Below are 144,179 nucleotides of genomic sequence, written 5' to 3'. Positions count from 1 at the left end.
AAGCTGGCCAATGTAGGAGAAAGGAAAGGGTTAGGAAAAAGACAGAAGACCAAAGGAAAAAATAAAGACTCAAAAACAAAAGAAAACAAAAACCCTACCACACACCACAATTTTCCATACCCCAAATGCTCGACTTGGGAGGACACTAGTCCCTCTAAGCTAGAAACAATTCCTAAAACTGTTCCATACAATCACATGCATATGCTAGAAAGGAACAACCCAGCAAAGAGGCATACCCTTGGCAATAAAGGTCAGGACCACTGTAGCCAGCCCCTCTGCAGCCCAGGGACCTGTGGGCAGAGTAGGCCAATGGGCATGGAGGAAGCCTGGGGTCTCAGCCAATAACTTTGGGGTGGCAGAGGACTGCTGGAACCTCCACCCAGTCATTCTGAACAACGCTGCTACAGGAGGAAGAGGGTGTTTGCATGAACTTTCTAGGGTCTGTAGAGCAGGTGAGAGGTATACACACACACACACACACACACACACACACACACACACACACACCACATCTTCTTTATCCACCCGCGAGTCGATGGACATTTGGGCTCTTTCCATAGTTTTGCTATTGTTGATAGCACTGCTATAAGCATTGGTGTGCATGTGCCCCTTCGAATCAGTATTTTTGTATCCTTTGGATAAATATCTAGTAGTGCAACTGCTGGGTTGAGGGTAGTTCTATTTTTAACTTTTTGAGGAACTTCCATACTGTTCTCCAGAGTGGCTGCACCAGTTTGCATTCCCACCAACAGTGCAAAAATGTTCCCCTTTCTCCACATCCTCGACAACATCTGTCGTTGCCTGAGTTGCTAATTTTAGCCATTCTGACAGTGTGAGGTGGTATCTCATTGTGGTTTTGATTTGTATTTCCCTGATGATGAGTGATGTTGAGCATTTTTTCATGTGTCCATTAGCCATTTGTATGTCTTCTTTGGAGAAATGTCTGTTCATGTCTTTTGCCCATTTCTTAACTGGATTATTTATTTTTTGTGAGTTGAGTTTAATAGGTTCTTCATAGATTTTGGGTACTAGCCCTTCATCCGATATGTCATTTGCAAACATCTTCTCTCATTCCATTGGTTGCCTTTGAGTTTTGTTGATTGTTTTCTTTGCTGTGCAGTTTTTAAATTTTTTTTTAAGTTTATTTATTTTAGAGAGAGAGCAAAAGTGAGTGGGGCAGGGGCAGAGAGAAAGGAAGAGAGAGAGAATTCCAAGCATGCTCCCCACTGCCAGCATGAAGCCCAATATACTGTTGGATTCGATTTGCTAGTTATCTTGTTGAGAATTTTTGTATACATGTTCATCAGAAAAGCATGTGTTTCTAAGTCCTGTGTTTGAATTCCAATTTAACCATTTGCCAGTTGAGTGACCTTGGATAGGTCATTTTCTCACTTAGAAAATAAGGATCATGATAATAGGACCTAGATCATAGGGCTTGAGGATTAAATTAGCTAATAGATGTAAAATATTTAGGACACTGTTTGAAACACTGCAAAAGCTCATTAAACCTACTGGTTTATGGAGCTATTGGAAATGACATCAGTAAGATGGTAGAAAAGGAAGCCCTTCCCCCTTCTTCCCCCTATGGAGACACAGATTTAACAGTAATGCCTGAACCAATTGTCTGAAAAATCTAGAATTCAGTCAAGAGGTTCCTGCATTCCAGGTGAGTTCAAAGTCAATAATATTAAAGCCTGGTAGGAAAATATGTGGCAATTTCTCTTGCCAGAGCCCCTCCTTCTAATAGTGCTAATAGTGTAGCACTATCGGGAGGAAAGACTTAATTCCCATCTCCTTCATGTGCAAGAAAGAAGCAGAATGTGTGTCCAACATTCTTTTATGTAGACTGCCCAAGGGCCTAGTTTACATTTTGCCTGACAACCAGGAGCCAGGTTGGGAGCTTCAACTCTGAGAACAAGGGATCAACATGCACCAGAGTCTGCAGTACCACAGATAGACACTAGGTGGAGCTCCAGTGTCATGTGGCATACTACAGCACCAGGATGGCCACCAGCAGACATCAGGTGGAAGTACTGCGTAAACATAGGCAAACCTCTTTAATTAAGTTACACACAAGCCCAAAAAGGACACATCCCCAGAAAAGGCTTGAGAAGTCCAGAATCTCTAGCAAGGTTGAATTGAGAATGTCATTCCTGTACAAAACCAGACTAAGAAGTCTGAGAGGGATGGGTGATTTTTAAAATGCCAAAATTTCAACAGTAGATAACAAGACATACAAACATACAAGGAAATATGACCAATTTAGAGGAAAAAATTAAATTTCCTGAAACTGACCCCAAATAAATGGAGACATATGAGTTACTAACAAATATGAAATAAGCATCAAATAAATGCTCACTGAATTAAAAGAGAGCACAGACAACTAAACAAAATCAGGAAAACAATGCATGAACAAAATGAGGATATCAATGATGAGATAGAAACTATGAAGAAGAGTCAAACAGAAATTCTGAAAATGAAAACAACAATAATTGCACTGAAAAATTCACTATTCAGCATCAGATTTAACCAGGAAGAAGAAAGAATCAATGAACTCAAAGATAGGAATTTCAAAATTACTTAGGCAGAGAAGTAAAAAAGAAAAAAGACTGAAGAAAAATGAAGAGAGCCTAAGTGACTTATAGGATACTATAAAGCAGAACGACACACACATTATGGAAGCCTCAGAAAAGGAAGAAAGGAAGGAAGGAAGGAAGGAAGGAAGGAAGGAAGGAAGGAAGGAAGGAAAAGAAAGAAAGCAAGCAAGCAGAAAGCCTACTTAAGGAATTAATGGCCTTAAATATCCTAAATCTAAAAATAGAAATGGACATACAAATTCATGAAATTAAAAAAACTCCAACTAAGATAAATCTAAAGAAAACTATACCAAGGCATATCATAATCAAACTGTCAGAAGCCACAAAGAGAATCTTGAAAGTGGAAAGAGAAAAGTGCCTTGTCATGTACAAGGGACCATCTATTAGATTACCAGAAGATTTCTCAGCAGAAACCTTGCAGGCTAGAAGGCAGTAGGATGATATATTAAAAATACAGTAGAGGCACCAGGTGGCTCAGTCAGTTAAGTGTCTGACTTCGACTCAGGTCATAATCTCACTGTTAGTGAGTCTGAGCCCTGCATCGAACTCTGTGCTGACAGCTTGGAGGCTGGAACCTGCTTCAGATTCTGTGTGTCTCTCTCTCTCTCTCTGCCACTTCCCCACTCACACACACTCTCTCTCAAAAATAAAATAAACATTTAAAAAACATTTTTTAAATACAGTAAAACCTTGGTTTGTGAGCATAATTCATTCCAGAAACATGCTTGCAATCCAAAGCACTTGTATATCAAATCGAATTTCAAGAACCATTGGCTCAGTTGTGATCATGTGACATTTGGCATCATGTGCTACTCGTATTACAAGACACTGCTCATTTATCAAGTTAAAACTTATTAGAAATGTTTGTTCATATTGCACAACACTCACAGAACAAGTTACTCACAATCCAAGGCTTTAATGTATTGAAAGAGGGGTGCATGGGTGGTTCAGTCAGTTGAGTGTCTGGTTCTTGATTTCGGCTCAGGTCATGCTATCAGGATTGTGAGATCAAGCTCTGAGTCAGGCTCCACACTGAGTCAGGCTCCACACTGAGTCAGGCCTGCTTAAGATTTTCTCTCTCCTTCTCCCTCTGCCTTTCTTCCTCTCATGAATACTCTCTCTCTCAAAAAAAAAAATTACTGATAGAAACAATTGCCAGCCAAGAATAACATATCCAGCAAAACTACCCTTCAACAAATGAAGGAGAAATTTAGATTTTTCCAGATAAATGAAAGCTGAGAGAGTTTCTCATCACTAGAGCTGCCCTATAAGAAATGCTGATGCACTCTTTCCCTTGGAGGTGGCAGAGATGGCTTGTGCAGCCATGGCCAAGATTAAGCCCCAAGACCTTCAAGGTAAGAAGGAGGAACTGCTGAAATAGCTGGACAACTAGAAGATGAAGCTATCCCAGCTGTGTGTCACCAAAGTGACAGATTGGCATCCAAGCTAAGATCAAAGTTGTTCATAAATCCATCACCTGGGTTCTTGCCACATTGACCAGACTCAGAAAGAGAATCTCAGAGAATTCTACAAGGGCAAGTAGTACAAGCCTCTGGAACTGCAGCCCAAGGAAATGTGTGCCAGATGTTGCTGGCTCAACAAGCATGAGGACTGAAGAAACTGAGGACTAAGAAGCAGCCGTGGAAGACACTGCTGTGCCCACTGTGGATGTATGTGGTCAGAACCTGAGCACTGCAGTGTCAATAAACTGGCTGGGAATAAAAAGAAATGCTGAAGGGAGTCCTTTAAGTTGAAGTCAAAGGATGATAAACTGCAACCAAAACCATACAAAAATATAAAACTCTTGTGGTGAAAGTAAATACATAAATGTAGAACTATGTAGTGTTGAAATGCAGGTGCATCTATCACTTTCTGGTATAGAATTTTAAAAACAAAAACATGAAAAGCAATTATATATAGATATATGCTAATGGATATGTGATATAAAAAGAGGTAATTTGTGTCTCAATAACAAAGGGGGGGTGCAAAGATGTAAAGGGGCAAGTTTTTATGTGATTGAAGTGAAGCTATTAACAGTTTAAAATATATTGTTACAACTTTAAAATGCTTTTACAATGATAACCACAAAGAAACTATTTATAGAATATACTCAAAGGGAAAATGAGAAGGGAATCAAAATATGTCACTAAAAAAATTTTATAAAATTTTTTTTTAACCTTTATTTATTTTTGAGACAGAGAGAGACAGAGCATGAACGGGGGAGGGTCAGAGAGAGGGAGACACAGAATCTGAAACAGGCTCCAGGCTCTGAGCTGTCAGCCCAGAGCCTGACGCGGGGCTCAAACTCACGGACTGCGAGATCACGACCTGAGCCGAAGTCGGACGCTTAACCGACTGAGCCACCCAGGCACCCCCCAAAAAATTTAAAAATTAATGAAACATTAAATAAGGTAGCAGGAAGAAAAGAAGGATAAAACAGCCATAAGATAGGCAGAACACAATGAACAAAATGGCAATAGTAACTCCTTCCCTGTCAGCAATTACTTTATAGGTAAAGGGATTTTAGATGTACCAACTGAAAGATACAGATTGGTTGAATGGGTAAGAAACAAGATCCAATTAATATACTGTCTACAAGAGATACATTTTATTTTATTTTATTTTATTTTATTTTATTTTATTTATTTTTTTTTGGGGGACAGAGAGAGACAGTGCATGAACGGGGGAGGGGCAGAGAGAGAGGGAGACACAGAATCAGAAACAGGCTCCAGGCTCTGAGCCATCAGCCCAGAGCCTGACGCGGGGCTCGAACTCACGGACCGCGAGATCGTGACCTGGCTGAAGTCGGACGCTTAACCGACTGTGCCACCCAGGCGCCCCAAGAGATACATTTTATATCTAAAGGCACCATAGGCTAAAAGTGAAAGGTTGGAAAAAGATATTTTATGCAAACAGGAAGCTGAAAATAGCAGGGGAGGCCATATTTAGACAAAATAGCCTTTAAGACAAAAACTATCACACAATACAAAAAAAGGACATTATATAATGCTAACAGGGTCAATTCACCAGGAAGATAAAACAAGTATAATATATATTCCCCTAACATTAGGGGTCCCAAATATATGAAGCAAACATTGACAGAACTGAAGGAAGAAATAGACAGCAAGACAATATTAGGAGATTTCATACTCCACTTTCATTTATGGATACAACAACCAGACAGAAGATCAGTAAGAAAACAGAGGACTTGAACAACACTATCAACCAACTGGACCTAAGAGATATACATAGGACAGTTAACAGAAGAAGAATACATATTCTTTTGAAGTGCACATGGACATTCTGTAAGGTATACCACATTAGGCCACAAAACAAGTTTTTTTTAAATATATATATACTTATGTTTATTTATTTTTGGGAGAGAGAGAGAGAGAGAGAGAGAGAGAGAGAGAGAGAGAGAGAGGCAGGCAGAGTCCAAGCCGGGAAGGGACAGAGAGAGAGGGAGACACAGACTCCAAAGCAGGCTCCAGACTCCTAGCTGTCAGCAGAGCCCAATGTGGGGCTCAAACACACAAACCGCAAGATCATGACTTGAGCCAAAGTCAGATGCTTTAACTGTCTGAGCCACCCAGGTGTCTGAGGCCACATAACAAGTTTTAGCAAATATAAGAAGATTGAAATTATACAAAGTATATTCTCTGACCACAATGGAATAAAACTAGAAATCAATAGAAGGAAAATCCACGTATATGTGGAAATTAAACAATGTTCTTAATGAATGGGTTAAAGAAAAAAATCACAAGGGAACTTAGAAAATATGTAGAGACAAATGAAAACAAACACAACATACTCAAGCTTATGGGATGCACAAAAACAGTACTAGGAGGGAATTTTATAATGGTAAGTGCTTACATTAAAAAAGATCTTGGGGCACCTGGATGGCTCAGTCGGTTGAGCGTCTGACTTCGGCTCAGGTCATGATCTCGCAGTTCATGAGTTCAAGCCCCACGTCAGGCTCTGTGCTGACAGCTCAGAGCCTGGAGCCTGCTTTGGATTCTGTGTCTCCCTCTCTCTCCACCCTAACCCCACACGTGCTCTCTCTGCCTCTCAAAAATAAAGAAAACTAATAATAATTAAAAAAAAAAGATCTCAAATCAATAGCCTAACTTTACACCTTGAGGAGACAAAGAACAAACTGAATCTAAATTTAGAAGAAAGAAAGAAAGAAATAATAAAGATTAGAGCAGAGGCAAATGAAATAGAGAACAGAAAAATAAAAGAAAAAATCAATGAAACCAAAAGTTGGTGTGTTATGGACTGAATGTTTCTGTTTCTTCTCAAATTCATATATTGAAGCCCTAATCCCCAATGCAATAGTATATGGAGGTCGGGCCTTTTGGAGGTAATTAGATTAAGATGAGGTCATGAGGATGGGAACCTCATGTTGGGATTTATGGGCTTGTAAGAAGAGGGAGAGAGAGAGAAATCTCTGTCTTCATGCACACACACCAAGAAAAGGCTGTGTGAGCACACAACAAGAAGGCAACTATCTGCAAGCCAGGAAGTGGGTTCTCACCAGCACCTGATCATGCTGGTACCTTGGGCTTTCAGCTTCCAGAACTGTGAGAAATGCCTGTTTTTTAAAGCCACCTAGTCTATGATATTTTATGGTAGCTTGAGCAGACTAAGATATTGTCTTTTGAAAAGATTGACAAAATTAACAAAGCCCTAGCTAGACTAAGAAAAAGAGATAGAAGACTAAAATAACTAAAACTAGAATTGAAACTGTGGGTATAACTGATACCACAGAAATTAAAAGGATTATAAGAGACTACTATGAATAATTCTAAAACAACAAATTGGATAACCTAGAAGAATTGGATAAACTCCCAGAAACAACCAGCCTACCAAGACCGAATCATAAAGAAATAAAAAATCTAAACAGACCTATAACTGGTATGGAGATTCCAGCAGTAATCAAACACCTCCTAACCAGGACCAGATGACTCACTGAAGGATTCTACCAAACATTTAAACAGTTAACACCAATCCTCCTCACAACCTTCCAAAGAATTGAAGAAGAGGAAACACTTCCAAACTCATTCTATGAAGCCAGCATTATTCTGATATCAAACCTAGGTAAAGACACAAGCAAATAAAACTGTAGAAAAATATTCCTGATGAGTAACAATGTAAAAATACTCAATAAAATACGAGTAAACCGAACTAAACAGCACACTAAAAGGATTATACACTATAATCAAATGGGATTTACGTGTGGAATGCAAGAATGGCTCAATAATAAAAAAAATCAATGTAACACACTACATTAACAAATGTAGGACAAAATCCACATGACTATCTCAACTGATGCAGAAAAAGCATTTGACAAAATATAACACTCTTTCATGATAAAAACACTCAAAACTAGGAGTAAAAGGAAACTACCTCAACAGTGAATACATATCATACTCAACCATGAAAGACTAAAAGTTTTTCCTCTAAGATCAGAAACAAGGCCGGGGTGCCTGGGTGGCTCAGTTGGTTGAGTGGCCAGCTTCGGCTCAGGTCATGATCTCGCAGTTCGTGAGTTCGAGCCCTGTGTCGGGCTCTGTGCTCGCAGCTCAGAGCCTGGCACCTGCTTCAGTTTCTGTGTCTCCCTTTTTCTTTGCCCCATCCCCACTCATGCTCTGTCTCTCTCCGTCTTAAAAATAAAACATTAAAAAAAAAAAAAAAGAAACAAGGCAAAGATGCCTCCTTTCAGGGCGTCTGGGTGGCTCAGTAGGTTAAACATCTGACTTCAGCTCAGGTCATGATCTCATGGCTCACGAGTATGAGCCCTGCGTCAGGCTCAGAGCCTGAAGCCTGCTTCAGATTCTGTGTCTCCCTCTACCTTTCTCTCTCTGCCATTCCCCTGCTAGCACTCTGTCTCTCTCTCTCTCAAAAATAAACTTAAAAAATATTTTTAAAAAAGGTGCCTCCTTTCAACACTACTATTCAACATAGTATTAGAATTGCTAGCCAAAGCAATTAGACAAAAAAAATAAAAGGTACCTAAATTGGAAAGGAAAAAAGTAAAATTATCTCTGCTCACAGATTATTTGATCTTATATGTACAAAACCTTAAACACTCAACACACACACACACACACACACACACACACACACACACACAAACTGTTACAATTAATAATTTCAGCAAAGGGGCACCTGGATGACTCGTCGGTTGAGCTCTTGATTTTGGCTCAGGCATGATCTCATGGTTTGTGAGGTCAAGCCCTGAGTCAGGCTCTGTGCTGACAGTGTGGAGACTGCTTGGGATTCTCTCTCTCTCTCTCTCTCTCTCTGCCCCTCCCCCCACTTATGTTCATTCTCTCTCAAAATAAATAAACTTAAAAAAATTTTCAGCAAAGTAGCAGGATACAAAGTCAACACAAAAATCAGTTACATTTATATACACTAGCAATAATTAATACAAAGAGGAAATGAAGAAAATAATCCCATTTACTATGGCATCAATATTTAGGAATAAACATATCCAAGGAGGTAAAAGACTTGTACACTCAAAACTATAAAGCATTACTAAAGAAAAGAAAGAAAATACAAATGAATAGAGACATCCCATGTTTATGGAACAGGAAACTTAATACACTTAAAATATATATACTATCCAAAGTGATGTAAATATTCAATGCCATCTATATTAAATCCCAATGGCATATATATATGTATATTTTTATATACATGTATACATACATACATGTATGTATATGTGTGTGTGTGTGTGTGTGTGTGTGTATATATACTTTTTTTTTTTTTTTTTTTGAGAAGTAGGAAAAAATCCTAAAATTTATATGGAATCTTAAAGTATCCCAAATATACAAAACAATCTTGAAAAAAAACAAAACTGGCAGCCTCACAGTTCCTGATTTTAAAGCATAACACAATGCAACACTAATGAGACAGTATGGTACTGGTATAAAGGCAGATGTATTGACCAACGAAACAGAATGGAGCCCAGAAGCAAACTCTTGCATATATATACCCAAATAATTTTTGACACAGGTGCCAAGACTACAAAATGGGGAAAAGACAGTCTTTTCAACAAATGGTATTGGGAAACCTGGATATCCACATGCAAAAAAAATGAAATTGGACTCTTACCTTACACCATATATATAAATTTAAACGGATTAAATACCTAAATGTAAGACCTAGAACTATATAATTCCTAGATGAAAACATAGGAAAAATCTTCATGACACTGGAGTTGGCAATGGTCTCTTGAATATGATACCAAAAGCACAGACAACAGAAGCAAAAATAGACAAATGGGACTACATCAAATGAAAAAACTTCCATCTGTGCAAGGAAACAATCAAGAAAGTGAAAAGGCAATCTATGAAATAAGAGAAAATATCTGTAAATCATATATCTGATAAAGGGTTAATATACAGACTATATAGAGAATTTCTACAACTCAAGAAGAAAACATAACTGGACTAAAAAATTGGCAAAGGACTTAAATAGACGCTTCTCCAAAGAAAATATACAGATGGCCAAGAAACAACTGAAAAGATGCTCAATATCACAAATCACAAGAGAAATGCAAATCAGAACAACAATAAGATATCACCTCACACCCATTAGGATGGCTACTATCAAAACAAGAAAGTAAGTGTTGGAGAGGATGTGGAGAAATTGGAACTCTGCTGGGAATGTACAATGGTGCAGCTGCTGTGAAAAGTGGTGTAGAGGTTCCTCAACACACTAAACATAAGAGTTGCATTGACTTATCAATTCCCCATCTAGAAATATATCCAGAATTTAAAGCAGGATCTCAATGAGATATTTGCACACCCGTGTTCATTGCAGCATTATTACAGTAGCTTCCATTGGGTGGAAGCAACCCAAATCCCATCAACAGATGAATGGTTAAAGAAAATGCGGTTCATACAAACAGTGGGATAGTTTCAAGTGTGGCAAGATGAAAGAGATCTAGAGATCTGTTGCACAACAATGTGAATGTTGTACACACCACCTAACACTACTATACACTTAAAAATAGTTAAGATGATAAATTTAATATTGTGAATTTTTTTTTACAGTAATAAATCTGAGCTATTATGAACTTTCAGGCTTTCCTCTCCCTATGAATATACAATTTCCCCCTAAAATGGACCACACTATACATACTATTTTATAATAGGCTTTTGTCCATTGACTACAGAAGAAAGTCTTTTCCAAGTTATTCTCTATCTTTTAGGTCATTTAAGTTTATTTGAGAGAGACAGAGACAGAGGGGGAGGGGAGAGAGAAAGGGAGAGAGAGAATCCCGAGCAGGTTCTGCACTGTCAGCGCAGAGCCCCATGCAGGGCATGAACTTATGAAACTGTGAGATCATGACCTGAGCTGAAACCGAGAGTCGGATGCTTAGCCAACTGAGCCACCCAAGCACCCCTCTTTTAGGCCATTTAGAAAGGCTGTCTAGTATTGTTGGACACTAGACTGAATTATTTTATTCTTATGAATAATACTGTGTAGCTAAATCATGTTATGCCTTTTTAACAGTGATAATCTCAGCTTTTTTTCTCTCCTTTTCTAATCAGCTCTCAGCTCTTAGACTTCTAATCTGTGATCAGACAACCAAGCTGGTTAAATAAGTTTACTTGTAATAAAACCTTATTTGCAATTCTGTAATTTGCTCCCATCCTGGGTAAACAGGGACAGCCATTGCAGCAGCTGTGAAGGGAGGTGGATTTTGCTTATTTGGGGGTGTACCTTCCAGTTAGACCAGCTCACCCAGAATTGGTTCCTGCCTTACTGAATAAATCTAGATGGTAGCACATGCTCTTGGGGTTGCTTTTTCCCTTCCACTCGCTCTCAGGGTCTTGAAATTCAATCTACCTGGCCACTACCTCATTGGTACCTGTTTCTATTTTCTGAAGCACTGCTGCCTCTTAGCCAGGTCTAAGCTGGCCTTCTTGGACTCCTGATACTGGCATGCACGCACACTGCTGGTTTCTACTGTGTAAACATCTTTGCTTTAGTTCCTCACACTGTTAAGTAACCCATAGCACTTCTTTGTGCTTTTTGACAGCAGCACTATTTGACAACCTTGAATCTCATTAAGTTCACCACACCGTGTGTGGGGGGTGGGGGAGGTGAGCACGTGTGCGTGAAAGCACATAAAATACACTTCAGCAATTACAACAGAACTCCCAAATCACGTATTACGGAGTAGTGTATATGCAACTAGATAGGCCCCTGTTTCCTAAATTTGCTTGTAGAATCTCATGAAACACTTGGTAAAAAACACATCCCCAGGTCTAGCCCTATGGATATGTATTATTCTGGATATATAATTTAACAAATACCTCAGGTAATCCTTCTCATCAGGCAAATTTAGAAACACTAGACCCTTAACCTGCATCCTCAGAGCCTCCAGGACACTGGGAAGTTCAGCTGAGACCCATGGGAGACTGGTAAGTCTGGTAGCACAGGGTTCATTCCATTAGGGTAGGAAATTCCTGGCGTCATCTGTAAGTTGGAATAAACATTGAAAAGTCTTTAGAGCTTGAGACCAAAGCAGAAACTTAGGATCTATTTACCATTTCTACACCAAGAATGGTTCCAAACATATACCCCTTGGCTATAGATTCAATCCCAAATTTTGGGTTTCCAGAAGTGTTAGCTGGGAGTCATATAGTTCTTTGAAAGAAGTAACGACTGGATCCTCTGAGGACTGAATGCTTTGCATATGTGCTAAAATCATTTGGGGTGCCTTTTATTAGGGAAGATTCTGTTTTCACTTATATCAGCTCAACACCAGATCTATGTCAGGTAACTGCTCTTGTAGTGCTAGCTATGTCCTTCTGGAGGCTTGAGGGAGGAGCACAGAACTCTGATACATATGCCTCAACTCATGACAAGTCTTTGGCTTCTTGTGTCAACTGTACATAAGAGATAGAAGCATTCCTCTCTCAATCTAAGGACACAGGGAGACCCAACATGTATGAGAATTCTAAGAGAAGTTCACTAGAGCTGGTGAATCTTGACCCCACCACAGACACTATTTATTCACATGAGACCACAATTTCCATTTCTCTTACAATCCTGGGCCCATTTAAGAATTTGCCTAAAACTGATGATGAATACTCAAATAGTGGTCCATGAGAAAGTTAAAACTGAGGGGGAAACAAAATTATGAGGGGAAAATGTCTCCACAGACCTGAAAAATACATTTTTGCCGTTTAAAAACTTATTTCTCTTTAAGAGAATTTTAACATAAAGGAAAGTGATGCTACTGATGTTTATTTGGTAAATAAGCTACATATTTAAGCATTTTTTCCCCTAATGGCTTTAGGAAAGATCTCCTTCCTAAAAAAAAAAAAAATGTTTACAGGTAAACCTTTAAAGGGTATGACAGTAAAGTGATGTAGAATGAGAAAAGCACTTTATTCAGTGCACACGGACAGTTTTTCCAGTTCCATTCATAATTAAAGTAAAAAAAAAAAAAACCTCTTGAGTATTTTTTATGAAAAAAATATTGAATTTCAAAACCCCTGAAGTTACTATTGAAAGCTTATATTCCTTAAACGTGTATATGTACATATATACGTATATATTTGAACCACTCAGAGAAATTATATATGAACCACTCAAAACAACTTTAAGAGCTGTTCTTTCTGTATTTAAAATTGTCCTTTCAGATATTTAGAAGTTCCACAGGTGGTGGCTTTAATGGAATTTTTCCCAGAGTAAATTTCTTGGATTGAAACTGCTCCAGTTCTTCTGCTGTTAGTTGATCCTTGGGTGTGAATAACACATTATCTGTTGTGATGCTGCCATTTGAGACTGGTAAAGAGGTGGATATGCTGCTATTTCCAAAGGTGTCACTGGATGACTTGGAAAAAGCACTGTGAGAATGTGAGCCTAGATTACCAAAACCAGCCACAGAATTGCCACTTCCAAAGGCTGGGGCTCCAACAGAGCCTGCTGCCATGGGAGCTGGAAATCCTGAAAATCCAGGTGATCCAAAACCGGAAGCTGCAGGACTTTTAAAAGAAAATGAAGCAGCAGATGTGATTGCAGGTTTCCCAAATCCAAATGTTGGAGTGGAAGTAGTGATGGCAGAACTGGCAGGGGGTGCGGCTCCAAACGCTGGAGTATTCCCAAACACAGAAGGACTTCCAGAAGCGGCAGAGGCAAATCCAGAGCTTGGTTTAAAACTAAAATTCTGAGCATTAGCACTGCTGCTGTTATGCACTGGAAAACCTACAAAAACCAGAAAAAGGAAAAAATAACCTATGATAAGTCAGAAAATGTAACCATATTAACCACCCCTCCTTTTTTTCTTATTTCTGCCATGTTTGAATGTTGAGAAGCTTTATTGGAAAAAGTGAAAAGAAGCAGCTAGAACAAACCCATTAAAACCCTGTCGTCCTGTCTTTCTGCTGTACTGATCTCATTTGTACCATGATTATCCACACTCATGGAAACAGCTTTGAGAAACCTCTGGGATTAGGAGGTGGACTTTCGCTTTCTGTGCTCGTGTGCCCCAAGTAAATCAGCTATATCCATTATCAAAGACTCTTTCCTCAGCTATATTCTTTTATTTAAAAATTTTTTAATTTAAAAAGATATTTATTTTGGGGAGGGGGGAGAGAGAAAGAGACAGAGAGAGATGAGGAGAGAGAATCCCAAGCAGGCCCCATGCTGTCAGTGCAGAGACAAACGCAGGATGTGATCTCACCAACCGCAAGATCACGACCTGAGCCAAATCCAAGAGTCAGATGCTTAACCGATTGAGTCACCCAGGCGCGCCAGCTATATTCTTTTAAGCAAATACAGAGTGGTCACTTCATCTCAGTTTCCTCCTGTATAGATGGAGTGATTCTCAAGCCCCTTCCAGCTCTCAACTAAGATGAATATGATGAAATCATACTCTAATAATCGACATCTCTAGGTTTTGCCTAAATTTTTCCTGAGTTGCCATTTTTTGCATACTTTTTATGACAGTTGAAACCCTCAGTCCTACTTTGCATTTTTATTTGTCTCTAAGAACCATTGTTCACCTGTGTCCTAACTTAAAAAATTTGTCCTTTAAACTAAAAAAAACCCCAAAACAAAAAGTGACACAGTATTGCCACGTGAGACAATACTATGCTGTTATACACAGTGAAAAGAAGGTCCTCAATTGTGGTGCTGCTACAACAGTTACTATGTATTCCTATAAAACTTTTGAAAAAACTCCTAAAATACACTTTGAAAGCTTGAGCCATAGGGTCTTTCAAAAAACATGCTCCATCTGACCTCCATTTCACAAATGACTGATGAGCCAAATTCTTTGAAACTCCATTATGGAAGACAGTAGAATCTGCAATGGTAATTTAATGTCCCTAAACACACCTTCAGACTTTATGATCTGAAACCTCTAAAATCCTGTTTCCAAAATGGATAAAGTCTTGCATCACTTTATCATTTACCTGGTGGCCCAAATGTTATTCCTTGCATACTGCCAAATCCAAATGTAGCTGCTGCTTGATTTACTCCACCCTTTACATCTGAGAGCTGTAAAAAAAAAAAAAAAGCAGGCAAATAATAAATTAGTTGATGAATAATTCTCAATTCACAGCCAAATTAAATTTTAAAAATGTGCACTTACCAGGCGCATAGGTGGCTCAGTTGATTGAGCATCCGACTTCAGCTCAGGTCACGATCTCATGTTCTGTGAGTTTGAGCACCGCATTGGGTTCTGTGTGAACAGCTAGCTCAGAGCCTGGAGCCTGCTTGGGCCTGTGTCTCCCTCTCTCTCTGCGCACCCCGCCCCCCCAACTCTCTCTCAAAAATGAATAAACGTTAAAAAAATTTTTTTAAATGTGCACTTAAAAATGTTTACCATAGAAAAATGCCCACAATATGAATACGCATAGGAAAAAATGGACTAATTTCAATGAGTTAAGAGCAACTCATGAATTATGAGTGATGAATTATGGGTGATTTTAATTTTACTTATGCTTCTAAAATATTTTCTAAATTTCTTCAATGAATTTATATTAAAATCAGACAAAAAAATTTAATAATACATTTTAATGACTAGGTTGATTATCAAAAAATCTAGATTTCAGGCAAAGGGCCTTTGGAGGCTACCTAGTCTACTTATTCTGATGCCTGAATTGATTCACAATTACATAATTAAAAACTTACTATTAAAATCTATTGAACATTTCCTATTCCTTGAAAATACTTTATGTTCTTACTATTTTCTACTCTAGAAATATCTTTCATCTCTGCATAGTGAAATCTCAATCTCCCTTTATTTTATTTTTAAGTTTTATTTATTTAAGTGATCTCTACACCCAATGTAGGTTCAAACTCATGACCCTGAGATCAAAAGTCGGATGCTCTACTGACTGAGCCAGCCAGGCACTCCTTTAAAATCCCTTTCAAGGAACTTTTCCCTTACTCCTTACCTCCAAGAAGTTTTTCCTAACTAACTCAAACAGATATGATTTCTCTTATTTGGAAGCCTCAATAGCATTTTCTAAAAATCAATTTCATTGAGGTATAGTTTATACGCAATAAGATGCATCCATCGTATATATGTATTTCAGTGAGTTTTGACAAACTTCTAGTCACCACCACAATCAAGATTTAGAACATTTCCATCACCTCTAAAAGTTCCCTTGTGTTTTTTTCAGTCAACTCTCTCCCAAACGCTAGGTACAGGGAAGAACTCATCTCCTATCACTATAGATGAGGTTTGTTTTCTTTAGTGTTTCATATAAACGGAATCACATAGTATGTAGTTGTTTTTTTTTTTGGTCCAGCTTCTCTCCTTCAGTGTAATATTCATTAACAGGTAAACAGATAAACATATATTCATACACTGGATTAAAAGAATAAAGAATGAACTACTCATATATGCTAAGCCCACTGTGGGTGGGGCTGTCCAAGATCTTAACCTATGGAGGGGCACCCAGAAAAGTGGCAAAGAGCAAGGAACTTCTAACCCTGAGGGTAGTTGTGTAGTTCTTTGGACTCAGTTATCCCCTTTACATCAGTAATGGTGATGGTGGGCTACCTCTCATGTACGGACAGAATCCTTCAAGAAGTCCTACTAAACTTAAATGGCATTATAACAACTAAATGGTGGAGAAATTAGCTTACCCAAGAGTCTATTTAGGAAGTACATATTTAAGAAAGGGGTGGAGCACTGCAACTGTCACACAGTCATTTACTAAGTTAGGCAGTGACAACCATCATATCCTTTTTAGAAGGTAGAGATATAAATCGTCTGGGAAACTCTAAATATCTTGTTTCAAAATAAGGTCCTTAAGAAGTTTTAATGGGAATAAAAACATCATAACTTTATTGACCAAGATAATGAATATGCTATAGTCAGGATCATGTATCTTTGGAGACAAGTGGGTATACATCTACTAAAGGCATTTCTATATAGGTCAGGGAATAGATGGTGAGTGTTTTCCAGTCACAAAAGCAAACAGTAGTCTAAATGTGTATTCAGATCATTTTTTAAGGCAATTTCTTTGTAAATGCTAATAACCTGGTATATTTGAATTTATGTAACATTTTCAAAACTAGACTACTTAAGTCAAAAACTTTACCCTAAGGAAAGCAAAGTTACCTGTGCTTTTCTGACTGAGGAACAGAGAGAAAGCAATTCCAGGACTGTGATTTTAAATGATACAATCCTGAGAATGTGTATCATAATTCTTGACAGAGAACTTTAGCTTTGCTTTCTAAATCCAAAGTGAAATTCTCTGCAAAAAAAGTAATAGATAAGACACTTCCCTGTAGAAAACTCTCCCAATACTCACCGAAGCTATGTTAGCCGATGTATTTAGATTTTTCAGTTCATTTACTCTGTTTCTCCACTGATTTATTAACTGTTGGAGGGAATTTAGCTAAAGAGAGAAGACAGAAAAATAATCAGTCAATTCTGAGTGTTTAAGTTAGTCTCTCTAACTTCATGTCTTTATTTGCTAAAATCACAAGTTTAGAAAACATTTTTATGGCCCATTACTCGTACAATTTGCCCAAGATGCTCCAGCTATAGTTCCCTCCCTGTTCTCCAAAATCTTGTGTCACCTGGTTTAGAATTTCAAGTAATGTGGCAGCACAGAGGTAGTTATATCTGGATGGGAACAAACATGTATACTAGTTGAAATGCATGATCATGACCGTAAACAACACAAAAATACACTTCATGTCATTTCTTTTAAGCACTAACTTATTGAACTCCAGCTTTTTTATTTTTTGACATCTCATATGTGAGAATGTTAATCTGTACCACAGACTGTGTCTTATTTCACTGCTTTTCTAGAATTCATCATGGTGTCTGTACCTAACAGATGCTCCATAAGTGTCAAATGATGAAAGGGTCTGACTTCTATGACCGATCACTGGATAATTTGCAAGAAAAATAGTGACATTCCTAGTTATATAGTCAAAATATATTATTACCATTTTAGATAACCAACCAATTTCAAAGAAAGTAATTTAGAAAATAAAAATAGCCTTGTCTTGAGAAAAATTATTAGACCTCATCCACTTTGCCAATGTACAAGCAAGCCACTACAAACAGAGAAGACTATAATTAACAGCTAATCTGGTATTAAGGTAGATGAATAGGAAACAAACTTACATAACTCTGTAAGTTATTGCTGGTTAAGTAGTTATGGTATTCAAGCCTCAATTCCTCTGGTGAAATGTCTGTAAAACCTGAAGTGAGGAATCAATTGGAATCTTTAAAATAAATACCAGTACTTTTGATAGTATAGTAAAGCTAGAAGTCCTAGACAAGAATATATGCTAACGTTGATCATAAGAAAATTTTCATAATCATAAGGAAAAATTTCAAAGCCTATATGTTTAATAAAGTGTAAGATTAAAATAAAATATAGTTGTATATTTGATATTTAAAGGGGGAAATTTTCTAAAGATAAATGGAGTGTAAGGAATAATACAAGAGTTAACTACATATACGTTCAAATTTCTGTCTAAAATAATATTCTGTATGCCAGAAACTATAATAAGCAAAATTAAAAGGCAAATGGAAAACAGTAACTTTAACATATATGACAGGAAAAGAGCTAATGTCAATGTGTAAACAACACTTACAAATCCATAGGACAAACAAATAGGAGCAAACATAATAAACAGGCAATTCACAAAAAAATTCAAATAGCCAGTAAATAAGTGAAATAAAAAAGTTCAGTTTAGGGGCGCCTGGGGGGCTCAGTCAGTTGAGCATCCGACTCTTGGTTTCTGCTCAGGTCATGATCTCAATTGGTAAGTTTGGGCCCCACATAGGGCTCTGTGCTAACAGTGTGGAGCCTGCTTGGGATTCTCTCTCTCCCTCTCTCTGCCCCTCCCTGACTTGATCTCTCTGTCCCTCTCTCAAAATAAATGACTAACTTAAAAAAAATTCTTTAAAAAAAAAGTTCAATTTAAAAATACAACTTAAAATACAGATAAGATACTTTACTTGATGGCAAAAATTAAAAATGGATGGTATTTATTGTTAGTAAGGGTGTGGTAAAATTGACATTCTCCTAAATTGCCTTTAAGGGAACCAGAAAGGCACTTTTCTAGGAGGACAATTGTCAGTACGTGTCAAATGCCTTAAATATGTTTGTACCTTCTGTCCTTAATAGAATTTCTAGGATTTAACCTCAGAAAATAATCAGACCTATAATCAAAGAGTTTTATGTATGAAGGTGTTCATTCTAGTATTTTTAGTAATAGAGACAAACTGAAAACAACAAAGTAGAATACAAAACTAGATTATGGTCCTAATTATATATATACAAACAGGAAATATGGTTGTGTGTGCGTATTTTGAAAGGAATAATCTGAAATATTATAGTTATCTTTGTGACACCAGGTGATCTTTATTTTATTTATGTATTTCTGTGTTTTTCAAGTTTTCTATGCCAACAGCTGTAAATTTATAATTAGGAAACTTTTTAAGAAAAGAAAAACAACATTCAGGATATTTCCTACAGATAATTACTTGTAACCCAGATATCATTAACTCCATGGACTTCTACACCCCAGAATAAAGAAAAGACTAAATGTTCAAATTAGAACCTTGGATTCCCTCTAACAACTTGTCGTTATACCATCTTTAATAACTGTTCAGGCCAAAAAACCTAGGAATCTCCTTGTATTTATCTCTTTCCCCACATCTAATTAATCAGCATCCTGCCAAGTTCTAATTCCAAAATGCACTACGAATTTGACCAATTCTGTCTCCACTGCTAGTGATTCTAACCCAGTCAGTCACCAGCATTTGTCTCCTAACTCATCTCCTTGCCACTATTTTAGTTTTCACCCCACAGCACTCCCTACAGACCACTTCTTTCATACAACAGTCCAACTGAGTTTTTTCTAATCAGATCATGTCCTTCTGCTTAAAGCTCCACATGGCTGTCCTGTACAGTTAGTCCAACATGATCTGGCTCTTGGCTGACTCTATGGCCTTATGTCCTATTACTCTTTCTCTCATTCACTCTCCTCCAGGGGTTCTGGCCTCACTTGTCTTCAAACTTGCCAATCTTGTTCCTACAAGGGTCTGTGCACTAGCTATTCCTACTGCCAGGAATGCTTTCCCCAAATCTTCCCATAAGAGACACCTTCTTCTCACTTAGGACTCCGCTCCAATCCTGCTTTGTAAGAATGGATAACTTACTCTAAAGAAAAACTGTCCCTCCAGTTACTTTATCCTCCTTCCAGCTGTTCCTCATCTGAACCACAGAACACAGAAAATTATCTGAGTGACTATTTTCACAGTTATCCCAAGGGGGTAAAAAAGCAGTATCATTTTAGATGCATAGAGAGTTAATTCATTACAACTGATGTCTAAGAACAGTTCTCCAACTTTTTGGTCTCAAAACCCATTTATATTCTTAAAAATCATTAACAATGCCAAAGAGCTTTTGCTTATATAGGTTATAATATACATATTTACCATATTTAAAATGAAAAATAAGAAATAATAGAACATACTTATTAATTCACATAAAAATAAGAATGCCAGAATTCAACATATGTTGAATTACATATCAACATAAATGAAAAAAACTATTTTTCAAGCAAAAAATAAAAATTTAGTGAGATGATGGCACTGTTTTATGTTTGTAAATGTTTTTTTGCATACTTTAATGTAAAAATATTTTATTGCTAAAAAATGCTAACCCTCTTTTGAGCTTTCAGTGAGTCATCATCTCTTTGCTGATGGAGGGTCTGTTTGTAAATTTTTTTAATGTTTGGTTTAAGAGAAGACTGCTGGATTATTATATCTACTTCTACATTCAGTCTGTTGCAATATACTACCTGGCTGAAGTGTATGAAGAAAATCTGTTCTAACACAGATAGGGAGTTGGGAAGGAGGACTTTAATAATCTTTTCAGGTAACTGTGGTGTTAGGTTCTTACAAGTTTAGCTATAATGTAAATTTAAGCCTTAATATTAATTAACTTTTTGTATTATTATATTAAATCCAGTGGTTTATCTTGTGCTTAGAATGAATTTTTCAGCCATGCATGTTTTTATAACATCGTACATTGTCATTTAGAAACTACTGGTTCATTGAGTCATCTAGAACTTTCAAATATTGCCACATGCCATTTTACAATATCAAAAAACTCTTATTTGTTAATGTCACTGTCCATCTCATCAGAAGAGACTTAAAGAGATATTTAAGTCATCAAGCTGATAGTGGCAGAAAACAGTTTTCCATAATTCTAATTCTCACATGAAAGTTGAATTTTGTCACTGGCAATAAACAGTTGTTTTCTTTGAAGCAACAAACTCACTCCATTTGTTTTTTTAGAAAATGCTGCCAAATTCCTAAGTCTAGATAACCATAGCTGTCAGTCATTCTTTCAAGTAAAAACGGTCTATGGAAAAAGTGGCTGGTTCAGCTCACAACTCAAAGGATCACTCGTGTCTTCCCTCAAGGAAGATAACCATCATATCTGAGTACGTGGCAGAAGCATTTCATGTGTGCTTCTCATTTTGTCACACAGATTAAAAAAAGTGTGCATACAGGACACCTGGGTGGCTCAGTCAGTTGAACATCTGACTTTTGATTTCAGCTCGGGTCATGATCCCAGGGTCATGGGATGGAGCCCCGCATGCTGCTCAGTGCTGAGTGTGGAGCCTGCTTGATTTGTTCTCTCTCTGTCTCTGTCTCTCTCTCTCTAAAAAATAGTGTGGGGCGCCTGGGTGGCTCAGTTGGTTAAGTGACTGACTTCGGCTCAGGTCATGATCTTGCAGTTCGTGAGCTTAAGCCCCACGTTGGGTTCTGTGCTCACAGCTCGGAGCCTGGAGCCTGCTTCAGATTCTGTGTCTCCCCCTCTGTCTCTGCCCCTGCCCCGCTCACATTCTGTCTCTCTCTCTCTCTCTCTTTCTCAAAAATAAATAAACATTAAAAAAAAATTTTTTTTAAGGTGTACACTCAACGGTCGTGATTAATAAAATCAGTATTTTTACCTCTTCATCAAAAACTTTAAGTGAAAATGGCATTAAAAAGTTTTTTTTATTGGGGTGCCTGGCTGGCTTGGTCAGAAGAGCATGTGACTTTTGACCTCAGGGTCCGGAGTTCAAGTCCCATGTTAGGTGTAGAGATTACTCATAAAAATTAAAAAAAAAAATTTTTTTTATTGACTACTGTAGTCTGCTAGTACAGTTATGTTGCCTCTGCCTTGATTTATGCTAAGATACAAGGAGTTTGACCCATCAATGCTTTTGCACCAACAGTGCAAATGTCAACAGAGTGAAATGGCAATTAATGTCTTGGTATTATTATGAAAATATTTTTGAATTTGTAGAGCCTTTTGAAAATTTTTTAAAATTTATTTTTTTTAAAAGTTTATTTTTGAGAGAGAGAGAGAGAGAGAGAGAGAGTGCAGGGAAGGGGCAGAGAGAGAGAGTGCGAGGGAGGATCTGAAGTGGGCTCCATGCTGACACAGAGAGCCTAATGCGGGGCTTGAACTCACATACCTTGAGATCACGACCTGAGCCAAAGTCGGACGCTTAACCGACTGAGCCACCCAGGCGCTCCTGTAGAGGCTTTTTAAAAAAAGTTTGACAGGGGCGCCTGGGTGGCGCAGTCGGTTAAGCGTCCGACTTCAGCCAGGTCACGATCTCGCGGTCCGTGAGTTCGAGCCCCGCGTCAGGCTCTGGCCTGATGGCTCAGAGCCTGGAGCCTGTTTCCGATTCTGTGTCTCCCTCTCTCTCTGCCCCTCCCCCGTTCATGCTCTGTCTCTCTCTGTCCCATAAATAAATAAACGTTGAAAAAAAAAATTAAAAAAAGTTTGACAGAAAGCATGTGTGTGTGCACTCAAGTACAAGTGAGAAGGGGAGGGCAGGGGGAGAAGGAGAGAGAGAATCTCAAGCAGGCTCTATGCTGTCAGCACAGAGCCCACCGTGGGGCTGGATCTCACAAACTGTGAGATCATAACCTGAGCCCAAATCAACAGTTGGACGCTCAACTGACTGAGCCACCTAGGCACCCCAAATTTGTACAACCTTTAAAAGGGTCTCAGGAATAGGGCTGCCAGATTTAGCAAATAATACAGGATGCCCAGGGGTGTCTGGGTGGCTCAGTTGATTGTTTGACTTCGGCTCAGGTCATGATCTCACAGTTCGAGAGTTCAAAGCCTGCACTGGGCTCCCTGCTGTCAACGCAGAATCCACTTCAGATCCTCTGTCCTCACCACCCCCACCTCTCCCCCGTGTACAAGCACTCTCTCTCTCTCTCTCTCTCAAAATAAACATTAAAAAAAATGCAGGATTCCCAGTTAAATCTCAATGTCAGATATATAACAAATACTTTTTTAGTATAAGTATGTCCTAAATATTACATGGGATTTCATATACTAAAAATATTTTGTTTACCTAAATAAAAAAGAATTTAAATTTAACCGAGTGTCCCATATTTTATCTGGCAATCCTTCGTAGGAATCTATATTCCACAGTTTGAGAACCATTGCTTTAGGGCATTAGACATTAGGTTTAATTCCAAACTGATTAAAAAAGGTTCAGTACTTCTTTATTTTCTTTATAGAAAACACTATCTAAAACTATCTGATTTATTTGTATTATTTACTGTCTCCCTCCCTCAAGAACATAAGCTTTGTAAGCATGGGAACTTGTCTATCCTGCTCATCACTATATTCTTAGAACTTAGAATAGGGCCTGGCACAAAGGAAATTCAGTAAATATTTTGTTGAACAGCTGAGTGAATAAATAACTAAGGACTGGTGTGACAAATGCTCAGAGGGAATAAGCAGGCAGAGCTGAGACAGAGTAGGGATCCCAGAGTTCTGAGGGATTGCAGGGGCTCTCATCTGCGAGGTACTTGCTATTTACTCAACAGCACAGAGGTCCCAGGACCACCCAAAATAGGATTAGAAAAGTGTGGTGCTCTAGGTTTGAGTTCAGAAAGGGCTTAGGGACTACGCACAAAAGAAAACAGGGAGGAAAAAGGGTATTCTAAAGAAATGCTATCCCTGTAGCCAAGCTAAAGCTCTTTACCTTCACATGCTATCTCCAGAATAGGTCTCAACATGCTTTACAAAAAATAACTATCTTTGGAAGGAAATACAGGGAAGGGAGAAGAGAATCAGGCAGCCAAGGCCTTAATGACAAAAACGATGTGAATCTTCTATTCACTGTTAGCAGCTAAGAGTTTTGAAAGTTGTACCTATAGGGAACCAAGAAGGCAGAGACTCTTTGGGGCTTACAGAATTGGAATTGGGGTGGGTCCTGATTTCACTATTTTCCCATGAGAACTACATACTTTAAAAAAACTGTATCTTCTTTTAATTTTTTTAATGTTTATTTATTTTTGACAGAAAGATACAGAGCATGAGCGGGGGAGGGGCAGAGAGAGAGGGAGACAAAGAATCCGAAGCAGGTTCCAGGCTCTGAGCTGTCAGCACAGACCCCGACGCGGGGCTCGAACTCACAGACCGCGAGATCATCACCGGTCATGATCATGATCGGATGCTCAACCGACTGAGCCACCCAGGCGCCCCCTCAAAAAACTGTATCTTCTAATCTCTATCTCTGAATTATGAAGTTCCGCCAGAAAAATGGAATACTTTAAACAATGTCTAAACTCTCCTAACTGTAGCTAAGTTTGAGATTAGTTTATTAAGCATGACCTTCGTTTTAGAAACTAAGAGTTATACCGGGGCGCCTGGGTGGCTCAGTCGGTTAAGCGTCCGACTTCAGCTCAGGTCACGATCTCACGGTCCGTGAGTTCGAGCCCCGCGTCGGGCTCTGGGCTGATGATGGCCCAGAGCCTGGAGCCTGCTTCAGATTCTGTGTCTCCCTCTCTCTCTGACCCTCCCCCGTTCATGCTCTGCCTCTCTCTGTCTCAAAAATAAATAAACGTTAAAAAAAAAAAAAAAAAAAAAAAAAAGAAACTAAGAGTTATAAAACACAATTTCTCAATTACCTGAAATATTAGGCTTCTTTTTCACTGGCGAATAAACAGAAAACATCCACTGCCCTGATGATTCCCAAACTTCCATATCTTTTATAATTCCTTCTCTGGAAAAAAAAGAGCAAAGGAACTTTTTAATCTGCTTGTTAAAATTTATTGTTTATAATTTTCAATGACTCAAATTGTAAATTATAGTAAACATATAATTTCAGATTTTTTCAATTGTATTTTCTGAAGAGTATTCTTTTTTTTTTTTTTTTTAATTTTTTTTTTTCAACGTTTATTTATTTTTGGGACAGAGAGAGACAGAGCATGAACGGGGGAGGGGCAGAGAGAGAGAGGGAGACACAGAATCGGAAACAGGCTCCAGGCTCTGAGCAGTCAGCACAGAGCCCGACGCGGGGCTCGAACTCACGGACCGCGAGATCGTGACCTGGCTGAAGTCGGACGCTTAACCGACCGCGCCACCCAGGCGCCCCTGAAGAGTATTCTTTAAAGCAGAATTTATAGAATAAGAACTATATTTCATGATTTTAAATATTGTAATATTGGGGTACCTGGGTGGCTCAGTTGGTTGAACATCTGACTCTTGGTTTGGGTCAGGTCATTATCCCATTGCTGTGTTGGACTCCACACTGAGTGGGGAGCCTGCTTGGGATCCTCTATCTCTGTCTCTTTCCCTCCCTGTACCCCTCTCCTTTGCTCGAGAGCTCTTTAAAATAAAAAAAATTAGGGGCGCCTGGGTGGATCAGTCAGTGAAAGGTCTGACTGCAGCTCAGGCTATGATCTTGTGGTTCTTGGGTCCAAGCCCTGCGTCGGGCTCTGTGCTGACAGCTCAGAGCCTGGAGCCTGCTTTAGATTTTGTGACTCCCCCTCTCTCTGCCCCTCCCCACTCATACTCTGTCTCTCTCTCTCTCTCTCTCTCTCTCAAAAATGAATAAACATTAAAAATGAAAATAGGGGGCACCTGCATGGCTCAGTCAGTTAAGCAGCCAACTTCAGCTCAGGTCATGATCTCATGGCTTGTGAGCTTAAGCCCTGCGTTGGCCTCTGTGCTGGCAACTCAGAGCTGGGAGCCTGCTCAGATTGTGTCTGCCTCTCTCCCTGCCCCTCTCCTGCTCGAACTCTGTGTCTCTCTCTCAACAATAAATAAATATTAAAAAATAATTTTAAAAAATTAAAACAAAAAAATATAATACCAAAAAAGTTTATAGTTTTGGTTTTCTAGTAAGCTGAACCATTAACCAATACATTTATTAAATGAGAACTATCCAACTATACATATTTAAAGAACTAAAATACAATAAGATATACAATACTAACTTTAATCTTTGTTATCATAAACATCAATGGCCATTTAACTGGAAAAAGACACAAAGCACCATATGAGTAATACAGAACCATGACATTTTAATTTTATGTATGTATGTATGTATGTATGTATGTATGTATTTGAAGTTTATTTATTTATTTTGAAAGAGAGAGAGAATGAGCAGAGGACGGGCAGAAACTCTGAGAGGGAAAGATAGAATCCCAAATAGGCTCTGTGCCATCAGTGAGGAGCCGATGTAGGGCTCAAACTCACGAACTGTTAGATTATGACCTGAGCTCAAACCTAGAGTCAGACACTTAACTGACCAAGGCATTCAGATGTCCCCTTATTTAATTTGTTAAAAAAAAATTTTTTTTTAAGTAAGCTTCAAGCCCAGCGGGGAGCCCAATGCAGGGCTTGAACTCACTACCCTGAGATCAAGACCTGAACTGGGATCAAATCAGACACTTCAGCCACGTAAAGCCAGCCAGGCACCCAGAACCTTAAACTTTTTAAAGTGGGCAGGATTTGGGGCGCCTGGGTGGCTCAGTCGGTTAAGCGGCCAACTTCGGCTCAGGTCATGATCTCGTGGTCCGTGAGTTCGAGCCCCGCGTCAGGCTCTGCTGACAGCTCGGAGCCTGGAGCCTGTTTCGGATTCTGTGTCTCCCTCTCTCTGACCCTCCCCCGTTCATGCTCTCTCTCTGTCTCAAAAATAAATAAATGTTTAAAAAAATTAAAAAAAAATAATAAAGTGGGCAGGATTTTAGAGACCATTTTGTTTAATTCTCATATTTTGCAGAACGGAAAACAGACCCATGTCCATATAGTTATTTTATTGGCAAAGGTGTGGACAGATTTGACTCTAAATTAAATGTTTCCCTCCACTATCCAAAAAGCTACAATTAATAAAATTTTAGCTATCACAGAATTTTAAATAATTTTTAAATTATTTTACAACATCAAATATAGGAAGGAAGGCTTTGTTTGCTCTTTTACCTTTAAAAAATCAATTGTATGTAGTACATGGCTCAAAATGTTTACCACTTGTTCTAATTTATTACGGGAAATAAAAGACTAACAAGTATATTTAAGTTCTGTCCTCAAGTGGGGAGCTGAGGCAACAGTTACAGAGAGTCAGGGAATATTTTGGCACCAGTCATACATTCTACCATGATCAAGAAATCATAAGGAATATACTCCACAGTAATGAAGGAAATCAAATGAAATCAGTTTCAATGGGGTAGGTGAAATAAAAATTTTAGAAAGAAAAATGCCAGATGTTGTAAGTACCACCAAGATTACAAATAGCTTAAATTACCTCATACTTTGCAAAGACCTCATAATTTGCAACAAATTTAAACAGAACTACTTTAGAAAGATATTCACAATATAGTGTTAGCCATAGAAAAGTGGGAAAAAAAATTAGCCCTGAGAGTCACTGTACTGGTATGGTAAGGTGACCAATATTTTTTTTAATTTTTACTTTAGAGAGAGAGAGTGTGTAAGTCAGGGAAAGGGAGAGAGGGAGAGAGAGAGAGAGACAGAGAGAGAGAGAGAGAGAATCTCAAGCAGGCTCCACAGCGTGGAGCCTGATGTGGGGCTCAGGCCCATGACCCTGGGATCATGACCTGAGCTGAAATCCAGTTGGATGATCAACTGACTGAGCCACCCAGGTGCCCCAAGGTAGTACATTTTTAAGTGAAATAAAGTCTACTGTGACATATGCAAAATAGTTATCTCTGAGTAATAGGATCATGGGTGCTTTTTCTTCTTTTTGCTTATTCTGATTTTTTAATAATGTATTACTTCTTTTTTAAAGAAAATATTATAGGTACTTTTGAAAAAAATAAGCAAATGGGTAGTTAGTTTTTCTGAAGGCTTCCACTTACAGAAGTTTCTTTTCATCTTTCTGCTCATCAGAGCTGGGTGAAGCAAATGGATTCTGGGATAGTCCAAACCCCCTGTTCCTGCTATTTGAAGCTCCAGAATCCGAAGAACTGAAAGATGGCTTTTCTTGATCTCTGCTGCCCCCCCATGGTGTGGATTTGGAGAAGCTGGATGGCTGGATAACACTGGAGTATCTCTGGCTGGAGGGATTCCATCCACGTCTGTTACTACCTGAAAACAAACAAACAAAACAATTTTATTGGCAACTCCTTTTTTAAAACTCTAAAAATTTCATTACATTTTGCCTTATTATGTGCAGACATTATGCAAAGATTTAAGAAGCACATTTCCACTCATTTTAAATCACAAAATCCTTCATTTTTGATTTATATATTTACTTGTAACCAACACATCATGTAATGGTCTAGTGGCATTTTTTGTTTGTTTGCTTAAAAAGGTTGAGAGGCCTGTAAATCCATAGAAAAATAATGATATATTACTAAGTTAAGATGATATAAGCTTATTAAATAAACAATTGCTTGATAATGGATTTGGGATCTATCTTAGATCATAAGCTCCTTCAGGATAAAAAGTTCTGTCTTTACCATTTTTTGCTCTCCTACTGGGCCCTTACACAGCAGTAAAGTCTGAAAAATGAACAATGTATTAAAGAGTTTGTTGAATATAAAAAATTAGATCCTACCCTCTGTCCTTGAATAGATGCTTAAATCTATTTGACTCCATCTTCCCTCTGGGAAAACACCATTACCCACCTCTCTTTCATAGGGAGATTATAATTTACATGTGAATAAAATGCATTGAGTTCTATTATGAGCAGATTCTAATATTTCATAATTATTGAAATGAGCCAAGAGGACTCTCTCCTCGCTGTATTTAAAAAAATCTTCTCACTTAAAGTACCTCATTTACTCATCACTTCCTAGTGGGGGCCAAGATAATTCACCTTGTTTTTGACTGAATTAGGAGATATGCCATGAAATATATTAAAAACTGGAGTGATGGGAGATATATTCCTTCTTGAAAATTCATCTCCCATTTCTAAAACTACTTAATAAAACCAATGAGAAAAAGGAGCAGATTGCTGGGCCAGATTCCTCATGTAAGGGTTAATGGTATTTTATTTTTCTGAAGTTTCAAATCCTTTGGGGGATGACACCCTGAAGAAATTCATTCTTTCTTTTGTATATAGCTTTTGGCCTTCACTTATTAATTCTAGAAGCATTCCTTTCTGGGAACTAAATACACTGTTTACTTAATGAGTTTCATTTACACTTTCTTCAACCATTAATCCATTCAACATTTATTTTTTAATTACTACATTTAGAGTGAGTCTTCAAAGAATGTCAAATATTAAGTGGTTTTTCTAGGATATACACTCACATTTATCAAACCCCGAGTCATAATTTTTGATTTGGAATATTCACTAGACTAATGGTGGGTGATGCAAAAGGACTGTCTCCAAGACGAGGAGGGATCAGACGTGAAACCACAATGCAACATGAAGAGTTGGATGAACAGTCCCACAAGAGGGAAGGGAAGGAAGAGTAGGAGAGGTGGTCAGCATCTTGTGACACTGTCAAAGGCTACCGTCAATCCTTAGAAAATAAAACCTAACTATTCATCTGAACTTTAAAACTTTGCATTGTAATATGGTTTCATTTTTGTTCCCTCCTCATCTTGAACACCATCCTTTCACATCATCCACGATTGGCTTAAATATTCCAAAAACTTTGACAATCACTAAGGCCCAGATAGTAGGTCAACGCGGTCCTCCACCCCCCCTTCCCTCATAACTCACAGTTCTTAACTGGGCATCCCACCCTTCTAATTTTACCCCCAATGTTATGAACACGTACATTCACCTGGGGTATACCTTTTAGCTATTATTAGATTTTGAAAGGAGTTTGCAACTTCTCCAAAGTTAAGAATCCAGGCTCTGACCCCAGTTGCTAGCCTCTCTCTGGAAAAAAGTTTGGTAAAAATTATATTTAAGGTGACAAGGGAAAAAAATAAAGTACTCAGAAGGGTAGTAAAGCAAGGAGGCATCTGGGTCGACCTACACCAATTCTCCGGACCATTACCACCCACAGACAAGGTAGCTTTCCACGTACTCCCGACCTAAAAACTCATTGTTTCGCATTAGTAACAAAGGCCAAGTCCCTGTCTTCATCCCCTCAACAAAAAACAACCCAGGGACTAACAAGCTAATAAAAGCGTCGGAGAGAACCTGAACCCAGCCCGGTGGGCGGGGCTGAAGAGGGGACGACGCGAGCAACTCAGCGTCACCGGACTGGTGCACAGCGCCGCAAAGCCTAGTGGCGGGCCTCACGCCTGACGCCCGTTCCCAACCGGACGAGCCCCGGGCCAGGCCTTCCCCTAGTCGGCTACCGGCGTAGGACCGGGGAGAACGTCACCTGAGGGCTGTTGCTGCCGTCCCCCGCCCGCACCCCCGGCGCCGGGATGTTCGTTCCAGCACCGGTCTCCAAAGCGGCACCGGCCTTGAAGGAAGAATTGACAAATGGTCATAGCGACGGCGTCGCCCACGGAACGGTCTTCAGGCGGCACCCTCAGCAGAAGGAGAGCCCAATGCAACCACAGGTCCCACCCCGCTACCGTGATGTCATCTTCTCGCGCCCCTTTCTCTCTTGTCCCGCCCTGGGATGAGAGGCGTGGGTTTTACCCAATAGGGTTTGAGAAGAACGGGGCGGCCCCCACTCACAGAGCTTGTCTTGGGAAAGCGGAATGTTTGGATGGTTAACGCGGAGAAAGAGGCGTGTTTGCTCGTGGTACTAGGCCTCCGACTTTAAGGGAGGCTTGAGGGTCGGAAATGAGAAGAAAGCAGGTTAAGGAAACAGATCTTCAGCAAGGCCCTGGAGGACAGGAGTACTTGTAGTTTGAGAGACCGAGTCGTACTTTTCATTTCTGCTGTTGAGGAAGCAAAAATCTGCCCAGCCATTCATCAGGTGGGTAACACATAAAGCCAGTTATAAGGTTAACAGGAAACTGGTTCCTTCAAGGACAGACAGCAACTGAAAAGTATCATAACAACTCCTATAAACACTACATTCTTACACTGAGAAAGTTAGTTGTTTAAAGTCCACATAGGGGCGCCTGGGTGGCGAAGTCGGTTGGGCGTCCGACTTCAGCCAGGTCACGATGTCGCGGTCCGTGAGTTCGAGCCCCGCGTCGGGCTCTGGGCTGATGGCTCAGAGCCTGGAGCCTGTTTCCGATTCTGTGTCTCCCTCTCTCTCTGCCCCTCCCCCGTTCATGCTCTGTCTCTCTCTGTCCCAAAAATAAATAAAAAACGTTGAAAAAAAAAATAAAGTCCACATAAACACCGCTATTTGAAATTGTTTTCTTAAGAATGAAACATCCCACTCTTCCTTGGAGGAGCGAAGACAGAGAAGTAGCATCGATTTCTACCCAGGTGTGGAACTTCAGGTTCCTGAAAAGAGCATTCCATATTTTTCTTAATTTTGTAGTTTCCAAGAAAACGACCCTACATCCACTTCTCAGTCCAGATTGGATGTTGATGCCTTTACACACAACTCTGCTTTGCTTCGAGCTTACCAAATTTTACCTAAAATCCATCTTCCCCACAAAATCCTACAACTGTCTTTTCCTTTGTATGGTGACACACCCTACTCTCCCCCTGGTTCCCAGTCTGCTTAGTTGCAAGGAGGCAATGAATATGAATTTGTTGGAATACAGGTTTATCCCTGGTGGTTTAGGATGATTGGTCATAGTTCTTGCTCACATCTTTGGATTTTGAGTACAATGGAATCTACCAAAGCACTGGGAATAACTGGTACAACCTAGCTTATTTAAAGTAATCTCTAGGGGTGCCTGGGTGGCTCAGTCGGTTAAGCGTCGGACTTCGGCTCAGGTCATGATCTCAGTTTGTGAGTTTGAGCCCCGTGTTGGGCTCTGTGCTAATAGCCTAGAGCCTGGAACCTGCTTCGGATTCTGTGTCTCCTTCTATTTCTGCCCCCACTTGTGCTCTCTCTGTCTCTCAAAAATAAATAAATGTAAAAAAAAATGTTTTAAAGTAATCTCTGTGCCCAGCGTGGGGCTCAGACTCACGACGCCAAGATCAAGTCACATGCCCTTCTGACTGACTGAGCCAGCCAGGCACCCTAACCTAGTTTATTAAAAAAAAAAAAAAAAAAGGGGCGCCTGGGTGGCGCAGTCGGTTGAGCGTCCGACTTCAGCCAGGTCACGATCTCGCGGTCCGTGAGTTCGAGCCCCGCGTCGGGCTCTGGGCTGATGGCTCAGAGCCTGGAGCCAGTTTCCGATTCTGTGTCTCCCTCTCTCTCTGCCCCTCCCCCGTTCATGCTCTGTCTCTCTCTGTCCCAAAAATAAATAAACGTTGAAAAAAAAAATTAAAAAAAAATCAATTCACTTACTTTGAAACTTATTGAAGATTTACAAATACAGTATAAGAGACTATATTGCAGACTTGATACCCCATCACTCAAATAGTTCCTGTATTTCCTACAAAAACATTCTCCCACATAACCACAGTGCAGTCACCAAAATCAAGACGTTAATATTTATGTACTCCTGGGGCGCCCGGGTGGCTCAGTCGTTTGAGTATCTAACTTCAGCTCAGGTTTGTGAGTTCAAGCCCCGCATGGGGCCTACTGCTGTCAGCACAGAGCCCGCTTTGGATCTTCTGTTCCCCTCTTTGCCCCTACCCTGCTCATGCGCGTGCACCCTCTCAAAAATAAACAAACACATTTATATTTAAAAAAAAAAGGATCCAGTTTAGAATCATTGTTGCCTTATTCATATTTCTTTAGTCGTCTTCATTCTGGAACATTTCCTCAGTATTTCCTTGATTTTCAAGAGCATAACACTATTAAAGATCTTAACACTACTTCAAGACCTTGATAGCTAGTTATTTGGTAGAAGTTCCTCAATGCAGATTTATCTGATGTTTTCTCATGATTGGATTCAGATTGAGCATCTCTGGTAGGATTATCACAGAAATGAAGCCATGGTCTTCACATTGTACCTCCCAGATTGTGCACAATTTCAATTTGTCTCACTACCTCACTCTGATCACTTGATAAGGTGGTGTGTGCCAAGCTACTTCACTCTACAATGACTCTTTTCCTTTTTGTTATTAGTAAGGACTTTGTGGGGAGATACTCTGAAAGTATAAAAATGTCATTCCTCCTCAAGCTTTTTGGTTCATTCATTCATTCATTCCTATCAGTATGGCCTCATGATTTCCAGTTTTATTCAGTGGGTTATAATCTATTAGTCATTATTTTGAGGTTCATATCTTCCCCAATTTGGCCAGTGAGAGCCCTGTAAGCTCCTTTGTTTTTTGACACATCGCATGATTCTCTGAGCACTTCTTTACTCCTTGGCCCCAAAGATTGCCAGGCTCATCTTATGCATTCCTTGATCCAGTCTTGGAATCAGCCATTTCTCCAAGGAATCTTGGGTCTTTTAATGGTACTTAGAAGCCATGATCTGAACTTTAAGTTTTCTGATTGCTGTTGTGAGGTCTTTGCTCCCAAGCCCTTTCATGGGCATTGCTAGGAAATATGTACTATAGACAGACACACATTTACACCAACACATTATTTCTGTGTCTATGTGTATTAGAAACTAGGAGTTTACACTGATAACCTCCAATTCTGTCCCAAGGATCACAGGAGTTATCTTGCTCCTGTATTTCTAACTCCCTCCTTTGATTGGAAGGAGAAACTTGGTTCCCACTGTTCACATTTGAGTAATCCCCTTGTATTAACCAGTTTCTCATTGTGGCCACTGACTTGTCCATGCAAACACCAACATGTGTAAGGACTCTGCTGGGTTATCAAAGACCTAAAATAACGTCAGTGGTGGCTGAAGCTGTGAGGGTGAGCATGGTGGTGTGTGAAGGTAGAGAGATGGGCAAGCCCAGATCCCAATGGAGATCATCTTGGTGGAGTGCTGTGTGAGACAATAGAGCATAGGGCCAATGGATGCAGAATTCAGTAGTGATCAGTCAGGGAAGGGGGAGGTGGAAAAATCAGGAGTGGGGTCACAGGAAGGAAACTTCTGATTTCAAGATGGCGGAGTGAAAATACTAATGCCCCCTCCCCTTTCCTCTTAAAAATCATCTCAAAATAAGAGGGAAAAGCAAAAACACCATCTTTCATTATACTAGGAGATAACCAAAATCTCAAACCACAATTTATGAGGACTGAATGCACATGGAAGAATATTCAATTACTTAGAAGATCAAATATCTATAGGGTGCATGCTGATGTCCCTAGAGAAGGCTGAAAAGCCTCAGGAACTAAAAGCCTCTAGGTAACCAGAGAAGAGTAGACTGAAAGTCTGTAAGTGGTGAAGTTAGAATCTAGCTCCATAAATCCACCTAGTGAGGCAACTATTTGTACCTGATGGGAGATAGGTTTTTTTCTTGGAAAAAAAAAGGGGCGGGTGGGATGACAGGGGTAACCAGAGAGGCCTCAGAATCCGGGACATCAACGACAAAGGGGAAATTATGGTACTGACAAAGCAACCTATGTTTATTGTCCCCTTTGCCTGAGCTCCAGAAATCCTGCAGCCAGGCTTACAGTCCCCTTTTTCCCCAACTTGCCCTCCCCACCCAAGGTCCAGGAGTTTGGAAGTTTATTTTTTTTGAGAATCAAACATCTCAGAAAAGTATCTATGAATCTCCGATAGATCCCCAACAAAAATAAGTGGCCAGTTCCTCATCATATGACGAATCTCACTGATAAGTTTTACTTTTTTATAATTGTTTTTACAAGTTTATTTATTTTGAGAGAGAATGGGGAGGGGGTGCGGAAGCAGAAAGAGGGGGACAGAGGATCCTGAAGCAGGCTTGGTACTGACAGCAAAGAGACCAACATGGGGCTTGAACTCATGAACTGTGAGATCATGACCTGAGCCAAGGTCAGATGCTTAATTGACTGAGCCACCCAGGTGCATCAAAGCTCACTGAAAATTTAGCCCACCTCTGTACACAAAAATTATTTTTAAATGTCTCATTTTAAATATAAATACACAGCCAGGGATCAGATATTTGTGTAAAGACTCCAACAGAAAAGAGCAAACAGAAAAAGAAGAGTAAACTGAATGACATCAAGGTGTATAGAAAACATTAAAGAAACTAAAGTATCCCCAGGACAGAATACTATAGGAAAGAATATTTTTTTAAAAGTGTTCTTAGAAATTAAACATGGCTAGTGAAAACAAATTCAATAGAGGGTTGGAAGATAAAGTCAGAGAAATCCCGTACAAGAACTGACTAAACCAGATCCTGAACCCAATTACTGTTGTTATGAGAGGAGGCTTAAAGGTCTGGGAACTAAAAAGCTTTCTAGTTAGTAACATTTCAGACAATTTCCCAGCATAGACTTTAAAATTTTTATTTCTCCTAAAAATAGCCTTGCAAAGGAGGAAGTTAGGAAGGTGAAGATAAATTCAAACTTTTAAGTCTTTTGAGGCAAATGTAAGAGTGTTAAAGGATTTATCACATGATGAAAGATGCAGCCTGAAATTGTCTTTCATTTTACCAAATTATTGGGGCTTAATTTGGTGTCATGTTGGAATGGACTGAATTTTCTGACATTGTGGGTATATGTTAATGGCATCACCCTTAAAAAGCAAAATTTCCTCCAAATATTTCCCTTACCCTGGCCTATGCGGCAAATCTCAAATTTTTGCTGTTAACAGTATATAAGGCAAAAGGAACATAGACTGCTTGGTTAATATGTGTTTATTTAATGGCTTATTTTTGTGATTCAAAATTTCCTTTAAGATTGTAGGTCAGGAAAGCTAGGTCAAAATTGTAATTGAGTACTGTTTTTTTATAGCAGCCTTTTTTGAAGACATTAAACTTTTTACGTTCAAGTTGTGATTTTTAAAATTTCAACTAAACTTCTGTCATCAAAATCGTGTCACTGCAAAGGATATAGTATTAACATATCACATGGTGATGAAAAAGAAAGTAGAGACCTTTATATGAAGGACAGGAATTTTGTGGGGAGGAAAAAGGAACAGAAAAAATACTTGCCGATATATCATGTCATCATTACTCATTATCCTGGCATTGACAATTTTGCAGATTATTTCCAAGGCAGAAAATAGGTACTAATTAGTAATTACTAAGATTACTAACACCACCCCCCTCCCCCCAAACCACTTCATTACAATACATCAAATCTCTCTACATACTTACAGTGTGTTCTGGTCAGTTGATAAAGCCTAAAGAAAAGGCTAGTCTGTTTAAAAGATTTCACATAGGGGGTGCCTGGGTGGCTTAGTTGGTTAAGCGTCCAACTTCAGCTCAGGTCATGATCTCAGTTTGTGAGTTTGAGCCCCGACTGTTGTCAGTGCAGAGCCTGCTTCAGATCCTCTGTCTCCCTCTCTCTCTCTGCCCCCCTCCCATGCTCTCTCTCAAAGACAAACATAATTAAAAAAATAAAATATTTCAAAGAGTGCTGCATATTCCATATAGGAGATTATTGTATTAAATTAAGTAATATAACCAAATCATGTTAAATGGATGTTCTGCCCTCAAAGAAATTAAACTGGACATTTTTTTCTAACTCAATTTCACAAAATTCACAACCCAACATAAAAATATTCAAGATAGGCAAATCCAGAGATGGAAAGATTAATGGTTGTCTTGTTTGGGGTATGTAATCAGGATGGATAATGTCCCCCTATAATTCATGTCCACTTGGAAATTCAGACTGTGACCTTATCTGCAAACAGGGTCTCAGCAGATGTTATTAGTTAAGATCATACTAGACTGAGGGAGGGTAGGTTAGATACAATGACTACTGTCCTTATAACACCACACCAAGACACAGAGACACATAGGAAAGGACATGTGAAGACAGAGGCAGTGATTTTAATGATGCAATTTCAAGTCAATGAATGCCAAGGGTTTCCAACAACCACCAGAAGCTAGGGGAGAGGTGTGGGCACTTTCTGCCTCAGAGCCTCTACCCAGAAGGAGGCAACTCTGTCAACAACCCGATTTAGGACTTTTGGCCTCTTAAACTGAGAAAGAATAAGTTTCTGTTGTTTTAAAGTCACCAAGTTTGTGGTAATTCATTATAGGAGCCACAGGAAACTAATAGAGGGGACAATGGGGACTGATGGCTAATGCGTATGGGGTTTCTTCTCTGTGGTGATGAAAATGTTCCAAAATTGTGATGCTGACTGCACAAGTCTGTGAGTATATTAAAGACCACTGAATGGTATACTTTAAATGGGTGCATTGTAGGATATGTAAATTACATTTCAAGAAAAGTGTTATGTGCATTAAAAACCCTACATAGGGGCGCCTGGGTGGCTCAGTCGGTTAAGCGTCCGACTTCAGCCAGGTCACGATCTCGCGTTCCGTGAGTTCGAGCCCCGCGTCAGGCTCTGGGCTGATGGCTCAGAGCCTGGAGCCTGTTTCCGATTCTGTGTCTCCCTCTCTCTCTGCCCCTCGCCCGTTCATGCTCTGTCTCTCTCTGTCCCAAAAATAAATAAACGTTGAAAAAAAAATTAAAAAAAAAACCCTACATAAATAAAAATACTATCACTATGCTTTTTATAATTTCTTTTTCATTTGAACATTTTTAGGATTTAAGATAACCCCCATATAAATAAAACAATGAAGATCAAAACAGAAACAATGGTTCACAAGTTTTAAAAACAACCGTTGCCTAACACATTTAAAATGAAAGATGAATAAAACTTGGCAGTCTATTTTAAGTTAAAAAATATTTAATATAATTGGATAAAAACACTGATGGTGACAGCTTTACATGGCTCATTCCATACATTCCATAATGTAAAAGGGCAAAACATTACTAGGAAAGAAATGAGTAGTTGGGTTTGTGAAAGATTTATTGACCACATAAAAGCAATTAATACGAGATGACAAACATTTAACTCAAATTATTACAAAACTTTTAGGAGATACCTGGGTCAAACCTCTCTGATGCGTCCTGCTAACAAAAAGAAATCATGTATCTTTTTAAATCCATAAGAAGTTCAAAGTCAACATTGATATTGTATAGCTATCAGTGCTATTCTAGTAACCTAGAAATTTGCTATAAATAGCTTTATCTTTTGCTAATCATTCTTACTATGATTTTATTTTATTTAACAGTGAGTGAAGAGGCATAATCATTTTTTAACCACGGGGTAAAACAGTACTATAAATTAACTGGCGTGCTAGGCTTGACATTTTGTGTTTAAAAGATGGAATATATTTAATTGAATATATTTCATGAGGACTTGTTTCTAAGCCCAAAATGTGTTTATGAAGTTTTGTGAGAGAATATGTGTATGCCTTGACTCACTCTGGCTTGCTTTTAAAATGGAATAAATTTGGCACTAAATGGAACAAATGAAGACAAGCAAAACTAGGTGAGACTAAGCTGCTTCATCGGAGTTGCCTGTCTTGACTTACACTTCATACTATGTCTTCGTTCTTGACTGAACAGAAACAAGTAGACCTACCTACATAGCACTTCTATGATGTATGAAAATAGAATCTAGAGCTAAGATGAGACTGCTTCACTGACGAGCCAATCCCCACTCTGCCATAATCATAGTTACACATGTAAAATTCATTCAAGAATTTGTATTTTCACCAAATGCTTATGATTTTTCAAGTTTTCTCACTAGGTATGTCTTGGTTAAGTGGCCAGCTAAAATATGGTCTTTGAATTAAGTAAGGAAATTCATATAAAAGAAACATCTATTTTATAGCGATCTTACTTTACTTGAAATTTCCTTAAAAACAAAACAAAACAAAACAAAACAAAACAAAACACCAAACTAAACCTTTGTAACCAAACTCTTGGAACAAAGCACTGGTGGCCATATTTTTGAGTCTCCAATAAATCTTGAAGTCCATTCACTTTTCATGTTTCAAGTGTTTCTTCATTTGCTCCACAAGTATCAACAACACAAATTAAACAACTTGTTACTGGAAAAGCTCGGACTTTGGAGTTGGCAACCCATTTGTCTGTCTCAGTATTATATTCAAGGATGTGTCCTAATCGACCCACACCTTGAAAACCCGCCAAGACATAGACTATAGAGCCAACTGCTGCACACTTCACTGTTACACCCTTCCATGGCATTGGTGAGACCATCTTCCATTCATTTAATTTAATATCATAATATTCCACGTTGTCCAGGCCACCTTCAAAAGAATAAAATTACGTGAACGACTATATGAACAATTCTAAGATCTCTTAAAGTATTATTTTTTCGCATTTTCCCAACATTTTATTGCGAACATTTTCAAACATGCAGAACAGTTAAGAATCTTACAATGAATGCCCAGAAATCTACCATCTATTCTTATTTTTACTTTAACATAATACAAATTTAACTTAATTTTTACTTGTTGGTTTAGAATCCTAAATATTTATATTTATTTTGCAAAATTAAAAATGTTCTATCTGTTCTGGAAAAGTAAATCAGTGGATTCTCCTTCTGATTAACTTTGATTATAATTATTCAAATTATCCTTCTGCCATTTATTAATTTAGTAATGGTGAGAGACAGGAAAAGGGAAAGAAGGTATTTCTTTGTTATATATTTAAGTAATGCTAAAAGGTACTAAAATGAGGTTTGTGGACTATAGATTCAGTCCAGATTCTCCATAAGATTTTTTACCATAAATTATTTAAGAAAGTAAAAAGTCAAATTTACTTATTTAAAAAATAGTAATATTGGTATTTTCATGCAAATTTTAAAAATGTTTAGGAAATTATGCCATGCAGGGTCTGTATACAAATCTTAAAACTTGTATTTAAAGTTTTTTTTTTTTTTTTTTTAATTCCAATGTTTCTGTTACTCAATAAGTTCTTTGGTTATTATGATACTACTACCCAGGAAATGTGTGAGGTGGACATTACCTACATTACATGGACAGCAATGTTAAATACACTGCAATGTCTCATAAAATAGTTCCCAGAAACTATAAAAATAAGTATAATAATGTGTGTGATAAATGCTTGTATTTAGATTTTAAGAAATGTTTACAAAATTTAAGAGAAGGAGGTCTCAGCAAATTCACTGGGAAAGTTAAACAGTGAATTAATATCACATACCCAAGCCATTCTGACCACCTACAGCAAATATCTTGTCTTTTACAAATACCAGTCCATGATTCTTCCTGGCCTCAATCATTGGACACAGCTCAGTCCATCTGAAAATAAAAGAAAGTTTTTAGAGTACTTGTTCACAGGAAGTAAAGTACTCATACCAATTTATAAGAAAGGTTTGTTATCCCAATTAAAGTGATCATTTACCACTCACCTATGTGTTCACACACAAATACACACACCTGAGAGGCTAGAAAACAAAAGTCTAACATGGTTTTGAGGAATTTATTTAAAGGTCAGGTAAATGGGGATTTTACTCCTTTCAACTTCGATAGAGTATGAGAAATAGAGAATATCTGGAGACTGCTAACACGTCTTTGGAGGAAATCCAATCCCTGTAGTTCACAATAATTTGTTAAAATGGTAACAAAAAGAAAAAAAAAGGGAAGGTATTTAAGTATAAAATACTAATATTGTCACACATGGTTTTAATTAATATTTATGTATGAGTAAAATACAAATTTAACACTGGGCTCTAGCAATCAGCAAATGAGTAGTATCTGTTACTATTCACATGTCCACCTTCAAATGTACACTTGAACTTTAGGCAGCTCTAGTAACAAAAGTACTGTCACTGTGTCTAATTTAATACCTTATTAGCATGTTATTTTGTTCACAGCCACTACTATATGTAATGAGACTGAGAATATAAACGTGGACACAAGTGTCGAAGAATACTAAATCATAGCTAACAGCCTCATACACACAGACAACTGTTACTTTTTTCTATGAGACTCAATCCCTTCTTTTGCATATAATCCAATATACCCAATTGACATTTCTGACTGTGAAGGGAGTACTGGCACACAGGCTTGTTTGTGTCTCAACAGCTAACATATCAAAAGTCTCCAAGCAAAAACAAACAGGAATTTGGACATAAGTGTAACTCTTTAATATGATTACTTATATCTCTTATTTAAAAATTTTTTTTCTTTAAATTTTGAGAGAGAGAGAGAGCGCACGAGCAGGGGAGGGACAGAGAGAGGGAGTCACAGAATTCAAAGCAGGCTCCAGGCTCTGAGCTGTAGGCATAGAGCCCGACGTGGGGCTCGAACTCACAAACCGTGAGATCATGACCTGAGCCGAAGTTGGACACTTAACCAACTTACCCGCCCAGGCACCCCTATCTCTTCTTTAAAAGTTAAATTTATAATTTTTTCAAAATAATTAGGACATAATGATTAACTGAAATATTAGCAACTGTTTTGTTGCTTTATATCTATAAATTTTGTTTGTTTTAAAAGATATTTGAAAGTCATCACTCTCATTTTCAGAGCACTCTGTAAGGTGAGGTGGACAACACACTGGTCCTTTTTTTTTTTTTTTTCAGGGTAAATACACATGCTCGCCCATGCTGGTCTTTTCCAGCAAACAGCTCAGACATGGGAGCCACACTGGACCTCCACTGCCTTTCCACGCAGTGAGCTTCAGATGGTGAGCTGTCAAAATGCAATAAACATAGTATTTGACTTGGAAAAATTCAAAATATATACCCCTTTCTTCTCCACATATGTCCGTGATATAAAGAGTGTATTTGTATGTATGGTAGGTGGTCTGATGCTAATGATGGTTTGACTTACGATTTTTTGACTTTATGATAATGCAAAAGTGAAACACATACAGTAGAAACTGTGCTTCACATTTTGAATTCTGATCTTTTCATGGGCCAGCTGTACGATACTCTCTCGTGATGCTGGCCAGCAGCAGTGAGCCACAGCTCCCAGTCAGCCAGATGATCACGAGGGTGAACAACTGATACACTTAGGACCATCCCGTACTTGTACAGCCATTCCGCTTTTCACGTCCAGTATTCAATATATCACATGACCTATTCAATACATTATAAAATAGTTTTTGTGTTAACTGATTTTGCCCAACTGTAGGCTACTGTAAGTGTTTTGAGCATGTTTAAGGTAGGCTAGGCTAAGCTATGATGTCCAGGTTAGGTGGAGTAAGTGCATTTGCAAGGTAACAATATTTTCAACTTACATTGGGTTTATCAGGATGTAACCCCACTGTAAGTAGAGGAAGATCTTTGTAGCTAAGTCTCCTGAAAGTTTAGAGTAGGAAGTTTCCCAAAATACATTTTCTTCTTCCTGTAATTTCATATGTGGAGTATGTACTGTGTCCATGCTCTCCCCAACCTGAACTTTAGTGTTTAGAAGTTTTTCTTAAAGTTCTGACTGCATAAACTGTGTCATGTTGTTTCCACAGGCTTCATTTCTTAGCTTCTAATTAAACCAGTTACAAAACACTTAAAAAAGGAAATCACTGTAGCATATAACTTTTCATTTTGGGATGTGAATCATTATAGTCACACTAGCTTTTCACTTAGGGTAAAGTTAAGGGCATTGAAGAGAATATAGAGAATTCAGGTTTCATACATAAGCTCAATATATACAAAAGAAATGCTAAGTTGTGTAAGTTTTAAAATATTCCCCTAAATTGAATGTATTGATCCAGTTTTAAAAAATATTGAGGTTGTAGGCGCACCTGGATGGCTCAGTCGGTTGGGCGTCTGACTTCGGCTCGGGTTATGATCTCATAGTTCGTGCATTCGAGCCCCGCACTGGGCTCTGTGCTGACAGCTCGGAGCCTGGAGCCTGCTTTGGATTCAGTCTCCTTCTCTCTCTCTACCCCTCCCCAACTTGTGCTCTGTCACTCTCTGTCTCTCAAAAATAAGTAAGTAAATAATAATAATAATAATAATAATAATAATAAAATATTGAGGTTGCAGAGGTGCCCGGGTGGCTCAGTCAGTTAAGCATCCAACTCTGGATTTCAGCTCAGGTCATGCATGATCTGATGGTGTGTGAGACTGAGCCCCATGTAGAGTTCTGCACCGGCCTGCTTGGGATTCTCTCTCTCTCTGCCCTTCCCCAGCTACTGCTCTTGCTATCTATCTCTCAAAAATAAATAACTTTAAAAAAAATATTGAGGGGCAGAATTCCTTTATACTTCTTCCCTGCTGCTATGAATAAGAATATACTAATTTACACTGACAGTGCCTGAATAAAGATCTCAAAATTTAGAATCCTGGTGTTTATCTGGTATGGGTTCTACTTTAAGAGATTTTTTTAGAAATGAAAAAAATAATTAGGCAGCAGGATGAATGAGACCACAGTTTTCCAACTAATATGCAGTACTAGTTTTTGAGCATAAAATTTCTCAGAGGCAAAGCAGAGGAGGGAAGAGAGTTGGCATACACCCCCCTCCTGTAATTTGGGACAAGATGGGGTGGATAGCTCAGCTGATGGATGATGGGATGAGATAAGGGGTATCCCCAGGGTGTTCTGGCAAGTATGGGTTCTACTTTAAGAGATTTTTTTAGAAATGAAAAAAATAATTAGGCAGCAGGATGAATGAGACCACAGTTTTCCAACTAATATGCAGTACTAGTTTTTGAGCATAAAATTTCTCAGAGGCAAAGCAGAGGAGGGAAGAGAGTTGGCATACACCCCCCTCCTGTAATTTGGGACAAGATGGGGTGGATAGCTCAGCTGATGGATGATGGGATGAGATAAGGGGTATCCCCAGGGTGTTCTGGCAAGTACAAAGGTATATTTTGAAAAACACTGAGGAATAGTAAATTTGATGATCTCTGAGAGATTTTCTAGTCTCAACACTTCAGCAAAGGTAAGTTTCAAGATAAGTTGCTTTCAATTCTATTACTAGCACTGGTAACCCGCTGGGCAAAAAAAATGAGAAAAGAACAACTGTAACTGCAGCTTTGTTTGGGGAAGGAATTACTGATTTTAAATCCTTTAAAAATAGGTGGAAGTATAAGTAAATAATGGTACATGGCTAATCACATTTTGTAATTATTACTTTTCACTAAAAAAACCAAACCAAAACAAAAAAAAACAATAAACAAAAAAAAACAATAACAAAAATAACAAAATAACAAAAACAATAAAAAACAATAAACAAAAAAAAAAAACAATAGCTGGAGTAGAAGACTTCTATGTTTTATAAGCTGGCAATATTTCCTAAATGTAAAACTTGAACGTAAGACTTATGGTGCAGTTCTTTGGCATAATGTTTAAGTTGAACATATTTACCTAATAATTGGTTCTGGTAAAGGAAGAACAATGCTTTCAAATCAGTAAGTTACTTGTCTTATCAAATCTCTTTGGCTGCTTCTGAGTATCAAAAAAAAGGTCTGACTTGGATATTACCCGTGGTCATTTCCTTATTAGTTTAATGGCATTTTACTTACCCATGCCCCCTACCGTTCAGTAATTTGCACATTAGCTTTGTCTTTGTCTACATTGAACAGGTTCCATCATTAATTATAAGGTCAGAAAAGCTGCCTAACCATTTATTTCTTTAGCATTTTGTCTTTAAAAAAGCAGTTACTTACTTCCTGGATTTAAGAATAGTCTTACTGGAAAAATATGTATCTACCCATACAAACTCAGAATTAAGACATTATACCTAGGAGTACAATTTATTAATGATACAAACCAATCAATATATGATATTCCCAATTAAAGGCAAATTTACTACTGATCATAAATTTTTCCCTCTCCTCCCCTACATTTCCTGACCTCAAACAAAAGTATTTTATGACTTTGATGAATCAAGTCATACTTGTCCCATTCACAGCATTTGCGGCACAAACAAGAACAGAAAGAGAGCAGCTCCCACAGGGTATATAAGGTCAAGCCATTTCTTAAAGCATAGAGGAGTGGTCCAGGCCATGAATGTCCCAAACCTAGCACATTCCCAAGCGTATGCACATTCTTGATACGAGAACTAAATTCTTCTGTTGGGCTCCTTTGCCTTTTGCCATCTTCTTCCTCTGAGCTTACATACAATTAACTGAAAGAAGACTTTTTTTTTGTTTATACAGTGTAGTTTTAATGAGTTATGCATAAGGTTATTCCCACACACTTCTACACATAAGTTTACAAACCCTTATATCTAAAGAACAATGTTACTTAAAAGATGTATTATACCCAGTGTGATTTCAATGACTTAAGAACAGGTCTGTTCTTGCATGATTTTAAAATAGGACTTTTAAACTGATACATACGTTTCTGTGGCAGGATCATAAACCTCACAGGAATTCAGCACGCGCCCAGAAACATTGTTCCCTAAACTTCCACCACAAACATAGATCAGGCCGTTGGCTTCCACCATCCCGTGGCTGCAGCGCTGAGTCAACATGCTGGGCTTTGTGTGCCAGCTTTCAGTTCTTGTATCATAGCACTCAAATAAATACAGCGCTGAGTTTCCTGTAAAAGAAAAGGCCCAACCAGACTTAGCTTAGTGTGTGTGTGGGCTTGGAGTGAGCTGATTGTAGAAGTAAGTCACTAGTTACTTACTGGAGGGAGGAATTTACAGCTGTAGAGTCTTTTCTAAACTTAATTAACAATAACAGCAAAATGTAGGAATAGCTTAAGAAAAAGCTAACCCTGTTTGTATAGACCTTAGAAAATATTTAAAAAAAAAAAAAAGGATCTGCTGAAGATACTTATTTATTGGTAATTAATTTAGGAAAAGAAATTGGTTTGAATTCAGAAGAAAAATTAAATAAATAACATTATGTATGTCTTCAAGCCCAGTTATGCATGATGGGAATTATCCAAACTTCAAATGTCTATAGAGGAGAAAACCATAGTTATTTATAGATGATAAATCCATACCTTAAACTCTGAAAACTATGATCTGATAATATTCTAAGGATTATAATTTAACATTCCGTAATAGTCACTGCACCATTAACAAAACTATTCTTCCTGACTACTCTTAGTGGTTGTGTGAGTAAGCCCTGAAGTCATGCTGGGCCATTCTGAAGTATATTCTCAAGGTACCACTGCATGACTCTGGTGTAATTTGATTATACGTTTTAATAGCAAAACATATATTCATCCTGTTTTGCAACTTCTGCAAGTTATAGGGGCTCAATAGAGAATTTTAGAAATAATACTAATGAAGAAACAGGTGCTTTTTTCCTTCCGAAGAAAAACGTTAAAATTTAACCAAATGATTTCTCATCTCCCACTCTTCTGGACTTTGCTAATGCTTAACAACACCCTTATAATTCTCAACCACAACCAAGGTCTACAGAAGGCAAAATTCAGGGAATAACAAATGGAAGAAGCAACCGTCCTGATTAACATTAACTTCTTTTTAACTTTTAGAACATTTTCAATTTGATAGATTCAATTGGTTGATATTAAGGGGAAATACAGAGTATGTGGCAGATATAAGAAATTGCTATTTAAGTAAAAAACTCAGTAATTGCTGAAGAAGTAAAGTTACATATTATACTTTGTATAAAAAGTGTATCTATAGAACAGTTACTTTCTATTATCTTTAGTATTTATTGTGTTTGAAATATGTCTTCATAGACATTCTATAAAGAATGCTTTTAGGGGCGCCTGGGTGGCGCAGTCGGTTGGGCGTCCGACTTCAGCCAGGTCACGATCTCGCGGTCCGGGAGTTCGAGCCCCGCGTCGGGCTCTGGGCTGATGGCTCGGAGCCTGGACCCTGTTTCTGATTCTGTGTCTCCCTCTCTCTCTGCCCCTCCCCCGTTCATGCTCTGTCTCTCTCTGTCCCAAAAATAAATAAACGTTGAAAAAAAAAAAAAAAGAATGCTTTTAAAGGGGGGAAAAGAAAAAAAAGAAAGGGGGGGAAAGGTCACTTCTTAAGTCACATTTTTTTTTTTTTAAATTTTTTTTTTTTTCAACGTTTATTTATTTTTGGGACAGAGAGAGACAGAGCATGAACGGGGGAGGGGCAGAGAGAGAGGGAGACACAGAATCGGAAACAGGCTCCAGGCTCTGAGCCATCAGCCTAGAGCCCGACGCGGGGCTCGAACTCACGGACCGCGAGATCGTGACATGGCTGAAGTCGGACGCTTAACCGACTTCGCCACCCAGGCGCCCCTTAAGTCACATTTTAAAAATCTTTAATTTTTCTGGGTTTCTTGGGTGTCATGAGGATGAGTGTCCAACTCTTGATTTTGGCTCAGGTTGTGATCGAGCCCTGTATGGGCTCCCATGCTGACAGCACGGAGCCTGCTTGGGATTCTTTCTCTCCCTTTCTCTCAGACCCTCCCCAGTGCTTGTTCATGCTCCCTCTCTTTCAAAATAAACTTAAAAAAAAAAAAACCTTCCAATTTTCTAATATTTTAGAATCTAAATATTTTTGACATCTAGTGGGGGAGTAAAAACATCAAACAGATAAATATGCTGACCAAAAGTAAAACATTCTCTGGCCTAATATAAAATTATCAAAGAAAATAAAGACTTAATTAACATTTAAATTCTGTACCTTAGGTTTACTTGGTCTTCCTAGTTTTCTTTATAAACCCATTATTTAGCTAAAGAAATTATCTGAAAAGGTGAAAGCATGTAAATGCTATTATATATCCAGTCTGCGCCTAGAATATTTAGAAAAACTACTCATTTAGAAAAAGACCACTCCTGATGCTAACAAATTATCCATTAAAGAGAAAGGTGTTTTACACCCAAGCCCATATGCTGTTCTAAAAAGGCAATATAGATTTTAAAAGCAAGAATGTAGTAAAGAGATCTTAAAGAGTCTATGAGTGAGCCACACTCTGAAATCGTTAAAGCAAATATTATGTATATTAAAGCAATCTACATAGAACTAAAATCTAGACGGCATGAGAGAAAAATGGGACAGTTAACGTAACTTAGGAAGCTGAAGTTCTTGTAAAATTAACGAAGTAAGGTAAACCTTCAGGGAAATGGGCTGTACAATGTGACAGATGTATATGTAAGTTATGTTAAAAAGACCATACCAATTGTTTATATAAATATGAAAAGCCAAGAAACTTTACCAAGATACTTGGTAAAACACTTTTTGCAAACAAAGATACCGAGTTAAGTCCTTACCGACTTCGGAACCTCCAGATGTATAAATTTTGCCTTCCGCAGCACAGGCAGCAAGGCTGTCTCGAGGTGTCGGAGGGCCCAGTTTGGAATACCAGCTATCCTTCACGACATTGTAGCAATCCATTCGTTTTATGGGGAAAAGCTGAGAGCCCCCCAAAATGTACACTACGTTGTCCCAAAACACACATGCTGCATCCCTTCGTTTTTCAAAGGGGCAGCGGATGTCTGTCCAGCTATAATCCTGTAACAGGAAAAAAATGGTCAGTAATGCAAAACTTATCAGATGATAAGATGATCTTATCTTATTGATCAGATGAGGCATTGATCTGATGAGGCAAACTGATACAGATGAGGCAAAGACATAGTTGAGAAAATGCAAAATATGAGCTTGTTAATTTACTAGAGTACATATCACAATGTTTGGCTTGAGACATTATCTAACTTAATCTTGTGTGATTTCTTCAGAATGTCGGTTAGGTGGGGGCAGAGGGCGAGAGGAAGATAGTGGCTGCTTTGGGTGTTTTCTGGCTCCAGATTAAATGGTCACACATTTGAATGCATCCCTACCACCAGTCTCCTATTCCTTCTGTTACTAAGCATAATAATACAAGAAAATTCTAAAATAAGTGAAGTACTTTTGTTACTTAGACAAAGGCCCATTTCAAATGTAACTCTAGCCATCCCTTCCCTGCCAGATACACTGAGAGATGTAAATAATCATTGGCTAACATGAAGTTTAAGGTGCTGTGATCTTCCTGACATCTAAGGCGAGAAGGTATTTTGTGGACTTCTGTAATATTAACTTTTTAAAAATATTCAGTTGAGCCAGTTTATTCAGATGGACTCTTAAAGCTGTGATATTTACTATGGAATACTTGAAGAATCTGTTTCAACTAGTCTGGAAGCTCACTTTTTTCTTCCCAGTGATTAAAAATGAGCACATAATCAGTACTTCACAATAAGGGTGGTTCACAGCACCATTTAGTTTCCTCACTAGGTCTGATACATCCAAGGATACCTTTTTCTGTGTAAATGTATGGGGATTCTCCCAAAGCTACAGCATCTTTGATTCCACCACCCCCCTCCTTTTTTTTTTTTTTTTGAACAAGGAAGCTATAGTGTTTCTGCTGCTTTCTAAAAATAATTTGGGTCTGGCAGAAATCCAAACAATTCCTGCTGTCACTGAGCAAAAAGTGTGTGTGTGATTATTAACACTCAGTGCCCTTTGGGAAAATCTGATGGATATCTGTCACACTAGCGCCCACTGTTTTACGCATTCATCAGATTAGATCAAAGCATCATACAACACCAGGAAGTCTCAGGAAAAAGAGCCTCTTATGCAGAGCACCTTGACTCCTTGTGATGATGAACATTCTGCTCTTTAGGTGACCAGAAAAACAAGAGACTTTTTATTTTTTAATACAAATTCTCTTTTTCTTTTAATGTTTATTTTTATTTTTGAGAGAAAGAGAGAGAGAGAGAGAGAGAGAGAGAGAGAGAGAGAGAGAGAGAGGAGAAAGGGCAACAGAGAATCTGAAGCAGGCTCAGTACTGAGTGCAGAGCCTGATGTGGGGCCTGAACTCACAAACCGCGAGATCATGACCTGAGATGAAGGCAGATGCTTAACTGACTGAGCCACCCAGGCACCCCTAGAAAAACAAGAGTCTTAATCCTTGCTTTATTCTCAATTTGGGACCCCCTGGGTTACTCAGTGGTATACCTATGGCAGGCATACAAAACTATAGGATAAATATAACATTTTCCCAAAGTTTGTTTTGCTCAATGGACACTGAAAAATGGGAAAATTATTTTAAAAATTTGTTTTCAGAGAGATGCATACCACAGAATGAAAAAAAAAAAAAAAGAAAGTAATGACCATACTCTACAGGGAATGATCCCTCAAAAGTATAAACTAATGACTCTTACATATTCTGCAAATCTACTCATAATTCCTACCTGACCAACTTTATAAGTAGAGAACTTCAGTTTCATTAATAAGATACATTGTTAATTCACTGAATCTCAAGTCTTGCCACTTTTACACCCAATTTATTTGATATTATTAGAAAGCAATATGGGAACTTTCCCATAATTTCTAAAATTTTTTTTTTCAACGTTTATTTATTTTTGGGACAGAGAGAGACAGAGCATGAACGGGGGAGGGGCAGAGAGAGAGGGAGACACAGAATCGGAAACAGGCTCCAGGCTCTGAGCCATCAGCCCAGAGCCTGACGCGGGGCTCGAACTCACGCACTGCAAGATCGTGACCTGGCTGAAGTCGGACGCTTAACCGACTGCACCACCCAGGCGCCCCTCCCATAATTTCTAAAGATATTCTCAAGAACATTATCTTTTCCTGCTCTTCCTTTATTTCAGGATGAGAAAGTGGGTGATATATCCTTTTAAATGATCTCTAAGACCCGCTACTCTTCAAATTAAAAATAACTGCCCATGTATGAGCTGGGATTAAACACACAAACAAAATACTTTTTCTTTTAGCTAAATGAGTTTGAACATTTAGACGCTAGGATATGAAGTTCCAAAAACAAAACAAAACAAATAACTCCCAAGAGTTTGATAACAGAATAGTTCTAACTTTTGATACTACCCAAGGGTTTGAGTAAGGAATAAATGAGTTCTCATATGTACCTGTCACATAGGGCTTAGGCTTCAGATTTAAGGATTAAAATAAATTGTGCTCTTAGAACTATAAGCTCAAGGGAAAAATGATTATCCAGTGTGTGTGCACACATGTGTGACCAGGAATAGATAGGCATATGCACATGCTTGTATCTACTTGCAATTTGGGCCCTGATTTCTTTAGAAATCCTCAAATTTTTAAATCTTTTTCAATTCTCCAAATACTGTCATTGGTCAATGTACATTGTAGACGCTAAGCTAGATAAATACTAACTACCTATAATATTCTTACCTAAGAGTTTATCTTCAAGGCAGATAGATGAAATAACCTTTGCAAGAATTTTACCTAGAATGTAAATCCGACTTCATTTCAGCTAAAATTTAATGTTTTATATTTTAGCTCATTAAATATACCTGTCAGGTATACACAGGTATGCACCTGTGCTTGAAAATACCTGGCTTTGGTTGTATCCATGTATGAGGGAAGGGAGCTTTTTTACTCACATGTACGTATGGTAGATCTCACTCCCATCTACTAACTCCCCCCATCTACACTTCATCCAAAACAATACTAAGAAGGTGATTTGATGTTTGCCCTTTAATAACTTGTTATACTGCCTAGGAGATAATGTGTGCAGTTGAGAGAGCAAGCAGAGAGGGTAAAAATACAGATTAGAAGTATGACTTAAAGCCTCTGTGGGTAGGAATGCCATGTCTTATCCTAGCAATACGACCATTCCCAACCTGGGGCCTGCAGGTAGAGGAAAGGTTGCTTATGGCTCTGAGCTCCTAGGCTACAGGTCAAGTTAGACATGCAGCTTTCCTGTAAGTCCAGACACATACACAGCACTAGAGTTACACTGTATATGTTTGGGCATGGAACTGTTACTCTAAAAACAATGTAACTCAGTTAAGTTTTATTGAGTATCAATTTCATGCAGTTTCTGTGCCTGACTGCTGATATGAAAATGGGATAACTGGAAAGCCTGGAAAAGACACAGGTAGAAGGAAGTTTTGACACATCACTCATTTATGCATCCACACACATATACACTCGTGTATAAAATCCTGTCTTCCTTTGTCCTTAGCCTTTCTTGTCTCTGCTGTGATATATACCACATTCAAGATTTTTTTCAAGCTCAAGGCTTCTTTCCTTTTTGTAGGCTTCCCTGTCTTTTTCTGAATCCACACCACACTTAAGTCTGGGCTTGATGACTGAGCACTCCATTACATCATGTCCTGTATGATTTTCCAGCAGCGGTGTGGTACTACAGTGAAATGCTTCTTGAGGTGAGGGGCTGTAATCGCCTCTCTAAATCCCTCAAGGCAAAAATATCAGCTTGCTGTTTTCCTTGAGAGTAAGGACTGATTTTATACAATCTGCATTCTGAAAACACATGAATTTTCAAAAAATAAAGACACCACACACAGATATTTTCACAATCAAGACAAGCAAAATCCAAAATAAAAGAAATACTTTTTATTTTTAAGACTCGAGAATTTTATTTTGGATCATTTTGAGAGGAAACCCAGCAAACATAGGAAAGATGGGGTCTTAGGAAAAAAGGAAAACAAAATTAACAAAATGGCAAAAAAAATTAAATAAGTAAAAGAAAAAAACCCTTAAGATTTCTTGCAGAAACTTCAAGGAGTCAATCTAATCGGAGTTTACATTGTCCAAATTGTAAGCACTATCTGTAAAGCCATTATCTGACTTATTTCAAGCACTTCCCCTTCCAGGAGCTATGCTGAAATATCTTAAAACATTTTATTTAATTTCCTCAATAACTCCATGAGGAATAAGCTTATTTTATAGATGATGATATCTTAGAGAGTTAAGTACCATGTCAAGATCACAGCGTTAGAAAGTGAATCCAAGATTTAAGTGAATCCAAGATTTAAGTCCCAATCTGTCAAGACTCCAAAGCTGTGCTCTTAACTCCTACACTGCCCTGCTCTCTAAAAATCTTATAGGGGGGCGCCTGGGTGGCGCAGTCGGTTAAGCGTCCGACTTCAGCCAGGTCACGATCTCGCGGTCCGTGAGTTCGAGCCCCGCGTCGGGCTCTGTGCTGACTGCTCAGAGCCTGGAGCCTGTTTCCGATTCTGTGTCTCCCTCTCTCTCTGCCCCTCCCCCGTTCATGCTCTGTCTCTCTCTGTCCCAAAAATAAATAAACGTTGAAAAAAAAAGTTTTTTAAAAATCTTATAGGGCCTCCTAGAAAGAACACTGGACTGGGAGTGGAATAATCTGGGTTCTTCTTATTCCTGTTGTATTTCTAGCTAAGTCACTCTGGGCATTTGACTTGACGTCAAAGGACCTGAACCACCCTCATCTACCAATCAAGATGTTGGCAAGAGGGCCACTGAGGTCCTCATGCACAGTCTCCATATCTTATCACTTAGAAAAGTAATAATTGAGCACTAAAACCACAGCCTCTCTGAAAACAGTGATTTCCCCCATGTCTTTGTATGGTATTTGGCCGAGGGCTTAGCGTACTGATGGGAATGTTTTTATTGGGAGATAGGCCAGATTGTGGAAATGTCTCATTCAGCTGAACCACCTTCATTTTTGACTTTCTAAAGGTCAAAGACTATAGATGCTGCACGGGGCTCCTAGTCCAATGAGTCAGTTCCTCGTTGTAGTGATGTCTTTAAACTATACTGACTCCAGTGTGCATCTTGTCACTCTAGTCCCTGGGCCTCTGGTGGCTGCACTACTGAGGTACAGGAAACCTACGACCCACCAACAAACAGTACCTGATGTTAGGAACCAAGCTTTTATCTACTTTTTTTGTAAACTGAAAGAGTTTCCATCTTTATCCTTAGCTAGAACAATTCTTCTCCTAGGAATTTACTCTCCAGAAAAAACTGGGACATTGTAAAGTTGGCATATACAAGATGTTTCACTGCAGGGGTATTTTAACAGGGAAAAATGGGAACTAGGCCAAATGTGCATGAAGATAAGCATTAAACAAATTATGGTATATCCTTAGCTTCAGATAAATTACGTTATATCCCTATGATGGAACACTCTGTAGCCCTTTGAAAGGATGGTATTTTCACTGACATGAAAATACTTCCACAATATAAATGCCGAAAGAGTAAAAAATAGTTTTTACAAGATAGCGTGTACAGTATGATCTCATATATGTAAAATGGGAGGACTGGAATGATATTCACTAACTTCTGAGAACTGTCTTTTGATACTGGGAGTGCTTTGGCTTTCTCCTTTATATCTTGCTATATTTAAATTTTCTACATGTGTTTATGTAAACAGAAAAAGTAGGGGCACCTGGGTGGCTCAGTCGGTCAAGCGTCTGACTTTGGCTCAGTTTATGACCTCATGGTCCATGGGTTCATGCCCCTTGTCGGGCTCTGTGCTGACAGCCTGGAGCCTGCTTGGGAGCCTGTGTCTCCGTCTCTCTCTGCCCCTCCCTTGCACTCTGTCTTTCTCTCAAAAATAAACAGTAAAGGGGCGCCTGGGTGGCGCAGTCGGTTAAGCGTCCGACTTCAACCAGGTCACGATCTCGCGGTCCGTGAGTTTGAGCCCCGCGTCGGGCTCTGGGCTGATGGCTCAGAGCCTGGAGCCTGTTTCCGATTCTGTGTCTCCCTCTCTCTCTGCCCCTCCCCCGTTCATGCTCTGTCTCTCTCTGTCCCAAAAATAAATAAACGTTGAAAAAAAAAATTAAAAAAAAAAACAGTAAAAACAAACAAAATGTAAATACATCAATCAGGCAAATGGTAGCAAAAGTATGGTACAAGGGAAACAACTTCTCAGAGCAGATGTTTATACTAGTGCTAATGTTTTAACACAAAGGTGGAAGTAAAATTAATTTCAGGTTTTAAGAACTGAAACACATAAATAGCTATTATACTATGAGGCTGAGTTTCAACTACAGGACAGATCAGAAGCAGTCTTTCTACCTTCCTTCCAAACAGCACACTTACCAGGGCACTCTGGTTTTCAGAAGTAAACATTTGATCATGCCAAGTAATTTCTCAGGCCATACCCATTTTGAAATACACTATTTTCAACAGGGTCACACAAATATTGCTGAGAACATATTAACTTTCCAAACTCCAGAAAGAGATTTAAATAATCAGCCATTAGGAGAATGGCTCTTGTAATTAAAGATTACAAGATTAAATTAAATAATCAGCCATTAGGAGAAAACACTCTTGTAATTTAAGTTCTTCAAGAAATACAGCATTGTAGTTAGGAAGACAGGGCTTCCACAGTGGGGGCTGGGTGGGGGTGGGTGGGGCATGGCTGTGCTGTAGTAAACTGTGAGATAAATAAGGAACAACAAGCATGTAAGTGGCCATTTCTCAGCTGTTAATGATTGTTAAAATTAACAAGGAGCCTGAAGGAAGGGCAGAGACCTGATAAAAGGGAATTACTGATTAAGAATAACTGCTGCTGGGTGTCTGGGTGGCTCAGTAGGTTTAAGTGTCAGACTCAGTCTCAGCTCAGATCTTGATCTTGGGGGTCATGAGTTCAAGCCCCACATTGGGCTCCACCCTGGGCGTGGGGCCCGACTTTAAAACAAAAAACCTGCTGCTTTATAAAGTCACAAAATGTCTTCCCTTCAACTCTCAGATGAATACCATACCACCAGAAAACAAAACTCAAACCTGAATTACTCAGAAATTTAAATATGAAATGAAGCTCAATGCAAAAGTGGACCCTGAGAAGGATGTTAGGCTTTATAACAGCCCTTGTGCTTTGCATAGAGAATCCATGAAGCACCCCTACGCTAGCACTCTGCCAGTTACTTCAACACAAGATCTGCCTTTACAGCCCTAGCGCGGGATTGCAAATCTTGGCACAGGAAGGCACACTACGCTTTAAATGACTGTCTCAAATCTTGAAATGCAGTAACAGACTCATTTAATAAACTGTTCTCACTAGATGGGATGAACATCTGCTGTCTCAGATGGACAGAGTAGGGGAGATGCTGCACAAGGGCAAGAGGTTTGGAAGAGTTGGGGAAGGTGAAGAGACAAAGGAGATGAACAAAGGAAGATGAGAAGGCTTTTTATGTTTAAATATGGAAGATGAAGAATCCTAAAGATGTGGCAGGGAGAAGCTGAGTGAGTGAAGGTCAAAGAAAAGATGGAGTCAAATGAACATAACTGATGCTCACACAAACGCTGAGAAGATTTAAACTTTCTTAATAGACCAGAAAGCTGAAGTTTAGAAAGACTGATTTGCCTTAGTTCATATACCGTAAACTTGAAATGCTCTTTCTCCTAAAGAGGTGCTTTCATTTACAAAAACAAAACAGAACAAAAGTAACCAACCAACAGAACAAATAAAACAAAGAAAAAGAACCAAAAAAAAAAAAAAAAAAAAAAAAGGCATCACAAAAGAAAAATGACCAATGGCCTAGTCCTTCAGTTCTTCCACCTACATCTAATTTCTTTTTTTAAAGCACAAAGTTAGATTCCATTCAGCTAAGTAATACTTTGGAAGATCACATGAAAAATTTTAATAACCACACTTATCAAACCAAAAAGATGCAAACATACTTAGGATTCTATATATTCTTGTCTTTTCTCTTTCTTCCTATCCAAACTCTACCAGTAAGTTTCCCTCAAGAAAACCTCCATGAAGCGTCCATGGACAAATCCAACTCAGGTGGAGCTCTTCATATCAACAAGGCCATTACTGTCCATCCCATATTGGGACTTTTGATTGGCTGTGTTCAGTGGCTTCCTCACTGACCTCAGCCTCTAACTGCTTCCTGCTTCTGGACACAGTCCATACAATATGTTCTGTTGTTTATAACCGCTGAGGATAATTTTCTCTTAAAAGCTGATCATCAATTTTCAAAGAAAATAATCACAGCAAACCTATTTGGACGTGATTTAATACTTCTAGGATGACAGATCTTACTGTGCCTCTGGGTCATCATATGAACAATTACCCAAATTAGCCAAGAGAAAATTCCAAGTGCCATGGTAGTGGTAATTTTTCTACTTCTCTGAGGATTACCCTCAACCTGACCCTTACCCCTGTAGTCCTGTGTTCATATGCCCACTACTCTCCGGCTCATTTCAGAATGTCTGGAGTCTTTAAAACACCACCACACACAGATACCATGTTTAGTTTTCTCATTCCTTCCCCCTTACACCCCTTGATCAAATACCTACTGCTCTATTACAGAAACAAAACAAAATAATAAAACTACAGCTCTATTTCTGCTCTCTCCCAGACTTTTTTAGGGGATTGATCTGTTAATTTATGATAACTATGGCTTACAGAGAATGAGTCTGGTATCATCCCTCCTGTGGTTAGCTGTACTTCACTGGGGTTTCTTGCAGACGCAGTGACTAAACACAAAAAGAAACAGATCCCTGAAGGGTGACAGCAAGGGGCTGTCAGGTTGATTTTAGGATAAAACTACAAAATAGTGTGTGGTGGAGATGCTTGAAAAGAGAAGAACTGAGGCTCTCAATATTTTAGAAGACATTTTAGGAAGGAAGAGCACTCTCCTGAGAATGTACTTCAGAATGTACTCCAGTCTCTTCCATATGAATGTGAGTACCGCCTCTCTAACCAAACTGCATGCAAACAAGCTTACGGAACAGCTACTGTGCCCAAGCTGCAGAGGACCTTATTACCACTGGATGCCTATTATAACGACAACTAAGGAAGCTGAAGGGATACCCAGGGTGACCCACACTTGCATTCCAACAATGTCGGCCCCTGGGCACACAGCCAGGATCCAATCCACTTGGGATGACTGCTGCCCACTTTGGATATTTTGTTCCTATGGGCGCTCCTGATCCTTTTAGCAGTGCTCTTCCTTTTACCTCTGTGCACTGCTTCTACAGCACTCTTTTGCTGGTGGCAAACACAACTGATACACTCTCATACAAGCTTTGTTAATTTTTTATTTAAGTAATCTCTACATCCAATGTGGGGCTCAAACTCAATCCTGAGATCAAGAGTTGCTCTTTGACAAAAGAGCCTGCTCTTCTAGGTTCCCCATGTGCCTTATTAACTTTTTAATTTAAGATTTACACTTCTTCGTGTACATGTCTTTTAAAATAATATGCAATGTATAACTGCCCATTTCCACCCTGATCACAGAGTGGGACTGTCTCCTCAGTGAAGGCCTGTTTAAGAGGTAAGGTGGCTATGATGCTGTGAGAAAAAGCACTGGGAAGCACACTGATACCTATAACAAACAGTATTTCCAGTAGGAAAATGTGTTCTGAGTGGAAGGTAACTTCATTTCTTTTGATTCAGGGGCCACCTATGTTTAAACCCAGTCCTATGGGGCGCCTGGGTGGCTCGGTCGGTTAAGCGTCTGACTTCGGCTCAGGTCATGATCTCACGGTCCGTGAGTTCAAGCCCCGCGTCGGGCTCTGTGCTGACAGCTCAGAGCCTGGAGCCTGTTTCAGATTCTGTGTCTCCCTCTCTCTCTGCCCCTCCCCTGTTCATGCTCTGTCTCTCTCTGTCTCAAAAATAAATAAACGTTTTAAAAAAGTTAAAAAAAAAACAAACCCAGTCCTATAAAACTGACAAAACTGCTTGTGAAGTGTTATATAAAGTTATCTTGGTGTATTCATCCTTTCAAACTTGAGTGTCCACATTGGGCCAGACACTAAGCTCAGTGATGAATCTGTCAGAGTTCTGAATGAGAAAATGTACTCAGGGTAATCCTTCTGAACCTGATGGTTTCATATGACACGGCACCATATGGTTTTCTGCCTTTGTAATTTACAGGCTCTGGCCCTTACCTTGTTGGGTCTTAGTCCTTATTTGTTTTTGGCAGGGAATAGGCAGAATCCCTTTTTCTCTAGGACACGGTCTCCTATTTCTCCACTATACTGAAGTGGCAAGCCAAGACCTTTACCAAGTTCTAAGCCCTTAGAGCTCATCATTTTACCGGTAGTAACAGTCCAAATAAAAACTGGTCAATTAAGTCAACTTTTATTTAGGCATTAATATCATAAGACATTCCCATCCTACAATTTGAGAATACCAGTACTAAAAGAGTAGAGCATGGTTACACATTTATCACTAAGCACTTGAAAACTTTAAAAACAGGTACAGATGGGAGAAAGGAAGACTCAATAGACTTTATAAAAGGATCATAACAAGAATTACATCATTTCAATTCAATACAGCAACCCAAGACTCCTTTTTCTGTCAATACTCAGGAAAAAAAATAAGATTTTATCATTTTTCAGTCAGCAATTAATATAAATATTTGCCTCTTCTCACCAGTGATATCCAAGGAATATCTAATGATAATAGTTTATAGGGATACCACCTTAATTCTAGACAATTCAATTAAGTAATAATACTGCTTAAATTGCCTCCTTTAAAGGAGATCAATTCAATGAAAATGATAATTTTTGGTGCATATAGCACACACACAAATGGGGCCCACTTGATGACTGTCAAATCTGAATTTCTGAATTCTAACTGATGAAAGGTTAAGTTCAATAAAATATAATTTCTGTATAGTACTTCTTATTAAGCAATCTACTTGAATAATGAAATAGTGTTCACTTTGGGAGATTCAAGATAAATAACAATAATTTATAATGAAATCAGCCTTCCCAATTATTTAAATATTAGACATAATAAAGACTAATCAACTTATATTAAAATATTATATACAAATAATAGTAATGGGTGAGTTTTTCAAGATAAAATTTTATAGCAGAAAGAAGGGAGGGTGTGATACTTCTAATAGAAACATTTAATAAACATTTAGTGGAATTCTAATGGTGTTAGCTTCAGGGCATAAGAGACAATTGATGGAATGAGTATAATTTTATTTGTAGTTATTTCCTCAATTATTTGAATTTTTCCATTGAAAGCCTAAAAATTTGTGGTTAAATACAGGAAAGAACATTAAGTATGTATCAGGCATTTATAAGAGCAAAGTAAGACAATGAATGAGAATTCTGGAGTTACAGTCTCACTTTCAGGCTTGTATAGAATATGTGTCTCTTTTTGACTGTCCAGTAAAAAAAAAAAAAAAAAAAAAAAATCAAAGAAAGGGTTAGAACTACAAACCAAAAATAAAGTGCTAGGAGTCATTCCACATTTGCCACATTCTACAATGCTCAGCCTCGTAAATGAAATTAAGATCTCCTTGTCCCTCCATACATCAAAATAGCCACCTACTTTAACATAAAATATTTTCTACCAAAATGTAGTTTCATTTCCTTTTAAAGAAACTGAAGTATACTTAACACACAATGTTACATTAGTTTTAGGTGTACAACATAGTGATTTGATAAGTCTGTATGTTATGCTCTGCTCACCACAAGTATAGTTAGGGTTTTTTTTGTTTTTGTTTTTTGCTTTTAACTGTAAAAATCAATACTGTAGTTAGGCTTTGGGTAACAAGAAGGGATTATTATCAACACTTGAAAGCTGTGGTTCATAGAATTATAAACTCCTATGATTTCAATTTTTGCTTGGAAAAAAAAGATCATACTTGTAAGTTTCCTGCTCTTTATTAAAATGGATCCTGAAAAATTAAAAAATAATGAAACAGTGAAATGTCAAGAAGTCTTAACTTTACCTGGTGTGAAATAGATGGGTAGGTGTATCAATCACTTAAGCACAACACCATCGTGCTTACTGGGTTGTACCACATACGCCATGAAGCCTTGTTGTACCTGCCAGACACCAGTCTTCTGATAAAGGAAGCCAGATGTCTTTAGTAAAGAAAATACAGCCTATATTCTGGAGATGGAAGAATGGGCCAGAGACGGATGGATGAGTTGAGACCAGACCAACAGGGACAGTCCAAACATGATGGTTTTTAACCAATCTAACCCAACCCTCCCTCCTTGGAGAGGTCTTCTTGCTATCTGGCAGTATATTTACTCATGGGTTATGGTTTTAAATACTACAGTAAGAAGGAAAAGCCTTCTTTGGTAAGGCCTCCTTTTCTACCAAAACAGAGGAGGAACTGCTGCTTTGTAGAACTGCCGAGACTGATGCCTCTAATTGTTGCAGCAGGGTCATGTGTGGTCTTCTGACTGGACCAGATTGAAACTACTGCTAACACTTGGTATATAGCTAACACTCTGCCATGAGTATTTCTGTTACTGTCTATCCACACCATTCGATGGGATTTCTTTTCAGCTGGCAGGGAAAACAAAATCATTTCATGGTCTGACCTCAAGTCAAGAGAGGACTCTGTATGCTATAATCTAAGCTGCAGGACCCTTGGTCTATCTCACTTTACCAAAGGTTGTCACACCCTGATTTCCTATATTGATGCCCATAATTCTGATCAGTTCTGGAGGACAGGAAGTGGTAAGACAAGTGCTTGACAGGACAGAAGCTTAGCCTAGAATACAGTCACTACAAAGTTCAAAAGATGTGCACAGGTCTAGAGCTGGGTTGGCAAACTATGGCCTACAGATGGCAAAACTGGGCTGGCAAATCACTGCCTATTTTTGTAAATAAACAAAAACACACCCATGCCCATTTGTTCATGTAGTTTATGGCTGTTTTCCTGCTATAGCATCAGAGTTGACCAGTAATGACAGAGACTGTGTAGCCTACAAAACTGAAAATATTTATTATGAAGTCCTTTATAGACAAAGTTCATTAAGCTCTGATCTACAGCATGTTGGTATAGCTCCTTGGAAACGAAGGCTATAGCTTGCTGCCCCAAGTATCTCCTACATACTACAGATGGAACAGATCCTGTAACTGAGTGTCCCACTTTTATATGTTTATAGGGTAAACCAAAAAGCTGCCAGTTGCAAGTGAAAGCTAGAGCAGGAGACAACCTTCTAAGTAGGACAGGCTATAGTAGAATGGCTTGGCTGCTCAGGTTACTTTGTGATCCTGGGGCATCAATGTACTGACCAGTGTGCTGCTTATAGCTTGGGGCATGTTCCAGTATGATCATGGAGCATGCCCCTGGGATTCTGGAGCAAGGCCAACCCATTTTTTTTTCAGTACATAGCTCCTGGCTGGCCACTAGGTTGTGACAGACAGCAAATGTCTGACACCAAAGGAAACCAGGTTGACCATATCATTAACCTGTTTTGAACCATTTTACCTGATCTATCAAATCACAAATAGCATGCCTTTGACCAATCATTTGGTTTGTAAACATAATCCTGCACTTATGGAGGTCCCAAAGGCACAGAATACCTGAAAGGACGAATCACAACTCCTTCCTAGGAGGTCTTCTCCTTCGACCAGGGTTATGTCTTTGCGGAGGTGGTCCCTGATAAATCAGCTGATAAATTTGAAAGACCTGAGCTTGGATCATTTGTGATAGTACTAGCCAAGAGGGGACTGCTAAAGCATTTTAGTCCCTTCAAAAATGGTACTAAAGGACAATTCAGAAGAAACCTTCTGATTTGGCAGAATTTCAAGTAGTTCCTTTTATTTTCCATTATGCCCTTCAGGAGAGACAGGCTAAGGTCAGTTTTTATCAATTCTTGACAGTAGCTAATGGTTCACCCAGATGGATGCACACCTGAAATAAGCAACAATGTAAGACTGTTGACAGAAAGATTCGAGGAAGGATAATGTAGATGGCCCTCTAGAAAGGACACAAACTTGCATCCCATATGAATTCTTAACAGAACGCCCACCAGTAAAGTCTCTTAATAATTACATAGATAGGACTGCCATCTATACCTTCCCTTTTCAATCTGATGCTTGTGCTCAATGGGCTTATGAGTGACCACAGGGTCAATGACAGAGGCTGCATACGCTAGCAGCTGTGGAAGCTAACATACTTTCCCGCCCTAAGGCCAATGTGGCTATCCACTAGTCAGCTCCCACTTTGTCAGGAATATTGATCAATCCTAAGCCCTTGATTTGTTACCAAACCTTGTGGGAACCAGTTAGTTATCTAATACCAGGCTAACTGCACTGGGACCCCTCCACTGTTAAAGGGACAATGCTCTGCCCTCATTGGAACTAATACTTTGGACTTGGCTTGGACTTCACTCTCTCTTGTACACTTGACAACATCACCATATTACAAATGCTTTGTACATCACTACTACAGTATGACATAGACTGCCTCCAAAGAAACAAGTATCAGATAAGCATCCTGATGTCAAGAGGATGCTCTGGACTTATCAGGTATCTATCATCAACCAAAAATGGGCCAACAAAATAATAAAGAGACCATTATATGCTTAGATTCAACACCAGTTATAGGTACCACCTTGCAAGGTTGGGGTGTTAGATTTTAGGACTGTGATATTTGCTCTGCCCCAGCAACACATTTAGTACTAACAGAATATGGTATTATCCCTTCCATAGCCAAAACATACAAGACTAAGAAACGAGGGGTAGAAATGTAAGTGGCCTTTCTCAAGGTTATAATTAATAGTCTATTAAAAATTGTATTTCTAGACCTATGACTCAGGTTCTGCTGGTCCAAATGGTATAACATGTACTGGAAAACACATTAAAATTGATAATTATTTCTACATAGTTAAAGGTAACTTTATCTGTTTTCTTTGTGATTTTCTAGGTTTTTTTTCAAATTTTCCAGAATGAGTATGTATTAATTTACACTAAAACATAATTACTAAAGTAAAAAAAAAAAAAACAACAACAACCCACATACAGCTCCAGAACCATATTGTCATTGAAAATAGCACCTAAAGGAAACAAGGAGTCATAATGAATGCAAGGGGTTAGTAACAAAATGAGATAAGATAGGAGAACTAGTTTTCCATTTTCTTTGATACAGTGGTTACTACACTGCATTCCAGAGCAATTACTGAAACATTTAAAATCTGAGTAGCCTCAATTTCTTTATTTGTTAAAGAAGACACCTGTGTATATCAAAAGATATGTGAAAGAACAACACAAACTGTAACTTCTCTACACGTATGAGCTATTATTACTAGTGGCAGATGAGTGTTTATGTGCTCTGAGCTTTCAAAAACAAAAACAATAAAAATCAGTTACCTTTGGGTTAAAATATCTACAAGATTGTGGCTGGGAGCCTCCAAACAGGGCTATGCGATAGTCATGTTTCTTTCTTCTGGGCCTTGTGCCTTCTACCAATTCCTCTCGATCCTCTGGAGACAGCAGATGATACCTCATTCCACCTGTGGAAAAACATATAGCAACTTTTCAAAAACTTTAGGCACTTTAATGCTTTGAAAAGGAAATAACCAAATATAATAGTGCTTTTACTTCTGTAACTGTTTTTCTATTATCCTTTTAAAGCAGTTAAGGAAAGAGAGGGAAAAAGTAGGAAAATGTGTAAGGGTTGGAGTCCTAACCAATTTATTATTCTCAGCAATCACGATTAGGCTAAGAACGCCAAACCCACTTACTTTACACCAGGTAATTACCTGGCTCTTCAAGCAATAGTTTGCCAAAATAATAGTTACTGAAATTCAGATCTCCTAATCTATCAGTTCTCAACCCTAACTGTACATTAGAAATCACCTCGGAAATCTCTGAAACTACCACAGACGAATAAAGTAAAAAACTCTGTTGGAGGGGCCCAGGCACAAGTATTGCCACTTAAAATGTAGTTCAAAGACCAACAGCTTTAGCATCTGGGAGCTTATTAGAAATAGTGAACCCCAGAACCTACTAGGCTTAGTGAATCAGAATCTACGTATTTAACAAAATCCCATGGTAATTCAGATACACACTTCGAGAAAGTAGATGCCTTAGATGATTTGAAAATGCAATGACAGTTCAGAATTAGTGTGATCTAACCTGATCCTTTTCATTTAGCATTTCCTTCATTTTGTCAATGGCCATTTAACAGTGAAAAACTTTTAAGGTATTATTTCAAACCAGCATGGGAAGGTGGGTTGCTCAATAAATCATGTTAGATAATAATATAAAGAAAAAAGTTATGGGGCGCCTGGGTGGCTCAGTCAATTAAGTGTCAGACTTCGGCTCAGGTCATGAGCTCACGGTTTGTGAGTTCGAGCCCCGTGTCGGGCTCTGTGCTGACAGCTCGGAGCCTGGAGCCTGCTTCAGATTCTGTCTCCTTCTCTCTGCCCCTCCCCCACTTGTGCTCGGTCTCTCAAAAATAAATAAATGTAAAAATTAAATAATGTAAAAAAAAAAAAAAGGAAAAAGTTATACCCCTACCTCATAATTTATTCTAAGTTCCAAATCAAAAGAATACCTGAATATGCAAAAAATCTCATAAATGTACTAAGAGAAAAATACAACAGTTTTCTTTTTTAAAAATAGGCCCCAAGTGGAAAAGCTAAGGCAGAAAACATAGAAGCCATGAAAAAACAAAAAAAACAAAAAAAACAAAAAAACTGACTTAACTACATAAAATTTTAAGTTAAATTGCTGCATGGCAGAAAGAAAAAAACAAAACCAAAAGACAATGACAAACTAAGAAAATATTTATCAACAAAAGGGACAAATATTGAAAGATGCCGTTAACAAGATTAAGACCAGTTACTAACAGAAAATTCCATTAAGTAAATGAACACAGTTCACAGAAAAAGAACTACTTAAATATACTAACTCTTAAACATACAAAAAGACGCTGAAGTGCTCTAATTAGAGAAATGCAAATTAAATCATACTTTTTCACTTATCAAATTGGCCGAGATCAAACTGTCTGGACACAGGGTAGAATATAGGTGTGGGGAAGCACATGCTGCCTTCTATACAGTGCTGGGGGGGGGGGGGGGGGACGTGAACAGGTACTACTATTTGGAAGGCAATAGTGTGATCCACCGAAATTACAAATGCACACACTCTTTATAGTCAATGATTCTTCTTAATTCTTCCAGGAGTTTATCAACCTAAAGTTCAGTTAGGAAAGTGGTTAAAAATTACTGTATATCCATATAATGGAGTATTGTATGTGGCTGTTAAGAAAAATGAAAAAGGGAATATGTACCCATGGAATAATCTCCCAAAACTAACATGGAATAAAAAAAAGCAATATGTAGCAGAGTACACAGTATGATACCATTTGTGTTTTAAAATGTACGTCTTATGCATATATACACAGTTATATAATTTATACAAGTATGTACGTAAATGTGTATGCAGACTCAAGTAACCTCCCGCATGAGGGAACAAGGGGATAGGGGACAGACTTTTCACTATATACCCTTTTGTATCTTTTTGAATTATGTATGATGTGCAGTATTATAGATCCAAAGACAAAATAATGTCAACAATTCTTAACACATGCAAAACACTTTGTTCATGATGCTGTGCTGGGCTTTCAAATAAAAAGACAGGTTGGAGAAGTTTGTGAGGGAATGAAAATCAATATTTAGCACCTCCTTCATTTCAGAGTTTGAGTAGAAGCACTTTGTACTGGAACGGCAGGAGACCTTTGCAGCCAAGGCTCTGGCACATGCTCCAGGTCAGGGGTCAGCAAACTTTTTCTGGAAAGGGCCAGACAGTAAATATTTTAGGCTTTGCGAGCCACAGATGGTTTTTGTCACTACTCTCCATTTGTTTGTTTTTATAATCCTTTTAGCTCAGGGCTAGCTTTAGCCTGTGGAGTGTAGTTTGCTGACCTCCCCTTCAGCCCTCCTGTTCCTGGTCTGAGATAGTGGTTCTTGCCTGACCATCACTAGTAGCAGCAGCGCCTGGAAACTTGTTAAAAATACAAATTACCGTACTTGACCCCAGACTTTGTGAATCAGAAATGCTGGAATTTGAGAGCTGCTGCTCTAGGAGGGCTCCACACAGGCACAAGTGTACTGTGGATACTCCCAACAAGAGAAGACAGGTAGCAAGGAAGGAGAGGGACAGGAGGTAATGGCTTGCAAACAACAGACCACTGGGTAAAAGTGGCTGACTGTGGCCAACTGTGTTGACCTCTGTAGGAAGCATAAGCTGGGGCTTTACTGGTAGGCTTTTTCTCTGCAAGGACAGGGCTAGAAACAAATACTCTGACATCTTTCCTGGGGAGCTCTTTGCTCTTTAGGCTTATTGCTTTGGGAGTTATTCCCTTGAGAGTCAGGTATTGTCACTTGCAAATTTTGAGTAAGAAGTTGGTCTGGCCCTTTGCAGTGGCTTTGTGCTTTTTGCTTCCGCTTTGAAAAGATGTTAGGAAGGTAATTAATGATCTGAAGAAGGGAGGTTTGAGGTCTTCTTTCCTCCATTTAGCTCTGCCCAGGTCCCAAAGCCTAGAAGAGTCACAGCTGCTTGTATTAGTCAGGGAATTTTAGAATAACCTACTGTCTTTATTTTTAAAAAAGAAAAAAAAAATGTAATAAATAAGAGCCTTGATTGGCTTTCTGGAATCCCTATACTTGGTTGGATTTCCAGAATAATCCTGCCATCCTGTTTCTAAATCAATTCAGAATCCACATAGGAACTAAATACTGTACTTGAATGAGATTGGCTAGTTGTCTTTAACAGCTCACATCATGTATGAAGAAACAGGTGCAGTGCTTTATCCGATGAAACCAGAAATATAACACACGGTGTGGGAATGGAGGCATGACAAAAAATCTAATATTAACATGTGTGAAATCCAAAAGGTGAAAGCCCTTATCTAAAGGTATCTTTTTGGCCCCAATTTTTTCTTTCATCTTTATGAACTTAAGAGACTAGTGGGCACCTATGCTATACTTCTTAAAATTCTCTCTATATCTTGGTTTTCAAGACACCATCCTTTGGTTCAAGCAGTTTAATAAATTCTCCTTTCCTGGTTCTTTTCCTTCTACCACTGCTTAAATGTAGGTATTCATAAAGATATGTCCCTAACTTATACCCTCTTCTCTTTTTTCTCTTCACACTTTAACTGGATCAAAATATTCCTAGTCTTTTAAAAATTCTTTATTTTCATTTAACAAAAAGATAGTATACCATATACTGTTTCATGCTTTTACCACTTATGAAAAATTTCCAAATTACTAGATATTCATTTAAAATATTTTTAGTAAATACAAAGCATTCCATTGTATGGATATATCATAATACTTTTCCAATTTAAGGGACAATATTGGGTCAACCTACCTAATGCCATAACAATATTATTAAGTAGTAGCAGTGTGATAAATCTAATGAAAATTTTACTTAACTTCCAAATTAAGAGGCAAGTGATACTATTTAATTACTAGGACACTCAAACTTAATGCCACTCCTGAGAAAGATGTCCTAGGCAGGAGGGAACATGCTCCTTTCTCTTTCATTTATTTCCTTAACTTTGTGCCTGAAACCAGCTATACCTTAAATGAAATGTCCAGATAAGGCACCAAAAACAACTTAATGGTTCAAAGTAGGTTCCAGCTACCTTCTATGAGAGGCTTTCTTGATCATCACATTAATTGAAATCTTACAGTTGGTCCCATTTGTGGATACTATCCATGTGGTTTTTGGTTTAGGATGACTGGGAATTCAAGAGCCCTGGAGAGTTAGCATTAGTATACTTAGCATATTACAGTCATTGCCTGCACATTTCAGGCCTCTTCAAAGAATAAGCTTAACTTCTACTTATAGCAGCATGACAGTTCAGACTTCCACAAAAACAAAATAACTTTAATGCTGGAAATAATAAATGTTAAAACATAGTTTTATGTTTTAAATGCATTGCTAAGGGGCACCTGGCTTGCTTGTCGGTAGGGCATACAACTCAATCTTTGGGTTGTGGGTTTGAGCCCCATGTTGGGCTTACTTAAGATTAAAGTAAAATAAAAAGTAAAGAGTAAAAAGAGTAAAAAAAGTAAAAAGAGTAAAATAAAATAAAATAGTTAAAGTGGAGGAAAAAAAAAAAAAGCACAGCCAAGATCAGAGGGTGAAAAATGAGAAAACTAAACACTAGAATGGTAAGCATTTAGAGACCCTGGAGCGACTCTGAGGGCTTTTGATAATATCGGAAACACAGACATTTATTTTATTGGCTGTATGAGGGAGAGAAGATAAGGTCTTAGATTTATACAAGTAAGGTGTTGGAACTGAGATCTTGGCCTAAAGCCAATTCACTCGGACTTGTTATACCTTTAATGAAAAGATGAGCCAAAACAAAACAAAACAAAATGCCAAAAAACTAATCTGCCTTATGGCAGAATGGGAAAATAATACTTTGCCTATTTAAATTTCAGCTCCAGGTAGAGGTAAAGTTTCCTTTCCTTTATAAATTCTATACAAAGAATTTATAATGATGGCCCTGCCCTTGTAAAGGCTGAGGTTTGAATTTACCTATCTGTAAATCTAGGAAACTGTAAGCCAAGATAAATTCAAAGTAGTCTTGGATTTTTGTGCCCCAGGGCACTTGGCAAAAGCAAATACTATTCTCCTCTTGAGGAGAGCAGGGAAGACTCACAGGAATACAACCCAGGTCTCCCCATATTCTTGGAGATTAATATCAAACAAATATAAGCTCACAATACAAAAATCACAAAACACATAAGGAATTAAGCAACCAGAAAGGAGTCAAAACAAGCAACAAATAGCAGCATCTGGTCTTCGAAGACTTCACATATTGGTATCATCAAACATAAAACATAAAATAACTATATTTAAGGTGTTTACAGAAATAAAAGAACTGAAAACATGAGCAAAGGCCACTGAAAATGACCAGGCTGCTATGAAAAAAAAGAAATATCAAGTAATATTCAAAACTGAAAGGATAAGTTAAACAATTGACTAGAATAGAAATAGATGAAAGAATCAGTGAACTGGAATACAGACTTGAAGGATTACCCCAAATGCAACACGAGACAAAGATGAATGGAAAGTTTAGAAATCACAAAGGCAAGACCTGCCAACATTTCTAACTGAAGAATTCCTGAAGCTGTGGCATTATTTGAAGAAAAAAATGGCTGAGAATTTTCCAACTGATGAAAAACACAGATCATTGGACTCAGGAAACAAAACAAATACCAAGCAGGATAAACTAAAGAAATAAACACCCATACACATTTGGTGCTAAACACCACAAATAAAGAAAAGCTCTTGTAAAAAGCCACAGAAAAAATTCAGATCATCTACAAAGAATGACAAATAGACTAATAGCAGGGATCAACAGTAATGATGCAGGGTGAAATACCTTCAAGTATTCAATCTAGAATTATACACCCACTTAACCTTTCATTTAAGAATAGGATGAATAAAAAGACATTTCCAGATAATCATTTACAATGGCTATTACAATCAGACCATAAATGTAGAAATATGGAAAATAATCTCAGAAGGAAGGCTAAGGTACAAGAAATGGTGGGCAAAGAAACTGGTAAACATGTATATATCTCAACACTCACTATATTTTTTTTTTAAAATTTTTTTTTTCAACGTTTATTCATTTTTGGGACAGAGAGAGACAGAGCATGAACGGGGGAGGGGCAGAGAGAGAAGGAGACACAGAATCGGAAACGGGCTCCAGGCTCTGAGCCATCAGCCCAGAGCCTGACGCGGGGCTCGAACTCACGGACCGCGAGATCGTGACCTGGCTGAAGTCGGACGCTTAACCGACTGCGCCACCCAGGCGCCCCGCACTCACTATATTTTTAAAAAATTATAAAAAAAATTATAATGTCCCACTTGGAAAGTTAAAAAAAAAAAAAAAGAAAAGAAAGAACTAAAATACAGAACAACAAAACACCTAAAGAGATACACTGAATTAAAATGTCCTAAGACCCTTGTTTTCTTCTAGAGAAGGGTAGAAATCAATCTATCTATGTTTATTTTTTCATTTTGAGAGAGAGAGAGAGTGCACATTGTGTACATGCACATGCAAGGGAAGGGCATGGAGAAGGAGAGACAGAATCCCAAGCAGGCTCCTCACCATCAGAGCAGAGCCCAATGTGGGGCTCTTATTCTCAAACTGTGAGATCATGACCTGAGCTGCGACCAAGAGTTGGATGCTTAACTGAATGCACCACCCAGGTGCCCTGAAATATATATATTTTAAGTTTATTCATCTATTTTGAGAGACAGAGACAGTGCGAATGGGAGAGGGCAGAGAGAGAGGGAGAGAGAAATCCCAAGCAGGCTCCGTGCTGCCAGCCGCAGAGCCTCATGTGGGGCTCAAACTCATGAACCATGAGATCATGACCTGAGCTGAAATCAAGATCAGACGAGCTCAACTGACTAAGCCACCCAGGTGCCCCTGGAAGCAGGTAGAAATATTAATGTTTAAGGTACACATATTAAAATATAAAGCATAACTATTAAAAAGATTGATACAAAATATAAAACTTCTCTAACAGTAGAAGGAAAAAATGAAGGGCATAAACCTCAACCCAAAAGGAGATTAAAAACGCACAAAAAATTGGGATGAACAAAAAGTGCAAAATAAGGTATTAGAAATAATTAAGAATATAATAGTATTTACAATAAATTAAATGGAATATAATTTACCTGTTAAAAGATAGTAAGAAAGGGTTTAAAGAAGAAAATAAAGCTATATGCTGTTTTTAAGAGATCTAACTAAAATATAAGGACACAAAATGTTTGAAAAGAAATGAATGCATAAATATAAGCTAAGAAAATAGTAACCAGATAAAAAGTGGTTTAGTTACATAAATATCTGATAAAATAGAGAAAGGCAACAATCTTTATTAGGGAAAAAGAAGATCATTACATAATGATAAAAGGTTGCATTCACCAGGAAGATAACATTTCTAAACTCATATTTAGAACCCTCAAAATATAGAACAGAAAAATTAACAGAATTACAGAAGAAATGGAGAAATCCACTATAGTGGGTGAATATAATACAACTTTGTCAGTAACTGATAAATTAACTAGACCAAAAAATTAGTCATAAAAGATACAAAACAACTTTACAAATATTGACAACTTTCAATAAATATTAAAAAACTGGTATCTGATCATAATATTCTTAGACCACAATGCAATTGAGTTAAAAATCCATGACCAAAGGCATTTAAAAGCATACTTCTACTAAACTTATTGGTCACAAGAGAAAACATAATGGAAATTAGAAAGTATTTCTAAAAGCAAGTTGCAGGGGGTGCCAGGGTGACTCAGTCAGTTAAGCGTCTGACCAGCTCAGGTCATTATCTCATGGCTCATGAGTTTGATTCTGTGTCTCCCTTACTCTCTGCCCCTCCCCCACTCTCACTGTCTCTCTCTCCCTAAAGAATAAACATTAAAAAAGTATATTAAAAGCAAGTTGCAGGGACGCCTGGGTGGCTCAGTCGGTTAAGTGGCCGACTTCGGCTCAGGTCATGATCTCGCGGTCCGTGAGTTCGAGCCCCACGTCGGGCTCTGTGCTGACAGCTCAGAGCCTGGAGCCTGTTTCAGATTCTGTGTCTCCCTCTCTCTGACCCTCCCCCATTCATGCTCTGTCTCTCTCTGTCTCAAAAATAAATAAACGTTAAAAAAAAAAAATTAAAAAAAAAAAAAGCAAGTTGCAGAAGAATACATACAGTATACCATTCATGTAGCATTTAGGAACAGGCAAAACAATACTAAATGTTGCTTATATATATGGTAAAGAACTGCATGCTGATCAAACACCATATTCAGGGCTATTGTTTCCTCCTAGGTAGAAGAATGTGAGCCGTCACTGGGGAGGAACACATTGGATGCTTCATCTGTACTGACTTCTCAGGGTGCTAGGTAAGTTCATGAATATTTTCATTATTAGTTTTTATACCTTTCTGTACAGCTTAAATATGCATACTAAATTTTAAAACAACACTTATAGCAATATTTGCCAAAATCCTCAAACTCTCAGAAAAAAAACAACTGATGGGTGCTTATTAAAGTTTAGAGTTTAGGAAAACGAAAGTACTGTCTTAATTATAGACACCCACTCTACTCATATCCATCTAGTACCACACACACACAGCCAACCACAGTCAGAACCCAGATCCACAGCACTAGGACTAAAGGTATTTCCAGAAAGGAAAATACAAGGCTGCCATTGATCATTATTAGTTAACTGCACACTGTCATGAAAAGGCTATTGAAAGTAGTCAATGTAACAAAATAAAAGGTATAAATAGTAGAGGGGAGAATCTAAAATTATCATTACTTGCAGATAAAAGATTAAATCCCTAGAAAAAGCAAGAGAAATCAACTGAACAAGTTTTAAAAAGAAATGAGTAATGACAAATGCAAATACAATTCACAACAGCAACAACAAAAATATCTAAAAAAAGATTTTAAGAAGTGTAGAAGTTTATAAAAAGAAAATTATAAATTCTCCAGGACATATAATTTAAATGAGGTACAACAATAATTAAAAGGTACCAGAATGAAATGGAAGAGAAACTGATTTTTGTGTATACAGATAAGGAGAAATTTAGTTCATGGTGTTCAAATCAGTGGGAAAAGATAAATTATTCAATAATGATATTGGGCCATCTTGCCAGACATTTAAAGAGGAAAAAAAGATAGACTCTTCTGTATTCAAATAAATTTCAGTTGGATACAAGGTTTCAACATTTTTTTTAAAAAGGAGAAAATAAGAAATCCGTTAAGTGCACAAGACAAGAATTTATGAAATTAAAAAATTACCTTGGAATAAGGAAGACATTTCCAACTACATCCCTAACACTAGATTCAGAGTTAATAATACAAAAACACTGATTCAGACTTAACGATAAAAAGAACTTGAGACTGAATGTGCCAGTTTTAAGACCTTTTTCTCTTCTTCACTTGAAAGCCATCCCAAACAACAATGAAGCAAGAAACAAACTCTACCTTTGATAATACTAGAAGATCTATATAACCCTGAAACTCAGTAAGTGAAGACATATAGCAGATAGAATGTTAACCTGAAATGGTTGTGGGGGCACCTGGGTGGCTCAGTTGGTTGAGTGTCTGACTTCAGCTCAAGTCATGATCTCACAGCTTATGAGTTCAAGCCCCCATCGGGCTCTGTACTGACAGCTCAGAGCCTGGAGCCTGCTTTAGATTCTGTGTCTCCCTCTCTGCCCCTCCCCCACTCGTGCTCTTTCTCAAAAATAAAACATTAAAAAAAAAAAGAAAAAGAAAAAGAAAAAGAGATGGTTGTGGAAGGAGACACCAATGAGAAGCAAGCCAAATAATCTTGCAGAAGCCTGGAAAGATTCATACTGGGAGATAGGAAGTACCCCCAGAAAGTGGGGTGGGGATGAAAACAAGAGAGCTTTAAAATTCTGAATAAACAACACTTTAATTGTCAGGTTTCCTTCCCCTACTGCACAGTCCAGTAACCTGCCATGCCTTCTCCAAGTAGGATATATGATGACTGGTCTTTGGAGAATCACACAGAGAAGGGTATGAGTCTGATGACAAGGATTAAGTGAAAGTCTACATATCAAAATATTCCCCACCCAGCTCCCAAATGCCTGTATCCAACTATCTGAGAAAATATTTATAGATACTAACATTGGAGGAGTCCTCAATTAAAAACAAAATGTGTGTTGGGGCACCTGGGTGGCTCAGTCAGTTAAGCACCCGACTCTTGATTTTGGCTCAGGTCACAATCTCAAGCCCCACATCGGGCACTGTGCTGATGGTGTGGAGCCTGCTTGGGATTCTGTCTCCCTCTCTCTCTGTCCCTCCCCTGCTTGCTATCTCTCTCAAAAATAAACAAAAAAATGTGTGTTTACACTGATTACCCTACAGTTCAGGCCAAGAACCAAGAGCCCACTCACATATACAGTGCTATTGGCTTTATTAATAACTTAGTCTTATAAATATGACTCACAGATAACACATTAAGAAAAGCTTCCAACAACAAAAACAGAAAAACAAAATTCAAAGGTAATACAGAAAATGCAGACAAGATAAACATGAAAGGCACTATAATGCTACTTCAGAATAAGGTATTATAACCATGAAAAAAGGAATTAGAGAATAAGTAAAAGCTCACAGAAATTAAAAATAATAGCTGAAATAAAAGTGATGATAGAAAAATTAAGGCTGTCTCCTGGAAGACAGATCAGAGAAGCAGAGACAAGAGTTGTATTGAAGAATCACAATACCAGTAACAGAGAAATGAGAAATTTGTGATTGAAAAGACAATGTCCAACATGATTACTAAAAAAACAAAAAACAAAACACAAAGTTACATTATTGTGAACCTCCAAAACATCAGGGATATTACAAAAAAATTACAAAGAGGAATAAAAAATAAAAGGATCAGACTGGCATCAGATTTCTGAAAAACAACACTGGCAGCTAGTTAATGGAGCAATGCCTTCAAAATTCTAACTTGAATTTTCTAAAATGATTTTCAACAAAATTCTATATACCCAGTTTATCCTTCAACACTTTATGGTAAAATAAATACAGGAGATTCATCAAGTCTCCTAATATTTACTGATGACATACTCTTTCTCAGGAACCTGTTATGGGATACATTCCATTCAACAGGGAGAATTAAAAAAGGGGAAGACCTGAGGTCCGGGAAGGCAGTGGATCTAACAAAGGAGAGGAGTGAAAGGACATCCCAGGATGGCAGAGAAGGGAAGTTCCAGGACAAGAAGAGTGTCTCAGGGTTAGAGTGCAAATAGTCCACACTGGAATACGTAGAAGGCTCTATGAAGGATGTTTACAAGAAATAAAAGCAACAGATTGTTTAATTGTACAATTTTATTAAGTAGCATTTTACAGAGGGGTTGGGACTTAGCCTGCAAGCCAAGAAAAACTAAGTAAATGACAAAATATGGCAGTTGTTGGCTGATCAAAAAGGAAAAAAAAGTGATCACAGTATATTATTTGGCTGAGTAAAATAAAAAGGAAACACTAGGCACAAAGTACATGAAAGCTATTATACACAAAAGGAGACAAGGCATAAGTAATTTTTACCTTCTATCATACACATTCCTATAAAATGAGGGCTGGGGCTAAGTCTCCTCCAGGTAGACAGCTAAGAACCCCAGTGGATTATTAATCTAAAAAAGGTAAGTCTTGGGGCACCTGGGTGGCTAGGTCAGTTAAGTGTCTGACTCTTGGTTTCAGCACAGTGTGTGGGTTCGAGCTCCACATTGGACTCTGTGCTCTCAGCTCAGAGCCTGCTTGGACATTCTCAATCCCTCCCTCTCTCTCTCAATAAACAAACAAACAAACTTAAAAAAAAAAAAAAAAGAATTAAAGAGCTAAGTCTTGAATGGAGTCTGATCCATTCTAAAGGGTTTTAAGCCCATGAAAAACTGCCTACAGGATCAGGTTATAAATGGGTATTAAGGCAACTTACTTATCACCATCTTAAGGCATTCAGGATTGTCTTGAATAAGTGGTTCAGCTTGTACTGTTTTACTTAAGAAATTCTTTGATATAAGAGGAAACCTGACTTTAGCAAGGATATCGACCATAAATGGCTGGCGATTAGGTTCATCATATTTCAGCCATCTGACAGCAGCATCATAAACCTAAGGGGGGAAAAACAGCACAGTAAAGTTCTTACAAGGCAGTAACATTTCCAATTACCTATGTTTACTCTCACACTGAAGGTCAGGGGAGGATCTCATAAAGACGCAACCACTTATTCCCAATATTTTATCAGACATTTTCTTTCATTCCCCAACACTTGCCTGTACTTCAGAACAGCTTACACACTGCTGTAATGATTCTTGTCGGTAATGTATTTTTTAGAATTACTACTATATAATGACAGGGAGGATATTGAACTTATTTTTTGAAACAAAATATAACCTTTTTTCAGAAGGAGCTGTGATGTACATTTCTACTGAAATAAATCTACTGGTCAATGATAGTGTCAATATATGTTTACTTGGTATCACAGAAATACTTTAATTTCCTAAGAGGATGTCCATCCCGAGAGAAATGAAGTTTCATCTATGATTTTATTTCAATATGATATTCCTGAATTGTGAACTGATAGACTTATCTACATTCCAGAAACTTTATAAGAATTCTATGTTTAAAAAATACATTACAGATTATATAAGAATTTTTTTCAAAATAATACTGTAGTATTTACCTGTCCAAGTTCATCAACACAACCTGATTTATGAATCACTAGTTTTTTATTGTTATTGTTAGTTTTATACTGGTTTCATGCCCACCATGCAGCTTGAGCTCATAGCCATGAGATCAAGAGTCACATGTTCTAATGACTGAGCCAGTCAGGTGTCCCCACAAATCACTAGTTCAGACACACTGAAAACACACCTGCCACATTTGAGTTACTTAAATTAGTTAATTTGGGATTGGTGTTAATATGGCCTAAGTTCTGACCTCCATATGAATTAATTTTTAATGGGAATTGGTCTATTTAAAAAAAAAAAAAAAAACCTCTTAATTTTGGGGAAGTTTTAGATTTACAGAAAAACTACAAAGATAGCACACAAAGTTCCGATACACCCTGCACCCAGCTGTTAAAATGTTACATTAGTATGATACTCTTATCACAGCTAACGATCCATTGTTAACTAAAGTCCGTATTTCCAAAAAAACTTCTTTAGTTTTTTATCTAATTTTTTTCTCTGTCCCATAATCCCATAAAGGAGAGCACATCACATTTACTCATTATGTCACCTAGGGTCTTATGGACTGTAACAGTTTTGCTGACTTTCCTTGTTTCTGATGACTTTGACAGTTGTGAGTTCTGGTAAGGTATTTTGTAAAATGTCTCTCAATTTGGGTTTGTCTGAGGTTTTTCTCATGATTAGACTAGGAGCACTGTGTTTTGGGAGGAAGACTACGGAGGTGCCATGCATATCAACGTGACTTATCACTGACGGTATTATCCTATAAATAGTGCTCATCAGGCTTGATATAATAATAATCTGTAGATAATGTTTGCCAGGTTTCTTCAGACTAGTTACGTTTTTAATTCCCTTTCCATAATGCATATAAGTCCGTTAATGTTAGTCATGGGTCACAGAACTAAGACTTTTGTTTGTTTGTTTGTTTTTCCCTAGTCAGGTCTTCCAGGTTCAACCTGTCAACTTGCAGACTAATACAATACGCTGGGCCATGAAGAAGACTGGACAAAAATGGCCCAGTGCTAATCTTTTATCTCGAGAACAAAAGTAACTCAAAGCATATGATCCTACAGTACCTCTATTAGTTTGCTACTGCTGATTTAACAAATTAAATAAAATACAGAGAAGGATGTGGGACTGAAAACAGGGAATAATTGAATGACTGCATTTCTAAGTGTTAGTCCACCCAGCTCCCAAATGCCTGCACCCAGTTTACACCTCCGGCAGTTTAATCTGACAGTTATGGAGGTTGAATCCAAAATAGGTCACAATGGGTCAAAATCCATGTGTCAGCGGGGATGCCTGAAGGCTCTAGAGGAGAAAGCATCTCCTTGCCTTTTTCAGAATCCAGCAGCCTCCTCCTGCATTCGTTGGCTTGCAGCCTCTTCTTCCATCTTCAAAGCCAGCAATATCCAGCCAAGTCTTTCTCACACTGCATCACACTGACACTGACTCTTCTGCCTCCCTCTTCCACATTTAAGGACGCTTGAGATTACACTGGGCCCACCTGGATAATCTCTCCATCTCAAAGATCTTTAACCACATCTGCAAAGTCCTACCGCCATGTAAGGCAACATATTCACAACAGGTTCTGACAATTAGGATGTGGATATCCTTGGGGGAAAGCACTGTTCTTCCTACCATGGTACCCAATAGCTTTATTTCTACTAAATGGTCTCTCTCTCAAAGAGCAAGCCTTACAAGCACACAAGACTTACTTTTCCTATGAAAAAGACTTTGGAATACTCTGTTTAATGTAAAGAACACATTCTCTCCTACTATGATTCTCTTCCTTGTCATGTATCCAAACATGAAACATAAGAAATCAGAAAAGATATTTTACTAAGAAAAAACTGAGAAGACAATTTAGTCACCTGGTCCTCTGCTCTCACAGTCAGAGTGTCCTGGTTGAGGAGATGTGTAACTCGCTTAACATCAAGTTGCAGAAATTCATCAGTTTTATAAACTTCAGTAAAATGCTGATGAATAAAGTCATCTGCAGTTGCTTTCAATTCAGGACAGTCCAGACACTCTGCTAGCACACTTATACCTAAACATAGAAGAAAATAAATGAATAGAAAATCACTTAAAAAATCCCCAAATATACATTGAAAACAAAAAAATGAGGCTGAGTGAATTTAACAAATCTGGATCCTTCTCTGTTCTACTGGTTTATTCCTATGCCTATGCTATGCTGAATTAAGTATGGCCAATATTGATACTTTGTAGGAGAAGCCCCTTCAATGTTTTCTCAAATTTTTGTTGGCTACTGTTAAACATTTTTCTCTTGCAAATAAATTTAAAAATAAGCTTATAACATTCTACTGTAAAAAATCCTGGTATAATTTTACTTAGGACTGCAGTGCATTTCTGGATTACTGTGGGGACTGTCCCGCAACACAAGAGGAGCTCCTCTTAGGAACATGACATGTATCTCCATTTACTCAGATTTCTTATGATTTTCAATATAATTAACACAGATTTCTTTATATAAACCCTCATACATTTCCCATTCAGCCTTTTCCTAGCTATTCTATATTTTTGAGAGGGAGTGTCTCCCCAATTGGCTATTAATGTTCCGCTTCAGGAATCTGTAAAGTACTGTCCATGAGCTAAATCCAGCCCACAACCAGCTGGTCAGCAGCTAAAAACATTTTTCATGGTTTTAAAGGGTCATAAAAAAAAAAAAAAGTGGGGCAGAGGGAGAGGGAAAAGAAGTGTCAAGGACCATGTGTGACATGTGCATGGCATACAAAGTCTAAAATATTTAACTATCTGGCCCTTTACAGAAAAAGTTGGCCAATCCCCCTTCTAAATAAATCCACTGATTATTGTGTGTGATTTTGTTGCAGGCCCCCCTTCAAAGTCAGAGGTTGAATATTTTTCAGTTCATTATTTTTGATTTTCTGTTTCAACTCATATTGCCTTAAGATAATGAGTTTTGATACTTTCACATTTATATCACAGAGGTTCTCATAACTGATGCCTGGTAATGAACTTGTCAGATTAACTGCTATTATCTAATACCAACCAATGCCATGGCATGCTAGATGCTCATGGTGAGCAGTCTGCTATAGCTTGTATCTATGCTCCCAACAGAGAGAGGGTATCTTCACCAAGAACCAATATTTGTTTATTAACTAATTTCTGGCAGTTGAATTTTCTGTATTTATGCAACCCAATTAAGTATCATGCTTTTCAATAAAATGAGTGTGAAAAGAAAGTTGTTTCTATGAAAACTAATCTTCAGATTTCAGACAAACTTGAGAAAAGCTCAGATTAGGCATATGACCAAGACAACTGGTGAGATATGAAAAAACACTGCAAAATTCTAAGGGGATTCTGTACTCAGACTAAGTTCTCAATTCATTTCAAGGAAACTAAAAAAAAAAATATATATATATATATATTATTGGTGTGATTTATTTAAGACATGACATGGATCAATACTGAGAGACTAGGTTTGGGCCTCACAGTCAAAGACTGGAAGATTGGTATACTTACATACTACGTTAAATACCTTTACAGCAGAGCCTCTCTTATTTAACCACTGTTTTAATGACATTTTAAATTAGACAACCAATTAATGTTCTGATTATGCCTGATAAGGAAGCTTTTACTGTTACCTTATTTTGTCTTCACTGATTGCATTAATGGACATCTCCAGCAAAAGTTGAATAGTAAGTAGCATCTTTCCATGTAAAGAATATTTGCTATTGGTTTCAGACACAGGTTAATTAGATATTCTATTTCTAGTGCAAGAGTTTTTTTTTTTTTCTTTTTTTAATCAGGACTGGGTAATGGAAATATAAAAGTGCCTTCAGTATCTGTTGCTATGATTATAAATATTTATTTTTTTCCTATAGCTTGGTAGTATATTATGTTAGATTCTTAAGCATTCAATCATTCTGACATTTCTGAAGTCAACCCTACTGGGTCACAAAGTATTATTGTTTTAATTAACAAACTTTAATTTCCACAGCAGTTGTAGGTTCACAACAAAATTTAGTAGAAACCACAGGGTTCCCATATACTTGTTTTATACATAAATAATCTCTTCCATTGTCAACATCTCACACCAGGGTGGTAAAGTATTACAATATTATTTTTTTTTGGTAAAGTATTATTTTTAAAAATATATTCATTGATGGATTCAATTTGCTATTTTTAAGGAATTTAAAATAAATCATTATTGTTAAAAATTTTTTTTAAACGTTTATTTTGGAGAGAGAGAGAGAGACAGAGTGTGAGTGGGGGAAGGGCAAAGAGAAAGGGAGACAGAATCCGAAGCAGGCTCCGTCCGCGAGCTGTCAGCACAGAGCCCAGCCCGATGCAGGGCTTGAACTCATGAATCGTGAGATCATTACCTGGGCCTAAATCAGATGCTTACCCGACTGAGGCACCCACAGGCCCCATAAATCATTGTTCCTAAGTGAAACTAAAATCACATGTGTGCGTGTGTGTGTTATCTGTCCAATCCTGGCACCTCAATAATCCTACTCTTGTAGAATGAGCTGTAAAGTTTTCTATCCATGTCCACTGGATTTAAGTAATACAGAATTAATCTATTGCTTGAAAGCTTGGTAGAATTAACACACAAAACCATCAAACCTGGAGCATTCGTTGGGAACAAATCTTTACCTTTTCAACATTTCTATTTCTGGGTTTTCAACTTTTAAAGACAATTTTGACTATTTCTCTTTTGTGTTCATATCTTGATGTTGTTTCTTTGACCTTTTCTAATTCTTGTTGTTTGTTCTATGATCTTTCCTTCTTGATTAGACTTGTTTACTATTTTATACCATTTTTTGAAATAATTAGCTTTTGTTTCCCCGGCCAAGTCTACAGTCTATTAGTGTTCTTTTTCCATTTTATTAATTTTGCTTTGAAAGAGATTTTCTTCTGCTTTCATTAGGTGTTTAAAGTTTTTTCCTATCTCTTTGAGTAGAATGCTCAGTCAAGGAAAGATAAAAATAAATGCATTTATTTGGAAAATATTTTAAGACTACAAATTCTCTTCTAAGAAATACTCTGGTCACTGGTGTATCTGGGTGGCTCAGTCGGTTAAGCATCTGACTTCACTTCAGGTCACGATCTCTTGGTTTGTGGGTTTGAGCCCCTCATCGGGCTCTCTGCTGTCAGTTCAGAGCCTCCTTTGGATCCTCAGTATCCCTCTCCCTTTCTGCCCCTCCTGCGTATGCACTCTCTCTCAACAATAAACATTAAAAAACATTTTTTTTTTTAAAGGAATACTTTGGTCACATTCTAAAGGTTTGGGTTGTTTTTTTTTCTGTACATATTGTCATATATTTCTATTTGGCCTGTAAGTTCATTAACACCTCTTTAAAAATATTTTTCTAAATTTCTCAATTAAATATCTAGTGTTCAGAATGGAGTGGGAGGAAACAGCTTTCCTTTTGAGGTTAGTTCACAGCTTTATTGCACTGTAATCAGTGGATGTAGACTGTGTCTCTTCTCTTTTAGGTGCTCCAGATTTTGTGGCTGCTGATTACTATTTGTAAACACTCCAGAGGTGTCTGAAAACTGTATGTGTTCTCTGATTACTGAGTAAAACACTCTGTGATATCTACCTAAACAAGTTTGTGTTGTTCAAATTCAGACTTTTACTAAGCTTGATTTGAGATTTCTATGCAATTTTGTGTATTTAATTTTGTGTGTGTATTTAATTTTTTATTTTAAGTAAACTTCACACCACACTTGGGGCTTGAACTCACAGCCCCAAGATCAAGAGTTGCATGCTTCACCATCTGAGCTGAGCCAGCCAATTCTGAGTTACTCAAAAGCTTTCAATAAATTCCTTTTCTGTTTAAACTAGCAAAGTCAGTTTATTTCGCTTGCAATTAAGGAAGCTGATGCAGCATATCCCTATCTTGAGATCTTTACCATACTTTGCTGTAGTAGTTCCCCCAATACTTTTCTCAGAAGGCTCCAGGTGGATTATACATTGTGTCTTTGCAATATCTCAAATGAACAATGTTTTTAAATGTAATTCTTTTTTTCTCTACGATTTGCATATCTAATGCTGTGGTCTTCTAACTTCCTGTTGCAGATAAAAAATTAATGTCATTCAGATTCTCCTTCTTTTCTAAGTAAACTTTTTTTTTTTTAATTTTTTTTTTTTCAACGTTTATTTATTTTTGGGACAGAGAGAGACAGAGCATGAACGGGGGAGAGGCAGAGAGAGAGGGAGACACAGAGGGAAACAGGCTCCAGGCTCTGAGCCATCAGCCCAGAGCCTGACGCGGGGCTCGAACTCCCGGACCGCGAGATCGTGACCTGGCTGAAGTCGGACGCTTAACCGACTGCGCCACCCAGGAGCCCCTCTAAGTAAACTTTTATGTTAATTATCTGTTGATGCAGGAAAAACAACACCAAAACTTAGTGGCTCAAAATAACGATGCACTTCTATGGGTCAAGTGGGTGGTTCTTTTGACCTGGGCTGGTTTAATTTCTGCAGCCAGCTGGTTGCTTAGTGGGGACTGTATAGTCTAGATTGGCCTCATTCACATACTTGGTAATAGGCAAGCTGGTTGGTGAAGGGGACATCAGCTAGTATAACTCATCTGTGTCCCAAATGCTAATTTTCTTTTCATGATGGCAGAAGAGTCCCCAGCAGCAAAGTAGGGCAAGCCCCAGAGCACATTTGCTTAAGCTTTTGCTCATGTCACATTTGTAAATGTCCCATGGGCTAAAGCAAGCCACATGGCCAAGCTTAGATTACAAGGGGAAAAAGACTCCACTTCTTGATGGAAGAGCTACAGTCACATATATAAGGGGTATACATACAAGGATGAAAAGAATTTGTGACCAATTTCTGGTAACCTATCATACATACCCTTTCTAAAAACTTATAAATTCTTTTTATTATATTTTTAAAAATTAAGATACAATACATGCAACATAAAACTTACCATTAGTGATTTAGTGCATTCACCATGTTGTGTCACCATCACCACTATCTAGTGCCAGAACATTTTTATCACGTCAAACGGTTTTCTTGGGGCACCCGGGGCGCTCAGTTGGTTAAGCGTCCAACTTTGGCTCAGGTCATGATCTCATGGTTGGTGAGACTGAGCCCCAATCAGGCTCTGCACTGACAGCATGGAGCCTGCTTGGGATTCTCTCTCTGCTCCTCCCCCACTCATGCTCACTCTCTTTCTCAAAATAAACATACATTAAAAAAAATAAAAAGTTCTCTCTTGATTTTGGAGGTGAAAAAATATCACTAGGATATGTTTAGGAGAGGAAAATCTCACTCCATCAGGTCTGGTACTTGGTATAAGTGTGAAAGTTCAAGTTTTTTAAGTCTCAAATAAGTTTTCTTTTACGATTTCTTTGATATCACTTTTCCTCCGCTTGTTCCTTGTGGAATCCCTACTTCACATCAGTGTCCCGTATCTTCCTTTCAGGTCTTTTATGTTTTTCACTAATGATTTCTATTTCTTTGCATTTTTGTGTTGTTATCATAAGGCAGTTTTCTCTGTTTTATTTTCTTTAGGTTGATTTTTAGGAATATCCATTCTGTTTTTCAATTCAATTGAATTTGATGGAAAATCATGGCTTTCCTATTTAAGATCTCCTCCATTTCTTAAATGAAAATTTCTACAGGAGCCATTCATTTTGGCTGTCTAGCTTGATTTCTGTCCTCGAACTAGCAGGTTTCCTTTAACCTGGTATGATATCTTTGCCCACTTCCATCAGATACTATGGGTGCCTTTAGAATTCATGGAAGTCAGCTTGTTGGGATCTCTGGGGCAGCAGAGAACAAAGGAGTTCTCTAATCAGTTCACAGGGAGAGCCACCCCAGGGCTAAAAAGAATGCAGGCTGCAGCAGTTCCCTTGGGTACTGAGAGTAGCTGCACTTGGCTCAACTGGATGGGCCACTATCTTTACCCCGGCTTAGAGAATCAGGCTCCCTTCTAGGCTGCTACACCATCCTTCCTCGCTTGAAAACAATGATCCAGAAGGCATCCAGAAGTAACACTCCCAAATGGTCTCCTCAGAAGCCCAAAGCCTAAAATGAGATTAGCACAAACTTGCTCCAGTTCCACCATATCCACTCCCTACTCTGGCTGTTTTTCTTTCTAGTTGAATCACCTGGTTGGAAGTTTAGAGTGCTAGGGAGTTAAGGAGAAGTACTTAAGCCATCATCTTCCAAAAATTCCTTTGAATTCGTTTTACAATAAATTTTGTGAGACTACATATTTATATAAGGGGAAATAAGTAAAATCTCAGAATATAAATTTTATTGATGAATGGAGCCCCAAACTATGGCCCAGAGAAATAGAGGGACTCATTCCAGAGTGTCTCTGCTGCACAGATAAGAATAGAGACTGGCCTTTTATTTCCTAATATATGGGTCTTTTCGTTTGTGACCTACAACCACCTTTAAAATAAATTCCACCAGTATATTCACCTGCATAGCTATTACCTGTCCTGTTCCATTTGGTCCATTTCCTTTTTTGGATACCAGCCACAAACTCATTCCCATCCCCTTTGCCTGCCTTTTATCCCTCCCTAAAATTTATTCTGCTTCCTATTTACCTGCCTACAAAGATCTTTTGCTCTGCATTCACAGTAGGGGTGTGTGACAGATGGAGTGATGAACCGTCTAGTTCATTACTAGAGGGGAGCCTAGAAAAACGGGGGAAAGAGAAGGCTTGCAAACTTCTCATGTATCTCCAGGAGCCCTTTGCCCAGCTGTTGGCTTCTTGTCAGCACCCCTCATCTTCTCTCATATGTCAAAAATCTTTGCATTGGTTGTCCTTGATTCAGCTTTCCTCTCCTCCCTGCCTTCCTAGGACTCCTACCCTGATTCTTTTCCCCTCTGAATCACACAGCAAGGGTAAGAAAATACAACTACAAAGACCTGGATGTTCATTTATGTGCCACTAAAGATTATTTCACAGTGGAAAGCATACCATATCACACCTTGGGAAACTCTGATCAACTATTTCTGCTTTTCCTGACATGAAATATAAAATACTTTATTAATGGCTTTAAAATAGAGTGCTGGGGCACCTGGATGGCTCAGTTGGTTAAGCGTCTGTCTGGCTCTTGGTTTCAGTGCAGGTCATGATCTCATGGTTCGTGAGTTTGAGCCCGCATCAGGCTCTGCGCTGACAGCATGGAGACTGCTTGGGATTTCTCTCTGCCCCTCTCCTGCTTGCAACTGACCTCTCTCTCAAAAATAAATAAAGACTTAAAAAAATAAAATAGAGTGCTAGAGCAGTCTCTTACTTAGTATCTTAATTTATAGTCTAGGATTTTTAAGTGTTCTAGTATACAATAACGTATTTAATAATGTGGAGAGGCAACATGGGACAGTAGTTAAGAACAAGAGGACTTGAATTCCAACTCCAGCTCCTCCACATACTAGCTTTAAGACCTCAGGTAATATACACAACCTGTTTTCTCATCTATGACAGACCAATCGTAAGTACTGCAACAAAGGTAAACATTCATGTTTATGACATACCACACCACCACCAGACGCAATCCTTACTTTTTGTTCTAGACACACAAAAACTCATTATTAAAGCTATTTTATATTTTGGAAATTTTAATGGGCTTGTTCCTGCCCGGGTTAATAGGCATCTCCCTAAATGTCTCTTAAAATGTATTTTAAGTGTATTTTCTAGTGGACAATGTCTTTAAAATTAAATGAGGACACTTAGAATGACACTTTTTTTTTCCTTTATTAAAATGCACATTAAAGTTTGTTTTGGTTTTTATTTTAAATAGGAATATGACTTCTTACCAAGACAATTTGAAGCATCAACTTGTTCTTTCAAAAAATCAACACACATTTTCTTCACAGGTTCAATCTGGTACTGGTTTGCTGCATCTAACAAAGACTGAACGTTGTTGCTATTCACAGAAATTCTGCAAAGAAGTTAAAGTGAATTTAATTTCCTATAATTTTTTATTACTTAAGTAATGCTTTGTAAAATGTATCCTATTAGCTCCTGAAATTAAACAAAAAATTAAACTTTTCGGTCCTTGCTTGCATGAGTATGTATGGCATAAGCTCCTCAAACTTCCCCATCCTTATGGTTTTTCCTGTTGAAGAATTTGGAGCACATCAATTTGTCACGATAATGCTCTGCCATAGTAGATCCCAACCTTACTCCTCCACAACAGAAATGATCCTTCTTAACTTACCTAGCAGTATAAGCAAATTCCACAAGTTGTTCAATAATGTCAGGTTCAGCATCTTTGAGTTCAACTTCAAAGGACTTTGATTCAAGCATGTTAGCTAAAATGAAAAGAAGAAATATAAATGACATGACTACTATCACCAGGTTAACTGAGGACCAGATCATTCCAGGCCATGTTAAATGTGGAGAAGAATAACAGGACAGAGAGCTCTCTGTTAATAAAGATCCCAGGAAGCCCAACATTCCTATAACAAATGCAAATTAATTCTCCACACTTGAGATGTGTCTTAAAATAAGGTAAGAAATTAGTGGATTAGTGTACTTCTTTAAAAAAACAAAAAGGGCCAAGTAAACAGAGATACATAAAACTAGATTTAGTATTCCCCCAACTCCTAAAATGACTTAGTGGCACTCTTCTAAATTGCTGTGAGCAAAACTACATCTGATATAGCTGGAGCCAATCTATGAGAACAATGACAATTGTTCAACTAGAAACTGCATCTCCATCAATAAAGCCTTTGGGCGTCTAGTGCTAGTGAAAGGACATTTTTCTTTTGATCAAACATCATCATAACCCCTTTCCAATCTCTTCAATGTTTTATGGCCTTAATATCTTAAGGGCTTTAGAAGGATATTTTCTTCTTTTAAAAAAAATTTTAAGTTTATTTTGAGAGAGAGAGAGAGAGAGAGAGAGAGACAGAGAAAGAGAGAGAATATCCCAAGCAGACTTTGCACCATCAGTACAGAGACCCAAGTGGGGCTTGAACTCATGAAACCTAGATATCATGACCTGAGCCGAAACTAAGTTGGACAGTTAACTGCCTGAGCCACCCAGGTACCGGAAAGATATTTTAATTTAGACTCTAAGTCATTTTCATGGAAAAAATAACATGTTTTATTACTTTAAGATACTTACTTGTGAACATTAAGTTGAAAAAATGACTGGCTGCTGCGAGAACAACTCGATGAGCAGGTATCTTTCTTTCCTGGACCATAAGGATCACATCACACAACGTTTTCTAGTCAAGAGAAAAATAAATGAAATTAAAAGGGGCTCACTGGGCCTGGCTTAGCACACATATAAAACTGGTGCTTGCCAAAGGTTTTATCTCTATTTTCTGTTCAAATCCAGTCTTTTTTCAGCACAGAATCTGTTTATAAGACCTATTTAGGAAGACCTTAGAGAGGTGCTATCATGATTTGCAAAATGTGCTATTGAGTTTCCCAGCAGTAAAAACAGAAAAAAAGAAAAGATCTTTACAATCAGAAAAGAAGTATTCTACTAATCTGTTAGGGAAACCATTTTTTTTTTTTTCTGACACAAATTCTTAAGGGATTTCTCATGGTAAAATTTTAAGGGGACACTAAATGACATAGGAGCAATGCCCTTGATGGTTTCTCAAACAGAACAATCTGGGTTTTTTAAATTATCTATTTGTTTTGAGATGCAGTGTGCACACTGTATTTCCCAAGAAAGTAACCTTCACAGAAACAACTCAAAATACACAGAGTGGACGAAGCAAATGACCATTCAGCACTCTTTCCTTAAGTAACACTTTTCTCAAATGCACTTCTGACAAGCTGGATACCAACCACTTTTATATTATGATCTCTAACCAAGGCAAAAATGGTATCACTCTAGATTGCTGAAAGAAGGCAGAGTCAGATTACATACTTACGATGCTAAAGAAATGAAATATTAACGAAAAAATTTAAGGTTTATTGGAACCCTTAAACATGAATTTCAAGGAAAAAAACCATCTTTTTTGTCAAACAAAATTTCAATTTCTTAATGAAGTTACATATGTAACCTCCAGGTTAGTCTCTTGCGATATATTAGGCACTCTCTTAGGCACTGGGAATATGAGGAAAATAATGTTATCAGAGTAAAAGAAAATCTATCACATATCTAAATGTCGGGTTAGTAGCTCAGAGGATGTGGCCTTTTGTAAATTTTAAATACCTACTAAAACTATTAATACAGTTTCTGATACTCTCATTACCAAATGAGATGGTAATGCTTAGAACAAGAGAAGAAATGGGCTTTACTTATATTTTATAGTTGGGTAAGAGAGAAACAAAATTTCACTTTTACAGCTATGTGAAGATTTTTTAAATAAGGCCTATGGTCTATTGCTTAGAAATTATATGCAGATTATTTATAGTTAAAGCCATTGTTATCCCAATAGTGTCTCGAAGTTTAAAATTTTTATTTCCTTTGGTCAGCTTTCAGGTGATTTTGCCACATACCACACCAAAAATACCAGGTAGCAAAACCAAGCCAAATATTTGGTTACCACCAAAAGAAACTGACCTAGTTGCTCAAAAGCAAGAAAGAAAAATAAAGGTGGAAGGAAAAGAAGGAAAGGTGGGAGAGAAAAAGAACACTGATAGAGAACAGCAAATCAGATAAGGGAGGGGTCTATGGCTGCTGACAGGAAGTTCCAGAAGATGTAGAACTGTATGGAAATGGAGCCAAAAACCTTTTCAAAATATACACTCAGCAACAGGGAGTTCTAGTGGCATGAATTTACAGGCACTGAAGAAAGTTAAAGAAATCAGATCTCTGCAAAGCAATTCAGTCTTCTCTAAGATTAATCTCCAGCTGGATATTAATGTTGTAGAAGGAAAGGGAGGAACTTTTTGTATCCAAATTGTGCATCTGACTGTACTACAGGAGATTAATAGGTTTTAACAAGAGATAGGACTGACTTAAAGAGAGAGGCTCCTATTGGGAAGAGTGTAACCACAGAAAACCGGAAGACAGAGACTTGCGTTACGTTAGACAGTATGAAAGATAACAAGTCCTATCTATATGAACTGAGGAGAAACCTACACAGAACTACCCTTTGAACAATACATGTTCACTGGACAAAACAAGAAAAAAAAATCTTGTAATTTTTTTTGTTTATATTCCCCCATATTTGTTACATCTTTGTATTTATTATTTTCAGCTTTTGAATTTTTAGCCTCTTATAAATTGATAGCTTTAGGTGATTTAATTAAAAATTCTCACCATCTAAGATTACTTTCTTTTTTTAAGTTTTATTTATTTTGAGATAGAGCATGTGCACAAGTGGGGGAGGGGCAGAAACAGAAGAGAGAATCCCAAGCAGGCTCTGCACTGTCAGCACAAGCCCAAAGAGGGGCGAGAACTAATGAACTGTGAGATCATGACCTGAGCTGAAGTTACTTAACTGAGCCACTCAGCACCCCCACCCCCATCTAAGATTACTTTAAGTCAGATTTAGTTTAATCTTCATATTTATTACTGATAACTTATGTTTCATCTTACATATGCCATGTTCTTTTACATTACTTATTATGCTTCCTTGCTTTTTTCTTTTCTTTTCCTTTTCTTCTTGATAGAGAAGCAGAGAGAGAGAAAATCTTAAGCAGGCTCTCCGCTCAGTGTGGAGCCTGATGTGGGACTCAATCCCATGACCCTGGGATCATGATATGAACCTGAAATCAAGAGCTGGATATTCAACCGACTAAGCCACCCGGGTGCCCCATCTTCTTTTTTTCTTTAAATACCAGTTACTATTTTGGTCACATTTTCTCTGCACCTTTTTCTTCTTTTAGAGACTTAGAGATCTGTCAAATAGTTGCTGAGTGAATTCAGAAGTGTTACTAGTCAAATATTGTTCTAGGAATGCAAGGAGGGTTCAAGAACAATAATTCTTTTTTTTTTTTTTTTAAATTTTTTTTTTCAACGTTTTTATTTATTTTTGGGACAGAGAGAGACAGAGCATGAATGGGGGAGGGGCAGAGAGAGAGAGGGAGACACAGAATCGGAAACAGGCTCCAGGCTCCGAGCCATCAGCCCAGAGCCTGACGCGGGGCTCGAACTCACGGACCGCAAGATCGTGACCTGGCTGAAGTCGGACGCTTAACCGACTGCGCCACCCAGGCGCCCCAAGAACAATAATTCTTTAATATAATTCAGCATATATACAGGTTAAAAGAGAAAAACCTCATGTAGAAAAACTTTAATAGATGGCAAAATTAAACATTCATTTCCTTTCATACTCTTTAATAAAGAAAATGATGCATCTGTATAACGAAGGTCATTCGAATCAAGAGGAAACACCTGGGTGGCTCATTCGGTTAAGTGTCAACTTTGGCTCAGGTCATGATGTTACAGTTTGTGGGTTTGAGCCCTCAGTCAGGGTCTGTGCTGACAGCTCGGAGCTTGGTTCAGATTCTGGGTCTCCCTCTCTCTCTGCCCCTCCCCTGCTCACACTGTCTCTCTCTTAGAAATAAATAATGAACATTAAAAAATAGATTAAAAAAAACAACAACAAAGAAAGAGCAAACATCACGTTGAATGTCGACACAGAAGAGGCATTCTCATCTAAGAAAACATATGCTGTCACTACTTTTTTCAATTATTGTTCTAGAAATTTTACCCAAATTGAAGCTGATACCTCAGCCCCTCTGGCCAACTTAGTAGTCTTTAAGTTTCAGAAAGCACTTTTAGCCCATGTGATTAACTAAGCCTTTCTTTGTATATCTACAGGTTATACATTGTTCCCTAGAAAGAACCAAATCCTCTTGCACAACCTCCCCCTGCGGCACCAATACACAACCTCCTAGCACTGTGATGATGATGTCTGTAGCTGGCATCAAGTCTGGATGCAATCAGGAAGGGTTACAGGCCACTGTGCTCTCTTTTTATTAAATGCCCTAAAGTTCCTTTAAAACTCTTTGGACCAGGCAGAATAGTCAGAATTGGTTTTCAGACGAGAGTTTCCCTTCTCCCCAGATGGCCAGCCTCCTGAATAAAGCTCATATTCCTTTCCAATCAAAATTCCTCCCTTGAGTATTGGCTTTTCAAGCAACAAGTAGCCGAACCTGGGTTTTTTGGTAACAAAATCAGTAAGAAAATAAAGATAAATAAACCTAACACTTGTAGAACTAAATGAAAAGATGGCTAGACACAAATAAGATAAATATGAAAAAGCAACTAGCTAACCTATATGTGAGCAGTAAGCCATAAAAAAACACAAATGAGAAAACAAAACAAAAAAAACAACCAAAACAACCCATCATAGCAGCAACAAAATAATTAAATGTTGAGAAGTAAACCTAAGAAATGTGAGGGATCTACACTAAGCAGGAATTTGATGTATCATAAAGATACTATTTCAAAAATGTGGTAAGAAGGCAATGTTTAAGGCAGTGAAACTATTTTGTATGATAGTGTAACAGTGGATACACGTTATTATACATTTGTCAACATCCACAGACTAACACTTAGAAAAAACCCTAATGTAAACTATGGTTAATAATAATGTAACAATATTGGCTCATCAATTATAACAAATGTATCACACTTGTATTAACAAGATGTTACTAGTAGGGGAAACTGGGAGGGGGAGAGGGAAAACGGAAACTCTGTGCTTTCTGTTCAAGTTTTTGGTAAACCTAAAACCTCTCTAAAAAACAAAGTCTATTAATTTAAAAAGTGGGATGAGAGAATGGATAATTGGAAAAAAATGGTATAACTGTTACCCATTTAGGGGAAATTAGATTTCTCTCTCATAATGCTCTTCCTCTGGGGAAAGTAAGTACTGAGAAGCAAAGTGCAGTCCTTTTCTCCACTGTCACTTGTGGAAGAGTGTGTACAAGATGAGCAAGAGTTAAGGCAGAGGTCACTGACCATAAACTGCCCAGTCTGGTTCATTCTCTTCTATAATTTTGCCCCAAAGCGGAACATAACTCATCTCAAATGTTTGGAACCAACAGTGGAAGAGGGCTGTTGAAATCCATATGCATAGACACTCCAAGCCCTGTAGACAGAGGCAGAAACTCTGGTAATGCTTTAGTGCCTGCAAACATTAGGGACTTCTGTGGGAAGCGTCCTTCGGTCAGGAAACGTTCACTTGAAAAGAGGCAAGGATTTCAGGCAAGTGTTGGTAGAATGACCTTTTGCTCTCTTTACAGGTTTTCTTAGTAGGACTGCAAAAGGTAGGAGGCTCCATGTAAGCTCCGCAGCATTGCAGGAGGTTCTAGCTTTTAACAATGTGTGCTGGCATTAGTAGGAGGCATGCAATCAGCTGTCCCAAATTCTGTTCTTCATCGTATCCCAAGAAGAGGACCAGGGAATGACTAACCTTTGGGTTTATGTAGCTTGTCAACAAGGTTCTGCAATCAGTCCTGCACAGCGTGATTTCAAGTTGGCCCTGGGTATAACTCCCTGAGTAGACTGCAGATTCAACTATAGTTGGGTGGTGGATTTAAATCACTGAAAAGATAAAGGGAAATGGAGCCCTTATTATATGGGGGTAAATCTTCTCAGATTGAGATACTAGAAAAGCCTCAACAAAGCTATGATAAACTCAAAACCTAAGAGAAAAATTAAAAAGCCTTCAGAATCATATTTCCTCAGAAAGCCAAGAAAAACAGCACTGGATTTAAAGACACATAATCACAATAAGGCCAGTGGGAAAGGAAAGAAAAAGTTAGACATCAGATAAACAGAGGGAAAAGGGGACTTCTTCCTTCACGGAAACACAGGGCATGTTAGGTCAAACAGCTTCGAAAGGGAAAGCATATACAGTTTGGTATAACTGCTCTTTAAAAGATAAGACTAGGAAAAAGAGTTATTTTTGCTTTAGGTATTCAATTTAGGTGATACATACCAAAGAGATACAATGGAGGAAGAGAAATAAAACTCAGAAAAGGCCTGGATCTAGGAAATTTTTAAGAGCTCTTTCAAAGCTAAAGGTAAGGAATCATAAACATAATGACAGGATTGCCCTTAAAGAGTAGGACAGTTATAATAGGTGGTTACATTAAATTCAGATAGATTTGTAAACTTTTGGAAAAGGAAGATCAGCAATAAAGTAGTTCCTCCACTACATAATTTGCAAGGTGGTGTGTCTGGGAAGACAGGAAGGCTACAAGCTATAGTGGAACATATCTGGGAAATGTGCGGAAATAAGACTCTAAGGGAGAGTACTAGATCACATTAAAGGGAGGCCAAATGACCCAGCCATAATCCAAGCCTAAGTGAATACTGAACTTGTCCATAATTGGAATTACTCTGTTGAAGGTTGGCAGTAACTGAATCAATACTGAACACGTGGACCTCTTTGTTTTCACTAGGACAGTGTCTTTTAAGAAAGGCACTAGAGAAAGAAGAAGCAAAACAAACATTTGGGCCCAAAATCAAAAGGAAAGGAAAAGGAAGTTATTCTGATCTGAATAACGTTAGCTCCACACTATGTAGAAAGGAAAAGATTTAACTTAAACAGGTTAACAACTCAGCTGGTGATGCCTGAAAGAAACAGACAACAGAGACACAGCCCATTTTGACATATACAGGTAACAGAAAGGAATATGTGTGCTACTACTGAGTTTCCAAGGTCTGGAAAGCTCGAATAATGAGAAAAGGTAAGATTCTGAGGAGCACAATGCAAGGGCCATGTTGGTCCCCATAGGCTTTAGAGGAATCAGTCAAAGGCCATTCTCCAGCTGAGAAAAATGGAAAGGAAAAAGGACCCCTTCAGGAGGCAGGATTAGTAGATACAAGGAATTTCGCAGCAGGACAGGATCATAATGGGGACACAAGGGTGCAGAACTAGGAGGATCAGAACAGTAGAGAATGCAAGGCTACAGACTGTGCTTTGCCTGACTGCCTGCTACAAATGTGGATCATCCTCTCTCAAAGGACAGAACTCAACTATTCTAGCATTGGGGTGCGAGGAACACAAGGTTGAAAAAAGAAATAAAAATTAAGCTTTAAATGTGCAGGACAAAGGGGAACAAGAGAAATTCTAGAAGACCTGGCAGCTGGGCAAATCCCCCTGGCAAATTTCTCTAAGTACAAAATATCCTATGCCAGTGAAACATTACAGTGCATAGACAAAATTCTTCCCTATATGGTAAAGTGTCCCTATTAGCCTCTTGATAAGTGATTCCTCTTAGCTGAGTTTAGAGTCTATAAATTATAGATAGCCAACACAAACTGGCAACCTGTGGCAAGCCAAAAGCCAAGATATCCTGAAATTTTCTTTGAAGATTCTCTGTTCTCTAGAAACCGACGTTTCTGTTGTTTTTGTCTGGGAACAATGTGGGTTAGGACTGTATAGTAAGGTGTCAACATCTATTGTAGAGATGGGAGATTTGCTTGTATCTTTTCAGGTTTGTGGGGATCAGGATGATGCTGTACTCATCTTAAGAGTCCTCTGAACCCTTTGACATTCTGAAAACATGTGGCACCAACCACCTTGACACTGGAAAAATTCAGCTTTGGAGGTGCTAAGCTAACTTAATATATGCCAGTGGAAGATAGCCCAGGCTGCAGCTGCTGAACAAAGTCCCAGAACCTACCCAAACACTTAAGTGAAGGCTTTTTGGCTGAGACTTGGCATATAAGAAACCAGAGAGAACACACATTTGGAACTCCCTTTAATTTTAACCCACAGGGAAATCACAGATGTGGGAATTTAATAATGAGTGGGTTCATAACAGTCAGATTTGGGGGATTTTATATTCCTAGTATGGAATTAGATGGAGCGCTTTAAGCTGTCATTTGTTTCACTCCAGATAATCTGGAAAGCTATGAATGACACCTTGGCTGAGAAAAATTTTAGATGGGAAATGCAAGTGAATTTCCAGTCTAGAGTTAATAGATTATCTACTCATTTTAAAGCTTTCTGGAGTAAAAAATTTAAATAATCTTCCTAAGGTGGTCTGCAGAAGACACATGGAAGAATAGGTATTGATAGAGGATGCCTTTAACATAGAACAAAACACTCCCGGGGCACCTGGGTGGTTCAGTTGGTTAAGCATCTGACTCTTAATTTTGGTGCAGGTTATGATATCATGGTCCATGAAACTGAACCCCCGTCAGGCTTCACACTATCAGCACGGAGCCTGCTTGGGATTCTCTCTCTGCCCCTCTCCTGCTCATGCATGTGTGCTCTCTCTTAACACAAATTAAAAAAAAAAAAAAGAACACAACGCTCCCTGTACAGGTTAAAAACAAACAAAAAACAGAAAACTTAAAACAAAAACAAAAAAAAACCTTGGAAATAAGAACTTATAGCTACTTTGTCCAGTACATTCTGTTGGGAGTTGGGATGGGGCTCTGGTGCCTGAATACTATTATTCAGCCCTCTGAGATTCTCAACTCAGGTAGTTTATGTAAAGATTTACAGCCAAGTGAGACAAAATAAAACAGATGGGTGAGTGCTTAGTAATCCCCACCTACTCACACCCATATACTCCAATAATCTAATTTTTTAAATTTGCATATTCATATGGGGGGGGAGATAGTGGGGCCCAAATCCACCTTATAGAGTCCACAAGACATATCCTACCTGTCCTCCTTAGCAGATGGAGACCTTAAGTAGAAGTATATGAGTCTCCTTAAAGATAGAGAACTGAGGGCTGAGGGAGGGAGCTGGGTGCATGCGTAGGGGATGGGCTAGATGGGTGATGGGTATTAAGGAGGGCATTTGTTATAAGCACTGGGTGTTGGATGTAAGTGATGAATCACGGGATTCTACTCCTGAAACCAATATTGCACTGTATGTTAACTAGAATTTAAATAAAAATTTGGGGCAAAAAGTATGTAAGTCTCAAAAGAGTAACCCTACCATTAATAAAACAACGTCTTAAATCCTAGCTTCATTGGAACTTCTCTCTCATTGGGCAAAATTTGTAGGAGAGAGAGAGATGAGTTCAAGATACCTTGTTTCCTCTTTCAGTAAGGTGAAGGTCAGAAATGTTTTTCCCAGCCCACACCACACACACACACAGACAGAATATATATGTCTTTTCCTTTCAGGGAAAAGCCTTATAACAGTGGTTTTCAAACTTTTTAAGCAGTAGAATCCATTTTCAAATGGTGTGATTACACATAATTTATACAGAAATAATGTTTTCTCTATAGCCAGAGTTAGCCTGGCAACCAGAGGATGGAAGAAACTCCCCTCACTCTTATGCTTAATGATTCACTCACAAATATTTTGCTTCTGATCTCAGCAATCAGTCTCTGGAGGTGGGTTCTGCTAGTTTAGAGATATGAGGACCCAAAAGAAGAATGATTCAAGTGACAGAATCATGTTTCCACAGAATTAGAAGTTAAAACTGCAACCTGGCCATTTTGGCCTCCTCCTGCCACTGGGTATAAAGAACAAAAGTTACTACATTTGGGTAGTTCTCTGAACCTGGCAATGAAGGGGGGGTGGGGAACCATTGCTCTTTATGGGACAGAAGATAGCTGGAGCTCAGGGGATCCCCTTGGGTATCTTTTGTCTGTTGGGAGAGAAGAGACCTCTGTGGATCTCTTGAATTCCTATATATTTTAAAACCCGGACATGTCAAGAAGGCAAGGCCCTGACACTTTTTCCCTGGGCCACCATTTCTCAGGATTCTGTTGCCAGCAAGCAACCATAGGGATGAGATACCTTCTCCCTCACAAGAATAAGGAGCAGGCTTGCTTATTGTTTGCTATAAAAATGGCAGATTCCTTAAGCTCAGTGTTCATTCCAGAGCTACAACACAAACCCACTGTGTGTATAATATCCATCTGGGCCCCGGGCAGGTCACCCTCATAGTACTTGTGGGGCAAGAGGAACTGACACATACATACGGATGCTCATAATGCTATGCTGTGAGTAATCAAGTCTATTGTCTCTAATCTAGGAGTCTCATGTCTTCTGCCAGCATCCATTAAAGAGCAACAGGCTGGGGCACCTGCGTAGCTCAGCTGGTTAAGCATCCGACTGGCTCAGGTTATGATCTGATTCGTGAGTTCGAGCCCTGCGTCGGGCTCTGTGCTGACAGCTCAGAGCCTAGAGCCTGCTTCAGATTCTGTGCCTCCCTCTCTCTGCTCTTCCCTCACTCACACTCGCTCGCGTGCTCTCTCTCTCAAGAATAAACATTAAAAAAATAAAATAAAATAAACAGCAACAGGCTAACCAATCAACTTATAAATATCATAAAATCAAATTCCTGCCTAAGGCTCGTACTGCTAAAGCTAGTAATAAGCATTAATGGAAGACTAATGTGACTTTATAGGTAATACCAAAGGTTCAAGATACCTAGGAATAAAGGATTAGATCATCCCATCAGAAAAAGAACCTTGAGGAGTTGGCTAAAGACAAATAGGAATAGTCAGGGAAGGATGAAGTCATGAAAACAATGCATAATAAAAATATTAAATAACAACAATGTGGCTTGCATTTTTATTTTCATCTTTGCACACGCGCGTGCGTGCACGCACACACACATATATATTTATGTTTATTTGAGAGAGAGAGAGAGAAAGAGAGCATGCACATGCACAGGGGAGGGGCAAAAGAGAGGGAAGAGAGAGAATCCCAAGCAGGCTTTGTGCTGTCAGTGCACAAGAACTCAACAACTGTGAGATCATGACCTAAGCCAAAATTGAGTTGGATGCTTAACCGACTGAGCCATCCAGGCACCCTTTTGCTCTTATATTTATATAAGTCTTAACTATGTGAAACTCTCCCCTTTACAATCAAATAAATCTATTAAGACTTAGGCCTAAGAATCTTGAAAAGACTATAGAAGAAACTGGTATCACCAAAAATCTTGAACTTCAGGTTAGATATGGTAAAGTGAAAAAGACTGATGACTTTTTTTTTTTAATTATAGGAATGAGAATAAGTGCATACATGTTTGTATTTAACAGCTTGAGGTATATAGATCACGGTAGACATTTGTGGATTCTGGCAACGTAGCACCCAATTTCCTGCCTATTAAAACCCGAAGCTCCCGGGGTGCCTGGATGGCTCAGGTCATGGTATCACTGTCTGTGGGTTCAAGCCCCGCGTCGGGCTCTGTGCTGACAGCTCAGAGCCTGAAGCCTGCTTCAGATTCTGTGTCTCCCTCTCTCTCTGCCCCTCCCCTGCTCATGCTCTCTCTCTCCCTCTCAAAAATAAATAAACAAATTAAAAAAAAACAAAACCTAACCGCCCATTTCTGGAAAATTTTCTCATTATGAAAATGGTGAGAGGGCAATTCTCAGAGCCTGACTCTCATTATGGAAACTAGAAGTCAGTTGTTTCTATTATTCACTTACCAGAGCCAAAACCTGGCAAACAATCTAAGGCCAGTCAATTATATGCCAACTTTCAGGATTTTGAATCTTGAGCAAATGATAGAAAGATGGAGGAAAAATCTCTTTACGGTGGTGGCAGCAGCAGCAGGTAGTCAAGACTGTGCCTACACTGTAATGAACTCCAGGGTTTGTGAAGCCTAGCTAACGGAGAATGCCTGATTTCTGCCTGTTTGCCATGCTTGCTCATCTTCCAGCCTGTGGTCAACATTATAAGCTTCTGAACTTCTTACAATAAATTATTTTGACTTAAGAAAGAACATATTTCTTTTGCTGATAACCAAGAATGCCAGTAGACTCATTGTGATAACAATATCAACAATATTTAACATTAAATAATTTATTAAGAGTTTTCACATTCTCTCTCTCACTATCCCCAACATCAGTAAGGTAGATCAGTATAATATTATAATCATTATTGTGTAAATATAAACATAAAAGGCTAAAGAAGTTGACTTGCCCAATGTCACACAATTAGGAAGAGCTAGGATTCAAACCCAGATCTGTTTGATTCCAAAACTCAAGTTATTTCCACTATAGCATATTGTTTCCCATAGCAATGAGTGACTAAAGACAACATGACTAAAAAGTTTTATAGAAGATACAAAGACATTTTAAAATCATTGTTCATGATAAAAGCTTACAGTATAATATTAAATTGTGATTGAATTTAAGTGCAATTCAAAGGTCTAAAAAACTAATTTCATTCTGGCAAACCATTTTCCAGTAGACTAACCTGATACTGAGTATAGAATTTATGACATTTAGCATAGATGGCATATTAAGAGTGCCTCTCTTAAATATTAATCAACCACATTTTAGACAGTTCAACAGAATGTAACTAAATTATATGCTATATTATTATGTATTAAAATATATAATATGCCAGCTGTTTTAATGATATGAATCTTTGTAATAGATGCCCACTGGAGTAGCTACCCAACTTGTAATTCTCCATTCCCCAGAAATGGAATACATAAAGTACATAAAATAACCCTTTCAAGATCATGTTTGTGCTACATGACCTTGTTCTCCTTAGCATAGATCATTGATTCAAAGGGTTAACATTCAACCCAAACTAGGTCTATCAGATCCTCTCTCTCCAGGATTTGAAACTCTGAAAGAGAAACAGATTGGCGGTAGTCAGAGCTGAGGTGCAATGAAGGCAGTGTCCTAGAGAGAGGTTAAGAGGCCTCTGGGGTTGGCATGGTTCTTGCAGCTCCCAAATCTTGATTTTCTTCTCCTCAGAGGGAATTTTAATACAATCATGTCTCCTTTAAGATGTGCTTCTGTATTCATTTCTTCAACACACATGTGGTAAGTGTCATAATGGCAGTATGCACTTTATACTACCAGAGTTTTTTTTTAGAAGTACATTTTACTTTTTTGAAGTTTTTATTTAAATTCTAGTTAGTTAACATATAGTATAATATTAGTTTCAGGTATACAATTTAGTGATTCAACACTACCATACAACCCCTGTGCGCATCACAAAAAGTGCATTCTTTACATCCCCTTGTTTATCCCACCCACCCACCCACCTCCTTTCTGGTACAGTTTGCTCTCCACAGTTAAGAGTCTGTTTCTTGGTTTGCCTCTCTCTCTCTTTCTCCTATGCTTGTTTGTTTCTTAAATTCTGCATATGAGTGAAATCATATGGTATTTGTCTTTCTCTGACTTTGTTTTGTATAATATTCTCTAGCTCCATCCATGTTGTTGCAAATGGCAAGATTTCATTCTTTTTTATGGCTGAATAAAAAGTGTGTGTGCATCTGTGTGTGTGTGCTTGCATGCGTGTTGTTACCCATTCATCAGTCAGTGGACATGTGGGCTGTTTACATAGTTTGGCTATTGAAGATAATGATGCTGTAAACGTTAGGGTGCATGCATGGTTATTTGAATTAGTATTTTTGTATTCTTTGGGTATATACCACTGGTGTTTAAAGAACATTAATCTCATCCTGGAAAGCCTTGGCCACAGAGGAGGCAGGTCCCTCTCCATGTACTCACCATTCTGTCCTTCCTTTGTCCTCTAAAATCTGCTCCCTCCCCCACCATTCCATTAAAACTTTATTTGCTAAATGCACCACTTTTCAAACCCAGGAAACACTATCTTTTTTTGGCCTCCCTACTACATTTGATACTCCTGTCTCCTCTTCTTTGTAACTTATATCTAGGTTTCAATGACATTATTCCCTGCTGTCTTTCTTCCTTCCACACCTCAATCTCCAATGCACTTTTCTTTCTATCCTTTAAAATGTTGATGTTCCCCTAGAATTTCATCCTGTCTTTTCTTCTTACTTCCTCCTCAATCTCTAGGTGTTATCAACCATACCTATGACATCAACTATTTACTTAATATTTGACACCTATGTGGTAGATGTTGGCAATATAGCACTGAATAAGACAGATATTGTCCCTGCCCTCAAGGAACTTAGCGCCTAGTAGCAAAGACATACATACAAAGTGTTTATCTGTCTAATAAAGAAGATCAATGGGTGAAGGAAAGAAATAGAGTATATGTAGTACATGCCCTTGACACAATGAAGGGCATTCAGGGAGGAAGTGCCATTTATGGTAAGAACTGAGCATGAGTAAGAGGGAAAGAGTTACAAGCACTGATACAACATTTTAGGCTCTGAAGGAAGACAGGTGCCTTGGAGTGAAATGGCTATGAGAACAGTGGTATGAAATCTGACTGAAATAGGATGGGATCAGGTCAGACAGGGCTTTGAAGGCCAGGGTGAGGATAAATATTAATTACAAATCCATGGTAATTAACCTCAAAAAAAAAAAACCTGCAAAAATACTGCCAGCCATCATACCATTTCCACTCCACAAAAACTATTTTCCTCAACCTCTAACTTCATTTTCTTCTTCCTTCATTTCAGCAGATGGTCTCATTTGCTACTTTTCAGAGAGACAGCCTCTGACAGAGGCTCTTTTATTCTGATTCCAAACCTCTCTTCCAACCACCACTCTTCCTTCCCACTCTGATGAAAGAGAAACTATCCTCCTCCCATGACAGATTAATTACCTTTACTTTAGATCTTATCTCAGGAATCATCTATCAATTATACATTCTGTTTCATATACATTCAACCTCTACATCTCAAATGAATTCTTCCTTTCAGTTTTGAAGCACACTTATATCTCCCCAGTTTAAACACATGAAACCAAACAACCTTCATTTGGACTCCCCTACTTCCTTCTGGGCCAAGTTTCTCCAAAAATATTGTCTCAATGGTCTCATATCCTACTCATGCCAATCTGACTTCCATCTGTCTTCCAATCAAAACAACACACTACAGTCAACAACTCCCCTGTGTTGCTATATCATATCTTGACTTCTCATAGGCTTCAAAATTTGCCATCCTCCTTCTGAAACAATTTCTTCCCTGATTTTGAAAATTCTCACTTTCCTCTTACTCTTCTGGCCTTTTTTTGGGGGGGGGGGGTGCGGGGGTCTCCTTTATAGGCTCCTTCCTATTCTTTATCCCAGACTCCTGACTCTCCATAGTTTCAACAAAGTTATCTTCTATCTGCAGATAATCACAAATTTACACTTAAAACAATTTTTTTAAGTAAACTCTATCCCCAAAATGGGGCTTGAATTCACAACCCTGAAATCAAGAGTTGTGCACTCTCCTGCTCTACCTACTGACCAAGCCAGCCAGGTGCACCACAAATTTATACTTTTAACCCACAACTCTCAAACCTGTCAGTTCATTATATACCTTACTGTCTCATGGCATTGTGGACTGAACATATCTAAAATACAACCTATAATCCTTTCCTCAAAGCCTTGATCCTTTTCTCTAGTGTCTCCTCTCTTGGTGGCTAATGTCATCATCTATCTAGTTATGAATTCTAGAACCTTAGAGGTCATAACTGACAACTTGTATTAAATCCCTCAGCATCAAATCAACCACCATATCACAAGAGGAACAAAAACAGCCAACGTTATCAGGTCATGCTTTACTTTACTTTGGCTATCTAATTTAGTCATCACAACCACATGTGAGAGTTATCATCACCAAGATCTATTGATTTTACCTCCTAAATCTTGAATATGTCATCTTTTCCTCATTGCTACTGCTGCTGCCACCTTAGTCCAAGGGACCATCTGAGTTACTGAACAACTTCCTATTTGGTCTGCCAACAACCACTCTGAGAGTTCTCCCATTTGGCCACAGATTAGGCACCATCTTTTTCAAAAGAAAAATACTCACAGATCCCTTTTCTGTTTCTGTCACACACACACCCGCATCTGAAGGGGTTTTAGGATAGAGGCAACCCCCCCTAATGTCTTATGAGACTAAGCATGGTCAGTTCTCTAACTACTTCTCCAGTTTCATGTTCGCCGTCCTCCCCCTTATGTTCTGTGCTCCAGTCACACTGGCCTTTAATCAGTATCTTGCACTTGCCATTCTATGGTAAGTAGGTCTTTTGACTCAGAACCTCTGCATTTGTTGTTCCATCTACCTAAGAGGCTCCTCCTTAAGGTGCCCTTACTCTTATTTCAGCTCTCAGTTCATTTACCAGTTTCCTGGGGAAATCTTCCTGATGTCAAATGATTTATTCATATGCCCTCACTGTACTATGTTCTTCTCTTTAATAATACCTACCACTGTTGCAATTTTACATTTGTGTGTGTGTGTGACTGCTTGACTAATGTCTCTCTTACTAGACAAAACCCACATGAAGACAGGGACTGTCTGGTTTTGCTCATCACTGCAACTACACAATCTAGCAAAATGCCTAGCATACACAGTGGGTCTCAATAAATATTCATCTGAAGGGCTGAGTTAGAAAGTCAAACTGAGATAAGGGAATAAATCAACAGTGAGCCAAAAAAAAGGCAGTGAAATCTACCCACCTTTTGGTTTTAACAAGGGGGAGAGAGGTATTATTTACAGGGGAATGTTGAGACTAAGAATAGGTGGATTGGTTTGGTTGGCTTAAAAGCTAGGGAGGTTAAAACATGACTGAATGTTGATGGCTAGAGTCTAGTAGAAAAGAAGAAGTTAAGGGTGCTTAGCAGAGATGGAGTAACCAACAATATAACTTTTCTGACCAGACTGAGTCAAAGCCCAGGTGAAATCACTGGCTTTAGATGGAAAAGAGGCAGCTTCTTCACAGTAGCAAAATAAAATGTGACAAAATAGGCTTAAAGACTTGGTGGTAGAAAGTTAAAAGTTAGATAGTTCCAAACTAATGTCTATTTATTTGTGATATCACAAGAGGGATGCCCTACTGAAAATGAGGATATAGAGAAAAGACTCAGGTTAGAGAAAAACAGTAAAATTAATGGAAAGTAGGATTGATCACCAGTACTGACAGCCCTGTTGAAATTAGGACTTACCTAGCAGAGGACTGTTCAATAATGGGATATTCTCCAGCTGTGCTTGGAAGCCTTGCACAAATAAGGTAAATTGTCATCAATGCTTTTGGCCAGATGGATGTGAAAAAAAGGCTGAATGTCAAGAAAGCCTGGGGCATTTGAAAGGGAGTGAAGAGAGAGATGATTATCTCCTAAACTGGACAGACAAAAGGAGAAGGCAGCAATTAAGAATAGGAAGGTCTGAATGATGGGAGTTGTATATGGGAACTGTTAGCTGAATTAAGTAAGACAAAGCTGGTAGAAAATACATGCCCAAGAAGTGTTTCTCTTATTGAAGATTTAATGCAGAGGGTTTAGATCATTCACAAGAGACCCTAAAGAAAATGACTACCAGTAATTAACAATCTTTAAGAGGTGACTGTACAGAAGCTGAGTCCTTTTAGTTGGTAAATAATCCCAGTTAACTGCTCAGCATCCAGTCTACAAATCAGTTTTTGGTTCTCTCACATAATTCTCAATAGGGCTTTAACATAAGCTTTTAAATTCTAATTATGCTTTAATTCACTTAACATGAGAAAACTATAAACTACAGTGGTACTCCGAAAGGTCTCAAAACATATCCCTCAAATGTTAAGGGTCTCCTAGACTTCATTAACACAGTGACAGCAACTGGATAGGAGCAGTAGTGACTATGACCCAGCCCTCCTTTGTAGAGCCCCTCTCTAGTGTATCAGGTAATAAAATTAATCTAAACAAAAAGTTAGGGAAATAAAAAGGTGCTCAACCTAATAAGATGCTACAATACACCCGCTAGAATGGCTAACGTTATAAAGACTGACAATACTAAGTGCTGACAAAGATGAGAGCAAAACCCTCTCTCGTACACAGCTGGAATGAGCATGAACTGACACAACTTTGGAAATTACAGGACAGTGTCTATTAAAGCTAAATGTAGTGTAACCTAGGACTCCACAGCTCCGCTCTTATGTAGTTCCCAACAGAAATGCAGACATGCACACATCCAAAGACATGTACAAAATATACAGGACATTCCAAGTAGAACTAGTCTTTATAGTGCCAAACTAGAAATGACTCAAATGTCCATAATGATGGAATGGATAAATGTGGTGTATTCATACAATGGAATACTAAGTACAACGAGGATGTACTAAAGTGACACAGAACGACATAATAAATCTCACAAACATAATGTTAGCTTTAAGAAGCCAAGACTCAAGAATATATACAGTAGGATTTCATTTATATAAGTTCAAAAACAGAAAAAACAAATCTATGGTGATAGAAGTGGGAACAGTGGTTGCCTTTGGTGGGGGGGGGGTAGTGATTCAGAAGAGTGTAAAGGGGGACCTCTTGTGTACTCTTCATGTTCTATTTCTTATCGTTGATGGTGTGTTTAGTTTGTAATAATTCAATGAGCTGCATGTTTATGATTTGTATCCTTTTAGTGAATTCTCTACTTCATTGGAAAGTTTACTTAAAAATAAAAGGCTAGAAATGACTGCAAGGATGATGAAGGAAAAGGGGCCCATAAGAAGCTGAGGCTGCTGGCTCTGTACAACCTCCTTGGCCACTACGTATAGAATTGACTGCTATGTTATGGAGAGATGAAATGACCTAAGTCATATTTATCTAAGATCACAAAACTAATTAATGGTATAGCAGGAATTTAAATTCAGGTATTCTAATTTCAGTGTTCTCAAGTTCTTGTAAGAATGTTTCTGGGTGTGTACAGAGGGGTCCTTGTCATCTAGGCACTCATTATCCTGATCCCCAAAGTAATGAAGTCATATGGGAAAGAAAAAAGAGTCACAACACAAAAATATTCACTGAAGAACAAGAACACTTATAAAACTGGTTCTCATTCAAACATTCTTCCTCTGGCTCAGACCACTTTCTATTTCTGCCAATCCCATCAAATGCCCTTGTCAGTCATTCTTGGTGAGTCTCTCCTGTGTTACGACGTTAAACAGAACAATACGAGTACAATGTACATCAACTGCAAAGGAAACTGCACATCTTGCAAAAGGATTCCATGAAGTTGGTGAAAATTCTACTGGAGAATACGTTAACAACATGCAAAAAGCCATTGACAAAAAGAGAACCCGCAGATTAAGATCAGTGAACCACTGTGGAAGAGATCTCTGGTTGTTCCAGCTTTATTTTCCCCTACTACACGGTAACAGAATCCTGATTTTTCAGTAACTTTATTTCTAGTTTAACAGTGGATAAACAGAGGTTAACATAGTCTAAAGCTAAATCTAAGAAATGGATACAATTCAATTTTTGAACCCAAACAGTTAAACATACAATCCCCTTTTCCTCAAGTAAACAGCTGATGCTGCAACCCAGCTGCAACCTATCTACATAAGGAATGAGGCAAGCTTTACAACGCTGGAGTCCACAGATGAAACCACCTCTCTGGGGATGGGGGAGGGGGTCGGGGGGGGGGAGGGTTGCCGGAAACAAATTTGAGCACTGGTTAACTGTGTTCAACTACCCTTTAGGAGCACACACTTGTTAAATGCGCCAGTAATTTGAAGTCACCGGTGTTGCAAATATAAAAAGGTTTACATGAAAGGAACTTGAATGTATACATGAAAATAGATACATGAAAGTCAGTTACATACAATACTGAATGCAGACATTCACGGCGACCTCGGTACAAAAGCCGGGGAAGATTTAAAGGCATTCAGACAGATCTCTACCGCATTCATGCACCATGCCAGGAGCTGATGAACAAAGACAAGATCCCTGCAGTCAGAGTTTGCTTCAAGAAATCAGAAGCTAGGATCTTCTTACAAATCTCAAATTCCTGTACTGTTCTCCATATTCCCATCAAAACCACTAGATAAGCAAACCAGGTTTTGCAGTTATTCATACACCCTGCTTTTGTCTTCTTTGGAAACAGGACCACAGTTACAGAACAGAAACATTGCCACATCTAAGATGCCTATTTGCTATAAATAAAGCTTACGGTAACCAAGTGACTTTTCTATACTTACTGGTATAAGATGTTATGGAATTAAAAAAAAACCCCACCAAAAAACCTCTCTTGTCTACATCCTCCGCGTTAAAATCCGTTCTTTTCATCACCCACCTTTCGCCGACGTGAAGACGGTCATTAATGCGCCACACGTCAAGGACAGAACAAAGAGCTCCTCTTAATAACAGAGGCGCAGAGGAGCCTTAAAAGACTGCGCGGTATTTATCGGTGACTGTTTCTGCTCTAAATTAACACGTACAGGAGGATTTGCCTTCAACTAGCTCCACCCGGGGAACACAGACGAGGGGCGGGGATCCTTATCTAAGAGTAGCTGATTTCAGGCCAGCAATGCTTCTCCCTTCTGAGGGGGGCTTCGGGCTGGGCTGTGCCAATGGGCTTCTTCGCACGAGATCTCACGACACCTTAACGCGGCGGCTCGCCAATGGAAGGATCCTCGCCTCACAAAGAGATAACTAGGGCAGAGCTGTTACACAACCGATACGCGATGCCGAATATGCCAGCCCAGGAGTCTCCCAGGAGCCTGACTTGAGAGCCACGCAGCACCGGCAGACGAGGAGACGCTTCTGCTCGACAAATGGTTAACGCGACCCTCTACTAACAGCAGCTCGGCTGGCGTGCGAAAATGGAAGGAAAGGCGAGGACAGAGGAGAGTCGCGATCACCACCGGGCGCGGTTTCGGCCCAGGGAGCCAGGGGCGCGAGTCCCGGACCCCCTCCCCCCTGGCGTCCGTCACTCCCACAAAGGCGGTACCTGTTTCCGCATGTTATTCATGACGCCCATGAAGCCCGCCAACAATTTAGCTTCTTCTCGAGCAGCAAGTTTCTTCTCGGTCTTCTTCTTGCTGCTCTTCTCCACCCCAGAGGCTGCCATCCTCCGTCAGCTCCGTTCACGCCCGGGGCTGTAGCCGGGCCGAGCGGCGGGGGGCTGCACGCTCAGGGCACGCCGGGGCTTCTGCTTACCAAACACCGCGGCCGGGACTGCGGCTGCAGTGCCCTGCTGCCGGCGCGGCCACTGCGGAAGGACAAGGCCTGGCGGCCCCCTCAGAAACTCACCGGGAGGCGACGTCGCGGGCTCAGCGGCGTCCCGACCGAACTGGAGCCGGGCTGAGGAGTCTGCGCACTTCGCCCACGGGGGCGGGGCACTATGAAGGGAGCTGTGGGCGGGGCGTGCGCGTCACAGAGGCGCGCCGCTCCCTGCTACGCGGCGCTGGGCGGGAGGCTGGGTCGCCACCGGGAGCAGGAACGGTTTTGACTTTCAGCGGCCCCAAGGACGAGCGTGCGCTTCCATTTCCCCAAGTCAGATTTTATAAATTTAGGTTATGTGGTGAGATTATATATATATTTTTGGAAGCGTAGGCGGTAGGACACATTAGGGTGTCTCCCGTTAGCGTAAGCTCCTTAGGAACAGGATTGGTGTTTTCTTCACTGCAGCATCAGACGCAAACTGTAGGCGCTCAATATATATTTATTAAATGATGAAAGATGTTCACGTACTGCCAGTAAAAGGCGTATTACACAGAATACAAGATTTATTTGCTTGGGATTCATAGAGCAAAAACGTACAGTCCCGTTGGCGTCTCCCTGATGTGGAACGCCTGCCTACTTAGGCTGGATTACTGTGTTTGAAACCAGAAGATCAGGTTGTCAGCTCCAGAAATCTTCATTAGTCTTCCCCAAATATTCTACCGGAACTCAATCACAGAACGCAAGAAAAGACTTTTGGTGACTCTAATAATCGTTCTAGTGCATGATAATATACAAGATCATTTGAAATTATACATTGTTTCACATTCTGAAAAATTTCTACGTAACCCAGAGGGTAGAAGATTTTCTACCTATGTCTATATGGGTATATATGGAGACATGTTTTATGGAAAATAACATGCTATTGAAGTATTATGCTTTCTTTTCATGAAGACAAACTATACAATAACTCAAATGAAAAAGCAAGGGGTATATAAGCCTCCATTTTTACGAAAGTCTAAGGCATTTATGCCTCTGTGCACTTTATCTTTCTTCTCTTAATCTAGAGGTTCTCAGATCTTGTATTTTAGCTAGTTCATAATTTGAGGTTTTATACTGGACCCTGGCAATAGAAACCATTTATTCCTCATGAAATTAGAAATGAGGAAAACCCTATGTACTTCATCAAATGCCCCAGGACACTGAAGAATATGAGTGCATTTAAATATTTATTTTAATTGAAAGGAAATGGAAACCTGTCTTCTAACTCTTGAGGCCTTGGGAGTCACTAAGGATCCATGATTCCAAAGCAGAAATACAGGTGAGGAGATGGAATACTCATCTGTAACAAGGCAAAAAAAACCCAAGAAACAGTAATCACCTACTTGATGTTAAATCAATCCTTTTACATATTGCAGAATATGCCTCCTTTTATTGTGCTTTGCTTTATTGTACTTTGCAGGTATTGCACTTTTTTAAATTTAAGGTTTGTGGTAATACTGTGGTGAGCAAGTCCTCATTTCAGTCTGCTGATAAGCACAATTTTTCCAACTGCATTTGTTTACTTTGTGGGTCACATTTTGGTAATTCTAGCAGTATTTTATATTATTATGTTTGTTATGGTACTCTTGATCAGTGACCTTTGATGTTACCATTCTAATTATTTTGGGGTGCCACAAACTGTCCCTATATAAGATAGTGAACTTGATAAATATGTGTGTTCTGGCTCTTTCACCAACCAGCTGTTTCCCTGTCTCTCTTTCCTCAGGCCTCCCTATTCCCTGAGATGCATCAATGAGGGAATTAGGTCAATTAATAACCCTAATGGCCTCTAAGTGTTCAAGGGAAAGGAAGAGCTACACATCTGTCACTTTAAATCAAAAGCTAGAAATGATTAAGCTTAGTGAGGAAGACATGTTGAAAGTGAGATAGGCCAAAAGCTAGGTCTTTTGCACCAAACTGTTAGCCAACCTGTGAAGGCAAAAGAAAAGTTCTTGATGGAAATTAAAAGTACTACTCCAGTGAACATACAAATGATTAAGTGAAACAGCATTACTGCTTATATGAAGAAAGGTTTAGTGCTCTAGATAGAAGATCAAACCAGCCACAACATTCCCTTAAGCCAAAGCCTAATCCAGAGCACAATCTTAACCCTCTTCAATTCTATGAATCCTGAGAGAGGTGAGGAAGCTGCAGAAATTTGAAGCTAGCGGAGGTTGGTTCATGAGGTTTAAGGAAAGAGCTATGTCCGTAACACAGAAGTGCAAGGTGAAGTGGTGATGATGTAGAAGCCATATGAAGTTATGTACAAGATCTAGCTAAGGCAATTAATGAAATGTGGCTACACTGAACAACAGATTTTCAATCTAGACTAAACAGGCTTCTATTGGAAAAGAGGCCACCTGGTATTTTCATAGCTAAGGAAGAATAGTCAATGCCTGATTTTAAAGTTTCAAAGGACAGTGTTACTCTCTTGGGGCTAATGAAGCTGGTGGCTTTAAGTTGAAGCTGATGCTCATTTACCATTCCAAAAATCCTAGGACCCTTAATAATTATGCCAAATTTACATGGAAAAACAAAACCTAGGTAATGGCACATTTGTTTACAATATGATTTACTTAATATTTTAGCCCCACTGTTGAGATCTGCTTCCTTTCAAAATATGACTGCTCATTGACAATACCCCTGGTCGCCCAAGAGCTCTGATGGAGATATAAAACGAAGATTTTCATGCCTGCTAACACAACATCCATTCTGCAGCTCATGGGTCAAAGAGTAATTTTGACTTATTATTTAAGAAACACATTTCGGGGCACCTGCATGGCTCAATGGATTAAGTGTCTGACTCTTGATTTTCGCTCAGGTCATGATCTCATGGTTGTGAGAGTGAGCCCCAGGTAGAGCCCTGCGTTGAGCCCTGCATCAAGCAGATTCTCTCTCTTGCTTTCTGCCTGTAGACGCCGTCATGTCAGAGTCTCCCAAAGAGCCTGAACAGCTGCGGTTTTCATCAGAGGTTTGGGCTTTGAACCAACCGATGAGAGTCTGAGGAGCCATTTTGAGTAATGGGGGAACGCCTACAGACTGTGGTAATGAGAGATCCAACACCAAGCGCTCCAGAGACTTTGGGTTTGTCACGTACGCCATTGTGGAAGAGGTGGACGCAGCCATGAATGCAAGGCCACACAAGGTGGATGGAAGAGTTGTAGAACCAGAGAGGGCTGTCTCAAGAGACGAGTCTCAAAGACCTGGTGCCCGCTTAACTGTGAAAACGATTTCTGTCGGTGGCCTTAAAGAAGACCCTGAAGCACACATCCTAGAGATTATTTTGAACAGAATGGGAAAACTGAAGTGACTGAAATCATGGCTGACCGAGGTAGTGGCAAGAAGAGAATTTTGCTTTTGTAACATTTAATGATCATGACTCTGTAGACAAGATTGTCATTCAAAAATACCATACTGTGAATGGCCACACTGGGAAGTGAGGAGAGCCCTATTTAAGCAGGAGATGGCTGGTGCTTCAGCCAGCCAGAGAGGTCAAAGTGGTCCTGGAAACTTTGGTGGTGGTTGTGGTGGGAATGACAACTCTGGTCGTGGGGGAAACTTCAGTGGGCGAGGTGGCTTTGGTGGCAGGCGAGGTGGCTTTGGTGGCAGGCGAGGTGGTGGTGGACGTGGTGGCAGTGTGGATGGCTGTAACGGATTTGGTAATGATGGAAGCAATTTTGGAGGTGGCGGAAGCTATAATGATTTTGGCAATTACAACAATCAATCTTCAAATTTTGGACCCCTGCAAGGAGGGAAGTTTGGAGGCAGAAGCTCTGCGCCCTATGGTGGTGGAGGCCAATACTTTGTCAAACCAGAAACCAAGGTGGCAGTTCCAGCAGCAGCAGTAGCTATGGCAGTGGCAGAAGGTTTTAATTACTGTCGGGAAACGAAGCTTAGCAGGAGAGGAGAGCCAGAGAAGTGACAGGGAAGCCACAGGTTACAACAGGTTTGTGAGCTCAGCCAAGCACGGTGGCGGCAGGGCCTAGCTGCCACAAAGGAGCCATGTTTTAGACAATATTCATGTGTATGGGCAAAAACCCGAGGACTATATTCATGACTAATTATATAACAGTTTATTTTAGTTTCTGTTCTGTAGAAAGTGTAATGCACTCCAACAAAGTGTTTTAATGTAGATATTTTTTTTGCACCCATGCTGTTGATTTCTCAATGTAATAATCTAATCATGATGCTGTATAACTATGTCTTTAAAAATAAAAGATTCTCTCTCTCTCTCCCTCTCATGCATGGAGGAGAAGAAAATAATAAATAGAATAAATAATAAATAAAAGTAATAAATATTTTTAAAAAATAAAAATAAAAAAATTTTCTTTAAAATAAATAAAAATAAAAATACATTTATAAGGCTATAGCTGCCATAGATAGTTATTCGTCTGATAAGTCTGAGAAAAGTAAATTGAAAATCTTCTGGAAAGGATTCACCATTTTAGATGCCATTACAAGCATTCATAACCCATGGGAAGAGGTCAAAATGTCAACATTTACAGGAGTTTGGAAGAAGTTGATTACAACCCTTATGGATGACTTGGAGGGGTTGAAGACTTCAGTGCAGGACAGAACTGTAGACGTGATGGAAACAGCAAGAGAACTAGAACCAGAGATGAAGACTGAAGATATAATTGAGTTGCTGCAATCTCAAGATCAAACTTTAATGGGTGGGGAGTTACTTCTTATGCAGGAGCAAAGAAAGTGGTTTCTTCAGATGGAGTCTACTCCTGGTTAGGAACTGTGAAGACTGTTGAAATGACAAGGATTTAGAATACTACAGAAACTTAGTTGATAAAGCAGCAGCAAGGTCTGAGAGGATTGACTCCAATTTTGAAAAAAATTTTACTCCTACTGTGAGTAAAATGCTATCAAACAGCATCACATGCTACAGGGAAATCAGCTGTGAAAGGAGGAGTCCACTGAAGCAGCAAACTTCATAGTTGTCTTATTTTAAGAAATGGCACAGCCACCCCAGGCTTCAGCAACCCACCACCCTGACCAGTCAGCAGCCATCAACATCAAGGTAAGATCCTCCACCAGGGAAAAGATTATGGCTTGCTGAAAGTTCAGATGATGATTAGCAATTTTTAGTAATAAAGAATTTTACAATTAATGTATGTACATTGTTTTTTAAGGCATAATGCTATTGCATGCTTAATAGACTATAGTGTAAGGATATTTTTTATATGCACTGGGAAAGCATAAAATTCATTTGACTCACTGTATTATGATTTTTGCCTTATTTCAGTAATCTGGAACTGAACCATAATATCTCCAAGGTATGCCTATGTAGCACAAGGTTAAGCATGAAACCTTGCCTGGATGCCAGTCAAGCAGCCCCACTCCTTAGTTGTTCAACTTGGGGCAAATTGGTCAACTTCTCTTATGCCTCAGCGTCTCTATTTGTAAGAATAGAACCTACCACATGGAACTGGTATAAGGATTACAAAAATGCTTAGATTGGTGCTATGCTGAGACAATATTACTTTACTGAGTAATAATTTCACTGTTATTATTTAATCCAGAATTTCCCAAAATGTGTTCCTCAGAATTCTAGTGCTATGAACAATCCCTATCCCCCTGAAATAGGATCCCTGTGAATCCAATTTTGGGAAATAAGATACATGTTCTTAGAGAAAACCCCAAATATATTTACATATGAAGTTTTTGGCAAAGACTTTGCTGTACCTATTACTTGAACGTAATCAAGTTTGCCATAATATACTGCCTTGGGCATCAGGTTAGCCTGTTCCTATTTTCCATCCACAAATTATTTGATATTCTATCCACTTACAGTATGGGACTCTAAAGCTACCCTTGTCCTATGAGACTTTACTTATACTTGGTATAGCTTATTGGATCAAAGTTGAACACCTGAGCTGAAGAAAGCCAATTAATAAACTGGTGGGGAGAGCAATTAGCTTCTCTCTGGAAACTGGACAAATAGATGTTAGTGAGCTGGCACTTAGCAATTCTACAGGGTATATGTACAAGGGGCTCAGGCAGCCATCTTAGGGCCATGTGCATACATAAGCAGAGTAAAGCAGTCTGCAGAAACTACATAGAAGAAAAGAAACCCAGAGATCCAGAGAGAAATCAAAGGAGAGACCAGGTGGTGTGTGTGTGTGTGTGTGTGTGTGTGTGTGTGTGTGAGAGAGAGAGAGAGAGAGAGAGAGAGAAATAGAGGCAGAGACAGAGACATATAGTGAGGTTAAACTTAAAATTCAGGATCTCTAATAGGCCCTTTTCAAGGTTGGAGTCCTAGCAATGTGTTCATATAGTCATTTGGTTTTGTAAAATTTCTAAAAGATATTGTAACCATACTAGGTTGAGTCTGTTGTCTCATTCTACTCTGATTTTATCTCTATATATTTCTTTTACTATAAAGTGGTGTGGGAGTGGACATGGATTTTTTGAGACATGACTAAGAACAAATTGAGCTTGGGATACATTTTGTTGGGGTTTAGTAGCATATACTTTTGTGGATCATAGTTACTTCTATATAATTAGGTTATTTTCAGCCCTTCAATGTAGGTATGACTTCCAGGCATAGTCCTTGTGCCCACTGTGCCAATTCTGTGCTGCAATGTAAAGATGTAGGGCCAGAGATCTTATCACAATATATTCTACAGTGCCCAATACCATAAGGAGTGGAGGAAAAACAAGTGTGAAATATATAAAGCCAGCAGCTGGTATGTGGAAAATTCTTTTAATCTTCAGTTGTGTAAAATGGTAGGCAAAAAAGATTTAGTGTTCATTGAATTCTAGTCAAAAATGGTAGAAATATGCTTGTCATGCATATATTTTATAATACAGCATATAAGTTACAAGCGTGACCTCAGCTTGCAAAATGGTGGAGTAAGTTGGACCTCTGAAAATCGATTCCTCCCTGAAAGTGACAAGAACACTAGGGAACTGTCAAAATCAGCTTTTTCAGGTTGCTAGAAACTAGCTAAAGGCTTGAAATAATCTAAGGAGTATTTTTTTGTATCTTGTTTTCTTTCCTCAAATATTATGTGTATGAAGCTCATCGCTCTTAATACTTACAGCTTTATCATTTTTTTTTTTACCGCAATGTAATTTTTTGTTATGTCCATTTCCATCCTTTATCCATTTTCCTATTAGGGTACATTTAGGTTGTTTAGACTTTTTTTCTATCACCAAAACATAGCTATTCATATATAAATACATATCTCCTTGGATATATGTGTGAGATTCTATGGTCCAGGTGTGGAATTGCTTAGAGAGGAAATATGCATTGTCAACTTTACTAGCTTTTGTCGAATTGTTCTGCAAAGTGGTTGTACCAAGTTATATTCTTACCAGCAATGGATAAGTGCTCAACTATTTCAGAACCCCAAATTTTGTTTATACAGCTCATAATCATAAGTGGTAAGGAAGTGGGGGATTTAAGCTGACAATTAGTCTTTATTATTTAAGCCATTTTTTCCTTCAATGAAGTCAACAAAGATTAACATTTAATGAGCACTTACTATATTCCAATCACTGTTACCTATTTTCTCTGTATCATTCCCTTCATCTTCATGGCCCTCTGAACTAGGTACTGATAATTTGCACTTCACAAGAGTCAAGAACTTCTCTTCAAAAGGCACTGTTAAGAGAATGAAAAGACAAGCTACAGACTGGGAGAAAATATTTGTAAATCACATACCTGATGAATGACTCATTTCCAGAATATAAAAGAACTCTCAATAGGAAGAAAAGAAACAATTGGGGGGCGGAGGCAGGAAACCAAGAAAGCAAAATATTTGAACAGATACTCTATCGAAGCATATATATGGATAGGAAATAAGCATCAGTAGACGTCAGAAAATGCAAATTAAAACCACAAGAAGATGCCACTTCATGCCTAAAAGAATGTCTAAAGTTACAAAGACTGACCATATCAAGTGTGTGTGAGGATTTGGAAAAACTGGTGCTCTCATACACTGCCAGTGGGAAATGTTAAATGCATAACCACTTTGGGCAATAGTTTGGCAGTTTCTTAAAATTAAACATATGCCCATTAGATTAGATATTAGATAAATCAACCATTCTATTTATAGGTATTTATCCTAAAGGAATGAAAGCACATGTCCTGTAAAAACTTGTAAAAAAATGTTTATAGAAGACTTATTTGTAATAGCCTGAAACTGGAAAAAACTCCATATTCAACAGGTGAAGATACAAAAGAAAGTGATATACCCATACAGTGGAATACTATGTGCCAATAAAAAAGAATGAACTACTGATACATGCAAAAAAATGGATGGATATCAAAATAATTTTGCTGAGTAGAACAGGACAGGCAAAAAATAATACACACTGTATGATTCCATTTTATAATTCTAGACAATGCAAACTAACCTGTATTGATAGAAAGCAGATCAGTGGTTGCCTAGGTTATGGGTTGGGGACAGGGAGGGACAAAAGGGAAAGATTACAAAGGGGCACAAAGAAAAATTGGGGGGAGCTCTAATGGTGATGTCAGCAAGATGGCTGAATAAGACCTCCCTTGCTTGTATTCCGTCCTCAACAATAACAATTTGACATCTATCCATGAACAAAAGTGCCTGTGTGGAAGCTGCGGGATTCAGATAGGAGACTGTGAATTTCCTGTGCAGTCCAAGAATTAGGAGGGGTATTTTGAGAAGACAGGCCTGCACCCAGGCAGTTGACCTATCTACTGTAGTCCCAGCTGTAGACCCAAAACAGTTTCATATCCTTGAAGACTTAGCTGTAGCCTTGTTTGGCTTTAGTTCTGTTACCAGCACTATATACCAAGGGATTTGAGAGAGGACTTGCCCGCTTGTGAGTCAGGTAGTAGACATGCAGACCTTGATTTGGGCTGTGGAACCTGAAGTAGCCCATGAACTGGCATCTGCCTATCTTAGCTATAGTCCGGGAGGTCCTGAAGAACACTGATTTAAGCAATCACCCACAATGAGAGATCCTTTTTGGAAGTTCAAGTGTCCAGCAGATAAGATCCAGCACAATGTTGGAGCCAAAAACAAACAGACAAACAAACAAATCCAAGACAGTGCAGTGGTGAGGGTAAGAGGAACAGTTTGACTCTACCTGTATCAACTCTCCCACAAAGCAACACAGCTTAGTACTAAGAGAGCCCTTCTCAGCACATGATTTCTCCCACAGGGGAGTGTGAGAGCATGTGAATGAACACCTGGCTTTCCCACTTGTGCAGGATGCTGCCAAAAGGACCCATTTATCTCAGGGCACCTGAGTGGCTCAGTCAGTTAAACATCCAACTTCAGCTTGGATTATATCTCACAGTTCATGGGTTTGAGCCCCATATTAGGTTCTGTGCTGACAGCATGGAGCCTGTTTGGGGTCCTCTCTCTCTCTACCCCTCCTTCATGCATTCATTCTCTCTCTCTCTCCACCCCTCCTTCATGCCTTCATTCTCTCTCTCTCTCTCTCTCTCTCAAAAATAAACTTTTAAAAAAGACCCCATTTCTCCCTAGTCCCAATCCGGAGTACTAAGTCATGAGCTGCATGACTGGAGGGTGGTGAACAGCTGAGAGAATAGCATCCAGGACTCAGGATGACTGTATGAAAGGGACACAGATCCTCTACACTGACAAGCATTCCATTGGGAGGCTTGCCCATGAACCACTGGGTATGCCTTGCTTTCAGATCCCCCCAGCTGGCCCACAGGCACCCCCAGCACTCTATTTGTCTCACCCACACACATTCCCATTCCATGGCCAGTTCCCTGTGTATACTCCCAATGGCAGTGAGAGGGAGCTTTTGCAGACAGCTAGTGAGCACATGCAGAAAGCCCAAATCTGTAAGCCTGGGAGAGACCACAAACTTGAGAATTTAGTACCACCTTTATAAAAGCAAAAGGGAGACTATTAGTACTTGACCTGTTGCTTTGGAAGACCCAGACAAGTTTAAGAATTTTGCCACAAGAGGGAGCAATAGGCGTGAAGCAGGCATATTCATAGGTCTGAGAAAGCCTTAGAATCTGTAGCAGGACTGATGGAAGGTATCTCTCTCCCAAAGTTAGTCAGTGAAGACCTGAGAAGGTGACTGCCACTTGAAATGTAAAGACAGCAACACAAAACTTCATGAAACATAAAAAATCAACGAAACGCGATCTCACCAAATGATCACAACAATTTTCCAGTAATCAACCCCAAGACATGAAGATCTGTGATTTATCCGCTATAGATTTCAAACAACTGTTTTGAGGAAATTCAATAAGCCACCAGAAAATACAGAGACAATTCAATGAAATTAGGAAAACAGTACATGAACAAAATGAAAAGTTTACCAAACAGATAGAAATCATAAAAAAGAACCAAAAAGAAAGTTTTGGAACTGAAGAATACAATGAATGGAGTAGGGGGGAAAATACAATAGAGAGCATCAACAATAGAATGGATAGAGCAGAAGAAAGAATCTATAAAGTGGGAGACAAAACCTTTGAAATTATCTAGTCAGAGGTGAACAAAGAAAAAATAATACAAAAGATTTTCAGAAAGCCTACATAAACTATAGGATACTATTGAAAGAAGCAGTCTGTGAATTACTGAAGTCACAGAAGGAGAAGAGGAGAAGAGAGGGAGGAGGGGGCAGAAGGCTTATTTAAAGAAATAATGGCTGAGAACTTGTCAAATCTGGGGAGAGATTTGGCCATCCAAGTTTATCAAGCTTATAGGTCCTCCTAAGAATTCAACTCAAAAAGATCTTCTCTAAGACACAGTGTTATAAAACTGTCAACAATAAAAGACAAAGAGAATACCTTAAAAGTGGCAGGAAAAAAAATGTCTCTTAAGGAATCCTCATAAGTCTATCAGCAGATTTTTTAACAGAAATCTTAAAATAGCAAGTGGGATGGTATATCCAAAGAGTTGAAAGACAAAAAAACAAACACCCCCCCCCACCCCAAAACCCTGCTATCCAATAATACTAATCCAGCCACATCATCATTTAGAAATGAAGGAGATAAAGAGTTTCCCACACAAACAAAAACAGGGAGTTCGTCATTACTAGACCTACGTTGCAAGAAATGCTGCAAGGAATCTTTCTCCCTTCCTTCCTTCCTTCCTTCCTTCCTTCCTTCCTTCCTTCCTTCCTTCCTTCCTTCTTTTTAGAGAGAGAGAGAGTGCTTGCACATATGAGTCAGGGAGAGAGGCAAAGGAAGGGAGAAAAAGAGAGAGTGAGAGAGAATCTCAAGTAGGTTCCATGCTCAGCTCAGTGCGGAGTCATGACCTAAGCCGAAATCAAGAGTTGGATGCTCAACCGACTGAGCCACCCAGGTGCCACTGTGAGGAATTTTTCAAGATGAAATGAAAGGATGATAATAAGTAACATATGCAAATATATTACACAGGTAAAGGTAAATATGAAGTCAGATTCAGAATATTCTAATAGGGTAATATGGTGATGTGTTTACCACTTAACTCTAGTAAAAAGGTTAAAGAATAAAAGTATTAAAAATAATACTATAGCTACAGTAATTTGTTAATGAATAAACAATATAAAAAGGGGAGATATGTGACATTAAAACATAAAAGGGGGAGTAAAAGTGTAGAGATTTGGCATGCAATTGGAGTTAAGTTGTTATCAATATAAAATGTACTTATAAATATACTATAAGATGTTTTATATAGCCTCATGTAAACACAGTGTAGAAACCTACAGCGGATACACAAAAAACAAGGAGAGGGAGTCAAAGCATACCACTAGGAGAATTATTAATTCACAAAGGAAGATAATGAGAGAAAAAGAAAGGAACAAGAGAATGACAAAACAGGCAGATGACAATGAATAAAATGGCACTACTAAGTCTCTTGTATCAATAATTATTCTGAATTTAAGGGAATTGTATTATCTAATCAAAAGGAATAGAGTGGCTGAATGGATACAAAAGCAAAGCAAGACCCAACAAGAGACTTAGTTCATCTTTAAGGACACACATAGTCTCAAAGGAAAAGGATGTAAAAAAAATATTCTGTGCAGGTGGAAGACAAATGAGTTCAGGGGTAGGTATACTTATGTCAGACAAAATAGATTTTAACTCAAAAGTTGTGACAAGAAACAAAAAAAGGTCATTATATAATGATAAAGGAGAAAAATAATCCAGGGGATATCATAATTGTAAACACATATGTACTCAACATTAGAGCACCCAATATATTCAGCAAATACTAACAGATCTGAAGGGAAAAATATACTACCATGATAATAGAGAAATTTAATACTCCACTTTCAAGAATAGATACACCATCAAAAAGAAAAGGTTGGATTTAAATTGTACTTTAGATCAAATAGACCTAATAGCATATACAGCATATACAGAACATTCCATCCAGCAACAGCAGAATACACATTCTTTTCAAGCACACACAGAACATTCTCCAGAATAGATCATATGGTATGTCGCAAAACAAGTCTTAGCAAATTTGAGAAGATTGAAATCATACCATGTATCTTTTGTGACCTCAGTGGTATGCAACTAGAAATAAATAACAGGACAAAATTTGGAAGATCCACAAATACATGAAAATTAAAAGATGCCTGAATACCAATGAGTCAAAAAAAGAAATCACAAAGGAAATTTTTTAAAATCTTGAAACAAAAGAAAATGAAACTACAACATGCCAAAACATAAAGGATGCAGCAAAAGCAGTTCAAAGAGGGAGGTTTTTAGTGATAAATTGCTACTTTAAGGGGAAAAAAACTCAAACAACCTAACTTTGCACCCGAAGAAACTAGAAAAAGAACAAACTAAGCTCAGAAAAACTAAAGAAAGAAAATAATAAGTGATGGGCATTGAGGAGGGCACTTGTTAGGATGAGAACTGGATGTTGTATGTAAGTGATGAATCATGGAATCTACTCCTGAAACCAAGAACACACTGTATATACTATATGTTAGCTAACTTGACAATAAATTATATAAAGAAAAGAAAGAAAATGTTCATAATAAAATGTTGGATTAAAAAAAGAAAAGAAAAGAATAAAGATCAGAGAATAAATGAATAAAATGGAGTCCAGAAAAAAAACAATAAAAAATATGAACAAAAATAAAAGCTGTTTTTTGAAAAGATAAAAGAATTGACAAAGTTTTAGCTAGACTAATCAAGAAAAAAAAAAGAGAAGACTCAAGTAAATAAAATCAGTAATACAAAGAGACATTACAAATGACACCACAGAGATACAATGGATCATAAGAGACTGTTATAAACAATTATAAACCAACAAATTGGATAGCCTATAAGAAATGGATAAATTCCTAGAAACATACAACCTACCAAGACTGAATCATGAAGAAATAGAAAAGCTAAATGGACCAGTATAAGTAAGGAGATTGAATCAATAATCAAAACCTTGCAACAAAGACAGGCCAGGACCAGATGGTTTTCTTGGTGAATTCTACCACACATTTTAAGAAGAATTAATACCAATTCTTCTCAATCTCTTCCAAAAAGTAGAAGAGGAAGGAATTCTCCCAAACTCATTTTATGAGGCTAGCATTACCCTGATACCAAAGTCAGATAAGGATGATACAAGAAAAGAAAACCACAGGCTAATGTTCCTGATAAATACAAATGCAAAAATTGGCAACATTAGAAAACTGACTTCAACAGCATATTAAAAGGATCATACACCTTGATCAAGTGGGATTTATCCTTGATATATAGGATAGTTTGGCATACACAAATCAATAAATGTGATACATCATTAATAGGATGAAAGATAAAAATCATGACTATCTCGATAGATGCTGAAAAGTTTGGCAAACTACAACATCCTTTCATGAGAAAAACTCCCAACAAGTGGGTATAGAAGGAATGTAACTCAACATAATATGACAAGCTCACAGTTAATATCATACTCAATGGTGAAAGGTTGAAAGTTTTTTCTCTAAGATCAGGAAAAGACAGTTACTCATTCTCATCACTCCTATTCAAGATAGTACTGGAAGTCCGAGCCAGTAAAATTAGGCAAGACAAAGATATAAAAGATATCCAAATTAAGAAGTAAAATTGTCTCTGTTTGAGGATGATATGTTCTTATATATAGAAAATCCTATGGGGCGCCTGGGTGGCTCAGTCAGTTAAGCGTCGACTCTTGATTTTGGCTCAGGTCATGATCTCGCAGTTTGTGAGACTGAGCCCCATGTTGGGCTCTGCGCCAACAGTGCTGAGCTTGCTTGGGATTTTCTCTCCCTCTCTCTCTCTCTCTCTCTGCCTCTCCCCTGCTTGTTTTCTCTCTCTCTCTCTGAAAATAAATAAATAAATATTTAAAAAAAGAAAATCCTAAAGAATCCACCCAAAACCTGTTGGAACTAATCAATGACTTGAGTAAAGTTACAGGATATAAAATCAACATACAGAAATCAGTTGTGTTTCTCTACACTAACAGCAAACTATCTGAAAAAGAAATAAAGAAAACAATCCCATTTAAAATGGCATCAAAAGTGATAACATACTTAGGGATAAATTTCACCAAGGAGATGAAGATTGGTACACTGAAAACTATTAGTCTCTGTTGAAACAAATGGAAAGATACCCCATGTTTATGGATCAGAAAAATTAATATTGTTAGTGTCTCTCCTACCCCAAACCATCTATAGATTAAATGCAATCCCTATCAAAATTCCAATGACATTTTTCACAGAAATAGAAAAACAATCCTAAAATTTTATGGAACCACAAAAGGTCCTGAATAACCAAAGCAATATTGAGAAAAAAAGAACGAAACTGGAGGCACCACACTTCCCAATTTCAAACTATTCTACAAAGCTATAGTAGTCAAAACAGTATGGTACTGACATAAAATAGACTTATATGCCAATGGAATAGAATTGAGAGCATGGAAATAAACCCTCACCCATAAAGCTAGCTAATAGTTGACAAGGGAGACAAGAATACTCAATGGGTAAAAGATAGGCTTTTTAATAAATGATTTGGAAAAATGGGATAGTCACATGCAGAAGAATGAAATTGGAGCCCTAAATTATACCACTCATAAACATTAACTCAAGATGGATTAGAGAATGAAACGTTAAGACTGGAAATGTAAAACTCCTAGAAGAAAACATAGGTCAAAGGCTCTGTGACATTGGTCTTGACAATGACTTTTTTGGATATGATACCAAAAACACAAGCAACCAAGGCAAAAATAAGTACATGGGACTACATAAAACTAAAATACTTCAGGGGCACTTGGGTGGGTCAATTGGTTAAGCATCTGACTCTTGGTTTTGGCCAGGTCGGGATCTCACAGTTTCATGGGGTCGAGCCCCAGAAAATTGGGCTCTTTGCTGGCAGTGTGGAGCCTGCTTGGGATTCTCTCTCTCTCCCTCTGCTCCATCTCTCCCACTCACACTTGCACATACATTTTCTCTCTCTAAAAAAAAAAAAAAAAAAAGATAGGAAATTAAATCTGCCCAACTCTAGCATTCAGCATTCAGGTGCTTAACAACCATGCTATATACCTTTCTGAATTAAATTTATTCTTGAAGTTTTTATACTGTGTGGAAGGTAATCAAGAAATGAACAAACATTTATCTCACATTTTCTATGTGAGAAATACTGTAGGAGAAGTCAAAGAAGTAGAACATGGTTCTAGGCTCCTTCCACCTCCCCCCAAAAGCTTAGATTCTTTTAGGATTACAAGACACCTGAAAGCATCAAAGGCATCATGTTAGCAAGTGAAAATAGGTGAGTGGCTTGTATGAGTGTCTTTTCATCTATCCAGATCCTCTGCTGCTCTCAGGAGTGAGTGAATGAATGAACATTTAGAAGAAATCAGTTGATTTTTGTTGGACCCATACTGTTTTCTCAGCTTTTCTAAATGTCAGAAACTCCTCTGTTCCTTTTGTGAAGATAACTGATGAATGGAGGGATCATTCACCTGGAGAGAAGAGTCCCAAGTAGACAGAGGAAGCTGGTAACAAGCTTGTAGACATTGGGGTCACCTTTTTAAAAAGAGCTTAAGATATGGATTGTAACAGTAGAAGCTTAGGTTTTGGGGAAATCTTTAACAATATGACAGGCCAAAAAAAAAAGATTTTCAATGTGATTTAAAGACTTCCTAATGAAGGGCACCTGGGAGTCTCAGTTGGTTAAGCATCTGAGTCTTGATTTCAATTCAGGTCATCATCTCACAGTCGTGGTCAGGCTCTGCTCTGAGTGTGGAGCCTGCTTGGGATTCTCTTTCTCCCTCTCTCTCTCTGCCCCTCCCCTGCTGGTTCTCTCTCTCTGTCTCAAAATAAATAAATAAATTTAAAACAATATTAAAAAATTCCTAATGAGATAGAACATCTTTTCATATGTTTATTGTCCATTTGTGTTTTTTTCTATTGTGAATTGCCTGTTTATGTCCTTAGTTCATTTCACTTTTGGATTTTGTTGAGGTGGGTTTTAGGCAAATTGAGTTTGAAATAATGCATGTGTAAAAATGTCCAGTAAGTCATTGAAGATGCAGGATGAAGTCTCCAGGAAAAGAATGCAAATGAGCAAAAGTAGATTACTAACTCATAGCTCGAAGAGAAAAAGGATCCAGCAGAGGCAAAAGAGAAGTATTCAGAGTGACCTGGAAAAACATGTCCTCATATGATCCTTACCAGTCACACTTCCTTTTACTACATAATTTAGTGTGACATGCATATTCTTCCTCCCCAAGTATATTCAAGAAGACCCAAGGGTGCTGATTCATGTTCAGATGTTTGTCATTCTATTATTTTTTTTTAGCAAACCCAAAAGTCAGTGTGCCCCCTTGAGGCTAGAGGAGTCCACAGAACTGCCCTGGTGGTGTAATTCCAGAATGTGCTGCTGCTGCACTTTTGGCTAAGATGCCTAGTATACTGCCTTCTGAAACCAGAGCAGTCAGAAGCAGTTTCATGGCGTCGAGCCCCAGAAAATTGGGCTCTTTGCTGGCATGTGACCCATGTGACCCATGTGACCATGTTGGCCAGTGACCATCTGCATTATCACTACTGTTCCAAAGCTGAACCTCAGGGTTGCTGTCTGCTGACCTTGGCCAAGCAAGACAGCTGTGGCTCAAGCTGTGGCTCTAATTATGCCACTAAGGATGTTGGATGTTGTAGATCCTAGTCCAGGCTATGGAGGTTCTTCATTGTACAGGGACGAAGTGCACAATTTATTGTCAAATGGGATCTACACCAAATATAGCCCAGCCTTACCACCTTCAAATGCTTATGATACACATGGGCCCGAGTCTGCCTCCAGCCGACTGTGTTGGGAGCATATCCACTAATGAATCCAGACTCAGGATTCACTTTTCTCAGCTCATCTCTTCATCTATTTTCCCCTGTCCTCATGGTAAATTATCTCCTAGGGATCTTGTTGCTCTTTCCTGTTGGGTTGGGCTATCCAAATCCATCAAACAATTTTGATTCATTTGAACATGAGAGGGAAAGAAAGAAGTTCTCGCTTCCATTCCTCCCCAAAGTACTGGGATGTGTTGAGGGCTCTGACCAATACGCCCTCATTCCCAGCAGTATCTAAGTTTTCAACAGCAGTGGATATGTTTAGGCACAGAGTGGGGGTTGAGGGAGAGAGGGTATTATTAAAATGTCCTGTTGCATTAGGGTGCCTGGGTGGCTCAGTCAGTTAAGCGTCCGACTTCAGCTCAGGTCATGATCTCACGGTTTGTGAGTTTGAGCCCTGTGTCGCACTCTGTGCAGACATCTCAGAGCCTGGAGCCTACTTCAGATTCTGTGTCTCTCCCTCTCTCTGCCCCTCCCATGCTCATGCTCTGTCTCTCAATAATAAATAAACGTTAAAAAAATTTTTTTAAAAATGTCCTTTTAAAAAAGCACCTTCTCTCACTATTAACCAGGCAAAGTTAACCTGAAATGTTGAATCCCCAACAGAGGTGGGCTATGATGTTAATGAAGCTTAAGTGTTACTTGCTTCTACCCCTTCCAAGTAATAGGAAGGGCCCTAGCAATGTGTTCACGTGCTCACATATTTTGGTACACATCACAAAAGTAAGATATTTTTATATTGTTTTTCTTAAAGAAGTTTTCTCCCCCCAGTTATATGACCATTAGGCTCCACAAAACCTGGATCTATCCTTGATCTTGGGCAAAACTTTGTGAAGTTTTTGTTGTCTAACTTTTAAGAAGCAAAGCGGAGTATTAGAATCAAGCCAATCTAATTCCATCCCTGTTTCCACTTCTTACTAGCTGTGTAATCCTAGGCATGTTACTTAACTTCCCTGAACCTGAGGTTCTTCAGCTAGAAAAACAGAGGTAATAATCCATGCTTTGCAGGATTGTTATGGGAATTAAAGCACGTAGCATAGTGTTTGGCACATAGTAATTAATCAAAAGCATTGTGTGTTATTGTGGTTCTTGTTATTATTACTTTGTTAACCACAAAAAGATCTTTTCTTTGGGGAGGCGGGTACTTATTTCCCACATTTCCTACATATCTATTTATTCTCTCTTCTTATCCAGGCCTGATCAAAAAGAGCCTTGAACATGAAAGGACCTGGAAGAATGGGGCTCTGCTCTGAACTCTTAACTGAGTAATTCAGTTGCCAAGCACTATTGACTAGATTGCCTTCACTTTACCAATGTTATACTACAAAAAAAAAAAAAAAAATTCATATCCAGGTAAGAAGGCTAGAAAATGTCTTTCAAAACCATTTACTTTGGTTCTAAATCTCAAAGAGGAAATTTGATATTGAAAATATAGTTAATGAGTCAATATTCTTTCAAATGTGATGGGAAAGGGACAAGGTGGTAGGTCTTCAGCGCATGTGCCAATATGTCAATACAGGTGGCCATGCCCAGGAATATAGTGGTTCTTTTTTTTTAATTAAAGTGCCAAACATATTTAGTCTTTCAAGCGTATGCAAAGGGGGAAAAGTATAATTTAGTCACATACTCAGTTTAAAAAATTATGAAGTTTTGGAGCACCTGGGTGGCTCAGTTGGTTAAGCATCCAACTTCAGTTGAGGTCATGATCTCGCAATTTGTGGGTTCTAGCCCCTCACCAGGCCCTGTGCTGACAGCTATGGGCCTGGAGCCTGCTTCGGATTCTGTGTCTCCTTCTCTCTCTCTGCCCCTCCCCTGCTCATGCTCTGTCTGTCTCTCTCTCTCAAAAAACAAACATTAAAAAATTGTTTTAAAAATGATGAAGTTTTGGGGTGATGGTGGGGTGCTCCAGAGTCGACAGCCAAGAAGGAATTCTTGAAGACGTCTTTGGTGCGAAAGGTGATTTTATTAAAGCACAGAGACAGGACCTGTGGGCAGAAAGAGCTGCACTGAGCTTGTGACAAGTAACTGATTATATATTCTTAGGTTGGGAGGGGGTTAGGGATAAAGTAAGTCTCTAAGGTATTTTGGAAACAAGGTTTCCAGGACCTTGAGGGGCTAGCTGCTGTTAGGAAAAGAAGCCATTTATTACCGTTTCGGAAAACCTCAGTCTTGAGACCCTTCAAGTATATATCAGGGGGCCATAAGCTTGGAGTATGATTGCCAGCATATATCTTGGGGGAATTAGGATAAAAGGAGTTTCCAAAGGAATTTTTATATGTTAAAGTAGACTTTCATAGAATCCTGTGGGGTCAGGATAATGTTAAGCCAAGATTCCCTTTTGTGTCTAGCAAAGTCTCATCGTCAAGGCAGCTGAGCTCCTAGAAGGAGGTCATTCTGCCTGTTTCAAGGACTTGTCAATGGGCTGTAGACAGTAAGGGAATTTAATTTTTCATTTGCCTTAGTTTCCTGAATTACCATGGCAAGCACTTAAACCCCTTTCCTTTGACTTGGGTAGCCAGGAGCGTTGGAGAAATATCACACATACCCCACCTGGGGAAGGGGGGGCTGCTGTTAGCCTGTACTTTGCCCTCAGCTTGCACCATGCTTTCTCATCAAGAAGTATGGAGTATACACATAGGTGCTCTAGTAAAGAAGACTCAGGAATGAAAGACAATACCTCAAATACACTCAAGGAGTTATTTGGAACACAGAAGAAACCGAAGGAGATGGGTACATTTCTTATAATTGCTTAATTGACTGTTTTGCCTGTGGGTCACATAGTAACTTACCGTAACCATAGCTTGTAATTGAAATGTTGTTTTAGTTAAGAAGACAACATGACCATGAATCCTTCTATGAAAGGATTTCAGCCCAAGGCATTTAATTCTGTTTCAGAACTCAGGTCTACTGGGGGGGAGGAAGCACATTCTTCTGAATTCCTTAATACTGAACTTCAAAATCTTTGTCTGGCTTATCTTTTTTTTTTTTTTTTTTAATTTATTTATTTTTGAGAGACAGAGAGAGACCGAACGTGAGCAGGGGAGGGGCAGAGAGAGAAGGAGACACAGAATCTGAAGCAGGCTTCCGGCTCTGAGCTGTCAGCACAGAGCCTGATGCGGGGCTCGAAGCCACAAACCGTGAGATCATGACCTGAGATGAAGTCAGACGCTTAACCAACTGAGCCACCCAGGCACCCTGGGCTTATCTTGAATACACCTCTGCTGCCTCTTCTTCCAGTACCACCGTCCCCCTACCAAGAATAGTTGTTCTCCTGCAGTTATATTTATCTTCATTCTTCCACATTGCCCTCCCCTCAACCCCACAAACACACATAAGAGAGTGGCTCTGTAAAGTCAGTGGGAATTCTGCCCTCTAACTCCCTTCTCACTGAGGCCTTGTAGACCACAATTTTAATTTCCACCTTCTCTAGTCTTCTTTTCTTTCTTTCTTTCTTTCTTTCTTTCTTTCTTTCTTTCTTTCTTAATTTGAATTCAAGTTAGTTAACATGTAATGTAGTATTGGTTTCAGGAATAGAATTTAGTGATTAATATATAACACCCGGTGTTCATCCCAACAAGTGCCCTTCTTAATGCCCATCACCCATTTAGTCCGTCCTTCCACCCACCTCGCCTCCAACAACCCTCAATTTGTATATTTAAGAGTCCCTTTCTGTTTTTATCCTATTTTATTTTTCCTTCCCTTCCCTTCCCTTATGTTCATCTGTTTTTTTTTAAATTCTACATGTGAGTGGGAGCATGTGGGTGGCTCACTCAGTTGAGCATATGACCCTTGATTTCATGAGCTCAGGTCATGATCCCAGGGTCATGGGATTGAGCCCTGTGTCAGGCTCCGTGCTCAGTGTGGAGCTTGCTTAGGATTCTCTCTCTCTCTACCTCTTCCCCTTTCCCTTGCTGGCTCTCTCTCTCTAAAATAAAAAAAATAAATAAAAATAACATTAAAAAATTCCATATATGAGTGAAATCATGATATTTCTCTTTCTCTGACTGACTTTTTTCACTTAGCATAATAAACTCTAGTTCCATCCATGTTGCTGCAGATGGCAAGATTTCATTCCTTTTCATCGCTGAGTAATATTCCGTTGTGTGTGTGTGTGTGTGTGTGTGTGTGTGTGTGTGCATGCGCGTGTGTGTGTATATATATATATATATATATGTATATATATATATATATACACCATGTCTTCTATATCCATTCATCAGTCAATGGACATTTAGGCTCTTTCCATAATTTGGGTATTGTTGATAGTGCTGCTATAAACATTGGGGTGTATGTGCCCCTTTGAGTCAGCATTTTTATATCCTTTGGATAAATACCTAGTGGTGCAATTGCTGAGTCATAGGGTAGTGCTATTTTTAACTTTTTGAGGAAACACCATACTGTTTTCCAGAGTGGCTGCACCAGTTTGCATTCCCACTAACAGTGCAAAAGTGTTCCCCTTTCTCTGCATCCCCGCCAACATCTGTTGTTTCCTGAGTTGTTAAGTTTAGCTATTCTGACAGGTGTGAGGTCATATCTTATCCTGGTTTTGATCTGTATTTCCCTTACAATGAGTGATGTTGAGCATCTTTTTACGTGTCTATTAGCCATCTGGATGTCTTCTTTGGAAAAGTGTCTACTCATGTCTTCTGCCTTTTTCTTCACTGAATTATTTATTTTTTGGGTGTTGAGTTTGAAAAATTCTTTGTAGATTTTGGATACTAACCCTTTGTCTGATATGTCATTTGCAAATATCTTCTCCTATTCTGTCAGTTGCCTTTTAGTTTTGTTGATTATTTCCTTCATTATACAGAATCTTTTTATTTTGATGAAGTTCCAATAGTCCATTTTTGTTTTTGTTTCCTTTGCCTCCAGAGCCGTGTCTAGTATGAAGTTGCTCTGGCTGATAACAAAGAGGTTACTGCCTGTGTTCTCCTCTAGGATTTTGATGGTTTCCTGCCTTACATTTAGGTCCTTCATTCATTTTGAATTTATTTTTGTGTATGGTGTAAGAAAGTGGTTCTACTCTTATTTTCTATCCTCTCCTCCACACTTCAATCTATCTTTCCCCATATTTCACAAGCATTTCCAACAATAGGCAAAACAAATGGAAAATTACAATGATTTTTTAAATCTCCAAATAGGTTGAATACAATTCATTGCTATACCAACTTTCAAAGTCTGTTGGGAAAGTCTTTCATAATTGTGAGGAAAGGCTTCAAAAAGACAGCCTCTTGGCAAGATAGCAGAACATATTGAAAGTACACAGAGCAGCACCTGGGTGGCTCTGTCAGTTAAGCGTCTGACTCTTGATTTCAACTCAGGTCATGATCTCACAGTTCTTGAGTTGCACCCCCACATGGGGCTCTGCACTGACAGTGCGGAGCCTGCTTGGGATTCTCTCTCTCTCCCCCCCTCTCTCTGCCCCTCCCTTGCTCTCTCTCTCTCTTAAAACAAATAAACAAAATTAAAAAAAATATAGTGTTTAAAAAAAGGAAAATACACAGAAAATCTGTCTGGAAAGCAATTATAAACCAAATTGCTAACAATGCTTATATAAAGGGGATGAGAGATATTTGAACAGAAATAAAAAGGAGAAAATATTCTCATAATCCCTCAACATATGCTCTTCTTATTTTAAGTTTTCCCATTTATTTTAGGAAAACAAATAAGGAATAACAGAAAGAGCAAATACAAGGAAGTGACAAATATTGCAAAATTCTTTCAGAAAAGGTCCCTGGGCTCATTTCTCTTGGCACAGAGCTTGGGTATTTTATTATAATAAGACTTTGGTATTTTATGACAGTAAGATTGTTATATTGGTGTATTTAAATGGTCCAGGTCAAGTCCTTCGTGGTGGCAGACAGCTGATGATAGGCTGGGAAGGAGAGCTACAGGGAGCTACTGTGGGCAAAAACTTTATCTCTATTGGGCACAACCACAAAGTCATCAGAACTATTAAGAAAGCAATACTCTGGGGTGAATGTAAGATGGCTCCCTTCTTCATAGACAGGGTGGGAACTAAGAAGAAAATGACATAGGTCAAGTACCTGTGAACTTCTGTCAGTCTTTGAAAAGAAGGTAAATATGTCAGAGAAGGTGTGGAACAATACAGAGCTTTTAAAAGCAAAATTCTTGAACAAAGTCTTTTTTTCAGAATGGGCCTAATTTTAATTTAAATTACTGGTGTGGGAACCAGGAATTAGACAATTAGACAAAAGAGCTGGTTTCCATTAATGCTTTCTTTCACACACACACACACACACACACACACACACACACACACAAATGTCTGTACAGTTAGCCAAAGAAAACATTACTAACTGAGACACAAAACTGGTTAGCATTCTATAGGGCAATAAACATCTTCAGTGTTAATTTCTCTGAAGACTATAAAATCATAATTATAACACTATATCAAATCCTTTGAGGGTAACCTCCAACTTTAAAGGCTGTAGCCCTTTTATTGGTGGTAAGTTGTTAGTCAACTATACTTTGAAAACAAAGTTACAATGATCACTAGAATCAGTTGAGGGTAAACCAGGACTGCATGGTTTCTCCATCCCTCTGGAGAGACTCCTAGTATTATCTGTGAAGGCTGTCAGTATTTATCTTTGTAAAGGAGCCTTTGTAAAGGTATTTTCCTATACCAGCATTACGAGACTTGTGTGTAAAGTAGGAATAAATAGGAGGAGGGATGTTTAGGGATTCAACCCATGACTTTCAGTATTTGGAATGTGTGAAATCAGTTTTGGCTTCTCAGGAACCTCTTTGGCTCACCAGCTAATTCCTCACTGAAGTCTATTTAGGCAAAGTGACGGTTCCCTTTCTAGCTGCCTTCACTACCAAAGCTGCTTCTCTTCAATGCAAGAGTTAGAGAACCATTTATAAAATCAGGACCAAGAGAGATCTTGGTGGCAGGGATTTATTTTTCCTCCTTACCTTTGTATCCCTTCTCCTAACATAGGGGCTGGCACATAGTAGACATTAAGTAAGTGAAGTAAGCATAAACAAACTTAACTAGACAATAAATATGACTTGTCCACAAACTATCCAGTACTGGAATGGGATGAAATTGAATAAATGGAGTTGGTGAATTTTCTGTTTAAAATTTAGTAATCTTTCCAGAAAGTAGGGGAGTCAGGTATCCTATTAACCTCACTTTCATTATGAAAAATCTTCTATACATTTATTCTTCCTCCTGCATCTCTGAGGCTAAATACCTCAAAATTTTGTTCTTATAAGTGCTTTGAAAGAGACAGTAAGAAGAGAACCCAAATTTGGTTCATTCGTGATTTTTCGAGGATGACTTCTGTTCTCTAGGGGCCATATTAACTTCTCAGTGATTGGGATTGAACACAACACTTTGTTGCTTCGTGCTTCCTTGGTATGAACTGCTACTTGCTTCAGACAAGCAGGGAAGAAGCCATTTTCAAGACTGAAATATATTATAAGTTGTAGACCCTATAGTATTCCCACAAAGTTGATGAAAATCCTTTGAGTTTATTCTTTACCTGGTAATCTGTGATATAGTCTTAGGAAGAATCTTATTGTAATGCAACAGCATTTACCTATTTTGTGTATACTCTCGTGTGGAGGGGGGGAGGGCACGCATATGTGTGTGAAAGAGAGAGAGAGCACTTAAATGTTTGATTTCTTGTTTTTGTTTGAAGAACAATCTAGATTAAATTTTAGGAAAGGTTGACTCAGGTTACAGGATCTCTGTGCTAGGGCGCAACCAATCCATGGTACTGGAGCCGTATTCTCCCTCCACCTCTGGCTATCTTCCAAGAGGATGGGGAGGATATGCTGAGTCCTCTAACTCAGATGTGGCTGTATTTAAAGCTTATATCCAACAATCCTACATTAGTCCTGCTTCCTCGTCCTCTGGGTGCGGCAGGATGCAATTTGTTCTGATGAAAACCGCACCTAAGGGGAGGAATTAGCTGGTAAAAGGAAAACTCTTTAGAATCAGGTGATACCTGGTTTTCATAGGCAAATTGAATCCCCCCACCCCACCCCAGTGTGAAAAAATTGTATTTCCTGCTTTAGGGAAAGCTCCCGTACTTTGTATCCCGCAGTGTCCTTGGAGAGCACTAACTTCTCTGTCATTGCCAGGGATGAGGTTAAAATTAATATTTTACTTCATCCATTTTGGGGACCCAGTTTGAACCCAGAGGAATGGAGATTGTGTGAGACAGAATATTTGATTTCTTGCTTATGGCTCATGTGTTGTCCTCATGCTGTCTCTAAAACAATTTGCCCAAATCTCTGTGGTTTCCCAACCAGCCTCTTCCCTTCTCTGGTTGTATGTAAATAACTATCCATACAAGATTAGAGCAAGAAAATAAATGACAATTGAAATGTAAACCTTTGTTTTTCAGCCATCCCCCAAACTTCCTCTTTGCATCTGGAAACCTATATTTCTGTATTTTTCTGTGGGTCTAGCATATTTTTCTTAGCAGAAACATGGTAGAAATTCTTAGAGGTCAGTAAAACCCTGGCCTATAAGAAAAGTAGGACATAGTAACTTAATATATTTGGGAAAATCAGTATGAACTCAAGACTTTAAAAAGCTCTGTATTCACCAGCTCTTGGCTTCTTGGCTTCTCGAATGCCCCAGGGGCAGTAGTGTTTGCTCCCTCACCAACTCGCCTGTGTAGAAATGCTCAGATTTGTCTCTTTGATAGTTTTCTCCACTAGAAGGACCTGCACTCTTTGGACTGCAGACAGGAAAAAAAAATTTTAATGGGTCAGGAAATATCCTTCCATTGCCAGACAACAAGGATTCTTTAAAAACACATTAGCTGGGGCGCGTGGGTGGCTCAGTCGGTTAAGCGTTCGACTTCAGCTCAGGTCGTGATTTTGCAGTCTGTGAGTTCGAGCCCCGTGTTGGGCTCTGTGCTGACAGCTTAGAGCCTGGAGCCTGCTTCGGATTCTGTGTCTTCCTCTCTCTCTGACCCTCCCCCGTTCATGCTCTGTCTCTCTCTGTCTCAAAAATAAATAAACGTTTAAAAAAAATAAAAAAAACCAAAAAAACAAAAAACACATTAGCGCCAGAACTGAAAGGACAAAGGAGACAAATTAAAGGTGTTCAACTGACTAAATTTTGAAAAATTAAGAATGACGTGATTATTTTTATTAAGTTCATAATACTCAAACGAAGAAAGTTAAAATAAATGTTACAAAAGGTGAATATAAGACAAAAGAATGGTGAAGATGTATAGATGTGTTCAATTTTTACCTTTTACTGAATTTAATTGGTCAAGAGAGTAGTTTTCTTTTCAATTTATATGTCTTGCTAATGGTTTCTTTTTTAATGTTTATTTATTCATTTATTTTGAGAGAGAGAGAGAGACAGAGTATGGGGGGGGGAGGGGCAGTGAATGAGGGAGACACAGAATCCGAAACAGGCTCCAGCTTCAGTACTGTCAGCACAGAGCCCAAGTTGGGGCTCAAACCCACGAACCCACAAGATCATGACCTGAGCCAAAGTCGGACACTTAACCAACTGAGCCAACCAGGCACCCCAAGGATAATTTAAAAAAATTTTTTTTTTTTTACTGTGTATTTATTTTTGAGAGAGAGAGAGAGAATGTGAACAGGGGAGGGGCAGAGAGAGAGGGAGACACAGAATCCAAAGCAGGCTCCAAGCTCTGAGCTGTCAGCACAGAGCCTGATGTGGGGCTCAAACTCATGAGCTGTGAGATCATGACCTGAGCTGAAGTCGGATGCTTAGCTGACTGAGCCACCCACGTGCCCCTAGGATAATTTTTTAAAGAGGGCATTATATCTATATGATTTCCTCATATAGATAGAAAGTCTATGTGAAAGAGTTTATTTCACTCATTAATGAGACAATCAGCCCTCTGTTACCACTTGGTCAAAGAAGATTTCAAAAAACCACATATTGTAGGCAATAGGAATGCTGAAATGAATTTACAGACAGATGCAACATGGGTATATCTAGAGGCAGTAGTAAATTGCCTTCAACTGTTAATTTGCATTTCAATGGACAGAAATTATCTGTACTATTATTAGTTCACTGCAATTTACAGAGCTGTAAAATAGTTTGTAGTATAGGAGAAGTATATTATTCTTCTATCATTGTAAGTTCTTGGCTGGGACCTCTGTAACAAAAGACATTCATTCACAAGAGTTTGTTTACTATAAATTCTGTGTGACATGAGAGCTTTCATAAGGAAATGAAGGCCTGAAGAAATGGTTATACCTGAGGGTTTTAGTGCTAGGTTTGATGAAGAGTGGAGAGGTGTAGAAAAATGTGATAGGACAAAAAAAAAAAAAAAAAAAAGAGTATGAACTTAGTATAGTAAACTGGGTAAATAGCAAGACCTCTTTGTTCAGATTCCTCTTGGACATCGTTATAGATAAGGATGTTCTTTTCCTCAGTGTGTGGGGGGTGGGGCACCTCTTACATGATGGCTTTGTAACTTGTTTCAGGAGAAGTCCTTCCTGCACATGTCATTTCTCAACTTCCTTCAGCTTAAAATATTCCATATGTCAAGATGCCATGTTTTGGGGTGGTGTGTCCTGAGCCCCATCAAGTTAAAAGACAGTGCAACTTGGAAAAGTGTGCTAGACAGGACAGCCAGTAATTTTTATTTTTTGCCTATTTCAAAGCCTCACAATTTTTCCCGACAGTCTGTTTATAAAGTATATAAATGTCCTTATTTCTATGTCTGTTGTTAACCTTAAAAATAAAACTACCAGGGGGTGACCGGGTAGCTCAGCCGGTTAAGTGTCCAACTTCAGCTCAGGTCATGATCTTGCAGTTCATGGGTTCAAGCCCCAGATCAGGCTCTGCACTGACAGCTCAGAGCCTGGAGCCTGCTTCAGATTCTGTGTCTCCCTCTCTTTCTCTGCCTCTCCCCTACTTGTGCTCTGTCTCTGTCTCTCAAAAATGAATAAACATTAAAAAAAAGAAAACATGAAACCATGTACCATTTTGTAGAGAGACACTATGAATCAAAAAATTCAAATCTATAGTAAAGCAATGAACTCAAAGTAAAAGTGAGTTTAAAAAAATTTTTTTTTAATCTTTATTTATTTTTGAGAGAGACAGCGTGTGAGCAGGGAAGGAGCAGAGAGAGAGGGAGACACAAGGACGTTTAAAGTAGGCTAGGCTAAGCTGTGATGTTTGGTGGGCTAGGTATTAAACGCATTTTCGACTTATTATATATTTTTTAAGTTTGTTTGTTTATTTATTTATTTATTTATTTATTTATTTATTTGTTGTTGAGAGAGAGAAAGTAAGAGAGAGAGGCAGACAGAGAATCCGTAGCAGTCTTGGCACTGTCAGTGAAGAGCCTGGTGTAGGGCTCAAACCGTGAGATCGTGACCTGAGCCAAGATCAAGAGTTGGACACTTAACTGACTGAGCCACCCAGGCGCCCCTGACTTATGACATTTTTGAGGATGTAAACCCATCATAAGTTGAGGAATATCTACATAATAGAGGTTTAATTCAATAACTAGTGGCTAAGGATGGAATCATTTAGACTATGTGATCAGATTCCAAATCCAATTGAGAAGTAATCACTTGACTACCCAAACCCTTGTAGTACTAGTAATCAGTATAATATTGTGTGTTTGTTTTATCTCTAAGTTGTTTAAAGCATTTATAAGAACTTGATATGTTAAATTTGTAATTTTAAGTAATTATGTAGAGAGTGCAGTTAAATAAGTTTCTAGTCAATGTTTGAATATCTGGGAAACTTTAACTTCTTACATCTGTCGATTTGTTTATCAGTTGTATGAATTGTGTGTAAATGTTTAGAATAACGTTGGTCACCTAATAATTAAAGAATTGCTAAATGCTTAAGGCATCAGTTTTCTCCTGCAATACTGATGTATAAAGTACAACCCCCAAATCACTTATTTCATACTCATGGTCTGCAGGTGGGCTGGGTGGCTCTCTTTCACACTGTGAGTTGAGTTTAGACATGTTCCATGTGTTTCTGTTGTGGGACCAGTAGCTAGCTACTCAGGGCATTTCTTTTTTTTTTTTTTTTTTTTTAATTTTTTTTTTAAACGTTTTATTTATTTTTGAGACAGGGAGAGACAGAGCACGAACAGGGGAGGGTCAGAGAGAGGGAGACACAGAATCTGAAACAGGCTCTGTGCTGACAGCTCGGAGCCTGACGCGGGGCTCAAACTCACGGACCGAGAGCCGAAGTCGGCTGCCCAACGGACTGAGCCACCCGGGCGCCCCTACTCAGGGCTTTTCTTAAGGCAAATAGAAATGCAAGAGAAGAGAGTGGGAACATGTGACTACCTTAATTCCTAGGCTCAAAATTGACAGGCTCTCTTTTCTGCCCACATTCCATTATCTAACGCAAGTCAGATGGCTACGGCCAGTGTCCAACAGGTAGGGAAGGACACTTAGCTTCCAGTGAACCTTGGCAAAAGGAGGAGGGCAGGAGAATTCTAAGCAAATAGCATAATCACACTTAAAACACACTAGAGCAAAATATTGGATATTCGCCAAAGCACAAATAGTTACCATTTCCTATGCACAAAAGCCTCTCAAAAGACTATCTAACGCAAAATTCCAAGTAGTGAAAGATTATTTTTCTGGGGTCAAATGTAATATGATGTGAACTTAACATTATTTGATCTTAGTATTTTTGAAGCAGGATTGCAAAATTACTCATGACACAGACATTTAGAAGAGATTTAGTTTCTTTATTTTGTCTATAGCTGTTTGGTCTTATGGCCGGGTAGGTGCTGGGAAAGAAAACAAAACCAAACAAACTTGGTTTGTTTAAAGTGTAAACAAATCTGGTTTAGAGTGTATTCTGATCCAGTCATTTAAGCCACCTCATTAGGTAATTCTCAGGTTCTCAGATTTCCCACATTTTTACTCCTCACTGCTCTCTTATCTGAAAGTATATGGGGCAGGAGTAGAACTTACTGTATTATAGTATGGGGCAGGGAAAGCAGCCTCTATTGCCTTCTCCTGGTTCTTGATTTTGTACTGGTCAGTTTATCCAGGTTTTGGCTGAAAACTTCAGTAGCTACTAAATTGTCTATCTTTTCCTGGTTCAGTCAGGCCTATTTACCCTTCCTCATTGGCTTGGCCCCATTTTGGCTCTCTCTTTTTATAGACCTTTCCAAGTCTCTCCCCCATCCAGCCCCTGGCCAGGCTGTCCTTCCTGAATACTTTTACTGTGGGATCGTCTCTCTCATTGCCACAACAGGTCAGTCCCAAGGCAGGCTGCTGGCTCTCAACAATTTGTCCATGTTACCAAGGTAGGCTTTGGAGTACAAACTAAGTTCTCTACCCACATATCCATTTCTCCCAGGGACCCCAGCACTCCAGTTTCCTACTCATGCTGGGGCATCTCAGGCTTAGATGAAGCCACTCAGTGTAGCTGTCCCAGAATCCCACATGAGTAAGATGACCAACTTGGAGCATGAGTTTCTCACTGCCCACCTTTCCTTTCCTCTGACCCCTCTTTTCCTTCTCCTGATCCCCTGGACCATCAGAGAAAGGTTTACCTCTACTTCTCTATCCCTTTCTCTTTCTACCACAGAGTAGGAAGTTTCTTGGCATAGTTTATAGGAAAAGGAGGAAAAGCTCTATGATTTGGTTTGCCAAGTCTAGTTTCTAACAGGTTAAGTAGAGCCAAAGAGAAATAGAAAACCTCTTTCACCTTGACAGTTTCTCACTGCAAAATCCTAGTTTACATGTCAGAAGCTAAGTGTTACTACTTTCATTCATAATTACCATCCTCTCCCCAACAGGCACCCAGATGAATGCTTTTAGATCATTAAAGAGAAAGGACTAGCAAAAGCAAAAGACAAAAACACATGGGTGTTTCAAAGTCCTGCTGCTACTGACACTTCGTATTTGTCAGGGCTCAAGTTGAATAATATTTCAGAAAAACAGATTTGTTTCCACTTTCAGATCTATTGCATTCTTAGGCAACATGTTAGAGAGGAATCTAGGGCATACATGACGTGAAGGTTGATATTCACTTGTAAACAATCATTAACTTTTTGTACGTGTGTATTTGGGGATTGGGAGGCAGCCAGGGAGTGGTGAGAATTATCTAAGAATAGAAAAGAAAAATAAATTAGTCATCTCCAAATTAGCTGTCATTATAGGCTGGTCAATAGAAACCCTTGCCATGTTTATCACCCACCCTTGCTCTCTGATCAAAAGAAATCTTATTTGCATTGTCCTGATTCCCTGAGCCTTCTTTCTGTGGCCAGACGCTGGGCTGTGCAACTTTGTGACAATGAGCTGCTGCTCTGTGGGGTTAAGCACCTCAGGAGGAGATATCACCTCTTCTCTTGGTTGACAGCCCCTGGGAAGTGTGGGAGCACTATTCTAGTAGGAGCCATAAATCACAGAATTAATGCTGCTCCTGCTCTTCAGGGCTTTTAAGAAATGGAAAGCACTTCATACGTATCATTTAGCTTCTCAAATCCTATCCAGAGTAGAGTTTTGTAGAATCTCCGAGAGGAGATTTCAAAACAATCCCCAACTCCACCAGGACTTGCTAAGGTCTGGGAGATGAACTGATTTCAAATGAAAAGGAAACACTGCACCTACTGCTTTTATTCTATTACTGTGCTGGCATCTATGCTAAGAGATACCTTGATACAAGACACTTTGATAGCATCATGCCCTGTGGAGTGATCCTCTGAGAGTTACAAGCTTCTTAGTAGAAGATATTTTCTTTCTCATATATCTCCCTGGGCCTTTAAAATCCTTTTGGGGAACCTGGGTGGCTCAGTTGGTTAAGTGTCCAGCTTTGGCTCAGGTCATGATCTTGTCGTTCACGGGTTCGAGCCCCACGTTGGGCTCTGTGCTGACAGCTCAGAGCCTGCTTCAGATCCTCTATCCCCCTCTCTCTGCTCCTCCCCCACTTATACTCTCTCGAAAATAAATGAAACATAAAAAAAAAAAAAAAAGAATGAAATGCCTAGATTACCTGAGTGTAAACCTTCCCTGTTTTCCTTGAAATCTTTGGTGGAATCTACTGTATTCTGGAATGTTGTATGTGAACGATTTTGGTTTTGATATTGGTATGTGATATTTGATATTGATATTGATTTGGTGGAAACTGAAGAAGGTCACAAATTTGACATGAGAGGTAATGAGATGTGGGGGGATAGAGTAGCTCAATAGACCACTGGAGACTGGACCTGAGAAGTCCTGAGGTGGTAATTCACTGAAATCCTGGAGAGGCGTCAGAGCTTCCCTTGGCAGGAGGGGCTGGGAATGCCTCCAGTCATAAATGACATTGCATGTAAAAATGAAGGATTTAAATAAGATTATCCCTAAATTGATGAGGGATAGAGAGAGACAGGGAGACAGAGAGGGAGAGGGCGTTAGGGACAAGGAAGGAAGTACATTTATTTATTTTATTTATTTTATTTATTTTTTAGAAGTTTTTATTATTTTTTATTTGAGAGAGAGTACAAGTGGGGAGAGGGGCAGAGGGAGAGAGAATCTTTTATTTTAATTAATTAATTTTTTTAGAGAGAGAGAGAATGGGGGAGAGAGACATCGAGAGAGGGAGAGAGAGAATCCCAAGCAGCCTCCATGCTTAGTGCAGAGCCTGATGTGGGCTCGATCCCATGAACTGCGAGATTGCGACCTGAGCCAAAATCAAGAGTCAGATGCACAGGTGACTGAGTCACCCAGGCAGCCTGGACACGCATTTATGAAGCCTATAGGATGACCATAGTCTTGATTGCCTGCAACAATCCCAGTTCAAACAACAAATTTTACAGTCATCGAATTAAGGCCCTCCTATGTGCCAGGGTCTGCATATTCAAAAGAGAGATTAAGTAACTGAATGCTTTCTATGTATTTCTGTATTATCCTTACCACAAATGCTACCAGGTAAGTTTTTTTTTTTTTTTTTTTCTGTTTGACAAATTTCAGGAATAAGGCTCAGAGATGTTAAATAATTTGCTTAAAAGTTCACACTACTGGTAGGTGACAGAGCTAAGGTTCAAGTTCATACCTGTCTCACTCTAAAGCTCATCTTCTTTTCATTCTTTTTTCATCCTAATGTATGAGGGGTTTTGGGGATATATGACAATACAGTGTTGTTATGAGCCTAGTTAGATTGTGCACTGTGTATTTCCCCATAACATATCCTTTTCATAGACAGCTTTGGAATACTCCTAAATTTATGCATCAATGGTTTCAGCTCCGAACCACATGGATTATGGCTTGAATTAATTAGGAGACTGTAAGTAACAGAATGTCTGACTAACCATGGCTAAACAGTAAGGGTCCATTATCTTACAAAAAAGAAATCTGGAAGTGGAAGGTGTTGGAAGGCTTAAGGATGTTTGAGCTCTTGGTCATCTAGACTGCAATTCTCTTGGCTTTCTCCTCATGGTCACATGACAGTTGTCACTGATCCAAATGTTCTGTTCTCATCTGACCATACCAACAAAAAGAAAGGTTTTCTTCTCATATGACTTTCTCTTTTATCAGGGAAGAAAATATTTTTAATAACTGTCAGCTGGTTTTTCCTTACAATTCTTTGACCCCCATTGTTTATCATTCTTTTTTTTAATTGTTTTTTAAGTTTATTTATTTTGAGATAGAGAGAGCATGAGCAGTGTAGGGGCAGAGAGAATCCCATGCAGGCTCCATGCTGTTAGCATGGAGCCCAACACAGGGCTTGAACTCATGAACTGTGACATCATGACCCCAGTTGAAATCAAGAATCGGATGCTTAACTGACTGAACCACCCACACACCCCACAAACTCATTCTTATACCAGTGTAAATAAAGGGTAATAGGACTACTGTGATTGGCTTTGGCTGCTTATGATTCCTTCCCAGAAACAGAATTGACCTTCCTTGAGCGTATTGCTGCCTGACACTTGAATAAATTTGAATTCTAGGCGTAATGGGGAAGGCAAGAACAGCACCTGGATCTATAGTGTCTTTTACAGGATTCTCAGCCAAAGGTTCATGATGGTGGATCTGTGTGAGCAGGGCTACTGTGATAAGTCACTGTTCTTATGTGCTGGAGAAGATCCTTCTTGAAAAAAAAATTTTTTTTGTAATCTTTATTTAGTTTTGAAAGACAGGCAGAGTGTGAGCAGGGGAGGAGCAGAGAGAGAGGGAAACACAGAATCCAAAGCAGGCTCCAGGCCCTGAGCTGTCAGCACAGAGCCCGTCGCAGGGCTCGAACTCGCAAACTGTGAGATCATGACCTGAGCCAAAGTCAGACACTCAACCGACTGAGCCACCCAGGCGCCCCTCCTTCTTTATTTTATTAAAAATTTTTTTTTCTTACTGTTTATTTATTTATTTATTTATTTAAAAAAAAAAATTTTTTTTTCAACGTTTATTTATTTTTGGGACAGAGAGAGACAGAGCATGAACGGGGGAAGGGCAGAGAGAGAGGGAGACACAGAATTGGAAACAAGCTCCAGGCTCTGAGCCATCAGCCCAGAGCCCGACGCGGGGCTCGAACTCCCGGACCGCGAGATCGTGACCTGGCTGAAGTCGGACGCTTAACCGACTGCGCCACCCAGGCGCCCCCTGTTTATTTATTTTTGAGAGAGAGAGAGAGAGATAGGCAGAGTGTGAAAGAGGGAGGGGAAAAGAGAGGGAGAAATGGAACTTGAAGCAGGCTCCAGGCTCTGAGCTGTCAGCACAGAGCCCAACACAAGGCTTGAACTCACAAATTGTGAGATCATAACCTGAGCCAAAGTCAGACACTTAACCGACTGAGCTACCCAGGCACCCCTGGAGGAGGTGCTTCTTAATAACTAACACTCCTCTCTCATCCCTGCCCCATGGATTAATGCAAAAAGTTGGATTCAAGTTTCTGAGTTTGCACTTGTGAGAAGTAACTGCCATTCTTTGGTACATGGTGTTTTTAACATAAAGAACACTATTGTTCTAAATTCCCACTCTTTGCTCAAATGTTTTTGAGGAAAGAACAGTATGAGTCATCTTTCACAGGGCTGGAAATCTAAGTACTTCCCTTTGGAATAGCACACAAATAGCACACATGAAAAATTGCAAGCATCCTCACCATCATGTTTCATGTTCCTGATATAATGGTAACACAGCGATATAATTACAACAGTGATGATAATGATGATGATGGTGGTGATGGTGATGGTGACGACATGTACCATTTATTGAATGGTGCCAGCCACTGGGCTGAGAATATTTATACATACACACATTTTTAATTCTCACAACAATTACATGAGATAGGGTTGAATATCCTCATTTTCCAGACAAGAGAACTAAAAGAGAGATTATAGGGCTTGCCCAATTTTACACAGCTGCGAGCTAGGCTCTGAATCCTGTCTGCTGACTCAGAGAGAGCCTGCTGAATGTCTGTGGTGTGCTGCTTTGGCTAAGTTCATGACATCACCTGCTACAGATGAAGAGCCAGGGTGGGAAAAAGCAATAGGAAGAGAGATGTTTTCTAATGGCTGAAACTGATCACTACTGAGGG

At 38.7% G+C, this 144,179-nt stretch overlaps 2 protein-coding genes and 1 long non-coding RNA gene across 6 annotated transcripts; all 3 read right to left on the bottom strand.

The window, feature by feature from the left end:
* Positions 1–12,997: 12,997 nt before the first annotated feature.
* Positions 12,998–30,877, bottom strand: NUP42 (nucleoporin 42). Its single transcript, XM_030308098.1, has 7 exons — positions 30,679–30,877; positions 28,246–28,474; positions 25,057–25,151; positions 18,229–18,305; positions 17,402–17,488; positions 15,047–15,131; positions 12,998–13,835 (listed from the first exon to the last, which is right to left on the bottom strand). The coding sequence occupies exons 1-7, from the start codon at positions 30,788–30,790 to the stop codon at positions 13,267–13,269; spliced, it is 1,254 nt and encodes a 417-aa protein (XP_030163958.1). The 5' UTR covers positions 30,791–30,877; the 3' UTR covers positions 12,998–13,266.
* Positions 30,878–37,999: 7,122 nt separating this feature from the next.
* Positions 38,000–108,535, bottom strand: KLHL7 (kelch like family member 7). Of its 4 annotated transcripts, none has more exons than XM_030308095.1 (12): positions 108,476–108,493; positions 93,074–93,204; positions 87,871–87,973; positions 86,959–87,052; positions 86,555–86,679; positions 78,648–78,823; positions 76,020–76,194; positions 63,869–64,011; positions 48,291–48,531; positions 45,458–45,659; positions 40,366–40,463; positions 38,000–39,449 (listed from the first exon to the last, which is right to left on the bottom strand). In XM_030308095.1, the coding sequence occupies exons 3-12, from the start codon at positions 87,947–87,949 to the stop codon at positions 39,166–39,168; spliced, it is 1,617 nt and encodes a 538-aa protein (XP_030163955.1). In that variant the 5' UTR covers positions 87,950–87,973; positions 93,074–93,204; positions 108,476–108,493; the 3' UTR covers positions 38,000–39,165. The 4 variants fall into 4 exon arrangements, with proteins under 4 accessions (XP_030163955.1, XP_030163954.1, XP_030163956.1 ...); XM_030308094.1 differs by lacking the exon at positions 108,476–108,493 and adding an exon at positions 108,174–108,261; XM_030308096.2 differs by lacking the exon at positions 93,074–93,204 and having other exon boundaries at positions 108,476–108,535.
* Positions 108,536–123,020: 14,485 nt separating this feature from the next.
* Positions 123,021–124,512, bottom strand: LOC115500528. The gene is made up of 3 exons (XR_003964551.1): positions 124,501–124,512; positions 123,607–123,612; positions 123,021–123,100 (listed from the first exon to the last, which is right to left on the bottom strand). It is a non-coding gene; the product is annotated as an uncharacterized LOC115500528 (long non-coding RNA).
* Positions 124,513–144,179: the final 19,667 nt, after the last annotated feature.

This window comes from Lynx canadensis, chromosome A2, assembly GCF_007474595.2.
Source record: "Lynx canadensis isolate LIC74 chromosome A2, mLynCan4.pri.v2, whole genome shotgun sequence".
NCBI classification, from domain to species: domain Eukaryota; kingdom Metazoa; phylum Chordata; class Mammalia; order Carnivora; family Felidae; genus Lynx; species Lynx canadensis.
This window is presented reverse-complemented; position numbering and strand designations above follow the sequence as displayed.

Coding starts and splice junctions, on each gene's coding strand:
- KLHL7 (XM_030308093.2), bottom strand. CDS start 108,293: ATGGCAGCCTCTGGGGTGGAGAAGAGCAGCAAGAAGAAGACCGAGAAG. Junction 87,974..108,173: donor TGAATAACATGCGGAAACAG/GTACCGCCTTTG, acceptor TCTCTTGACTAG/AAAACGTTGTGTGATGTGAT. Junction 39,450..40,365: donor AGGTGGTCAGAATGGCTTGG/GTATGTGATATT, acceptor ATTCTTTTGAAG/GTGGCCTGGACAACGTGGAA.
- NUP42 (XM_030308098.1), bottom strand. CDS start 30,790: ATGACCATTTGTCAATTCTTCCTTCAAGGCCGGTGCCGCTTTGGAGAC. Junction 28,475..30,678: donor ACGGCAGCAACAGCCCTCAG/GTGACGTTCTCC, acceptor GTTTGTTTTCAG/GTAGTAACAGACGTGGATGG. Junction 25,152..28,245: donor AAAGATGAAAAGAAACTTCT/GTAAGTGGAAGC, acceptor TTTTTTTTCCAG/AGAAGGAATTATAAAAGATA.